This window comes from Periplaneta americana, chromosome 6 (assembly GCF_040183065.1).
Source record: "Periplaneta americana isolate PAMFEO1 chromosome 6, P.americana_PAMFEO1_priV1, whole genome shotgun sequence".
In the NCBI taxonomy this organism is placed as follows: domain Eukaryota; kingdom Metazoa; phylum Arthropoda; class Insecta; order Blattodea; family Blattidae; genus Periplaneta; species Periplaneta americana.
In genome coordinates, this window is record NC_091122.1 from 3,497,487 (window position 1) to 3,641,665 (window position 144,179).

Consider the following 144,179-nt stretch of genomic DNA (forward strand, 5'->3'; position numbering starts at 1 on the left):
GAATTGTTACACTACAATTTATTGAAAAAATGTGCGTTTATTTTTCATAATGAATTGTTACACTACAATTTATTGAAAAAATGTGCGTTTGTTTTTCATAATGAATCGTTACACTACAATTTATTGAAAAAACGTGCGTTTATTTTTCATAATGAATTGTTACACTACAATTTATTGAAAAAATGTGCGTTTATTTTTCATAATGAATTGTTACACTACAATTTATTGAAAAAATGTGCGTTTATTTTTCATAATGAATTGTTACACTACAATTTATTGAAAAAATGTGCGTTTGTTTTTCATAATGAATCGTTACACTACAATTTAATGAAAAAACGTGCGTTTATTTTTCATAATGAATTGTTACACTACAATTTATTGAAAAAATGTGCGTTTATTTTTCATAATGAATTGTTACACTACAATTTATTGAAAAAATGTGCGTTTATTTTTCATAATGAGTTGTTACACTACAATTTATTGAAAAAATGTGCGTTTGTTTTTCATAATGAATCGTTACACTACAATTTATTGAAAAAACGTGCGTTTATTTTTCATAATGAATTGTTACACTACAATTTATTGAAAAAACGCGCGTTTGTTTTTCATAATGCATTGTTGCACTACAATTTATTGAACAAAACGTGCGTGTATTTTTCATAATGAATTGTTATACCACAATTTATTGAAAAAACGTGTGTTTATTTTTCATAATGAATTGTTACACTACAATTTATTGAAAAAATGTGCGTTTGTTTTTCATAATGAATCGTTACACTACAATTTATTGAAAAAATGTGCGTTTATTTTTCATAATGAATTGTTGCACTACAATTTATTGAAAAAATGTGCGTTTATTTTTCATAATGAATTGTTACACTACAATTTATTGAAAAAATGTGCGTTTATTTTTCATAATGAATTGTTACACTACAATTTATTGAAAAAATGTGCGTTTGTTTTTCATAATGAATCGTTACACTACAATTTATTGAAAAAATGTGCGTTTGTTTTTCGTAATGCATTGTTGCACTACAATTTATTGAAAAAATGTGCGTTTATTTTTCATAATGAATTGTTATACCACAATTTATTTAAAAAAAATGTGCATTTGTTTTTCATAATGAATTGTTACACTACAATTTATTGAAAAAATGTGCGTTTGTTTTTCGTAATGCATTGTTGCACTACAATTTATTGAAAAAATGTGCGTTTATTTTTCATAATGAATTGTTATACCACAATTTATTTAAAAAAAATGTGCATTTGTTTTTCATAATGAATCGTTACACTACAATTTATTGAAAAAATGTGCGTTTGTTTTTCGTAATGCATTGTTGCACTACAATTTATTGAAAAATGTGCGTTTATTTTTCATAATGAATTGTTATACCACAATTTATTTAAAAAAATGTGCATTTGTTTTTCATAATGAATCGTTACACTACAATTTATTGAAAAAATGTGCGTTTATTTTTCATAATGAATTGTTACACTACAATTTATTGAAAAAATGTGCGTTTGTTTTTCATAATGAATCGTTACACTACAATTTATTGAAAAAACGTGCGTTTATTTTTCATAATGAATTGTTACACTACAATTTATTGAAAAAACGCGCGTTTGTTTTTCATAATGCATTGTTGCACTACAATTTATTGAACAAAACGTGCGTGTATTTTTCATAATGAATTGTTATACCACAATTTATTGAAAAAACGTGTGTTTATTTTTCATAATGAATTGTTACACTACAATTTATTGAAAAAATGTGCGTTTGTTTTTCATAATGAATCGTTACACTACAATTTATTGAAAAAATGTGCGTTTATTTTTCATAATGAATTGTTGCACTACAATTTATTGAAAAAATGTGCGTTTATTTTTCATAATGAATTGTTACACTACAATTTATTGAAAAAATGTGCGTTTATTTTTCATAATGAATTGTTACACTACAATTTATTGAAAAAATGTGCGTTTGTTTTTCATAATGAATCGTTACACTACAATTTATTGAAAAAATGTGCGTTTGTTTTTCGTAATGCATTGTTGCACTACAATTTATTGAAAAAATGTGCGTTTATTTTTCATAATGAATTGTTATACCACAATTTATTTAAAAAAAATGTGCATTTGTTTTTCATAATGAATTGTTACACTACAATTTATTGAAAAAATGTGCGTTTGTTTTTCGTAATGCATTGTTGCACTACAATTTATTGAAAAAATGTGCGTTTATTTTTCATAATGAATTGTTATACCACAATTTATTTTAAAAAATGTGCATTTGTTTTTCATAATGAATCGTTACACTACAATTTATTGAAAAAATGTGCGTTTGTTTTTCGTAATGCATTGTTGCACTACAATTTATTGAAAAAATGTGCGTTTATTTTTCATAATGAATTGTTATACCACAATTTATTTAAAAAAATGTGCATTTGTTTTTCATAATGAATCGTTACACTACAATTTATTGAAAAAATGTGCGTTTATTTTTCATAATGAATTGTTACACTACAATTTATTGAAAAAATGTGCGTTTATTTTTCATAATGAATTGTTACACTACAATTTATTGAAAAAATGTGCGTTTATTTTTCATAATGAATAGTTACACTACAATTTATTGAAAAAATGTGCGTTTGTTTTTCATAATGAATCGTTACACTACAATTTATTGAAAAAATGTGCGTTTGTTTTTCGTAATGCATTGTTGCACTACAATTTATTGAAAAAATGTGCGTTTATTTTTCATAATGAATTGTTATACCACAATTTATTTAAAAAAATGTGCATTTGTTTTTCATAATGAATTGTTTTTCTGGACGCAACTTCCCTCCAACCAAACATGATTTTCTTTGATGTTCCACATACGCAAGCTTTCATCCAACAATCATTTCCATTGTGTACTTATACAAGATGGAATGTAATGGCACTTACGGGAGGGGGCATTATGGCCCAGCACTGCGATCTGTCACGATCTATTGCGCTAACCCTCAAGCATTCCAAAACCCACACCGGCTGACTATACTAAGGTTCGTTGCCTACGCAGGTATCGAGCAGGCAACCCCCACGTCCCTAGGCCAGCCCCCTCCGTGCGTCGCCAGCCGGTGATCGGAATGGAATGATGACAAAATAGAGAAATGGTGACGTAATAATGTAGATGCCTAATATGAGGAAAAACGGGAGAACCCCGCGAAAAACTCCAACTGCGACCTTGTCCGCCAAAAGTGTCACTATGGATTTTTCAATGACCGGGACTCGAACCTGTGTGACAGGCCGGAGGTGTGATCACTCAGCCATCGCAAGGGCGCTATACAAGATAGAAGTAATAACTGTGCAATAGACTACATTAAAATAAATAAAAAAATCCTGTATTGCGTTTTGTAATTAACTGAAAGGTTAATTATAAAATTAGACTGAAAATCTGTGTTAGTTTGGCAACAGCGCATTGCCGCCTCATCAAAGAATACACACACGGATTAGGTCTGAATAACAGCATACTGTCCCATAGTTACTGCAGTAGGGTTGTCAGACTTCGTAAGGGTATGAAATAACGGTACGTATTAATAGGTTCATCATTCGACTTGAACGGGTCCGAGAAAATAGGATCCGTCGTGTCCAAGTTTGGCTACATGCAAATGGTAGTAACCATTTTTACCACTTCTTTAAACGCTGGTAAGTTCTTGAAACTTCACTTAAATTAATTAACAGGTTCTTAATTATCTAATATTGTATTTATTTTTGAGTTAAGAACCTGTTTCATTATTTATTTATTAATAAATTAAGGGTTAATTTAATTGTTAAAGTTATTATTTAGTTATTGGATTTAAATTTTCAGGTACTGATATCAGTTGTGCTAAATTCTCTTTTAAAATAAATATAATTTTTATATCTGCTTTAGTGTATGGTTAAAAAAACCACCCTATGCTACTATCTCCTGCCTTAGTCGCCTCATAAGTGATGCCTTATTGGTGTCACTTGTGAGGTTCAACCTGTCTCCGGACAGTTGACTAAATAATACAGTAATAATAATAATACTTACTGGCTTTTAAGGAACCCGGGGGTTCATTGCCGCCCTCACATAAGCCCGCCATTGGTCCCTATCCTGAGCAAGATTAATCCAGTCTCTATCATCATATCCCACCTCCCTCAAATCCATTTTAATATTATCTTCCCATCTACGTCTCGGCCTCCGTAAAGGTCTTTTTCCCTCCGGCCTCCCAACTAACACACTATACGCATTTCTGGATTCGCCCATACGTGCTACATGCCCTGCCCATCTCAAACGTCTGGATTTAATGTTCCTAATTATGTCAGGTGAAGAATACAATGCGTGCAGTTCTGCGTTGTGTAACTTTCTCCATTCTCCTGTAACTTCATCCCTCTTAGCCCCAAATATTTTCCTAAGAACCTTATTCTCAAAAACCCTTAGCCTATGTTCCTCTCTCAAAGTGAGAGTCCAAGTTTCACAACCATACAGAACAACCGGTAATATAACTGTTTTATAAATTCTAACCTTCGGATTTTTTGACAGCAGACTGGATGACAAAAGTTTCTCAACCGAATAATAACACGCATTTCCCATATTTATTCTGGTTTAATTTCCTCCCGAGTGTCATTTATATTTGTTACTGTTGCTCCCAGGTATTTGAACTTCTCCACCTCTTCAAAAGATAAATTTCCAATTTTTATATTTCCATTTCGTACAATATTCTCGTCACGAGACATAATCATATACTTTGTCTTTTCGGGATTTACTTCCAAACCTATGTCTTTACTTGCTTCCAGTAAAATTCCCGTATTTTCCCTAATCGTTTGTGGATTTTCTCCTAACATATTCACATCATCCGCATAGACAAGCAGCTGATGTAACCCGTTCAATTCCAAACCCTCTCTGTTATCCTGGACTTTCCTAATGGCATACTCTAGAACAAAGTTATATAGCTATATATACAGGATAAGGAAAGAAAATAATAATAATAATAATAATAATAATAATAATAATAATAATAATAATAATAATAATAATAATAATAATAATAATAGAGTGAAAGTAGCTTCATGATTCGAGCTCTGAAGTCCCTTATGCTGGCAGGCGATTACCCGTGTTTGTCACCTAGTCCTTCCAGGTAAATCTTCCCTTAAATATACTGATGCTTCCTTTCATCCCTGGTAACACAATGGCTTCGTTGTATTTACGGTAGCTTGTTAGCCAAATAATAACTGAAAACCTACTGCAGAAAACTCACTACACTGAAATTAAGAAGGAAATAAGAACCGAAAAATCGCTGCATTAAATTAAAAGTAAGATAAAATAACAGCCCAAACGCTTACTGCCAAGAGTCGTGTGATGAAACGAGTTGAAAAACACGCATGCGCAGTTCGAATTTCAAGTAGCAGACTCGGAGAGTGCTAGAATTGAGTGCCGAATTGTGAAGAGTTCTGCAACCGATATTATGAGGTAATTGTTGAAATATATTATGTATGTATTTACGTACACTTTAGAGTAGTTTGGTTCTGATGTAAGCAAAGAGGAGAAGGGGTTATTTACTTCACACTCGATGGTTGAAGACGAGTGAGTTCTATTTGTTCAGCATTAGTTAATGTGAACAGCTTTTACATAATATGTTGTACTATATTGTATGGCATTATGATTTGCTACATTAACACAGCCCATCACATAAATATGTTACGTGAATATGGCTATTTCAGAAACTTATTTACATTTTATATCAAAACTTAAAACTCTAACCTTAGAAATCGACAATTTAAATACTGAAAGACTTGGTCTACTCATCGTTGCCAAGCAACCTTTCCATAACCAAATATAGACACTTTCTTATGAGAAATACGTAGTAATATACGTTTTTAATCGTATTTCTGCTGTTTACAACATACTTGGCTTTTTTATGATAGTCAAAAGATTGTCACAGAAGACTAACGTCAGTTCAAGACATATGAAACCATAATTTTTCCGTTATACGCCATAAACCGATGTTTGTTTCACGATTCTGTACCATTATTATTACACAAAGCACGTTCCTACAAGCTTATGCATATCTTCTTTGCCTGATAAAGTCACAATTCCACTTTTAAAATAAAACATATCAAAATTCTTGGCATTATACACACGAGTTCTTGCTTGGTGCCCTGTGATTTATTATTATTATTATTATTATTATTGAACGGGTTACATCAGCTGCTTGTCTATGCGGATGACGTGAATATGTTAGGAGAAATCCACAAACGATTAGGGAAAACACGGGAATTTTACTGGAAGCAAGCAAAGATATAGGTTTGGAAGTAAATTCCGAAAAGACAAAGTATATGATTATGTCTCGTGACGAGAATATTGTACGAAATGGAAATATAAAAATTGGAGATTTATATTTTGAAGAGGTGGAGAAGTTCAAATATCTTGGAGCAACAGTAACAAATATAAATGCTACTCGGGAGGAAATTAAACACAGAATAAATATGGGAAATGCGTGTTATTATTCGGTTGAGAAGCTTTTATCATCCAGTCTGCTGTCGAAAAATCTGAAAGTTAGAATTTATAAAACAGTTATACTACCGGTTGTTCTGTATGGTTGTGAAACTTGGACTCTCACTTTGAGAGAGGAACATAGGTTAAGGGTGTTTGAGAATAAGGTGCTTAGGAAAATATTTGGGGCTAAGAGGGATGAAGTTACAGGAGAATGGAGAAAGTTACACAACACAGAACTGCACGCATTGTATTCTTCACCTGACATAATTAGGAACATTAAATGCAGACGTTTGAAATGGGCAGGGCATGTAGCACGTATGGACGAATCCAGAAATACATATAGTGTTAGTTGGGAGGCCGAGACGTCGATGGGAAGATAATATTAAAATGGATTTGAGGGAGTTGGGATATGATGATAGAGAATGGATTAATCTTGCTCAGGATAGGGACCAATGGCGGGCTTATGTGAGGGCGGCAATGAACCTCCGGGTTCCTTAAAAGCCAGTAAATAAGTATTATTATTATTATTATTATTATTATTATTATTATTATTATTATTTATAAAATAGTTATATTACCGGTCGTTCTGTATGGTTGTGAAACTTGGACTCTCACTTTGAGAGAGGAACACTGGTTAAGGGTGTTCGAGAATAAGGTTCTTAGGAGAATATTTGGGGCTAAGAGGGATGAAGTTACAGGAGAATGGAGAAAGTTACACAACACAGAACTGCACGCATTGTATTCTTCACCTGACATAATTAGGAACATTAAATCCAGACGTTTGAGATCGGCAGGGCATGTAGCACGTATGGGCGAATCCAGAAATGCATATAGAGTGTTAGTTGGGAGGCCGGAGGGAAAAAGGCCTTTAGGGAGGCCGAGACATAGATGGGAAGATAATATTAAAATGGATTTGAGGGAGGTGGGATATGATGATAGAGACTGGATTAATCTTGCTCAGGTTAGGGACCAATGGCGGGCTTATGTGAGGGCGGCAATGAACCTCCGGGTTCCTTAAAAGCCAGTAAGTATTATTATTCATATTATTATTATTATTATTATTATTATTATTATTATTATTATTATTATTATGCCAGAATTTGAGGAATATCATACTTTAGAAAAAGAAACAGGATTATCATTTCTAACAAGGATCCTGATTGGTCGAGATAAGATGCCAAAATCATAAAAAATTAATTTTGAACTTAAATCAATATTTTTTAAAGATATATGGATCATATGAGGAGACAAAGAGAAAGGCAAAAAATAGTAAAGACTGGGAAATGCTGGGTTTGTAGTGAAAGACCTACCCTTGGGCAGAACACTATGAATGAATGAATCTATATTTTGGCGGATACAACTACCTCATTTACAAACCTCATTTATTTATTTAAGCTGGTAGAGATAAGGCCATCAGTCCTTCTCTTCCCCTCTACCAAGGGATTACAACTATTATTATTGGTCCAGGGAAAGTTCTCGTCCTTTACAAAAACTCTCAACCCTGCCCTGTTGCTTCGTAGGAACGCCGTACTGTATTTTTTGTTCAGGAAAAATATTCGTCTTTTACGAAGATAGTCATCCTTGCCCTGCCACTTAGAAGCAACACCGTATTCTATTTTTGGTCCAGGGAAAACACTCATCCTTTACAAAAAAAACTGAACCCTACCCTGCCGCTTCGTAGCAACGCTTTATTGTATTTTTTATTCAGAAAAAATATTCGTCCTTTATGAAAACTCTCACTCCTGCCCTATCACTTAATAGCAACACCGTATTTTATTTTTGGTTCCAGGGAAAATAATTGTCTTTTACGAAAACACTCACCCTTGCCATATTATTTCGTACCAAAACCGTCTTGTAGCCTATTTTTGTTCTAGAGAAATGAGCAAGTTAAGCTTATTTTGTTAGGGGATCTATCCTCATTTGTTTTTATATTTTTAGAGGTTATGTACATCGCAGAATTTCCTGAAAGAAACCTCCCAGCCATCCGGGTTGTCGTCTGTTTATATAGGCAATTCCAACAATGACGATGACGTATTAATTAATAAATGAATAACGTATTTTGATGTTCCTTTATTTCAGTGATTTATATCTTTATGTAAGGAGGCCGTGTTAAAAACAATTGATGTAGATCTGTGATTTCGGTGTCAGAGGACTTGGAAAAGATTCACGTGAAAGTTCTTTTTAACGTATATAATCGTATTGAATATTAAACTTAATTTTAATTCAATGAACAATTGAAGGGGTGAGAATAATATTGCTACATACAAGATTTTACTGGAGAGCGTGTTAAAGGTTTAGAGCCCAATTCTATGCTATCAGGTGCGATATAATCATTTCTTCAGTGTATACTTACGTCATTTGTTGAGGAATTTTACAACAATCACGAATAGCATAAACGTTTGAATGACAAAAGCTCTTCAATCGAATAATAACAGGCATTTCCTATATTTATTCTGCGTTTAATTTCCTCCCGAGTGTCATTTATATTTGTTACTGTTGCTCCCAGATATTTGAACTTCTCCACCTCTTCAAAAGATAAATTTCCAATTTTTATATTTATATTTCGTACAATATTCTCGTCACGAGACATAATCATATACTTTGTCTTTTCGGGATTTACTTCCAAACCTATGTCTTTACTTGCTTCCAGTAAAATTCCCGTGTTTTCCCTAATCGTTTGTGGATTTTCTCCTAACATATTCACGTCATCCGCATAGACAAGCAGCTGATGTAACCCGTTCAATTCCAAACCCTCTCTGTTATCCTGGACTTTACTAATGGCATATTCTAGAGCAAAGTTAAAAAGTAAAGGTGATAGTGCATCTCCTTGCTTTAGCCCGCAGTGAATTGGAAAAAGCATCAGATAGAAACTGACCTATACGGACTCTGCTGTACTGAGACACATTTTAATTAACCGTACTAGTTTCAAAGTCTGGATTTAATGTTCCTAATTATGTCAGGTGAAGAATACAATGCGTGCAGTTCTGTGTTGTGTAACTTTCTCCATTCTCCTGTAACTTCATCCCGCTTAGCCCCAAATATTTTCCTAAGCATCTTATTCTCAAACATCCTTAACCTTTTTTCCCCTCTCAAAGCCACCATAAAGAACAACCGGTAATATAACTGTTTTATAAATTCTATCAGATTTTTTGAGAGCAGACTGGATGACAAAAGCTTCTCAACCGAATAATAGTAGGCATTTCTCATATTTATAACCGTTGGGTGTACTATATCGATATCGTTTAATCCGAAATCGATATTGTAAAATTAATTTGTTATAAATGCTTTAGCTACCTTTACCGTATGTTAGTGGACAAGGGGCGTATTTGATAGCACAGCAGATTGTGTTAGAGGCGTTATAAAATTATTACAACTTGCATCGTCCTGTCTTTTGCGTAATACTGCTGCGTAGTGTCTGAAATAATTCAGCCGGAAGGAAAAAGGTCTTAAGTCAATTTTTTTGTTAAAATGAGATTTTTTATATATTCTGAAAGCGGAAACAATTCTCTACAATCTGGTAAAACGGCTAAAGTCAAATAAGACTCCTGACTGGATTAATAGAGCGTTACCAAATGTCCTAAGTACTTTTTGAATCGAACACACACAGAATAAAGGACTTAAGAATATTTAATACTTTATTCCTTACAAACATCACATGTTTACTTTCCATGCTTCCCTATTAAAAAGGTCTAACTTGTATTTTAGTCATTTTATCACATACTGTTGCCCTTTCCTTTCAAAACTTTAAGCACCAGGGTAAACAGTCCTATAATTGTTTAAGACCCATTTTGCATTCCTAATAATTTACATTTCTCATTTATATAGACATGAAAAAGGTCTTATGTTAAATAGTCCCTTCTACTCAGTTTGAGTTGTAGTCTTGAAAGGGCTTAAATGCGGATATTTTTGGAAATAATCAAGAAAATTGTTAAATGAGCAACATTACCTAGTTTAGAAGAAATATAAACAAATAATATCCAGGAAAAACCTCTTAATTAAAAGAACTCTATAATTGACACCAATTTCAATCTTTCTGCTATCCTCCTAAAAAGTATAAAATTTTTACTTATGACCGTTTTCTTCCGGCCACAGATATTATAAACGTGAAAGAAAGCATATGCGCGGCTAGCTCGCACGTGTGTAAGGAGCCTCGCGCATTATTGTTAACATTGCGACTGAATTATACAAACAGGTGACCGCGGAGTGCGACTGGGAGACTAGAGTGTTGACTGGAGGACAGCGGGGCGGTCGAAAGGCGTCAATCATGCAGCGGGACCCTGCCTGACACGACGAGGTAAGAACAAATATAGATAATAGTAGTAGTAATAATAATATGATAATGATGATATTATCTCGAAATAACCACTCGACACTCATTTTGAAATTTGGCAAAAGATACTGACTTCCCACTGGTTACAAATTAAGAGAAGAAATAAATTTGTACCCCGTGTTCAATTTTGAATGGCAGCTTCCGAAACTTCTTCCCATACGGGATGGACCGTAAGTGATGTCATTATATTTCAGGGGGTTATTCTTTGAGATAATTCAAACAAAAAAAAGTTTAATACAATTTTTGCTCATTTTTATTTCCTTTTCGGGGGGAAAGAGGTTTTTTTTTCTACGATAGTGCTTAAAGTTGCATTTTACTGATTGTTATCAGTGCCTAAAGTGAGTCTTTAAGGGTGCTATTCATAGATATTTCGCTAGCCCGCGCTACGAGCGTGCTAAATTAGCCCCGGATATCGTCTGGTTACTTGTACAGGATTCATATCATATCATATATCATATCATATCATACCTTATCATACATCATATATATTATATCATATCATATCATATCTTATATCATATATCATGTCATATCATATCATATATCATATCATATATCTTATATCATATCTTATATCATATATCATATCGTCGACCTGGTTGGCGAGTTGGTATAACGCTGGCCTTCTATGCCCAAGGTTGCGGGTTCGATCCCGGGCCAGGTCGATGGCATTTAAGTATGCTTAAAAGCGACAGGCTCATGTCAGTAGATTTACTGGCATGTAAAAGAACTCCTGCGGGACAAAATTCCGGCACATCCGGCGACGCTGAAATAACCTCTGCAGTTGCGAGCGTCGTTAAAAAAACATAACATTTTTATATCATATCATATCATAGATAATATCATACTTTATCATATATATCATATCATATCATATCATATCATATATCATGTCATGTCATATCATATCATATCATATATCATGTCATGTCATATCATATCATATATCATATCATATATATCATATCATATCTTACCATATATCATATCATATATCATATCATATCATATATCATGTCATGTCATATCATATCATATATCATATCATATCATATATCATATCATGTCATGTCATATCATATATCATATCATATATCATATCATATCATATATCATGTCATGTCATATCATATCATATATCATATCATATCATATATCATATCATGTCATGTCATATCATATCATATATCATATCATATATCATATCATATCATAATATCATATCATATCATATATCATGTCATGTCATATCATATCATATCATATATCATGTCATGTCATATCATATCATATATCATATCATGTCATGTCATATCATATCATATATCATATCATATATCATATCATATCATATATCATGTCATGTCATATCATATCATATCATATATCATGTCATGTCATATCATATCATATCATATATCATGTCATGTCATATCATATCATATCATATATCATGTCATGTCATATCATATCATATATCATATCATGTCATGTCATATCATATCATATATCATATCATATCATATATCATGTCATGTCATATCATATCATGTATCATATCATATATCATATCATATCATATATCATGTCATGTCATATCATATCATATATCATATCATATCATATATCATGTCATGTCATATCATATCATATATCATATCATATCATATATCATATCATATATCATATCATATGTCATATCATATCATATATCATGTCATGTCATATCATATCATATCATATATCATATCATATATCATATCATATCATATCATATATCATGTCATGTCATATCATATCATATCATATATCATGTCATGTCATATCATATCATATCATATATCATATCATATATCATATCATATATCATATCATATATCATGTCATGTCATATATCATATCATATATCATGTCATGTCATATCATATCATATCATATATCATATCATATCATATATCATATCATATCATATATCATGTCATGTCATATCATATCATATCATATATCATGTCATGTCATATCATATCATATCATATATCATATCATATCATATCATATATCATGTCATGTCATATCATATCATATCATATATCATGTCATGTCATATCATATATCATATCATATATATCATATCATATCATATATCATATCATATATCATGTCATGTCATATCATATCATATATCATATCATATCATATCATGTCATATATCATATCATGTCATATCATATCATATATCATATCATATCATATCATATCATATCATATCATATCATATCATATCATATCATATCGCTAACACAGGTTTGTGAATACGAAAAACGTTAGTTCGCAGATCATCCACCGGAAGTCCGCGCTAAGAATGTCTATGAATATGGTCCTAAAACACTAGTGCCTAAAAAAGTAGGTAATCACTTTAGGCACTGTCATTCATTTTACGCACTGCCAAAGAAAATGCAATATTAAATGTACAAACTTCATTCACTAAGGAATTAATGTGTGACCTCGATCTTTCATGACGTATTACATGTAACACAAATAAGTAACAAAGTTAACATTCATATCTACATTTTTAGCCCTTATTGTTCTGAAGTTACATGTAGTAATCACTATATGAAGATTAATTATAGACCACCTCTGTGGTCTAGGGGTCAGCATGCTGCTCTCTTACGCAGAGGGCCCGGGTTCGATTTCCGGTCGGGTTGAATTTCCTGTTTTTTCAGGGTTTTCTATCAACCGTAAGGCAAATGCCAGGAAATTCGGGCCACAACATCCCTGAATATCACCGGCCTCATTCATCACCGAAATCATATTCATAACAAATCATCTACAGTCGCCATCTAGTTCACAACAATAGACCCAATCTCAACAATAGTACGCAGGCCTTCGGATATCACCTGAAAGATTAACTGGCGATATGACCAGAGATGTTAAAGCGAGTATAAATAACAGCGAGAAAAAAAGTTTATCATTCAACTGTTTCTAACCGTGTTGTTGATTATATCACAGTCTAGTATATACAGTTACGAAGGTTGAGTTGTGAGGGTACTAGGAACAATAGACTGTGCCGGTACTATTTCACATTGTCTGTAATGAGGCGATAGTAGCGATCCTAGTGGTCAGCAACTATCTACGGATGCATATTTCCTATGTATTGAGCTTCGTGACTGTATATTTTGATTATGTGGTCGGTTTAGACGGCCATGAAATTTTGAACATGAATAAAACAGGCTGCCATTTCATGGATACTTACTTCTTAATGGTTCTGAGTTTAGATTGCCATGACATTATGGTCTTTTTTTTTTTTACTTGGTTATTTAACGACGCTGTATCAACTACTAGGTTAATTAGCCTCGATGTAATTGGTGATAGCGAGATGGTATTTGGCGAGATGAGGCCGAGGATTCGCCATAGATTACCTGGCATTCATCTTACGGTTGGGGAAAACCTCGGAAAAAACCCAACCGGGTAATCAGCCCAAACGGGGATCGAACCCGCGCTTGAACACAACTTCAGACCGGCAGGCAAGCGCCTTAACCGACTGAGCCACTCCGTAGCTCATTACGATCTTATAACCTCTCCAACTTAAAATATTTATTTGATGTAAATTTGTGATATCGCAGAAAAAACATTGTATGCTGTAACATACATTTAAAAGTCATCTTTTTGGCTCTCGTGTGTTTGTGAAATGAGGTTTTGCTTCTGGTCGCCGTTACGTGGGATGGGAGTGGCAGAAGATTTTAGTCGCAACAAATCAGTTTCGCGGAAGTGTGACTGGTTGCGTCATGCTCCTAGGACCACATCTTCCAGATCCAAACCGCTCAATTGAGGTCACAGAAACTCCACCGGCTGTTTCAATGTCCACAATCGGCATTTCTTCCTCGAATTTCTTAATTTAGTCTCCGAACCATTGACTGATTTCTTGGACTGAAAATTCAATAAAGCCTAGTTCACAATAAACCGGAAACGAGAATCGGAACGAAAACGAAAACTGTAAAATTGTTAAAATGTGTACATTTAAATGAGAGCATTCACAATTAACGAAAAGCTTGCCGGAGCCCGGGATCGGGAACGGAGAGTTGGCCAAGTTTCAACTTTGCCGTTCACGTTTCCGATCACAGCCCACTAGATTCATTCTGTTGCCATCTAAAAGCTATTTTGTCATCGTATATTTTGTAGCAAGAAGACCTTGATATAACCTATGCATTATTTTGTTCTGTGCTGTGCATCATGGAGCAAGTTTTATTTGATGAGATTCTAATATTGAGTGTTGAGGAAAATCCTCACGTTTACGATAAGCGGCGCGCCTCGTGTAAAGATGAGAAAATGAAGGAGAATACGTGGCTTTCAGTAGCTGCATCTTTGAACACCGATCGTAAGTGAATCATATTTTATTACTGTATTGGTTGTATTACACATTACATATTCACGCTTCAATTCAATAACTACTGTTGTGTTCATTTTTGTTCTATTACAAATATTTCTTCTCTACTTATTTTACGTTATGGTAGACTTAAAATAGGTTGTGATAATAAAGATGCATGGCCATATTTATAGTACCGTACCCAAAGACGTTTTATAGTTTAACCTAGACTCACTACGAGCGCTGTTCCTCGACCAAAAATTGAACACTTTCGCGCACCTCCATCTTGAGGGTGAGTGCCATGTGACAACAATATGTTTACATCACGATTCCGCCTAATTTGAAATAACATAGAAGGTTATTCAGTATTATTGAATGTGTACCTAATGCAATGTTTCAGTTGAAATTTCGAAGTTGGTTAACCTGTGTTTATGTTGGCTGCCTTGTACTCATGAGAGAACGCCATTGGTCAATTATACACAAATAACACCAGAATGCGTAATATCGACTTTACATATCGTTATTGACATGCATATCGATATGCATAGTCGTCTACGTTCTCGGTTTATTGTCAATCAAAAATTTTCATATTCACGTCCTCGGCTTCTCGTTTTCATTCTGGTTCTCGTTCCCGGTTTATTGTGAACCAGCCTTAAGTCTTCGAACTGCCTCTGCATAACATTCTCCATACCTGTAACACAGTCTAATATATACAGTCATGAAGCTCAATATGTAGGGAATATGCATCCGTAGATAGTTGCTAACCACTAGGATCGCTACTATCGCCTCATCACAGGCAATGCGAAATAGTACCGGCACAGTCTATTGTTTCTAGTACCCTCAACAACTCAAGCTGCGTGACTGTATATACTAGACTTTGCCTGTAATGTGTTTTAGCAATAACATATCTCCATGACAACTAATCGCAATAAAAACAGATGACAAATGTTTCAGTAATAAAAGCAGTAAATGGACTTTGTACTAGAATAAAAAATATGTAGTTTTTCAATAATTGAAGCATTGGGTCGAATAATCTGCTAACTGTGTAGAAGGAACAAAAATGTTACATCGTAATTCTGCTCATAAATTTACTATCGGACGGGCAACATAGACAGCTCCAACAGACCAAGGCCCGGATAACATCGATCCCTACTACAAATTAAAATTTCACGTTCCTCACTCCGGAAAGTACTAAAAGCTATTGGATTCAAGTACAGCAGAAACGAGGGCAATATGTAATGGAACGTGGCGGTATTGTTGCCATCGCAACGAATTTTATGAACAATGAGAAAAATGAGGGAATTAGAGAGAGCTGGAGAGAGAGGGCGAAAACTTTGAACTTGGCAGAGGAGTGAAACAGGGAGACCCGCTCTCTCCGAAGATCTTCACATGCTTGCTTGAAAACCAATTCAGGAAACTGAATTGGGAAAGTAAATACGGGATCACCATAGATGGACTGAGAACGACCCACCTCTGGTTCGCAGACGATATAATATTGGTAGCGAAATCAGCAGCAGATCTAAAACAGATGCTTGAAGAATTGGACAGGATCAGCAAAGAGGCAGGCTTATCCATGAACCCAGAAAAGACGAAACTGAAGACCAACGCGTCTGAAGACCGGATCCACTTAAATGGCCAGCCACTAGAATATGTGGAAGATTATACCTACCTGGGCCAGAACCTGTCCTTCTCCAGCAATTCAGAGAAAGAAATAAAGAGACGAATCAGCATGGCATGGAAGAAGTTCTGGTCTCTAAAGTTCATACTTACAGACAAATTCCAGAAGCTAAGCTTAAAGGTTGAGACCCTGGAAAAATGTGTATTACCTGTACTACTGTGTGGATGCCAAACCTGGTCCCTAACATCAAAACAGAGGCGTATGCTTCAAACCTGCCAACGCAGTATGGAAAGAAAAATCCTGCAACTTTCTCTGAGGAACAAAGTCAGGAACGAGGAGCTACGCAACCGTACCGGCATGAAAGACGTCCTAATCATCGCAGAAAGCCTGAAGTGGAAATGGTGAGGGCACGTGGTAAGGATGGACCACAGACGATGGACGCACAGACTGACATTGTGGGATCCCAGGATCGGCAGAAGAAGAGTGGGACGCCAGACGACTAGATGGGCCGATTTCTTCAAGAAGAAGGCAGAAGCACATTGGACGATCAGTACAAGAGATAGACAGCTGTGGAGAAATCTAGAAGCCACCGTCCTCAGTGTGTAGTGTGGTGCGAATCTTACAAGTGCATATAGTGTGTGTGTACATGGAACACTCCTTAGGACCGGCTCACCTAACGAGTGAAGTCTACTGAGCCAAGCCCTGTCAATCAGGAGGCCCTTGCCCTTACGGGATCTAGTAGGCTAAATTTATTATTATTATTATTATTATATTTTTAGATGAAATTATTTTTAGTATAGTTCTGTATTATGCGTTCATATATTCCTTTCGTTGAAAGTGTTTTTGTCAACATAGTTCTGAAACGTTTTATATAGTAAACCTTCCATGGAAGTTGTTCGTGGGACACTCTGTACATAAACATATGCCCAATATTTTCATGACTATTTTGAGGAACAAATGGGGGGAAGTGGTGGGAGAAACATTTAAGGGATACGTGAAAATCCGTGCTTGCAAGGGAATTAGGGCTGAGAGGAAGTGTCTATGTGAGCTCCAAGGCTATTAGCCATTTCTCTCACTTCGATTTTCGTCGTTAGAGAATTTGAAGGGGAAAATCGAAATTGAACGTAACCTAACAGCTACTATATGATGAGGTGAAAGGAAGCCGCAGTCCTTGCAAGAAAAGTGGTCCGAGCCCTTACGCTGTGCGAATGACGCTCAAGGATGCTCGTCCTGGGTCTTCTTTGTTTATACCATAAGGATGAAACCTAACCACTTCCCCCACTGTTATTACATATGATATTGGATTGTAGTGATTTTTCTAGTTGTCAGGTTGAATTTTCTTTTCGGTAGTGATAAATACTACAGCTGACAGTCATGTTGACAATATCGTTTCGCTTTGAACAAGCTGCCAAGTTCATGAAACGAAAGTTACTAGCCAGTGTTATTTGAAATGTTAATGTAGTAATTAATAACTCTTACTAAATAATGCAATGGCACTTAATAAATAAACAGAATATATTTTAAAGTGGTGTCCGGTATTCGTGCTATTCATTTCATATGATAGAGCAAAATAAATTTTTAGGTATTCTGTGCCTCGTAAACTGTTTAGTGAACCAATACTTTTCACGTTGCAGACAAAATACATTTTGTTATTAGATCCAGTGTTTTTTTCTCCTGGCGGAAGACACCGTTTTGTTGCATTTTTCCATCATGGAACCAAAAAATGTGTGAATAAACTATGTTTTTAACACATACCAATTTTTCTTTGAATTCTGCTTAGCCACCGAAGGTCTTACTTGGGCTAAGAGAAGGTTAAAAACGACAACATTGCCATGCATTGGACATCTGCCCGTCCACTGTAAGATAGTCTATAGAGAGGAGAAAAGCATTGATTGGATCAGTGAATGAATCATAAATAAACATGTAAATAAATAATTGATTAAATAAGTGTGTAAAGTAATAAATTAAATAATCATTAAATAATTAAACTAAATTAAATAAATTGAATAGATAAATAATCAATTACTGGACAAATAAATAAATATGTAATTAATAAGAACATAAATAAAAGAATAAAATAAGTAAATTATTATATAATTAATCAAATTAAGTAAGTAAATAAATAAGTAATCAATGGAAAAATAAATAAAAAATAATTTAACTAATTTAAATAAATTACATAAATAATCAATGGATAAATAAATAAGTAAATAAATACAAATAAGTAAATTAATGAATGAACAGATAAATAAATAAATAAAATAAGTAAATAAATAAAATAATTTAACTAATTTAAATAAATAAAATAAATAATGGCTAAATAAATATAAATAAGTAAATTAATGAATGAAGAGATAAATTAATGAATAAATAAATAAATAAATAATATAATGCAACTAACTAAAATAAATAAAATAAATCATCAATGGATAAATAAATAAGTAAATAAATAAAATAAGTAAATAAATAAATAAATAAAATAAATAAATACATTAAATAAATAAGTAAATAAATAAATAAAATAATTTAACTAATTTAAATAAATGAAATAAATAATCAATGGATAAATAAATAAGTAAATAAATACAAATAAGTAAATTAATTAATGAAGAGATAAATTAATGAATAAATAAATAAATAAAATAATGCAACTAATTAAAATAAATAAAATAAATCATCAATGGATAAATAAATAAGTAAATAAATACAAATAAGTAAATTAATGAATGAAGAGATAAATAAATAAGTAAATAAATGAAACAAGTAAATAAATTAATTAATAAAATAAATAAATAAAATAATTTAACTAATTTAAATAAATAAAATAAATAATCAATGGATAAATAAGTAAGTAAATAAATACAAATAAGTAAATTAATAAATGAAGAGATAAATTAATGAATAAATAAATAAAATAAATAGATAAATAAATTAATCGATTTAAGTAAATAAATAAATAAAATAACAATGAATTCAAATGAATTAAATAGTCAATCAGTGGATAAGTAAATAAATAAATAAATAAATACAAATAAGTAAGTGAATGAATGAATGAATGAAGAGATGAATGAATGAATGAATAAATGAATAAATAAATACGTGAATAAAATAAGTAAATAAACAGGTGGATGGACGAACGAACGAAGAAAGGACAAACAAACAGTGTTATTGTTTCAGTTCATAGCATTCTGATTTTATCTACTTTGGTGATACCTGGTAACGGTTGGCAGCATTGAAAAGAGTCCATGTTAGCTTGTTAGGAAATAATCTTTGTGAACCCCACTATAACCAAAGGTGGCACACGAGAAGCAAGGCTCCTATTCTGAGAAGGTTTTAATTCGTAAAATTCCTAAATGTATGTTGAGGGCTGGGGTGGAGACTGCATAAGCATGGGTCCTACTTTGATTTCATTTGTTAACAGTTACGTCACAATTTTTTCCCTAGCGTTAAAGGACTTCTAGGTCGGGGTGTTTATGTTGGGTCGCTTTTTATTGTTTGGTTTGCTTTACGACGGAAGTTCTCCCTATGCTTGGGAAGTTCCTGAACTTTGATATTTATCTTCAAGGCTGGTTGGCGCTTTGTGATAAATAAGTTGGGCATGTTTCACTATAATCTGCTGATAAAACGTAAATTGCAGCCAATTTCTTATCATTTGTTATCGGTCTCGCAACTTATTTTCCACTGAAACCGATGTCATCAGGGTAACAGGTACTTGAAGTACGATTAGTATGAATACGTACTTCAGGTTCGGACATTGTTGCCTGAGTCAATATGGCAGAATTACGTACATCACGAAATTAATCGCGATTAGTGTAAACACTTTTTAGAAACAATTTATTATTCTTGCATTTTCCTTGCGTAAAAGGAAGATAAAGACATTGTGTGCCTTCATTTTATTTCTTTAGTAATTAAGTAATTATTCTTATTGAATTTGGTATTCCCAAGAAACTAGTTCGATTAATTAAAATGTGTCTCAGTGAAACATACAGCAGAGTCCGAATAGGCCAGTTTCTGTCAGATGCGTTTCCAATTCACTGCGGGCTGAAGCAAGGAGATGCACTATCACCTTTACTTTTTAACTTTGCTCTAGAATATGCCATTAGGAAAGTTCAGGATAACAGAGAGGGTTTGGAATTGAACGGGTTACATCAGCTGCTTGTCTATGCGGATGACGTGAATATGTTAGGAGAAAATCCACAAACTATTAGGGAAAATGTTGCTATTTTACTGGAAGCAAGTGAAGAGATAGGGTTGGAAGTAAATCCCGAAAAGACAAAGTATATGATTGTGTCTCGTGACGGGAATATTGTACGAAATGGAAATATAAAAATTGGAAATTTATCTTTTGAAGAGGTGGAGAAGTTCAAATATCTTGGTGCAACAGAAACAAATATAAATGATACTCGGGAGGAAATTAAACACAGAATAAATATGGGAAATACCTGTTATTATTCGGTTGAGAAGCTTTTGTCATCCAGTCTGCTGTCAAAAAATCTGAAAGTTAGAATTTATAATCAGTTATATTACCGGTTGTTCTGTATGGTTGTGAAACTTGGACTGTCACTTTGAGAGAGGAACTTGGTTTAAGGGTGTTTGAGAATAAGGTGCTTAGGAAAATATTTGAGGCTAAGAGGGATGAAGTTACAGGAGAATGGAGAAAGTTACAACACAGAACTGCACGCATTGTATTCTTCACCTGACATAATTAGGAACATTAAATCCAGGCGTTTGAGATGGGCAGGGCATGTAGCACGTATGGGCGAATCCAGAAATGCATAAAAAGTGTTAGTTGGGAGGCCGGAGGGAAAAAGACCTTTGGGGAGGCCGAGACGTAGATGGGAGGATAATATTAAAATGGATTTGAGGGAGGTGGGATATGATGATAGAGAATGGATTAATCTTGCACAGGATAGGGACCAATGGCGGGCTTATGTGAGGGCGGCAATGAACCTCCGGGTTCCTTAAAAGTCAGTAAGATGAGATGAAGATGATATGTTGTGATGGTGAGGTACTTCTTTCGCAAAGTGTCTCTGAACAACGATTATCGATGACGTATTAGTGTATTCTAGGACATAATCTTTCTCTAGCTCTGATGCAGTCATTTTAGAGTTCCTCGATAATAATTAAATATATGAGTTGATACAAAGGATCGAAACAAGGTGTACAAGACGTGCGTGTAGTCTAAACTGACAGGCGTTTCATAGTAAGATCATTCATAAAACATCAGACCGTAAAATACGTGGCACATTAATGGAAAAATTATTGAAGCGAGAGAAAAAGTAAATAGGAAGTTGCCTCACGTGTAGTTTTCTTTTAAAAATATCGAAATATTGGCACATATATCCGTAATATTCCGTAGGCCTATATTCCGACGGAAGTTTATGGAACTAATCCACCAGTATGTATGGCAGCATTTGGTTGCCATAGAAACACTGCACTCTTATGTCAAATTACTACTAAGTTAATAGAGGGACATCATTTTATTATTCCTAACATTTTTAATATTAACTTGCCTATACCTCTGGATCAACGCCGTTTCTACCCCCTTCCACGACTGTAGTTCGATGATACTGGCGTAATATACAAACAAATCACTTTACTAGGTATAGGAGGGAAGAAAAGTAGTTCATCCATTTACGTAAACTTGGAAATATCGCGATTTTGAGTTTGGTAATTTTCATTAGGTTTTTGTTTAATCAAAATACAGTACAGTATTAACAATGAATGTCTTTACTCACGAACTGAGTTATCCATTCAGACGTATTCATTATGCAGTGTATATTATACTGTCTACAGCACATTAGCGTACAATATAGAGAATGAAGTTAAATTGAAAAATAATCATAATATGGATATTTAAACACATTTTTCAAAATGGTGGCCGTTCATTTAGATACAGACTTCAGTTCTAATATGCATATCATCGCACTATAGACTATTGCATCTAATCCCAATTACCAGGTTCGTACTTCGTACTAGTAACTCATGTTGAAATAATTCTGTACCTACTCTATAAAAGAGTACCTTACGTACTGTAAATTCAATCTTCACTTCTGCCCGATCCGAAAAGATGAAATTACTCAGACATACTATCTACTGTCCGTCCAAGTGGTTATGTCGTAGGGTCGTAGAAAGGGAGGAAATCACGTGACAGTTAATTACTTAACGAGGCCCTTTTATTTAAGTTATTTTAAACAGTTGTATAATATTACGTAGACGTCAAATTCCTAACAGAAATTAATGTTCTCAGAAAAGAGCTAAGACAGCCCAGCCACTAGCTGGCGAATAAAAGCTGGTGGGGGAAACCGGGATACGACGTAGGCAAATGGACGACAGTACCTGTGCGAAAATGATTCAATATTGAAAGCTCTTTGTCACTAGAAAACGCGAACATATTTTTGGAACGTACTGTTTACTATGACCGTAAGGCTAGTATGACTATATGCGGTCTTGGATCTGTGTGGAGGACGGTTGAACTTCATTAGTAGAAGGGGTGGAAGTGAAGTACATTCAAAAACTCAGGTACAATAAAAATTGAAGTAAAAATAAAATGATGTCCCTGTACTTTCCAGATAGTAGCTGTGCTTTAAGTTACCGCGATGTCGAAGCTCTTCATTTTGGGCAGGAAGTCCTGTTGCTCTTGACCTGGTTCAGGCGTGAACCGGTGCTACCAGAATCGAAATTGGGCGAACTGCCAACCCCTGTGATTGCTAGATTTGTGAAGTGCAACTTCTATCCGACGACACCCGGTTCACGGAAGATTTCCTAATAGTGTATAGCCCTCAGTACTTGTCGTAAAACCTGTAAATGGAAGCTCTCACGCTCCTCCTACAAGATCTCCATGTGTGGTGTGAGAAGTTCACGGTTTACATCTAGATCAGGGATTTTTAAGGCGGAAGGATTCCATTGTGTAGCAGATAGAGTCGTGTACAATCGGTTACGAAAAATACAAATTATATGTCTGGTCTGTCACAGGAATCTTTGGATCAGAAAGACGAAACAAGATCTTTGCGCGAGTGGCATGTGGAAGGGCTAGGGTCAATGATCGCCCTGGGGGGAGGTGTTGGTTGGGCGATGCTAGCAATCGCTTGCAGGGATTGGATCATTTCTATCTGAACTCAGCTCTACCTTCTACCACGAGGTCGCCCTGAGTGGAGCAGTTGGTATAGCGCTGGCTTTCTGTGCCCGAGGTTGCTGGTTCGATCACGCCCCAGGTCGATGACATTTAAGTGTGCTTAAGTGCGACAGGCTCATGTCAGTAGATTTACTGGCATGTAAAAGAACTCCTGCGGGACAAAATTCCGGCACATCCGGCGACGCTGAAATAACCTCGACAATTGCGAGCTGTTTGTCAATTTATGAACGGTGTAAATAGCGAATACAATAAGTAAATAAGTAAGTAAATAAATAAATGATTTAATATAAATATGCGAATAAATAAATGGATAAGTAAATAAAAAATAAATAAGTAAATAAATGCATAATTGATTAAATAAGTAGATATACGAATAAATAAATAAATAAATAAATAAATAAATTGATAAATTAATAACTAAATAAAAAATAAATAAATAATTGATTAAATAAGTAGATATACGAATAAATAAATAAATAAATAGATCAATTAATAACTAAATAAAAAATAAATAAATAATTGATTAAATAAGTAGATATACGAATAAATAAATAAATAAATAAATAAATAAATAAATAAATAAATAAATAAATGAATTGATAAATTAATAACTAAATAAAAAATTAATAAATAATTGATTAAATAAGTAGATATACGAATAAATAAATAAATAAATAAATAAATAAATAAATAAATTGATAAATTAATAACTGAATAAAAAATAAATAAATAATTGATTAAATAAGTACATATACGAATAAATAAATAAATTGATAAATTAATAACTAAATAAAAATAAATAAATAATTGATTAAATAAATAAATAATTTAATATAAATATGCGAATAAATAAATAAATGGATAAATAAATCAGAAAAATAAATAAGTAAATAAATCAATAATTAAATAAATAAATATACGAATAAATAAATAAATGGATAAATAAATAAATGGATAAATAAATAAGTAAATAAATACATATTTGATTAGATAAATAAATGATTTAATATAAATATGCGAATAAATAAATAAATGGATGGATAAGTAAATCAAAAAAATAAATAAGTAAATAAATCAATGATTAAATAAGTAAATAAATCAATAATTAAATAAATAAATAAATAAATAATTGATTAAATAAATAAATAAATATACGTGTAAATAAATACATAAATTAATAAATGAATGAATGGATAAATAAAAAAATAAGTAAATAAATAAATATTTGATTAAATAAATAAATGATTTAATATAAATATGCGAATAAATAAATAAATGGATCAGTAAATCAAAAATATAAATAAGTAAATAAATAAATAATTGATTAAGTAAATAAATATGCGAATAAATAAATTAATTCATAAATAAATGAATGAATGGGTAAGTAAATAAATAAATAATAAGAAATTAGAGGAAATCTCTATGAGTTCGTGTAACGTCTATACAGAACTTAGAATTAGAATAAATAAATACAATTTACTGTAATATTTAAGTATGTCTAATGAACTGAATGGAATAAGCTATGATTAACAGTCAATCCTCCAATGATGATGATGATGATGATAATAATAATAGTAATAATAATAATAATAATAATAATAATAATAATAATAATAATAATAATAATAATAATAATACATATTGTGAGCAAATGGCTTTGAAAAAAATTCATAACTGATTGACAGGCATGTAAAATTTTATTTTCTATTTTGTGCAGAATATTTTTTTATTAGAAACTTTCCTCATTAGAGTGTCGCTACAAGGAAAAAGTACAATCTAACAATTTGTGTTTTTTGTATAAAATAAAATTAATGTTACATATATAAGCTTTATCGAAAACTAATAACAATAACCTGACAAAGATTTATACAAATGTACTGTAAAAATAATATATTTAAAGCTGTAAGTTAAAACCGCAATGATTTCCTAGAAATAGCGTATCCGTTTCGTAACTCAGTCAATATACTGCTCACAGCCTTCAATAGGCAGCTTCAGCTCCTAGCGGCAGAACTTGAAACTAAGTGAGCATCTATCCGCGAGATGGCAGAGCATGTTAAATGTTTATTCATATGAAACATTTTCTCATATGAAAATAATATTAGCTGGATGTTTTATGAAAATTATGACGAAGTATATTATTTTGTACGGAAATGCTTATGATATAGAGGATATGAATGCATGAAGTGTCGTTTATGTAGGAAGGAATTGTATATAAATAAATTGTGACAGTACACGCTGCGGATGGTATAACGGATTAGTAGCTTAAGAGGGCTGAGTGAGGATACCACGGCATACTTACCTGGCGTAGGGGTTACCGTGATCACGAAGGCGGTTCCCCCAGGGTGAGACCCTTCCATTGCACTGCGGTTGGGTTGACCCCTGCGATTGCTCCAAATGTGAGTAACTCGGGCGCGTAATTTTTGGTAGTCGGGACTGCGTTCGCGCTGTCCCGGAATAATCTCTTCTTCTTCTTCTTCTTTCTCTTTTATGGCCTCGGTCACCAGAAAGTGTCCATGTAGCCAGCTCAAATTATTTATACTATAGTCTCTGACTTATCATGATATCCTCTGTGAAGTACAATATCTTCTTTGGTTTCATAAAAAAAAAATCAATATTCCTCATACTTTAATTTTGCTACGTCTAATAAACTTGATTAATATACTTATAATGTCCATATTTGCCGACGCTAGTAATGTTTTAAGATTAGTCGGTAAAGGTATCTTCTTTTGCTGTAATTCCTCATACATTTTTTCCCTATGTCCATTATTTAATTCACACTCAAAGAAAAGATGTTGATTATTTGGCCTCCTATTTCCACAATGACAATAAGGATTTGAAGTTAATTTAAAAAGAAATAATTTTTCCGGGTTTAGTGTATGATTTACCCTCAATCTATTAATTAAAACTATTTCGTTTCTTTTTAGCTTGTATTTACTGAACCATGGAACGTGTAGCCATCTGTTTTCGAGAGTATATAAATCTGTAGGTGATTGTAAATTTTGATTTAACCACCAGGTTTGATTTGCAGTTTGGAGATTTAGCTTCAGTTTTGGTGTGTAGGTATTATACGGAAGCAGTATATTTAGCAGTTTTCCTGAGAGCACTGCTCTTTTAGCCAGGTGATCTACATACTCATTATCTCTTATGTTTGAGTGTCCGGGAATCCATGCAAGTGTGATGTCCAAAAATTGCTGGCGGGCTCTCCATAAAAGGAATCTAATATTATTAAGGTACCAGTTATCTTTGTTCGATTTTAATGTATATAGATCCAATGTTAAGGACATGAGTCTGTAAAGATAATTAGTTTGTTGTTCGGTCTACGATTATTTCCACTAATGTAATATAAAATAGCCTGTCTAATAGCCATTACTTCTGCTAAGAAAATAGAAGTCTCACTCGGGAGCTTATATATCTCATAATAATTTTGGCTGGGAATCCAGAACGCAGCACCAGCTCCTGAATGTTGTTTGGATCCGTCTGTATAAATGTGATCGTAATCAATGAATGCAGACAATTTCTCCTGGAATAGAGAGTTATATAATGCTGAGTTATTCTGTGTTATTGGATGTTCTATATTAAGAAAATTTAAATGAATAGGAATCTTATAGAATGATGCCAAATACGGAATAGTATAACTGGGATGTGTTTTGTTTTTTAAAATATTAGGCACAAATATTTCAACCTGCTGATAACTCTTAACCAATGGAGTATTAAGGAAAAGTTTGCGACTATTTCGAGCCAATCGGCCCAGTAATTTTAATTTTGGAAGTAGGATATGAGAAATTATTGCCGTTCTCTTAATTATAAACTTATCTGTTAGGAATTGAAAACGGTGTAAAATTGGGGATATTGCAGCCGTATGCAAGACCGATTTAATCGGCGTTGTTTTCATTAAGCCTAAAGCTATTCTAAGAGCTGTATTTTGAAGTGTATCCAATTCGGATATATTACGTTTACTAGTACTAGCGAAAGCGAAGCATGCATATTCCATAATTGGTCTAATATATGTCTTGTATATTAATAGCAATAACCCGGGATCTGCTCCCCACCATGTATTGGTTAAGCATTTAATTATATTTAATCTAGGAAGGATTTGGGATTTTATATGTTGAATATGCGTAGTAAATGAAAGCTTCGAATCGACTATTAAGCCCAAGATTTTAACCGACGTTTTGTAAGGAATGACCTCTTTATCTACTTGATATCTTTCTTCGGTGATGTTTCTCGTCCAATTAAATCTGATGTGGGAGCTTTTTGTAGGATTTATGGAAAGTCCAGAAATGTAAGACCATTTTTCCATATCTCTTATTGCTGTTCCAATTGCGAAAGCTAACCTCTGCGAAGACTTATCTGATTTATAAATTAAGATATCATCGGCGTACATGACAGTTCGTACATGTGTTGTGAGAATTTTTTCAAGAGGTTGTAAGGCTAAAGTAAAAAGTAAAGGACTCAAGACAGATCCCTGGGGTATTCCAGTATTCACCTCCCTCGGTTCTGTATCCTCTAAATGGGATTTAATTGTTACAAGTCTATTCGAAAGGAGTTTCCCTATTATGCAGATTATCGGGGACGGTATTCCAATCTTTTCCATTTGCTGAAATAAATACCAAGTACATATATTATCATAAGCCGCTTTTAAATCTAGGCAAATTAAGTCCGTAATCTCCCCTCTATTTCTGGCTAGTGTAATATCAGTTAAAAGAATTGCAAGGCAATCATATGTAGAAGAATTTTTTTGAAAACCAAACTGTAACCTAGGCATTTGATGATTTCTATGAAGCCAATTTAAAAGTCTATTCTTTAAAATATGTTCAAATAATTTCCGAGTGCATGATAAGAGGGAAATGGGACGATAATGTTCTGGCACCTCAGGCGTTTTATTAGCCTTTAATATTGGTTTTATTAATATATACTTCCATGCATCCGGTACCTCTTGTGTGCGAAGAATATAATTGAAATGTTGAATTAAGAGGCGAAATGCTTCGTCTGGAAAATGTTTAATCATATCATATGTTATCTCATCCTTTCCTGGACTTGTATTCCTAACTGTTTCAAGCACAATCTCTATTTCTCCTTTTTCAATAGGGTGTAATAATATGTGGTCACTGAAACTCAGATCACTCTGAAAGGTATATGGAGAAACACTCACTGTAAGGGGACATATGTGCTGCTTGATTTCTTCTATTGTTTTCCAGTTGAGTGGTGTTGAGTCTGTGAAGGTCCTGTTATTTTTCAACGTCTTTATTATTTGCCATACCTCCTTTGACCGTGTGTCTTTCCTTAATGTATTGCAATATTGTTTCCACGAATTCCTTTTTTTCTTACGTATAAGTTTTTTCGTTATTGCAGATTGTTTATTAAGTAACATGTAATTTTCTGGCGTCATATTTTTAATATATTGAGATGTTAACTCCTTCCTGAGCTTTATGTTGTTTTTTATATCCTCATCCCACCAAAGAGGAGGGCGGAATCTACTGTTTAGAATTCTTGTTTTAGGGTGTTTACTATCTAGATAATTTGTAATTGTCGCATTGATCTCACATATGCCTTCCGAAACCGGTATGTTCTCCTTTTTATTTAACATATCTTGAAGGGAAGTAGAAAAATGTATCCAATCAATATGAGCAATTCCTTTTCTCTTCCGAATCGAATCCTGTACATTCCTACTAAAACAAGACACTCCCACTTCTGTGACAATAGGAAAATGATCACTGCCCATTGAATCTTTTATAATGCTCCAGTTTGTATACAACGCCAAAGGAGGTTGCGTAATAGTTAAATCGACTATAGACTGTTCTCCATAAGGTGCTATTAAACGCGTACTATCATTTTGATTTAAAACAACAAGATTTAAAAGGTCAAGTGCCTCATAAAGTTGTTGCCCTCTTTGATCTGTGTGGCTACTGTGCCAACAGGGATGGTGGGAATTAAAATCACCAACTATAATTAGTTGTTCGTTTTGTGGTATTTGCGAAAAAACTGCGTGCCAACTAGTAGTAGATGAGATAACATTAGGAGGTTGATAAATATTAATTATGTTTACATTTTTCACTCTAATCCCAATAACTTCTACCTCTGGTGGTATATTTGTGAGATGTAATAAGGAATATGATATACCCTTTCTAACCAGGATTGCTACTCCTCCCCTACCGTCCGTCCTATTCTTTGTATTTAAAGTAAAATTTCGAAATTTTGGTAGAAAGGATTGATTTATCCATGTCTCGCATAGGGCTGCAATATCAATCTCTTGTAAAGATAACAAATTTTGTAGCTCTGTTATTTTATGTTTGAGACTACGACAGTTCCACTGCAGAATTTTTAAATTTAGATCTGCCATCGGAGAGTTTGGAAGGGCTAACCGAAAATATGTATAAATAACCCAGTAAGAAGTATATATAAATATGTATATAAATCTATGAAACGGTGAAAGGTTATGTCTGTTTAAATTTTATATCGATAGCTTCTGAAGAGGAACACTCTTCATTGTACTAAATTAAGGAGGATCTTTTGTTTATAGTCTTGGACTAGTTTCTCGCTCAATTCTGTGTTCGTGGGATCCATTCTCTGTACGTCTTTTATTAGCCGATTTAATATTGAATCTATAAATGTCATTGGTAGAGCATCTGTTGTATTTGGGTGAACTGGAGCAGTTGCGTCTTCTTGAAGGGTGTGTTGACTATTGTGAACCGTATGAATTTTAGATGGACTATCTAATAGTAAGGTCTGTCTCTGAGATCTATTGGGAATACCGAGCCTGCCCGGTTGGGATTTGTAGAAATGTTGAAAAGGGTTTTCTTTGGAGTTTCTTTGGCCGGGAACTGTGGGTAAATCTACCCGTGTTCTCTTACGCGGAGTACTCTGTGTTAGAGGGGTCGGAAAGTGTTGGGTGGATTGTGTCTGGCTAAGAAGGACTGATGGCAATTGTGGGAAATCTTTTTCCGTTACTGCTGAATACGACCTTTCTTGCTTTGAATCAATCTCTCTTGCTTCATGAAAGGATATATTAAGTTCTGTCATCTTCTTTTTAATATTGAGTTGGGATTTCCTCATCACACACTTTTCACTATTCGCTAAGTGATCCAAGGAACAATTACAACATCGCAATTTTGAACTTGAACAATCAGTCAAGGTATGATTTTCTCCACACTTCACACATCTGGATTGTCCTCTGCACTGTTTTTCGTGATGCCCATACCTCTGGCAATTTTTGCATTGTAGAACAGGAAATCTATATTTCTCTACCTCGTATCTAACAAAGTATAACGTAATATACCAAGGTAATTTTTGTGCTTCAAAAGTAATCTTCACTGTTTGAGTTGGAATATATTTCACCTGTTCCCCTACATACATCTTTCTATAAAAACGTTCTATTTTGTATACCTTTTCCGAACTATTTATGTCCTTTTGTATCTCTTCAATAGAAATTGAAGTGTCGACTCCTCGTATTACACCGATGGAAGTAACTCTATGTTTAGGAATAAAGGCCACCAATTTCTCTGTTTCTAGTACTTTGTCTTCTAGGAAATTATTAGCTGCCTGTGCTGTTGTGAAGTTGATCTGCAGTCTATTTCTGCCTAGTCTTTTAATTTCTTGAATATCTTTGTGGTCTCTTTTAAATAATAATCGTCCTATTTTCAGTGGGTGTAAATTGCCTATATTATTGTCTTGAGATTGGACGTATACTGCATATGGTCCTCTTGAATTCTGTGCATAATATACTACCGGTAACTTTTGCGATTGTGTATTAGATGTAGAAATGGAATTTAGTTCCTCGGTCTCCATTTTTTGTGTTGTTTCTTTCTCTAATGTATAGTTATGTAATGAGTTTAGGTCCCCATCCCTAACAGATGGGGGTGTACCCCGTTGTATTTCGTTAATATTCAAAAAACTTCGGTGAGTGTATGTAATATTATATATTGAGAGAAGAAAAATAAATAAGAAAGGAACGAATTACAAATTAACACAACTAAATTTATAGAAATGTCTTCAAATAACACTGTTCACACACAATAAGCACTATAAGATGTATCCACTCTGAAAGCACTTACGGAACTCCGAATAATCTCTTCAGTAGAGATGGGTCGGAGTCGTTCATTGATGCGAGCTAGCTCTTTGACTCCCGCTCCTTTTGAGGAGTCGTTCAAAAGAGCGGAGCGGTACAGTGCCCTCCCTCTTTCTCAACCAGCTCGCTCCTAGTGATCACTCACCCCACCGCTCCGACTCTTCTACGATAACTGCAGAGCTGGTTGTTAACTGTATGACACAGTACACATGCTTCTCAATAGATGTCATTGCAATAGACATTCGAATCGGTTTGCATCGGTCTGTGAATGCGGAGAAAAGCTTCTTGTACACGTACAGTAAGGTAGTTTCCATGTTATCCCAGAGGGAGAGAGCCCATTTACATTACTTACGCTATTTTACGAACCAGTAACAATCGTGAAGTATCGGTATGTAGTATAAACAGATCAATTAAAAACAGTTCTGAAAGTGTTGGTAAACAGGGACGTCGCTAGGGGGGGTGCGAAAGGGTGCGCAAGCACCCCATAAAAAAATCGGAGAACCCCTTTCCACACTCCAAAGGGCAACTTATTAACAAAATACTAGGCATAAATTATTTTGAAGAACAAAAACAAACAAACAAACAATTTCATGGATGTGAAAAAACTGCGTCCCATAGTGTATCGTAATGGATTGAATAATAATAATAATAATAATAATAATAATAATAATAATAATAATAATAATAATAATAATAATAATAATAACAATAATAATAAACAGATGTATAGTATGCGCGCAAGTGCATGAAAGAACATTTTGAATTTTTTATGTACCACATTTTTACAGCTCGCACCCCATTTTTAAATCTCGCACCCCATCCGCACCTCCCTTGCTCTGATCCTGGCGACGTTACTGTTGGTAAAGTAGTATAAATAGCAATTATGAAAGTGTACAATGGTACATAAAAACGGCTAATGTGCAAACATGATTTATTTAGCAATAAGGAGAACAGAAACATGACAATAGGCAACGTTTAAACGTGTCTGCATTGAAGCGCATGACCACACTGACAGACGTGCTGGGCATCGTTGTGATCAGGGATTGTATACAGCTGTAATGGAGCTGTGGAGCGCTGTGCTGTTGTGGAGGGAGCGGAGCGTTGGGAGTGAGCCCGAAGCAAGAGAGCGGGGTGAAGTTGCCTTGCTCTCCCAAGAGTAGGGAGCGAAATGCAATGAACGACTCGCTCTTTTGTAAGGAGGGAGCGGAGAGCCGCTCCAGAGCGGGAGTCGTTCATTCGAAACGACTCGCTCATGAGCGGCCCATCACTAGTCCCGGAATAATCTCTTCAGCAAAACGTAGATTTAAAAATATAATGTTTACGTTAAGTGTGGAAAATCGTGCATTAGATTTGGGCTTTGTTTAATTCCACCAGCGTGTTTTTCTCTTCAAACACTCATTAAAGAGGTATCTTGCATATCAAATTAATTATAAGAGGGGTTCTAAATTATAAGGTGTGTTTTCCAAACTTGACTACTATTTATGACGATGCGCATTATATTTTATGCACCATGTCAAGGAGTATTTAAAAAAAAAATCATGATTGAAAATTGACCATCTCTCCTTAACAGCTCTCGGGTCCACGGCTGTGGAGTATCGGTTACCATGTTTGACCGTGGACCGAACTGGCTCCGGTTGAAATCTTGGTTGGGACAAGTTACCTAGTCGAGGTTTTTCCAGGGTTTTTACTCAACCCGTTAACAGCAAATGCTTGGTAACTTATTTATTCTTTGTTTGTTCATTTATTTGTTTATTTAATGATTTATTCACTTAATTTATTTATTTGTTCCTTCGTTTGTATGTTTGTTTGTTCGTTATTTATTGACTTACTTATTTACTTATTTATTTCTTCGCTCGCTCGTTTATTTGTTTATGTATTTGCGTATTTATTCACTTATTCAATTTATTTATTTATCCGTTCTTCCGTTTGTATGTTCGTTTATTTGTTTATTTTATTATTTTTAAATTTACTTACTTATTTACTTCATTTAACAAATATAAATGATCGGGAGGAAGTTAAACACAGAATAAATATGGGAAATGCCTGTTATTATTCGGTTGAGAAGTTTTGATCATCCAGTCTGCTGTCAAAAAATCTGAAAGTTAGAATTTATAAAACAGTTATATTACCGGTTGTTCTGTATGGCTGTGAAACTTGGACTCTCACTTTGAGAGAGGAACATAGGTTAAGGGTGTTTGAGAATAAGGTGCTTAGGAAAATATTTGGAGCTAAAAGGTTGAAGTTACAGGAGAATGGAGAAAGTTACACAACACAGAACTGCACGCATTGTATTCTTCACCTGACATAATTAGGAATATTAAATCCAGACGTTTGAGATGAGCAGGGTATGTAGCACGTATGGGCGAATCCAGAAATGCATATAGAGTGTTAGTTGGGAGATCGAAGGGAAAAGACCTTAGGGGAGGCCGAGACGTAGATGGGGGGATAATATTAAAATGGATTTGAGGGAGGTGGGATATGATGGTAGAGACTGGATTAATCTTGCTCAGGATAGGGACCAATGGCGGGCTTATGTGAGGGCGGCAATGAAACTCCGGGTTCCTTAAAAGCCAGTAAGTAAGTAAGTAAGTAAGTAAGTTTACTTCATTTATTTATTTACTGATTTATTTTTCCGTTCGTTTGTTTTATAGTCCATTTTTTGTTTATTTATTTATCTGCTTACTTGATTAATTTACTTATTTATTCATTTAATTAATTGATTTATTTACTTATTGTTTGCTTGTTTGTGCGCTCGTTTATTTATTTATTCGTTTCTTTACATGTTTATTTGTTTGTTCGTTTATTTGTTAATTTAGCCTATTGGCTTATTTATTGACTTATTTATTTAATTAATATATTTAATTATTCATTTGTTTATTCGTTCGTTCGTTTGTTTATTTATTGACTTATTTATTTACTTACTTATTCACTCTGGACTCATTTCGCTGGACGCTAGATAACCTTCGCAGCTGATAAATCTTCGTAAAATAAACCAATAAAAAAACAACTGTTGACAGCACTCCGATCAGCTGATCGCTGGTGTTGCGTTGCTCCATCTCGCATGCATCAGCTATTTCCCTTGCAATAGCTTCGTAATAAACGCAATTTACAAGTTAGCTGGGAGATCTGACGTGCGGCATTCAGTAAACAAGAAGGGGCGACGGAATTATGGAAGATAGATCTGCACTGCAAAGCCAAGTAAAATAATGTTTCAGTTGGAGATTTCTTGTGCAGGAAAGTGGGCCATCTGAGTATTTTTATCGTGTCACTTTGCAGGCGACGGCATCACAGCGGCGTAGACGGAGATGCGGGGATGGTGCTGGTGCCTGGTGCTGGTGCGGCTTGCCGGCGAAGTTGTCCTGGACTCGCATCCAGGTAGGACCACCGTCAACTTTTGTGTGTTCCCAAAACTACCACACAGTTACGTTCTGTCTCAGCTTTAGTGCAGTTGAGTAGCCTACTTGCTGAATTGTACGTTCTTGTCTGATGGTAACCGCTATGAAGCAGAAAAAGGAATTCCAGCGCTGAAGAATATAGGCCTGTATACTTGTATGGGTATGGTGACCAAGCCTTGAACTGATTTCGAGCAAAACTGAGAATTATTTACCTAAAACACACGGAAATATTAATTAAAAATACTTTAGCAATCATAAAAACTTACCTCAGTTTAGAAGCAGATTTTAAAATATCCATTCGTCCACTTCATTTAACTTGGTCGCACGGATGTGAATGGCGCGCGTAGCGTTCGTTACCTCGTCACGGCTTTCCTTGTTAAGAGCAGTTGATACCAGATCTATCTTCCCTTTCTCCCCGTACTTCACGTCATAACACAATCCTCCGTTTAGTTTACGTTCCAATGTTGTATTACGATGTAAACAATTCTAAAGCCTGATTCACTGTATGAAGTTGGGATTTTTACGAATAACTTTGAAACTATTGATAAAATCTGACCCATGTTCATAAGACATTCTATGTTCAAAATATCCTGTAGAATTTATTCCTAAAGCGCAGACCATAAGTCATGAATCACCCTGTAGATGAAATCTGAAATGAGAAGGGGTTGAAGTGAAGTCTAAAATACACAGAAATATTAATTTAAAATACTGTATTAATCATTAAATAAATATCCCTCCTTCCACTTCAATGAACTTGGTCGCACTGATGTGAATGGCGCGCGTAGCGTTCGTTACCTCGTCACGGCTGTTCTTGATAAGCGCAGCTGATAATTACCGGATCTATCTTCCACTTCACCCCGTACTTCACGTCACAGCGCAATCCTCCATTTAGTTTACGTTCCAATGTTGTATTACGATGTAAACAACTCCAAAGCCTGATTCACAGTATGACGTTTGGATTTTTACGAATAACTTTGAAACTATTGATAAAATCTGATGCATATTCATATGACATTTCATGCTCAAAATAGCCTGTAGGATTTACTCCTAAAGCGCAGACCATTAGTCATGAATCACCCTGTAGATGACATCTGAAATGAGAGGGGGTTGAATTGTAGGGTAAAATACACAGAAATATTCATTTAAAATACTATATTAATAATAAAATAAATACCCCTCCTTCCACTTCAATGAACTTGGTCGCACGGATGTGAACGGCGCTTAGCGTTCCGAATCTCGGCACGGCTGTCCTCGATAATTACTAGATCTATCTTCCCCTTCTCCCCCGTACTTCACGTCACAACACAATCCTCCGTTTAATTTACGTTCCAATGTTTGTATTACGATGCAAGCAACTCCAAAATCTGATTCACAGTATGACGTTGGGATTTTTACGAATGACTTTTGTTGTCCAGTCAACTGTCTGAAGACAGGTTGAAAGGCATCACGCATGAGACAACTAAGCCAGGAGATAATGAGGTAGCGCGGTCAGTTCCTTTCCTCCTTGAATAACTTTTAAACTAATGATAATCGAACCCATGTTCATATGACATTTTATGCTCAATAAATCCTGTAGAAATGTTTACTAAAACGCGGATCATTAGTTATGAATCACCCTGTAGATTACAGGAGTGTATTACTTGGATGAAAAAGGGAGAAATATTAGTACTCCAGAAAATTTGTCTACGACGTCAGCATTTTTCCAGCACGAATTACACCACAACCAGGTCTGCGATCGAACCGGGGTCGCCTGGATGGAGCACCGGAATATTAACGCTTAGCCACAGACGCGTCCGGACATTTCAGGACTGTGTTCAAAGTCGCTGTACGCTATAATTATATACCCTGTACTTCGTCATGTTTTCTGTTTAGTGAAGCTCTTTTTGGTTGTTTTGGCAGCCCTGCTAATTCATTAGCCAGCATGTTTACACGGAAGCAAATTAAGCGTGCGATGTGTTCAGTGCCCTGTAGGTGACACTGGCATATCTCGGCCCATTTCAATCGTGGCCCGCTTCCAAATCGGCCGCCCAACCTCATTTTCCGCACGCCCGCTTGTTTCCATGGCAACGCGCCTGTTGTACCGAAACAGTGAGTAGAGGTTTCCCGTCCGCGGTTATTCAAAAGACATAAATGAGTGAAATCTTTTAATAACCATCAAATAGCGTCTCCTGCAATCCATACAGAAAGAATTATGTACAATCCTAAAATTTATCTTCATTTATAGCGACTTCTTGTAAATTGTACTATTTATGTAGATATGCCTGTATTTGATTAATTTACCACAATAGTAATATACGTTACAAGAGCGGTATGTTGAAGTTTTCATGTTCGAGGAAAAGTTTGAAAAAGCGAAACGTAGTTGAGCTTTTTTAATTTCCGAGAATTGAAAGAAAACATACCGCTCATGTATCGTACATTATTTTGTGCGAAGATCGTTTATTACATACCTGAAACAGGAATTTCTAATTAGTTGCAGTGAAATCTCCATCTTGGTTTCTGTTCAATGACGGCAACTTTTAAAAACTAAAATATCTATCTTCAACATTGTTGCTTTAAAATGTTTTCTGTGTTTACTACACTTCAGCAGGCCGTGATATACGTCTGTCTTTTTTTTCCCCCAGTCTATGATGAGTCTGGAATCTTGTTGATTTTTTCACGGCTTCCTTAATGTTACTTGCATCACGAATGCAGTAACTTTAGTGGAGTTGTAGAGTTTACTTAATTTTTGCAAATATTTAAAAACAATAATTAACAGTGCAATTTAGGTGAAATTGCAGTGGTAAGTTTCCAATTTATAATTATTACTATATTGAACGTCTCTAAAAATAATATGTTAAAAGCCTAAAGCAGTAAAATGAATGTCGCGCTTAAGCGGTAAGAAGAGGGAAATTGTTATGTGTGTTACGTTGGGAATACTGAATGTGGAATTTTAGACTTTCCGCGGATTCGTTTTGTGCGGAAACCAAGCAAATACGCACGATCTCGCACAAAATTACTTGGGCTATATGACAGTCATTTCAAGTAATATTTTCTTATTTACGGGAAGGATACATGAGGACAGTTGAAATTGTCGATCGCTGAAATCAGTGGTTAGGTTAGATGAAAACACTTTTGTAAGCAATGCTTTAAGAAGAAGGATCAGATATTTTATTGGGTGACCCGATGCATAATGGAGAGCCATATGTCGCCAGTCTGGTTCCAGTCTGCCCTTGTAACGTGGATTAGAATTTTGTTTGGCGACAGTGAAAGCTGCTTTGCTATTGAAATCAACACCACAAAGCACACCTGGGCTTTGAAATTCAAATAGGCGGACTGCGTTGTCTGAGGGGCGCCGTTAGAGGGAGGGACATGGGGGAACGTATCTCCCCGATGTATTATTATTATTATTATTATTATTATTATTATTATTATTATTATTATTATTATTATTATTATTATTATTATAAATCTGTCGAAGTATATGATTATGTCTTGTGACCAGAACATAGTACGAAATGGAAATATAAAAATTGGAAATTTATTCTTCGAAGAGGTGGAAAAATTAAAATATCTTGGAACAACTTACTTACTTACAAATGGCTTTTAAGGAACCCGGAGGTTCATTGCCGCCCTCACATAAGCCCGCCATCGGTCCCTATCCTGTGCAAGATTACTCCAGTCTCTATCATCATATCCCACCTCCTTCAAATCCATTTTAATATTATCCTCCCATCTATGCCTCGACCTCCTCAAAGGTCTTTTTCCTTCCGGCCTCCCAACTAACACTCTATATGCATTTCTGGATTCGTCCATACGTGCTACAAGCCCTGCCCATCTCAAACGTCTGGATTTAATGTTCCTAATTATGTCAGGTGAAGAATACAACACGTGCAGTTCTGTGTTGTGTAACTTTCTCCATTCTCCTGTAACTTCATCCCTCTTAGCCCCAAATATTTTTTTAAGCACCTTATTCTCAAACACCCTTAACCTCTGTTCCTCTCTCAAAGTGAGAGTCCAAGTTTCACAGCCATATAGAACAACCGGTAATATAACTGTTTTATAAATTCTAACTTTCAGATTTTTTGACAGCAGACTGGATGATAAAAGCTTCTCAACCGAATAATAGTAGGCATTTCTCATATTTATTCTGCGTTTAATTTCCTCCCGAGTATCATTTATATTTGTTACTGTTACAAAGGATGGTTGATGATGAAACATCTTGCTTGAACAATTTGCAAAGAAGTTTCACTCTATGTGACAGGAAAAGAGTTTTCTGTCATTTCAGATTTTAAAATAACTATTGTTTGTCACATTTTTAGCATATTATAATCTGAAGGCAGAAATCCTGTTATTTTTCCACTTTATACAGTGAAATTGACCTCTGTCTCTTACAGCAAGACGTCATTATCAACGAATATCAAATCCATGTTTATACACCATGTCTGATAAATTATTCAACAACATCTTTCCAAAAACATCTGCTTCACAACGTCCACGTGTTGTTTAAATTCGTATTATTGAGAAACTCGCAGTGTTGCCAACCTTAGCAGTATTATTCTACATATATCATAATCCTAATCAATTTGACATCTAGCATACTTACGTACGATCGTCTTCAAGAAAAAACAAATTAATATTATCTGCTAAATTTCAAATTGTGTTTTAATCAAATCGAAATAACTATTTTAAGAAATATAATTATTTAGACATCCCTGTTTTTGAGAGGATGTCATCATACGACAAATGCTTTGCTTGCATTCATAAGCACCATCACCATCCGACCTATTTATAATAAGGATACAGCGACTTCTGAACTTCTGCTTGGCAAATTTCCTACGCATCGTGGTCAATTTTGAGGTCAGATAGAGACATTTCAGTTTGTCAGTGTTTCATTTGTTCATTGTAAAGTTGTTAATAAAAGCTACTCGTATAAGCAATGTCTTAAGACGTATTTGATTTATTTTGTCCTTCTGGGTGGACGATTCATTATTTATTTTTGTTTGAGAACTTTCCAGGTTTTTGTCCACATTTAATTTTGAAAATGAGTGATGATCCTAATAATAATAATAATAATAATAATAATAATAATAATAATAATAATAATAATAATAATAATAATAATAATAATAATAATAATAATAATATCAAAGCAATGAAGCTGTGTTGGAAAGAGTGGGTGAAGAAAGAATGATGCTGAAACTGATCAGGAAGAGAAAAAGGAATTGGCTGGGTCACTGGCTGAGAAGAAACTGCCTACTGAAGGATGCACTGGAAGGAATGGTGAACGGGAGAAGAGTTCGGGGCAGAAGAAGATATCAGATGATAGACGACATTAAGATATATGGATCATATGAGGAGACAAAGAGGAAGACAGAAAATAGGAAAGACTGGATAATGCTGGGTTTGCAGTGAAAGACCTGCCTTTGGGCGAAACATATGAATGAATGAATCATAACAATCATAATAATAATCATAACAATGATAGTAATAATAATAATAATAATAATAATAATAATAATAATAATAATAATAATAAAATTAATACTTTTTCTTTTTTCTTTTTTCGTTGTTGGTAACTCTATATCATCTATTAGATGCTTTATGGTTGCGCTAACAGATGGAGTTACTTGTCAACAATTAAAAATAATACTGATAATATAATAGTAAGAACAATCATAACAATAACAGTAATAATAGTAATGATAATAATAATAACAATGATGATGATAATAATAATAATAATAATAATAATAATAATAATAACAATAATAATACTTACTTACAAATGGCTTTTAAGGAACCCGGAGGTTCATTGCCGCCCTCACATAAGCCCGCCATCGGTCCCTATCCTGTGCAAGATTAATCCAGTCTCTATCATCATATCCCACCTTCCTCAAATCCATTTAAATATTATCCTCCCATCCATGTCTCGGCCTCACCAAAGGTCTATGTTCCTCCGGCCTCCCAACTAACACTCTATATGCATTTCTGGATTCGCCCATACGTGCTACATGCCCTGCCCATCTCAAACGTCTGGATTTAATGTTCCTAATTATGTCAGGTGAAGAATACAATGCGTCCAGTTCTGTGTTGTGTAACTTTCTCCATTCTCCTGTAACTTCATCCCGCTTAGCCCCAAATATTTTCCTAAGGAACTTATTCTCAAACGCCCTTAATCTCTGTTCCTCTCTCAAAGTGAGAGTCCAAGTTTCACAACCATACAGAACAACCGGTAATATAACTGTTTTATAAATTCTAACTTTCAGATTTTTGAACAGCAGACTGGATGACAAAAGCTTCTCAACCGAATAATAATGTTCCTAATTATGTTAATAATATTAATAATAATGACGATATAGTAGTAAAAACAATAATAATCTCAACACTGATAATAATAGTAACAATAACAATAATAGAAATAATAATAATAATAATAATAATAATAATAATACTAATAATCAGGGAACGGATTTATATGGACTAAAAATATATGAAATATGTAAATATATATGTAGTTATTTTTACCAAAATATGGAATTAAATATGGATTTTTACCAAAATATGGAATTAAATATGGACTTAAAATTATAAAAAAATGACTATGTACGTTAAATATTGGTACATTTTAATCAAACTAAACAAAAAATATAATGGACGTACCTTATCTTCCAATGTAGTTTCAACAAAACACAATTTTTATTGTCTGTTACCATAACAATAGGTTACAAACATTTCTTTCAAGTGCTGAAAAGTGAATCTTCTTCTATTGTCTCTGAGGATAGATTTATACTGACTAAAAGAGCGTTCGACGTCACAAGAAGTAACTGGTACATAATTCAATTTCACAATGTCTGCTGGGGATAAGTCCAAGTTAATCTTCACTGTTGATTCACCACTCATCACAGCAACAACCTTTTGTAGTTCTTCATATCCAGGGTTTTTTGAAAGTACAGTGTCCACCTTAGCTCTTACTGCATCTGCAACTTTACCTCTACCACGATTCAGTTGTTCCACAGTACTATTTATAATTTCAAAACTTTCAGATAGTGAAAGGTGCCTATTTTGGAGACTTTTGAGCGTTTTTATGATGCATGAAAATGTATGCTGAATGTGAGCTAAGTCATTCTTCACACTTATGTCACAGGTAACTGTTTTCGCAGTATCAATTGAGACTGCATCTTCAGAGTCCAATGCAAGGAGAACATTGTTAATAGAGTCTATATGTTCGGCATAATATTCAACTGCTTCTAGCCATGTACCCCATCTAGTTAAAATTGGCTTTGGTGGCAATGGAATTTCAGGGTACATTTCTTTCAACACGTTAACTCTACTGGGAGCTTTGAGAAATACTTTTTTCACTGATGAAATCAACAAATCTACTTTAGGGAAATTGTCTCTGACCACTTCTGCCACACGATGAAATGCATGCGCCACACAAGTAAAATGAGTCAATTTAGGATATACAACAGATAATGCTTGTCCAGCTTTGACCATATAAGGGGCAGCATCGCTAATAAAGAATAACACATTATCGTACATAATACCCTTTGGCCACAGGATACCCATAGCTTCGTTGAACAGTTTAACTATAGTTTTGTTATTGCACTTTTCTAGAACATCACAATGTAAAAGAATTCGTTCAGAATATTGTTCACTTAACAAACCGATAACTACATTACCAACAAGTCTACCTTCTTTGTCGGGAGTCTCATCAATGGAAACCCAAATTGAACTATCTTTAATTTCATCTCTTATCTTCTGTATTGTCTCATCGTAGATGGATGGAGCATACGTCTTCCTAAGTGTTGACTCATCCGGGATTGTATGTTGAGTATATTTTTCAAGGAATTCCCTGAAGACCTTATTCTTTAGTTTGTAGAGAGGAATATCAGCAGAGATGAGAGAACGGCACAGGTCGATGTTAAACTCAGATCTTACATTCGATGTTGTTGGTTGTGTTAAAAACAATTGTCTCTGCTTGGAATTTAGTTGTTTGTTGGCCTGATGTTTACTAGTTGTAATGTGTTGTTGCACCAGGAACTTTTGTGTAGATGATACTGCACACTGACACAAATTACAAAATAATATTTTATTGTCAGTTGATAAACCATCTTCTTTAAATTCTGAAATGTAACTTGTTAGTTTTGATTTTAAATTGACTGAATGACGTACTTTTGGCATATTTACCGTCTTTATAGTATGATTTACAAAACTGAACCTATGTGTACTCTGACTGGCATTTAACTGTTGAGCTGCACAACTGAAGTCTGTTAAAAATTTTAAATTAAATTAATACAGTTTTGTAACTTACTTTCCCATTGTTGATAGGACTGCTAATTTTCAAATAACTCTGATGTTAAAGGGATTACTGAACATGTGTTTAAATCTCTATTGTTGAAATGTATTTTTAAAAGTTAATGGAATTTTGTTTTGTTTTATTGTTAAACCTAATATAATATGGACTGTTTTATATGAAATATGGAAAATATATGGAAATTAACGAAAATATGTACTAAACTCTAAAATATGGAAAAATATGGAAAATAAAAGTAGGATTTTTCAACCCTACACATTGTGAAACATAAAGATAATGCAAAATATAAATTATATTAGCTTTATAAGTAAATATGTATTTACATATAAATCCTTTCCCTGCTAATAATAATAATAATAATAATAATAATAATAATCATAATCATAACAATGATAATAGTAACAATAACAATAATAGAAATAATAATAATAATAATAATAATAATAATCATAACAATGATAATAGTAACAATAACAATAATAGAAATAATAATAATAATAATAATAATCATAATCATAACAATGATAATAGTAACAATAACAATAATAGAAATAATAATAATAATAATCATAATCATAATCATAACAATGATAATAGTAACAATAACAATAATAGAAATAATAATAATAATAATAATAATAATCATCATAACAATGATAATAGTAACAATAACAATAATAGAAATAATAATAATAATAATAATAATCATAATCATAACAATGATAATAGTAACAATAACAATAATAGAAATAATAATAATAATGATAATAATAATAATCATAACAATGATAATAGTAACAATAACAATAATAGAAATAATAATAATAATAATAATAATAATAATCATAACAATGATAATAGTAACAATAACAATAATAGAAATAATAATAATAATGATAATAATAATAATCATAACAATGATAATAGTAACAATAACAATAATAGAAATAATAATAATAATAACAATAATAATACCAATGTCCAGTAACTTGCATATTTTAATTTACTTTAGCATAATTGTTTTAACACGATCTTTTTTCCTGTTGGCAATGCAGCTATCCATGTAACCGACTGGTCGGAGATCTCTTCAGTCCATCAACAGAGGGCAGTAAAATGCAGTAGAGTAGCGTTACAGACTTGCTTGCCTGATGCGCAGGCAACTTTCCCAACACAGAGCCCTAGCGGGTTGCGATGCGACATCTCTGAGGGGCTACACTAGTCGGAGAATTCAGTGCCGGGTGACTCATGTCGCGGGGCGCTAGACCTGCCACGCATTTCAATATCTGGCATTCCAGCCTGCCTGGCGATCGGCCCCGGGCGGGTGCACTATTTAGCATACTGCTACTATACAAGGAGGGGGTTAGGTACAGACCATTGTACCTTGAAGCTAGTGTTAGTCTTTGCGATACAGCGTGAAATATGTACAGACTTGTCTTCTAGAGCAGCTAACAAACTCGTACTTAAAAGTACCGGAGTTCGATACTGCAAGACATACAGTGCAGAAGCGAATCTGATGTAGTTCTATGCGAGAAATTTGAAACGTCCTACATTTATTATTATTATTGAGGATTATTAAATTAATTTGAAAACTCTAGGCTAAATAAATAAATAAATTGAAAACGCGTTATTTACTTGTGTTAGTAGCATAATACAGTATGTGTTAGCAATGTATGTGGTTGGTAGGATACGAAACCGTGATAATGCTAAAACTGACATAAGCAAATCGCTGTTAAGTTCATTTTATGTGCATTATTAATTACAATTGAACCTTAGAGTCAGTCTTGTTATGTGGCGTTAACACAATCTATGTTAACTATATGTGGTTGCTAGGATACGAAATCGTGATAATACTAAAACTGACATAAGCAAATCGCTGTTAAGTTCATTTTATGTGCATTATTAATTACAATTGAACCTTAGAGTCAGTCTTGTTATGTGGCGTTAACACAATCTATGTTAACTATATGTGGTTGCTAGGATACGAAATCGTGATAATACTAAAACTGACATAAGCAAATCGCTGTTAAGTTCATTTTATGTGCATTATTAATTACAATTGAACCTTAGAGTCAGTCTTGTTATGTGACGTTAACACAATCTATGTTAACTATATGTGGTTGCTAGGTTACGAAATCGTGATGATACTAAAACTGACATAAGCAAATCGCTGTTAAGTTCATTTTATGTGCATTATTAATTACAATTGAACCTTAGAGTCAGTCTTGTTATGTGGCGTTAACACAATCTATGTTAACTATATGTGGTTGCTAGGATACGAAATCGTGATAATACTAAAACTGACATAAGCAAATCGCTGTTAAGTTCATTTTATGTGCATTATTAATTACAATTGAACCTTAGAGTCAGTCTTGTTATGTGGCGTTAACACAATCTATGTTAACTATATGTGGTTGCTAGGATACGAAATCGTGATAATACTAAAACTGACATAAGCAAATCGCTGTTAAGTTCATTTTATGTGCATTATTAATTACAATTGAACCTTAGAGTCAGTCTTGTTCTGTGGCGTTAACACAATCTATGTTAACTATATGTGGTTGCTAGGATACGAAATCGTGATAATACTAAAACTGACATAAGCAAATCGCTGTTAAGTTCATTTTATGTGCATTATTAATTACAATTGAACCTTAGAGTCAGTCTTGTTATGTGGCGTTAACACAATCTATGTTAACTATATGTGGTTGCTAGGATACGAAATCGTGATAATACTAAAACTGACATAAGCAAATCGCTGTTAAGTTCATTTTATGTGCATTATTAATTACAATTGAACCTTAGAGTCAGTCTTGTTATGTGGCGTTAACACAATCTATGTTAACTATATGTGGTTGCTAGGATACGAAATCGTGATAATACTAAAACTGACATAAGCAAATCGCTGTTATTTTATGTGCATTATTAATAATATTGTTCCGTTAGACTTATTCTGTGGTTGCTAGGATACGAGGTCGTGGTAATACCAGAAGCGTCATAAGTAAGTTGCTGTTAGTTCACTTTTGCTCTGGGGTGTTCATCTCCAATTTATGAATCTGGAAACTCACTCAGCAGATCTCTTGTAGAGCGGCTAATCCCCCCCCCCTCGCCCGCTCTGTTATGCTGCTGCTAGTAAGAGCAGCTCCATGTTGCACTCTTGTTATCTCGACCCTTCTTCTTGCACTCTCAAGGATGTACAAACTTTTCAAATTGTATTTTAATGAACATTGAACAAACACAAATATCGTAAATGAGGCCAGCGCCTTCAGCCAATCGGAGAGAAATGAATTGGTTGAAGAAAGCTGAGCGGGTGATTTATACTTGATGTGAAAATGTATGCACTGTCTGACAGGCTTGCTAAATGGATGATCCATTGGCACATCAGTTTGTCATCTGCAGATAAATTTACTTCAGTAATTCACTCTCTGAGTGATTGAATCGGTCAGTTAAATCGTTAGTGAAATAAATAGATATCTATATAAATAAATGAGTGAAGTAAATAAACTAATTAAGTGAATAAAAATTAAGTAAATAATTGAATGAATAAATATATATAAATAAATAAAGTGAAATAAATAAATTAAGTGAATGAATGGATGAATGAAAGAAAAAGCAAATTACTAAATAAATGAATGAAATAAATGTGAATGTACGATTATTAAATGAATAAATAATCAAGTAAATAAGTAAATATTATGTAAATAAGGGAGTAAAATGATATGTAAATATATATATATATAAATTAATTATTTAATTAAGTGAAGTAAATCAACTAATTTAGTGAATAAATAATTAAGTAAATAAATATTAGAGTTAATGAATGATTTAATACGTGAATATATTAGTAATTAAATAAAATGAAATAAATAAATAATTAAGTAAATATAAATGTAAATATATGTACATAATTAGTAAATAAGGAAATAAAATAAAATGAAATGAAATAAATTAATAAATGGGTAATAAATATGTAAATAGATAAACAAATTAATTAATTGAGTGAAGTGAATGAAGTAAATAAATAAAATACAATAAATTCGATAAATCAATAATTAAGGAAATAAATACGTAAAAGTTTAAGCAAATTAATTAATTAAGTGAGGTAAATATAGTAATTAAATTATTAAATAAATATATAAATGAGTAAAATAAAATAATTTAAATAAACAAGTAAATAAATATGTACATCGATAAAGAAATTAATTCAGTGAAGTAAATGATGTAATTAAAAGAATAAATAAATAAGTTAGTAAATAAATAAAAATAGTAACTTAAATAAGTAAATAATTATGATCTGATTTATTTATAAAACAGGTCGTGGTGTCACAAAGTAAGAAGAAAAGAAACAAACTAAAACACTGTGTCAACACTAGTTTCCATAAATTCATTTATATTATAAAAAGGGTTTTGATTAGCCAGTCACGAATAACACACCTAAAAGTATTAAAATTAACAATAAGTGCATTATGTAAATAGATTATCAAATATATTAATTAAGAGAAGTAAATGAATGAATAAAGAAATAAATTGGTAAATAAATAAATAAATGAAATAAATATGTAAATAGATAAGTAAATGCAGTGATTAAATGAATGAATAAATAAATTAGTAAGTAACTAATAAAATGAAATAAATTAAATAAATAAGTATGTATATAGATAACCAAATTAATTAATTAAAAGAAGTAAATGAAGTAATAAAATGAATAAGTAAATAAATTGGTAAATAAATAAATAAAATAAATAAATATGTAAATAGATAAGTAAATAAAGTAATTAAATGAATGAATAAATAAAAAATTACTGAGGTAATAAATAATTTAAATAAATCAAATGAATAAATGTGTAAATAGATTAGCAAATAAATTAATTAAGAGAATTAAATTAAGTAAATAAACGAATAGATAAATAAATATGTAAATAGATAAGCAGATAAATTAATTGAGTGAAGTAAATGAAGTAAATAAACGAATAGATAAATAAATATGTAAATAGATAAGCAGATAAATTAATTGAGTGAAATGAATTAGGCTAATTAAATGAATGAATAAATAAATAAATAAATTAGTAAGTAAATAAATAAAATAAAACAAATTAAATAAATATGTAAGTAGATAAGCAGATAAATTAATTGAGTGAAATTAATTAGGCTAATTAAATGAATGAATAAATAAATAAATAAATTAGTAAGTAAATAAATAAAATAAACTAATAAAATAAATACGTAAATAGATAAGCAAATAAATTAAGTGAAGTAAATGAATTAATTAAATGAATAAATAAATTACTAACTAAAATAAAATAAAATGAAATAAAATGAATTGAAGTGGACATTTTGTGTATTGGACCTTATAGAGAAAGGACGTTACCATCATCTGGACTTAATTTCGGTGTGGACGAATTGAAATTGGACATTGTGTCTCATAATCATTGCAGTTGATGAAGCGTCGTAAAATGAACCAAATGAATTGTAGATCGATCTGAACGAATTAATTAGACAGTGAGTCAGAATCTTTGAGTGGCTCAGTAATTTAACCATTCAACTCTGAATCGCTTAAGCGTTAAACTCTCACCCACCTACCCACTCACCGACTCACTAGTCATCTCTCTGTTCTGTTGGACAGGCTGATCTTCAGCTTGTGTTATTCTCTTAATCAGACACAAGTCAAAGACGAGAATGTTGACATGAGACAGTTCAAATTAATCTTGAATCAAATAAGACAGGAGGAGGAGGTGTTAGGACGGGAATGGATTAGTGGCAGAAATAACTGGACGTCAGAACAACTGCAGGGGGCATGTCCAGCACCAAACAAGTGCGAAACGTGAGGCAACTGCAGAGGATGGGTGCGGTGAAGAAGCCTTGGAATCCGTCTAGCTATGTTGACTACATGTGGTTGCTAGGATACGAAATCTAGATAATAAAGAAACTGACATAAGCAAATCGCTGTTAAGTTCATTTTATGTGCATTATTAATTACAATTGAACCTTAGAGTCAGTCTTGTTATGTGGCGTTAACACCATCTATGTTAACTATATGTGGTTGCTAGGATACGAAATCGTGATAATACTAAAACTGACATAAGCAAATCGCTGTTAAGTTCATTTTATGTGCATTATTAATTACAATTGAACCTTAGAGTCGGTCTTGTTATGTGGCGTTAACACAATCAATGTTAACTATATGTGGTTGCTAGGATACGAAATCGTGATAATACTAAAACTGACATAAGCAAATCGCTGTTAAGTTCATTTTATGTGCATTATTAATTACAATTGAACCTTAGAGTCAGTCTTGTTATGTGGCGTTAACACAATCTATGTTAACTATATGTGGTTGCTAGGATACGAAATCGTGATAATACTAAAACTGACATAAGCGAATCGCTGTTAAGTTCATTTTATGTGCATTATTAATTACAATTGAACCTTAGAGTCAGCCTTGTTATGTGGCGTTAACACAATCTATGATAACTACATGTGGTTGCTAGGATACGAAATCGTGATAATACTAAAACTGACATAAGCAAATCGCTGTTAAGTTCATTTTATGTGCATTATTAATTACAATTGAACCTTAGAGTCGGTCTTGTTATGTGGCGTTAACACAATCTATGTTAACTATATGTGGTTGCTAGGATACGAAATCGTGATAATACTAAAACTGACATAAGCAAATCGCTGTAAAGTTCATTTTATGTGCATTATCAATTGCATTTTGACGGCATATTAGTGTGCTTCCCCCACCATATCAGTCGGTGGTCGCACACGTGTTCTGCTGCCGGGTGGTCTTCTGCCATGGTTTCGTTCTTCCCGATTACGTCTTTTCTGTGTCCTTCAGACAAAAGACGGTGCGTTGCCAGGCATCAGACTTTCGGTTACAAATAAAAGATGAGTTCACGTGTTTATGTTATAGTTCATTTACTTTGTTTCATGCAGGTTGCTTTTCTCAGGTCTTTCAAATGATATATATCTATATATATAATTTGAACTGGTAATGGAAATTACGGGAAAACGGCTGAACGGATTTTAATAAATGATCCCTCATTTTGAAGCTTGGAACCCAAAGTTTTTTCAAAAAAATAGTAGTTTTGAGTGAAATGTCAATTTTCCTACATCATTTTCCTATTTTCCAAAATCCATCTTTCGTCAGTTTTGAGAACTAATTAATTGCATTTCAGAATGAAACAAAACACACACTACAATAAACAATAGACTATTACACGAAAGCCATGGCCTACAGGATTGCTGACATACTTAGAGTTCAGATGGGTCAGATTCTTTCACATCATAATGCCAATATGTCGATCTTCATTTGTGTAATTTTTTTATATCGTATAAAAAATAATTTACAGGTCTGATTCTCTGGTCTGTAGTTTTCCGAGTACAGTTGTGTATTGGGTATTAAGAACTACAAAACTTAAGAATGTTTGATGACATTATTACCATTAAAAATGAAATATTATAATAGTTAATGCAACACATAATGGTATACTCTTATATGAAAGTGAAACCTTTTGGGGCTTTATGTAAGTAGACGCAAAGAAAGAATATTTTATATTAGATCTTCATTTCTATAATTTACTGAGTAACGGCTATATATATGTTACTGAAAACTATAAAACTTACGTAAGGTAACAATATTGTTATTAAAAATGAAATACTTTTATAGTTATTAATCAAGTCTTTTTTATATATTTAATGGCAGTGTGATATAGATATTTATATGTCTGATTCTCTAATTTTCCTTGGTAGTAATTGAGTCATGCTTCCTATTTTAGCTGCGTCTTTAAACTACATCAAAATTAATTTCATATTTCTTTGGTTTAATCGATTGGATTATTTGTGATGGCTGCCAAGCATATTTTGTTTTAGGGAAAATAGCATGCCATTTCACTTCTTGCTACCGTGATGAGTAAGTTTATTTCCTGCAACCAGCAACAAATGAAACACTGAAACCGCTAACGATTTATGGTGGACAATTTTATTTAGGACGCATATAAGATTCTACAACTCTGACATATCATTCCCCTCATTTTCCACATCTCAGCAATAGATTCCTCAAACAGCCTATATTACAGAAAATATATGCGGGATAACATTCATTGTTACACAAATTAATCCAGCAGTGTTTGGTAGATCAGTATTGTCTGGAGGAAGCGCAAAAATTACAATTCCCAAGAAAAGATCAAAAGGTATTACTTACTGATGACATAAGAGGCCTACAAGATTTTGTAGTCTCTTGATCACCTCAGCAAGATCTTTTAATGGGAAAAAGTGATTCTGCCCTCTACATTTCAGGGTAGTTCACGAAACATGCAGCAGCTATACCAAGATGCTAAGTCTTTTGTTCAAAGCATGACAAACCTTCTATTTTCTTAACTTTCACCTACAATCCGCAGTAACCTGAAATAGGGTAAACTGTATAGTGATTGACAACTTAAGCTAATGAATAATAAAACAATGAAATAGCGGAAAACAGTGGTAACTTATTGAGAGAATTTTAAAGGCATTGGGTCAAGTGAAGATTCAGAAACAAATCAAAATCAATAAACAAAAGAAAAAATAAAATTTTAATGCAAAGATAAATTAAATAAACACAACAAGTCCACTTTTACAGTTATTGACCGTCTACTGCACAGTTATTGAATACTCATTTATTAGTGATTGAACAACACATTTTCACAATTTTCACTTTTTTCTTGTCTGTTTCGTTTCTCTTCTTCTGATCTTTTTCATTAAGAACTATTCGCCACCGGCGTAGCTCTGTCGGCAAAGGTGTTTGCCTGCCGATCCGAAGTTTCGTTCGGGCGCGGGTTCAATTCCCGCTTAGGCTGATTACCTGGTTGGGTTTTTCCGAGGTTTTGCCCAACCGTAAGGTGAATGCAAGGTAATCTATGGCGAATCCTCGGCCTCATCTCGCCAAATACCATCTCGCTACCATCAATCCCATCGACGCTAAATAACCTCGTAGTTGATACAGTGTCGTTAAATAACAAAGTTAAAAAAAAATAAGAAAAGAACTCTTCTCGCTGCCTTTTCTTTCATTTCTTATTCGCTTCCTTTCTTCTCTTGCCTCTTCTTCCATTTTTCTCTTTTGTGCCTTATCAGAAGCAAGTGTGTGTCATTTCTCTGATGTTATTACAAATGGCTTCACCCAGCACTGGACGAGGACCAAAGAACACTTTTCCTTCAACGGGATATTTCTTTCTGGACGCTAAGGTTGCTTTTAGGACACCAAACTTCTTGGCAGCTTCATTTAAATCAAATCCACTGCGGACAGGTTCTGTAGCGTTTCGTAAAGCTTCCCCTGTATAATGCACTTTACCTGGCTTAGGCATTATAATATAGTATCAGTCCTGTAAAAATCCCCATCATTTAACCGATAACATATATAGAATTGAAGCACATTGGTCATTATTCTAACAAATAATTTATGAACGACCAATCACTGTAGTTTGCGGACATACACTTTATAGTGATTGACCACGGGGCATTTTTATGTCATATAAAAACTTTAACAAAATAATATTCTGTGGACGGAAACCTTATACCTTTTCTCACACTGTGAGTGTAAAAACGAGCACCAGAATTTATGTATCCTTTGCAGAATAAATAAATTATTGCGTGCATTATTCTTAGCAATTTCTCTAGTTACTTGCACTTGCTTAAGTTCAGTTGCATTTCCAATCGATTTCAGTCCTCTCAGACAACAGACACTAACTCAGTGGGATGAACAGCGACAACTAACCACAAATAAGGGTTGTTACTAGAGGTATATGCAACAAAAAGTGAAATCACGATCGTGGTTTATTCACAATATACTCGAAAAAAGGAACCGGTCAATCGCCGTATACTGGTCAATAACTACCTAGTTTACCCTAGCTACTGGATTACTCCCACATGAAAAACTCGCTGATCGTCCTGACATTGTTACTTGCGATTTGTCATCGAAACTCCAGAACTGAATCTGACGGATAGGTTCAAGGAAAAATATTTGATGAAAGAGTAATGGAACGGAGAAAAATTCTGTCCGGCGCCGGGATTTGAACCCGGGTTTTTAGCTCTACGTGCTGACGCTTTATCCACTAAGCCACACCGGATTCCACCCCGGCGTCGGAAGAATCGTCTCAGTTTTAAGTTCCAACTCTTGGGTTCCCTCTAGTGGCCGCCCTCTGCACTACGTCATAGATATCTATGAACCTAGGATCGAAGTCCACACATGTGCTGAGGTGCACTCGTAATGAGTGACTAGTTGGCCGGGATCCGAAGGAATAAGCGCCGTCTTAAATCACGAAGTGATTTACGCATATCATATATATTATTGTAATGTACCGAAGTACATAATTATGATATTTCTTTGCAGATATTCTGCGTCATCATACGATGAAAGAGTAATGGAACGGAGAAAAATTCTCTCCGGCGCCGGGATAGATATCTATGACGTAGTGCAGAGGGCGGCCACTAGAGGGAACCCAAGAGTTGGAACTTAAAACTGAGACGATTCTTCCGACGCCGGGGTGAAATCCGGTGTGGCTTAGTGGATAAAGCGTCAGCACGTAGAGCTGAAAACCCGGGTTCAAATCCCGGCGCCGGAGAGAATTTTTCTCCGTTCCATTACTCTTTCATCGTATGATGACGCAGAATATCTGCATGGAAATATCATATGTACTTCGGTAAAAAAAAAAAAGGTAAAAGGTAAAGGTATCCCCGTAACATGCCATGAAGGCACTTGGGGGGCATGGAGGTAGAGCCCCATGCTTTCCATGACCTCGGCACTAGAATGAGGTGGTGTGGTCGGCACCACGCTCTGACCGCCTTTTACCCCCGGGAAAGACCCGGTACTATAGGAGGCTGAGTGAACCTCGGGGCCGTTCTGAAAGTTTGGCAACGAGAAAAAATCCTGTCACCACCTGGGATCGAACCCCGGACCTTCCAGTCTGTAGCCAGCTGCTCTACCAACTGAGCTACCCGGCCGCCATATGTACTTCGGTACGTTACAATAATATATATGAAAAATATTTGGCATATAAAAAACCATTCAGAGGGAGTATGTTTCACTATTATGGAAGCAAATAACTTTCAGAATGTCTGGTATTCTTCAGTGAAAATAAATCTAAACAATTTTTATTTGAACTTCTCATGGACTTAGTTTACAGCATTTGCTGCACAAACGACAAGTATTTTTATTATTTCTACCTAAGTGAACCTGCATTCCTTGCAGAGATCAGTAATTCTGCAACATTTGATGACATGAAATGTGCTAAGTTAACCTAAAGGCATTGACGATAGTTGCTGGTAGCAATACGCATGTGACTAATTAATGTGCGTAGTAAGACGATTCTAGAATTATCTATAATCATCATTGAGTGTGTTGTCATATTTTCTCTTCTTTCGTACTTGTAAAGGAAAGAGTGTGTTAGGAAGGGAAGGAAAAGAAGACGAAAAAAAAAAGAAGTAAGATAATGGAAAATAGTGTTGAAGAAATATGAAAGAAGAAAATTTAGTTAATGGAAAGAAGAGAGTTTGGAAAAAAAAAAATAGAAACACGTAAAATGGGTATGGGAAGAAAGGAGAGGCAGAGGAATGTGGTGTTAGTGAGCTCTTGGCACTATCTCAGAGTGCTAGTTCCTGATAGCGCCCCGTAATGGAACAAGCTGCAGCCGATGTTTCTAATGGAAACGGACCCATCTAGTCCCACACCAGCCCGGGTTCCAAGCATGGCCCATCCTCTCTAATCCAGGGGTGATTCAAAGACCAGGATGCAATTTCTGTCCATAAATAATAACACCCAGCGATTCGTGGTTGTCAATAGTTTAAGAACTCCTTCAAATAGTTCCACACTGCCTTAAGTTAAGGCCAAACATAGATTACCTCTGACGTACTTTATATTTAATAATGTACACGGTTCATATACCCAGATGTACCGTGCATTAGAGCCACCGGCGTAGCTCAATCGGCTGAAGCACTTTCCGGGTTCGATTCCCGTTTGGTCTGATTATCTGGTTGGATTTTTTCCGAGGTTTTTCCCAACCGTAATGCGAATGTTAGGTAATATATGGCGAATCCTCGGCCTCATCTTGTCAAATACCATCTCGCTATCACCAGTCCCATCGACGCTAACCTAGTAGTTGATACAGCGTTGTTAAATAACTAACTGCAAAAAACATACATTAGACTGGAGTCAACACGCTGCTACGAGGCCAATGTGATCTCTTGTAGTCACACAGCAGAAGCTGTAACAACCTAAATAATATAAACAATATAAATGATAGAAACGTTTTAATTAAGGATGATGAAGTGAACATGAATCATTTTAAAAGGTACAATTTGCCAAACAGAGAAACAAATGCTAGGGAGGTGATAAAAACAAACAAATACCAGGGAGGTGATAAAAACAAACAAATGCTAGGGAGATGATAAAAACAAATGCTAGGGAGGTGATAAAAACAAACAAATGCTAGGGATGTGATAAAAACAAAGGCTAGGGAGGTGATAAAAACAAACAAATGCTAGGGAGGTGATAAAAACAAACGAAAATGCTAGGGTGATAAAAACATACAAATTGTAGGGAGGTGATAAAAACAAGCAAATGCCAGGGAGGTGATAAAAACTAACAAAAATGCTAGGGTGATAAAAACAAACAAGTGGTAGGGACGTGATAAAAACAAACAAATCCTAGGAAGGTGATAAAAACAAACAAAATGCTAATGTGGTAAAAACAAACAAAAATGTAGGGAGGTGATAAAACAAACAAATGTTAGGGTGTGATAAAAACAAAACAAATGCTATGGAGGTGATAAAAAGAAACAAAATTCTAGGGTGATAAAACAAACAAATGCTAGGGAGATGATAAGACAAAGTGCTAGGGTCATAAAAACAAATGCTAGAGAGGTGATAAAAACAAACAAAAATGCTAGCGTCATAAAAACAAATGCTAGGGAGGTGATAAAAACAAACAAATGCTAGGGAGATGATAAAAACTAGCAAATGCTATGGCCATGATAAAAACAAATAAAGGCTAGGGAGGTGATAAAAACAAACAAATGCTAAAGCGGTAATAAAAATGCTAGGGAGGTGATAAAAACAAACAAAAATGCTAGCGTCATAAAAACAAAGGCTAAGGAGGTGATAAAAACAAACAAATGCTAGGGAGATGATAAAAACAAGCAAATGCTGGGGACATGATAAAAACAAATAAAGGCTAGGGAGGTGATAAAAACAAACAAAACTGCTAGAGAGGTGATAAGAATTGTAGGATAAGCAGCCATGATAGGTTGAAGTACCGTTTTATTGGTCTAAAGTAGTATGACGTAGTAAAAGTTATGAAGTTATTCAATTAATTAATTAATTCATTCATTCGTTCATTTAGTGGTCTGCCGAAGGGCAGGTCTTTCACTGCAAACCCAGCTTTCTCCAATATTTCCTATTTTCTGCCTTCCTCTTAGTCTCCTCATGTGATCCATATATCTTAATGTCGTCTATCATCTGATATCTTCTTCTGCCCCGAACTCTTCTCCCGTTTACTATTCCTTCTAGTGCATTATGAAGTTATATGATGAATTAAAAACAAGTTTCACTGTAGGTTCACCTATTCCTATAAGCTTAAAATATCTTTTATTTGATGTCTTTCGTTATTATTTTAAACAATATTCCAGTCTGCTACAGATCCCTCCGTGTCACACAGCTCTTGACAGTCGTGTTGTGTATTAATTTCGTACACGAGTATTGGAAAGGAACACTTAACACGGTTAATATACCCAGGCGCGGACAAGAACTGCAGTCGATGATGGCGGCCAGGTTCGGCCTGGCAGGTAATGCATGGCCTTTCTAAAACAATCAGAGGGACGGCGAGGAGTGGGGGAAGCGAACACGGGGCCCAAGCTGTCTCCCAAATTCGGTTTCGTTGTTTTCGCCGGCTGAGGAATTCAGATGCCCCGCGGTGGGTAATAAACTCGAAGACGAGCTGCAGTGGAGAGGGGAGAGGCAGGCAGAGTGCCCTGCTGATACAGAACAACAAAGAAACTGTCCACAGTCTATAGGATGAGCAAGTTACAGTATTGGGATTTCGGTTTCAAATAAAGAGTTATTAATATTTGATAAAGTTATTATACACGATGTCCCAAAAGTTCCGGTGGAGTTTCAGGGGATTATATTTTTTGAATGAATAGAGGTAGAAATGTAATATTAGTGTCAGATCAAAATAAAACTATCAAAGTTTTTCGTCTATGAGTTGAGGCACTGAAGGAGTTATTAATTTTCAATAAAGTTATTATACATGGTGTCCCAAAAGTCGTCGTGGGGTTTCACAGGATTATATTTTTTTAATGAATAGAGGTAGTGCCAGATCAAAATAAAACTATCAAAGTTTTTCGTCTGTAAGTTGAGGCACTGAAGCAGTTATTAATTTTTAATAAAGTTATTATACACGGTGTCCCAAAAGTCCCGGTGGAGTTTCAGGAGATTATATTTTTTGAATGAATAGAGGTAGAAATGTAATATTAGTGCCAGATCAAAATAAAACTATCAAAGTTTTTCGTCTGTAAGTTGAGGCACTGAAGGAGTTATTAATTTTTAATAAAGTTATTATACATGGTGTCCCAAAAGTCCCGGTGGGGTTTCAGCGGATTATATTTTTTGAATGAATAGAGGTAGAAATGTAATATTAGTGCCAGATCAAAATAAAACTATCAAAGTTTTTCGTCTGTAAGTTGAGGCACTGAAGGAGTTATTAATTTTTAATAACGTTATTACACACGGTGTCCCAAAAGTCCCGGTGGAGTTTCAGGGGATTATATTTTTTGAATGAATAGAGGTAGAAATGTAATATTAGTGCCAGATCAAAATAAAACTATCAAAGTTTTTCGTCTGTAAGTTGAGGCACTGAAGGAGTTATTAATTTTTAATAACGTTATTATACACGGTGTCCCAAAAGTCCCGGTGGAGTTTCAGGGGATTATATTTTATGAATGAATAGAGGTAGAAATGTAATATTAGTGCCAGATCAAAATAAAACTATCAAAGTTTTTCGTCTGTAAGTTGAGGCACTGAAGGAGTTATTAATTTTTACTAAAGTTATTATACATGGTGTCCCAAAAGTCCCGGTGGAGTTTCAGGGGATTATATTTTTTGAATGAATAGAGGTAGAAATGTAATATTAGTGCCAGATCAAAATAAAACTATCAAATTTTTTTGTCTGTAAGTTGCACTGAAGGAGTTATTAATTTTTACTAAAGTTGTTATACATAGTGTCCCAAAAGTCGTCGTGGAGTTTCAGGGGATTATATTTTTTGAATGAATAGAGGTAGAAATGTAATATTAGTGCCAGATCAAAATAAAACTATCAAAGTTTTTCGTCTGTAAGTTGAGGCACTGAAGGAGTTATTAATTTTTAATAAAGTTATTATACATGGTGTCCCAAAAGTCGCGGTAGGGTTTCAGAGAAATATATTTTTTGTAATGAATAGAGGTAGAAATGTAATATTAGTGCCAGATCAAAATAAAACTCTCAAAGTTTTTTCATCTGTAAGTTGAGACACTGAAGGAGTTATTAATGTTTAATATAGTTATTATACACGGTGTCCCAAAAGTTCCGGTAGGGTTTCAGAGAAATATATTTTTTGTAATGAATAGAGGTAGAAATGTAATATTAGTGCCAGATCAAAATAAAACTATCAAAGTTTTTCGTCTGTAAGTTGAGGCACTGAAGGAGTTGTTAATTTTTAATAACGTTATTATACACGATGTCCCAAAAGTCCCGGTGGGGTTTCAGAGGAGTATATTTTTTGAATGAATAGAGGTAGAAATGTAATAAAGTGCCAGATCAAAATAAAACTATCAAAATTTTTCGTCTGTAAGTTTGAGGCACTGAAAGAAACAAAAGACGGTATAAGTCGAAGAAATGTAATAATTTTAATTGTTACAATTAATTATACAAGATGGATGTCAAAAAAAAGTGCAATGTGTTTTGTGGCTGGCAAAACACTACAGGGTTCGACCTTGTGCCGTCACATAAAAGTTCCTTTACAGTAGAGCCTCAGGTTTCCAACCAATGTGACGCACAATAGAGAGAAAGAATGCGGAAGCGAGTGGCGCCACTATAACAGTCACTTCCGGTGATGTGACATCTAGTTGTGTGGTGTGGAATAGAAGGTGTGGGTGTATCTAGTTATACAGAAGTTGAGTGAACTCAGCGTTTGATCAGGAAGCACCACAATCAGTGGAGCCTTTACCAAAAATCAAGTTTCTTTTCCGATTTTATAAATTTGATTTCTTTTGACGTGAATCGTATATGTTCGAGCTACAAGAGAGAGAAAAAAAATTAAGATTTTAATATTATGAAAGATATACTCCGACGTCACTCTTGGTACCATGGAAACAGAAATGTAAGCTGAACTTCGATTACTTATCTCGTTGTTTTCTTTGCGGTCCGTCCTTCTTTATTAAATATCTGCCTGTATATGTAGCCTATGTGGTAGCTGTTAGGTTACGTAAATTTTGAGCCTTATCGTTTAAAATTCACCAATGTTCCTTCAATGGAATGGCGAAGATCGAAGTGAGAGTCGACCTGGTTGCCAAGTTGGTATAGCGCTGGCCTTCTATGCCCAAGGTTGCGGGTTCGATCCTTGGCCAGGTCGATGGCATTTAAGTGTGCTTAAATGCGACAGGCTCATGTCAGTAGATTTACTGGCATGTAAAAGAACTCCTGCGGGACAAAATTCCGGCGCATCCGGCGACGCTGATATAACCTCTGCAGTTGCGAGCGTCGTTAAATAAAACATAACTTTTAAACTCTAAGTGAGACAAGTGGGCAACAGACTTGGAGCTCACTTAGACACTTTCTCTTAGCCTCAGTTTCCCTTTCTAAGGACGCTTTTTTTCGCGTACATTTTAAATGTTTCTCCTACCATTTCCCCTTTGTCATCGATAGAGATTTCCCTTCAATTCCCCATCAAGATTTTCTTTTTATTGTAATCTTTCGTGCCAGGAAGTAACAGTAAGTCAAAACAGCTAGTTTTCAGGACTGAGGTTTGAAGTTTCCAAATCAGTGACAACATAAACTGGTCAGGATTTAAAATGAGTAAAATATCAAAAAATTTTGTGCGAGATCGTGCGTATTTGCTTGTTTTCCGCACAGAACCAATACGCGGTAAGTGTGAAATACCACATTCAGTATTCCAACGTAACACACATAACAATTTCCCTCTTCTTACCGCTTAAGCGCGACATTCATTTTACTGCTTTAGGCTTTTAACATATTATTTTTAGAGACGTTTAACATAGTAATAATTATAAATTGGAAACTTACCACTGCAATTTCACCTAAATTGCAATGTTAATTATTGTTTTTAAATATTTGCAAAAATTAAGTAAAGTCTACTACTCCACGAAACTTATTGCATTCCTGATACAAGTAACATTAAGGAAGCCGTGAAAAAATCAACAAGATTCCAGATGCCGATGTTATTACTGCAATATGTTATATAAATAATATTGTTAAAATATTAAAATCAAAAATAAGTCATTACATAACCTTACCGATTATTTTAAGTTCGCATTTATAGACTGGGGGGGGGGGGAAAGACAGACTTATATCACGGCCTGCTGGAGTATAGTAAACACAGAAAACATTTTACAGCAACAATGTTGAAGAAAGATATTTTGGTTTTCCGAAGTTGCCGTCATTAAACAGAAACCAACATAGAGATTTCATTGCAACTAATTAGAAATTCGTCTTTCAGGTATGTAATAAACGATCTTCGCACAAAATAATGTACGATACACGAGCGTCAACATACCGCTCTTGTAACGCATATTACTATTGTGAATCTGGTTTATGTGCATTGCATAATAGGCCTAATGTTTTTTTTTATCTAAATATTACGAATTCACTTTTATTGAGAAGATCCATGAAAATTTAATTGGCGTATACGGAGGTAGATTCATTTGGACATTTTGAGTAACACACATGAAATTTTGGGTTATAAGGATTGCTGTCTTGAAATGTTTTCGTTGTTTGTGAAGAACTCACGTATCATTAAATGAATAGTCAAAATCTATGTAAGTTTTGTTTTAATGCTATTCCATGACAACGAGCATTCTAGTTTATTAAGGGGAGAGGATGGTATTTTTTGGTGAAAAATTAGTAAATTAAAAAAAAAATTTCTTTAAAATGCTCTGTGATATGTATGGAATGCATTGCATAACATTTTGTGGGTATTTGTGCCCTTATCGGATGTTGAGACGACACTTTTAAACTTCCTGCGTTATGGATTTTTAAATCACTCGCCCACTTTTATTGTTGTTTCCGGTAAATTTAAATTTTCAAAAAAAAAAAATATATATATATTTTAAAATACTCTTTGATATGTGTGGAACGCATTGCATAACATTTTGTAGGTATTTGTGCCTTTATCGGATGTTGAGACGCCATTTTTAAACTTCCTGCGCTATGGATTTTTAAGTCACACGCCCGCTTTTATCGGTTTACGGTAACTTCATTTTTTTGCTACATTGCCAGACAAAAATGGATATAATTTCTGAACTATTAAAGATACATGCATGAAATTTAGAACACACATTCTTTAGACTATTAGGAAACTTTTAGAATTTTGTTAATTGATTCCATTTTAAAACTACGTCCGTTTGTTTGCAAGAAAGTAATTCAGAAAAGTGTTATTAAATTTTAATTGTTTATTTCACAAACGCAGGGACTAATATCAAAATTCTGTTTCAGACAGTTTGTAGAACATGCTTTTGTAAGTACATTTCAAAAAACGGGATGAATCTATCTTTAAAAATGGTTTAGATATATCGGTTTTAGTAAAATCCTGCATTGGGTTTTTTTTTTCAAATCTGGGCCCCCAAATATTTTTTTTTTCAAAATATTTATTTTTTGTTGAGTTGTTACTTGTATGAGTTCTGTACGTACAAAAAATTAATATTTTACACCAAATAGGAAAAAAGTTAAAAAAAAATAACGTCCTCTCCCCTTAAATTAAAGAAAAGACTATCACTTCAAATTTGGACATGTTATAAATCAGAATTTAGATAGGAGCAAATATTTGTATTAATATACAGGGCGTTCCATTTGAAATAAGATAGGTTAATTTCCTGTTAAACCGGAAATGGTATTTAAATAACACTTGCTAATGTTTGTGTATTTTATATCACTTGAACACTTACTCAAGTGTCACGTAAACGGTAGCATAACTATAAAATATATTTGGTGTCAACCAGAATCCAATTACACCCGGTATATTATGCACATCTTTTCAACAATAATCTCACTAGAGGTCTTGATTTATCTAGAGAAAGTCAAAACTCGAGTGGGATTTAATTGACTATTACACGATTAGAAGAAAGTATATAAAGATTAGAAGTAACGAAGTACTCCAATACAATAAAATATTAATTGACTTACGAAAATACAACTGTCTTCAAATTTTTTCCATCTCAACATTACAAATATTACGCTAGTAGATGGCAGTAGTGTGTTACGAATAGCTGTTTTCTTATCATTTGTGCCAACTATGGAATCTTCATTGAACTCTGTGGTCGGTTACTAGTCAAGAAGGCTTTGTTGATTCAGTTTCATTTTTATTAAAACAGTTGCATTCCACTTCAGTTATATCGATCCCAGTAATCAACGTCACTTGACAGATGATTTTCAATAAATCTTAGTATTAAACAATCTCTGATACGTGACTATCCATAATATCATATAGCAGAAGCTATAACATAACCTAACTAATATAAACAAGTAGATATTAGGAAAGTTTTATTAGGGATGATGAAATAAACAAGAAACATTTTAATGAACGATGATGAAATAAAAAATAAACATGAATAATTTTAAAAGAAACAATTATTGAAAGTACAATTTTCAAATTTGAATGTTTTGGTGGTTCAGTTGATGTTATATTGGACGTGTGCGTAAAAGAAGTGAACTCGTTGATGTACATGGTGTATCCCTCAACTTATTCAGGATTTCCGAATGGTGCTCTTCATTTATTTGTAAATAGGGTTTCAGGGAAGATGCATAGCTATGACCACAGATCTTTATTAATTGTTCTTGAATGCCAATGCGAGTCATATTTGAAACTGCTGTGCATCGACTGGAGTGGTTTGTAATTTTCTGTTTCTTGACGTCCAGACCAGAGAAGTTTAAAATGTTGGCAAACAAAGAAACAAATGCTAGGTTAGTGATAAAAATAAACAAATGCTAGGGACGCGATTAAATTAAACAAATGCTAGGGACGCGATAAAATTAAACAAATGCTAGGGACGCGATAAAAATAAACAAATGCTAGGGACGCGATAAAATTAAACAAAAGCTAGGGACGCGATAAAATTAAACAAATGTTAGGGACGCGATAAAAATAAACAAATGCTAGGGACGCGATAAAATTAAACAAATGCTAGGGACGCGATAAAATTAAATAAATGCTAGGGACGCGATAAAATTAAACAAATGCTAGGGACGCGATAAAATTAAACAAATGCTAGGAACGCGATAAAATTAAACAAATGTTAGGGACGCGATAAAATTAAACAAATGCTAGGGACGCGATAAAATTAAACAAATGCTAGGGACGCGATAAAATTAAACAAATGCTAGGGACGCGATAAAATTAAACAAATGCTAGGGACGCGATAAAATTAAACAAATGCTAGGAACGCGATAAAATTAAACAAATGCTAGGGACGCGATAAAATTAAACAAATGCTAGGGACGCGATAAAATTAAACAAATGCTAGGGACGCGATAAAATTGTGCGATAAGCAGCCATGACTGGTTGAAAGACGTCCTTTCGTACCGTTTTGTTGGTCAAAAGTAGTGTGACGTACTAAAAGTGTAATAGTCAATAGTACATTATGCAACGAGCCTATAATGAAGGTAATTAAGAAGTGAGTATGGATATTTAATATATAATTTTCATACGAGCTTCTTAATTACCATTATAGGCGAGTTTCATACGACTTTTTATGCTCGACCATATTTATAACTTGATATTATTAATTTTATTGTATCTGACCTGGAGCAATGTCCCGTATGTTGTGAGATGTGCGCAGACGCGAAAGTATTGATTTTTTTTCCGAGGAACAGATGTCCACATTGACCTTGCTAGGCCATAAGAACCTACAGAGATAACATTGAAATTAAATTAGACATTGAAAAACGAGATGACAAATTGAATTTATTTGAATATTATTTACAATTAACGCTAATTATTATAGTAACAGAACATAACCTTCTGCGACAGTATTGGATTTCCAGCCTCCGTGACTTTTCGCTAAATCTCTTTCGATTGCATATCCAAGAATAATCGATACTTGCGGTTTTATAACGGTAGAAAGCTGACCTGTCATTGGCTGAACAGTTGTAATCTGAGTCGTCATTGGCTGAAAGACCTGACCTTTTATGAGTAGGTGTACTTTAATGACATGCATTAAAGGTCTGCTACCAGGTGTATAATTACTACATTTCGGCACGGTCGAGCATAAAATAAATTAACTGGTAGATATTGAATATTATAAAATCCGTCCAACAGTTCGTAGCTGTACACATACAGCCAGTTGCATGGACTCCACCTCATGCTAAAAGCGTGTAACCCAGGACTATGGGCCACACAGACATGACGCCTTTGAAATGAATGACTCGCTTGTAGTTGTGAGAAATTTCATTACCGGAAAAACTTTGTAATGACGGTCGGTGTGCATTCAAGAAGTTACTTTATTACCAAAACAATCCTGGTTAAATTTACATCGCCCCAAGATTTTAAATTGAATAGAAACAAGTCAGAGAGCTCTGTGAAATAAAATGAAGGTTATGTTTGACTGAAGCCAGATGCCACTTAGATACTAAGGGTTACATATATGTTGAAATTATCGGCCTGATACAAATAAAACAGCAGCTCTCAACTTCTGTTCAGTGTTAGTTGTGTTACGAATGTGTTCAAAGCACAGAAAAGACGTTGTTAATGTTAGAGTGAGCTGTGATGAAGCACCCAGCATGCAACGGAGACCACGCGTGATTAATAATGAACTTAACAGCGATTTGCTTATGTCAGTTTTAGTATTATCACGATTTCGTATCCTAGCAACCACATATAGTTAACATAGATTGTGTTAACGCCACATAACAAGACTGACTCTAAGGTTCAATTGTAATTAATAATGCACATAAAATGAACTTAACAGCGATTTGCTTATGTCAGTTTTAGTATTATCACGATTTCGTATCCTAGCAACCACATATAGTTAACATAGACTGTGTTAACGCCACATAACAAGACTGACTCTAAGGTTCAATTGTAATTAATAATGCACATAAAATGAACTTAACAGCGATTTGCTTATGTCAGTTTTAGTATTATCACGATTTCGTATCCTAGCAACCACATATAGTTAACATAGATTGTGTTAACGCCACATAACAAGACTGACTCTAAGGTTGAATTGTAATTAATAATGCACATAAAATGGACTTAACAGCGATTTGCTTATGTCAGTTTTAGTATTATCACGATTTCGTATCCTAGCAACCACATATAGTTAACATAGATTGTGTTGACGTCACATAACAAGACTGACTCTAAGGTTCAATTGTAATTAATAATGCACATAAAATGAACTTAACAGCGATTTGCTTTTGTCAGTTTTAGTATTATCACTATTTCGTATCCTAGCAACCAGATGTATTTAACATAGATTCTTTTAAAGATCACGAATTAGGACGATTTTAGATTAAATTGTAGATATTAATGGACATGAAATGAATGTGGCAGAGCTTCCCTTCGTCATTCTACGTGTCTCAGTTCCCAGATGAATTATTTGAGGCCCTTTATCACATTAATTTGGGTGGAACACTAAAACACTTTTAATCACACCGTCTGGAAGCGCGCTCTCATCTCCGTGGGAACTCTTGCTCTAAAACACACGGAGATGACTCGGGTGTCGCTCTGATAGAGAATGCTCATCATAATGAGGGCCCCTTCCTTCCCGATCCCTGCCGTGGTGTGAGGCGGACACGGCTAATGCATTAGCACTTCTCCAGCAGGTGCGCTCGTCCGCGGTCAGTGTGTAAAGGCCATTGAACAGAGCTCTGGGAGTACAGTTATCATGCCGATACAGGCTGGCTAGTTTAGCGAGGACTCAGTGTGGTAATGCGCAGGGGGTTACCTAGTTACAGATCCTTTACTGCAGGAAGAGCTTGTTTATAATGCGCAGACTTGGGCTGTAAGGAACAGTAATAGATATAGGCTTTGAAATATCACAAGAACTTAATCGTTTTGCGTAGATTTGCACTCTTATGTAAAGTTATTGCCCAGGTACAGGTATTGTAAAGCAAAGAAAAAAAAACAAAACTTCGTTACAATATGCAGCGTTATATACAGCTGTTGTAATGACCTGTCTATGTGTGAAACGTATTCTTCTCAGTGGTTCTTTCATCTTAGGGAAAAGATCGTAATCTCATCGACTTATACCCGGGGAAAACTGAGGATGCTGTAGAATTAATACTTCCACCTGTTAAGTGGAAACTCCACTGAAAATAATGAACATTTTGCAAAATACAGGGTGTAACAAAAGTTTCTGTAACAGTATGTTAAAATTATTCTCTTGTTATTTGCATTTTCTGAGGAAGCATGACCAAATTTTATGGTGTAGGAGTTGGTACTACTTGATTGTGGTGTGATGCAATCTATTATTAATTTGGCTGAAAATGTGATATTTACTATCAAATATGTGGAAAAAACTAAAATTTTCACTGTACGATAAACTTTTGTTACACCCTGTATTTAGATTGACTATTTCACTTCTTTAGAATATATATTTTCGTACCTCATATCGATTTAGTTCGATTCTGATTACAAATATGTTTAAACATTTTTTTAAATCAAGGAAAAAGAGCCGTCAGAATATTATTTTTTCATTAAATAATTCTATTTTACAAATTTCTGATTACAAATCTAGTAACTTTTTGCTCTAAAGTTGGCTCCCTGAAGTTACTAGATGAATGTAGCGGAGGAAATTTTTAATAGGTATACGTTACATAAATATTTATTTTACTTCGAAATACATTTCTCCGTAAATTTATTTTTCTTGACTTAACACCAATTATTTCTTTATGCCAAATAGTCTGGATGAATTTTTTACTGGAAGCATTTATGAGATAGCTGCATGTTTCTATGCATTTATTTTGTAAGAAATGCTGCTAGTTTATTTTATTATTTTTTTTTTCATCATGATTTGTAGAAAAAGTAGGTTCAAAAATTCAAGCAATTTTTTGAAAGTGAATAAATGAGATAATATTTCATAAAATGAATGCATAGAAATGTTTCTCTATGTCTTATGAATGTAAAACAAGGAACGCTTAAAAATTAAGACCTTCTGCTAAAAAGTTGGGTTTAAATATATTTGTAAAAAAAAAGAGAGAAAAAAATCAAAAGCCAAAAACAGTGTTGTCACTAATTTTCGAATGACCTATGTATTTTTAACTTACATAATTCCCTAATATGTATCTCCAAAGGACCCTATTTAGACGCCTTCCACCCTGTATATAACGTACAATGGATATGAAGACAAATTAAGTCACAAAACCACGAGTTAGTAACAGATGGATGGACGGTGCATGTGTGGATCAGTGGATAAATGAATGGGTGAGTGGATGAATTTATGAGCAGATCAGTGGATGAATATCATCACCATTTTCTTCAATATTGTGTCATTTGGTTATTGTTTTGGCAATTAAAGAGTATGGGGGAACAATGGTAACCTCAATTATTCTGCACTGAAATATCATACGTCGGTACCTCATAATATATCAATTATTAGATTTTCGTTGCTAAGTGCCGGAATACAATGACAGTCCTGCGTTAAACTGCCTTCTATCGTAGTCTACTTGTGTAAAGGGAATCGATCCAGGCTTTGCGCGAAACACTATTCATTAATGAAATAGTTGATGTGAAAATAAATAAATAGAAAACAAAATAAAACAAATACATAAATGACAACGATAAATAGAGGAACCAAAAAATAATTAAGTACGTGAATAAATAAATAAGTCAATAAATGAGTAACAAAGTAAGTCAGTAGATAAGTAAATAAATAAACAAAAGAAAAACAAAGAAATACATAAATAACAAAGAACCAAATAAATAGTGATAACAAGAAAAAGATCATTAAATAAATAAATAACAAATAAATAAATAACAAATAAATGAACACATAAATAAATAGCAAATAAATAAATAACTAACAAATAAATAAATAACAAATAAATAAATAAATAATAAATAAATAACAAATAAATAAATAACAAATAAATAAATAACAAATAAATAATAAATAAATAAGAAATAAATAAATAAATAACAAATAAATAAATAACAAATAAATAAATAACAAATAAATAAATAAATACCAAATAAATACATAACAAATAAATAAATAACAAAGAAATAAATAAATAAATAATAAATAACAAATAAATAAATAACAAAGAAATAAATAAATAAGTAAATAAGGAAGTAAGTTAGTTAAATAAGTAAATAAATAAATAAAGAAAATCAAACAAAGCAAAGAAATGCACAATAACAAAGAAACAAATAAATATATAGACCAAGAATTAAATAAATAAGTGAATAAATAAATAAGGATATAGGTGAGTAAAAAGGTAAGTCAATAGATAAGTAAATAAATAAATAAAAGATAAGCAAACAAAACAAAGAAATTCACCAATAACAAAGAAACAAATAAATAGATATAACGAGAAATAAGTAAATAAACAAGTAAGCCAGTTAAATAAGTAAATAAATACTTACTTACTTACTTACTTACTGGCTTTTAAGGAACCCGGAGGTTCATTGCCGCCCTCACATAAGCCCGCCATCGGTCCCTATCCTGAGCAAGATTAATCCAGTCTCTACCATCATATCCCACCTCCCTCAAATCCATTTTAATATTATCCTTCCATCTACGTCTTGGCCTCCCCAATGGTCGTTTTCCTTCCGACCTCCCAACTAACACTCTATATGCATTTTTGGATTAGCCCATACGTGCTACATGCCCTGCCCATCTCAAACGTCTGGATTTAATGTTCCTAATTATGTCAGGTGAAGAATACAATGCGTGCAGTCCTGTGTTGTGTAACTTTCTCCATTCTCCTGTAACTTCATCCCTCTTAGCCCTAAATATTTTCCTAAGCCCTTATTCTCAAACACCCTTAACCTATGTTCCTCTCTCAAAGTGAGAGTCTAAGTTTCACAACCATACAGAACAACCGGTAATATAACTGTTTTATAAATTCTAACTTTCAGATTTTTTTGACAGCAGACTGGATGACAAAAGCTTCTCAACCGAATAGCAACAGGCATTTCCCATATTTATCCTCCGTTTAATTTCCTCCCGAGTGCCATTTATATTTGTTACTGTTGCTCCCAGGTATTTGAATTTTTCCACCTCTTCAAAGGATAAATTTCCAATTTTTATATTTCCATTTCGTACAATATTCCCGTCACGAGACATAATCATATACTTTGTCTTTTCGGAATTTACTTCCAAACCTATCTCTTTACTTGCTTCTGGTAAAATTCCCGTATTTTCCTTAATCGTGTGTGGATTTTCTCCTTAGGAGAAATAAGTAAATAAATAAACAAAGAAAATCAGACAAAGCAAAGAAATGCACAATAACAAAGAAACAAATAAATAGATATACCAAGAATTAAATAAATAAGCAAATAGGGATATAAGTGAGTAAAAAAGTAAGTCAATAGATAAGTAAATAAATAAACAAAAGATAAGCAAACAAAACAAAGAAATGTATAAATAACATAGAACCAAATACATAACTGGAGAATACAAGAATTAGATAGATAAATAAATAAATAAATAATATGCAAGTAAATAAATGAATAAATGAGTAGATAATTAATTAAATAAGGAAGTAAATTGGACTACAGACAAAGGGACGAAGTCGTCACGTTACTGCCTGTATTGTCACTCCACAGCCGACGGTTGCCTGGCAACGCATGCATTGTTTGTATGCAAATGGCGAACTTGTTTCGTGAACCGGAAGTGACAGCTCGGTGGAGGAAGTGGCCTTATTGATATCGGCACGTGTCTGTGCGCATGCGTTATGCGACGGTTCATCACTGGACCCGCATAGGCAACCCGCTTCTGTCTCCGCCTGTTAAAACTAAACGTAGTGTGCTACAGGGTGATAAAGAAGTGAACAAATACAGAATCCAGGATGTCAAGAAGGAAACAGTGTGCACAGTCAAGTCATAATTTAAAACACAAAGTAAAACAAAATCTACTTGCTTCAAGAAGGGAGTCAGGAGCTGTGCCTGAGGTCTACGCCCGAGTATTGACTCCGCTACCTGCTGCATGTCAAGCCAAGAAATTCGCGACTCTGCATTCTCACAACTCCGCTAACGATCCAGGATCTCACATCATCGATATTTGCACAAAGGTCAAAGTCGCAGAGACCAATACGAATCTGCAAGACGTGGGAACACCAGAGAACACTGTCAACACAGGACCAGAGGACAGGTGAAATGAGCTTCACAGCGATTCGCTTATGTCAGTTTTAGTGTTATCACGATTTCGTATCCTAGCAACCACATATAGTTAACATAGATTGTGTTAACGCCACATAACAAGACTGGCTCTAAGGTTCAATTGTAATTAATAATGCACATAAAATGAACTTAACAGCGATTTGCTTATATCAGTTTTAACATTATCACGATTTCGTATCCTAGCAACCACATATAGTTAACATAGATTGTGTTAACGCCACATAACAAGACTGACTCTAAGGTTCAGTTGTAATTAATAATGCACATAAAATGAACTTAACAGCGATTCGCTTATGTCAGTTTTAGTATTATCACGATTTCGTATCCTAGTAACCACATATAGTTAACATAGATTGTGTTAACGCCACATAACAAGACTGGCTCTAAGGTTCAATTGTAATTAATAATGCACATAAAATGAACTTAACAGCGATTTGCTTATATCAGTTTTAACATTATCACGATTTCGTATCCTAGCAACCACATATAGTTAACATAGATTGTGTTAACGCCACATAACAAGACTGACTCTAAGGTTCAATTGCAATTAATAATGCACATAAAATGAATTTAACAGCGATTCGCTTATGTCAGTTTTAGTATTATCACGATTTCGTATCCTAGCAACCACATATAGTTAACATAGATTGTGTTAACGCCACATAACAAGACTGACTCTAAGGTTCAATTGTAATTAATAATGCACATAAAATGAACTTAACAGCGATTTGCTTATGTCAGTTTTAGTATTATCACGATTTCGTATCCTAGCAACCACATATAGTTAACATAGATTGTGTTAACGCCACATAACAAGACTGACTCTAAGGTTCAATTGTAATTAATAATGTTCATAAAATGAACTTAACAGCGATTTGCTTATGTCAGTTTTAGTATTATCACGATTTCGTATCCTAGCAACCACATATAGTTAACATAGATTGTGTTAACGCCACATAACAAGACTGACTCTAAGGTTCAATTGTAATTAATAATGCACATAAAATGAACTTAACAGCGATTTGCTTATGTCAGTTTTAGTATTATCACGATTTCGTAGCCTAGCAACCACATATAGTTAACATAGATTGTGTTAACGCCACATAACAAGACTGACTCTAAGGTTCAATTGTAATTAATAATGCACATAAAATGAACTTAACAGCGATTTGCTTATGTCAGTTTTAGTATTATCACGATTTCGTATCCTAGCAACCACATATAGTTAACATAGATTGTGTTAACGCCACATAACAAGACTGACTCTAAGGTTCAATTGTAATTAATAATGCACATAAAATGAATTTAACAGCGATTCCCTTATGTCAGTTTTAGTATTATCACGATTTCGTAGCCTAGCAACCACTGTTTTCGTTTGATTTTGTGTAGTTTCATATTATTGCAACAGACTTGTTTAACATGAAGAAGATACGGGTACTCTGTACTGTAGACGAGGTCTTTACAAATCTGATAAGTGGACGTCATTTGTTTCTGTTACTCTGGGAACGGGAGGGTATAGAAAAGGATGTGAAAAACATGACAGTCGCCACTGTGGCGACGTTGGGGACGACAAGACGTCGGGACGGCCGTGGTATAGCGTCTATGTTTCGCTTTATACATTAAGCATCGGGAATCGCTGATGCCTCGAAGGCCCGCGCATAACACCCCGGCGGCGACAGGAAGGGGCCGCCCGCATGTCTGTAGCGCAGGGAGTTATGGAGTGGAAACATTGATAAGTGCAACTTAGATGTTATGTTAATACATTTGGAATTCTGTATTTGTGTCAACACTCAGATATATTTCGAAATGATAGTATTGACACAGAAATAAATTGAGATATATTTTAATGTATTTTGATAGTTCGATGGAAAGTTACAAATATTGTGAAATATAAGATTTGTCACACAGAAATATATTAAATGCACTCTAATATATCTATTTTGATAATTTGATGGAAACTCAAAATCATTACTTAATTAATTACTTACTTACTTACTTATTACATACTGGTTTTTAAGGAACCCGCAGGTTCGTTGCCGCCCTCACATAAGCCCACCATTGGTCCCTATCCTGAGCAAGATTAATCCAGTCTCTATCATCATATCCCATCTCCCTCAAATCCATTTTAATATTATCTTCCCATCTACGTCTCGGCCTCCCTAAAGGTCTTTTTCCCTCCGGCCTCCCAACTAACACTCTATATGCATTTCTGGATTCGCCCATACGTGCTACATGCCCTGCCCATCTCAAACGTCTGGATTTAATGTTCCTAATTATGTCAGGTGAAGAATACAATGCGTGCAGTTCTGTGTTGTGTAACTTTCTCCATTCTCCTGTAACTTCATCCCTCTTAGCCCCAAATATTTTTCTAAGCACCTTATTCTCAATCACCCTTAACCTATGTTCCTCTCTGAAAGTGAGAGTCCAAGTTTCACAACCATACAGAACAACCGGTAATATAACTGTTTTATAAATTCTAACTTTCAGATTTTTTGACAACAGACTGGATGATAAAAGCTTCTCAACCGAATAATAACAGGCATTTCCCATATTTATTCTGCGTTTAATTTCCTCCCGAGTGTCATTTATATTTGTTACTGTTGCTCCAAGATATTTGAACTTCTCCACCTCTTCAAAAGATAAATTTCCAATTTTTATATTTCCATTTCGTACAATATTCTCGTCACGAGACATAATCATGTACTTTGTCTTTTCAATAAGGATTCATAGATAAATGAAATAGATTTTAATATATTTTGTCAGTTCCAGTCAAATACTGTATCACAAATTGTATCATTTGAAAATATCTGCACATGTCTAACGTAACGTTACATATATTTTAATAATATTGTAACACTTTTTTGCAAAAGGTCGGATTTTCTATGGTTAAAATGTTGTCTACATGAAGAATTATTTAATAGAGCTTATTGTAACGGGGTTTAGTATTATTTATCATTTACGTTAGAATATTAAATGCAGACGTATCATGTGGTAGCTTTCACGGTGACATAAATATTTTGGAGTGAAATTATTTTTACGCCAAGAATTATTAGAATACATTTTTTAAATTTACCAATATCCTACAGAGGGAAGATACCCGCCTCGGTATGACATTGCAACAATGTGATCATGTTTCATACGGCCCGGTGTTCAGATCTCTGTCAACATTTGGTCTGTGACGTTTATTGTCTGTGATGTCACTGCACAAAGACTTCTGCCCCCACGGGCTTCAGCTTTGTGTTTGAGCAGCTGTGGCATGATGGGAAACTAAACGAAAACCCAGCAAGTCACACGGAATTTACAGTCCGTCCGTTCGACTGAATCTCTGCATAAAGCAGCTTCTGAGACTGGATATCCGGAATCGAGTCCTGTGATGGGGCCTAGCTGACTGGACATACTCCCCTCTTGCCCAGCGGCCTGCTGGAATGTTAATGGCACTCTCGAGATGTGAAAGGAAGCGTCCCTGTGATGACGGGGCATCCCTCACGTCCGCGGCCTTGAGATCGCATCCAGATACACAAGAAGGCAAGATTATGGAAATGGTGGGAGAAGCAACACACAAGGAAAATGATGAAAGATACAAATACATAGACATACATAAGTGTTCTGGCCAAGGGTAGGTCCTTCACTGCAAACCCATCATTCTCCAATCTTCCCTTTTTCTGCCTTCCTCTTAGTCTCCTCATATGATCCACATATCTTAATGTCGTCTATCATCTGATATCTTCTTCTGCCCCGAACTCTTCTCCCGTTCACCATTCCTTCCAGTGCATCCTTCAGTAGGCAGTTTCTTCTCAGCCAGTGACCCAACCAATTCCTTTTCCTCTTCCTGATCAGTTTCAGCATCATTCTTTCTTCACCCACTCTTTCCAACACAGCTTCATTTCTTATTCTGTCTGTCCATTTCACACGTTCCATTCTTCTCCATATCCACATTTCAAATGCTTCTATTCGCTTCTCTTCACTTCGTCGTAATGTCCATGTTTCTGCCCCATGCAATGCTACACTCCACACAAAGCACTTCACTAGTCTCTTCCTTAGTTCTTTCACCAGAGGTCCGCAGAAGATGCTCCTTTTTCTATTAAAAGCTTCCTTTGCCATTGCTATCCTCCTTTTGACTTCCTGGCAGCAGCTCATGTTACTGCTTATAGTACACCCCAAGTATTTGAAGCTGTCCACTTGCTCTACTGCCTCATTTAGAATTCGCACGTTTACCTTCTTTATTTTTCTTCCTATGACCATGGTCTTCGTCTTGTTTGCATTTATCTTCATCCCATACTGCTCACAGCTGTCATTTAGCTCCAGTAGCATATCCCTTAGTATCATCTCCTCTTCTGCTAACAACGCCATATCATCAGCAAATCTCATGCACTTTATTCTTCTTCCTCCTACTATCACTCCTCCCCTTATAATATTAATACCAGAAAGTGTTAGATTCGTTTGTCTACACCAGTATCTACCGTATGTTTCTAGGTTCGATGCAAAGAACAGATTTGGAGAGGTTTTCAAATATGAAAACATTAATAAAAATTACAAATCCCAGGAGATTCTTCTAAATTCTTAAAAAAAAGTGTTAACTTCGTGTGTCTGCACGCATATCTATAAAAAAGTTTCGTGGTCCCATGCAGAGAAACATAAGTTTGTTAATGTATGACTACGAAATGGGGAAAACGTTCGTTTCATGCGGCAAAAATGCGATTTACATAAACGTTAATAAAAATCCATAAATTCCAACCGATTGTGCTAATTCTTTCAGAAAGTGTTAAATTCGCATGTCTACACCAGTACCTATCATAGGTTTCGAGGTTTGATGCAAAGAAAAGAAATGATTAAAATCTATTTTTGCGGCATTTTCAAACATGAAAACATGAATAAAAATTATAAGTCCCAACAGATTTCTCTAATTCTTTACGTATACCCGTAACACACTGTATAAGAAGCGGGAAAAGAAAGACAGCAATAAAAAGAATTAAAACATAAAATAACAAAGGCATAAATAATGAAATGGAATAAAGGTACAAAAGAAGAATTAACGTGGAGTAGAAATAATGAGAAAGAATGATACTTACTTACTGGATTTTAAGGAACCCGGAGGTTCATTGCCGCCCTCACATAAGCCCGCCATTGGTCCCTATCCTGAGCAAGATTAATCCATTCTCTACCATCATATCCCACCTCCCTCAAATACATTTTAATATTATCTTCCCATCTACGTCTCGGCCTCCCTAAAGGTCTTTTTCCCTCAGGTCTCCCAACTAACACTCTATATGTATTTCTGGATTCGCCCCATACGTGCTACATGCCCTGCCCATCTCAAACGTCTGGATTTAATGTTCCTAATTATGTCAGGTGAAGAATACAATGCGTGCAGTTCTGTGTTGTGTAACTTTCTCCATTTTCCTGTAACTTCATCTCTTTTAGCCCTAAATATTTTTCTAAGCACCTTATTCTCAAACACCCCTAATCTCTGTTCATCTCTCAAAGTGAGAGTCCAAGTTTCACAACCATACAGAACAACCGGTAATATAACTGTTTTATAAATTCTAACTTTCAGATTTTTTGACAGCAGACTGGATGATAAAAGCTTCTCAACCGAATAATAACAGGCATTTCCCATATTTATTCTGTGTTTAATTTCCTCCCGAGTGCCATTTATATTTGTCATTGTTGCTCCAAGATATTTGAATTTTTCCACCTCTTAAAAGATAAATCTCCAATTTTTATACTTCCATTTCGTACAATATTCTGGTCACGAGACATAATCATATACTTTGTCTTTTCGGGATTTACTTCCAAACCTATCTCTTTACTTGCTTCCAGTAAAATTCCCGTATTTTCCCTAATCGTTTGTGGATTTTCTCCTAACATATTCACGTCATCCGCATAGACAAGCAGCTGATGTAACCCGTTCAATTCCAAACCCTCTCTGTTATCCTGGACTTTCCTAATGGCATACTCTAGAGCAAAGTTAAAAAGTAAAGGTGATAGTGCATCTCCTTGCTTTAGCCCACAGTGAATTGGAAAAGCATCTGACAGAAACTGGCCTATACGAACTCTGCTGTACTTTTCACTGAGACACATTTTAATTAAGAGAAAGAATGATAGAAGAGGTAACTAAAGTATAGAAAAAAGAAATTAAAAAATAAATAATATAGCACGAACATAGAGAGGGAAGGAAAAACGTTAGAGAGAAAGGAAAATAGGTGAAATGGAGGCAGAATAAAATGAAGGACTCAAAGAGAAAAGAAAATGCTGTAGTAAAAGAAAGTAATAAAAGACAAGTGATACGAGATGAAGCCTAGAGTTGGGACTGACTGGCAAGAAGCGCTCGGGGTTTGAGGCAGGCGCCACGTCGGACGATGACGAAGGCGCACCCTTGCCGCCTGAGCTACTGGCGATGTTTACTTCCGCTCGGTGGCCGCGTCGGGACGGCGGGCGCCCCAACCAGCCAGGCGTCCGTCAGCCCCCGGGCGGGTCTTCAAAGAATGACTGCCATATGTGACACGGCTTGTAATTGCTGCAGCCCGCCAAACGCCGCTTATCTGCCACCTCCTTCTTTCTATGCTTGCTCTTTTCTTAATTTCTCCACTTCTCATATCCTAGTTTGTTTCCCTGTCCCTCATTCTCTACTTTCTATGTTTCTGCTTTTGTTTCGCATTCTCTCCCCTTCCCCTTCACTTCTCTCGCATTATTCGTTCCATTTTCTTTTATTCTTTAATCATCCTTCAAGGGGAGGAATCTACAGAAATAGTAATATGTGTTACAAGAGCGGTACGTTGACGTTTTCATGTTCGAGGAAAATATTGAAAAAGCGAAACGTAGTTCAGCTTTTTTATTTTCCGAGGACATGAAAACAAACATACCGCTCGTGTATCGTACATTATTTTATGCGAAGATCGTTTATTACATACCTGAAAGAGGAATTTCTAATTAGTTGCAATGAAATCTCCATCTTGGTTTCTGTTCAATGACGGCAACTTTTAAAAACTAAAATATCTATCTTCAACATTGTTGCTATGAAATGTTTTCTGTGTTTACTATATTCCAGCAGGCCGTGATATACGTCTGTCTTTTTTTTCCCCAGTCTATAAATGCGAACTTAAAACAAACGGTAAGGTTATGACGTAATGATTTATTTTTCATTTTAATATTTTAACAATATTATTTATATAACATATTGCAGTAATAACATCGGCATCTGGAATCTTGTTGATTTTTTCACGGCTTCCTTAATGTTACTTGTATCAGGAATGCAATAAGTTTCGTGGAGTAGTAGACTTTACTTAATTTTTGCAAATATTTAAAAACAATAATTAACATTGCAATTTAGGTGAAATTGCAGTGGTAAGTTTCCAATTTATAATTATTACTATGTTAAACGTCTCTAAAAATAATATGTTAAAAGCCTAAAGCAGTAAAATGAATGTCGCGCTTAAGCGGTAAGAAGAGGGAAATTGTTATGTGTGTTACGTTGGGAATACTGAATGTGGTATTTCACACTTACCGCATATTGGTTCTGGGCGGAAAACAAGCAAATACGATCTCGCACAAAATCTCTTTCCTCATCTATACTAATAATAAATCTGTAGCCGAAATTTTTCTGATAATTTTCGATTTTCCAAAAATAATTGGACCTAACATATATAATTAACCACCCTGAAACCGAAAATCGTTTTTTGAAATTTTTTTTTGTATGTCTGTGTGTCTGTCTGTCTGTATGTTTGTTACCTTTTCATGTGATAATAGCTGAACAGATTTATATGAAAATTGGAATATAAATTAAGTTCGTTGTAATTTAGATTTTAAGCTATATGGCATTCAAAATACTTTATTTAAAAGGGGGGTTATAAGGGGGCCTGAATTAAATAAATCCAGATATCTCGCTTATTATTGATTTTTGTAAAAAAGTGTTACATAACAAAAATTTCTTTAAAAATGATTTCCGATAAGTTTTATTCTATGCAAAATTTTGATAGGACTGATATTTAAGGATATACAAGACTTAAAAAAAAAACAATATAATACATTTTCACCGCCGCCTCAGATTGTAGCGTTGTTGTTCCTGCAGTAATTCCTATGTGCAAAATATAAAATTTTTGAGTAGGAAGAATAAACACATTTATTCATTCCATGGCAATGGTACATAGGAGATCGTGAATTCTTACATTTTCGAAAGAAAGAAATATAATTACATATCACTGTTTATGCTGTATCACTATTTAAGTTATTTGAAGGGTTCAGAACCATAGTGGGCCAAGCGCCATTTACTGAATACGTAGAAAACAAGGGTTAAAATTAAGTTATTACCATAATTCAATGGAAACCTATAACAAGTAAAATAAAATATACACATTAAATCTAAATGATGTGAATCTTCATTAAGCTATGGTTGCATGTAATAAAAATTAAGAAACATGTTAAAGGAATTGTCATTGCACCAAATGAGTGTCTCTGGACCAAAAAAATCGCAATTTAATTATTTTAATACAATTTAAATTAAGTAACATACTAAACGATTTATCCTTCTATCAAACACGAATGTTCCCTGGATCAAACGTCCTTATTTTAATTATGTAATTACCTTATATTTATTTCTAACGGGTGCAGCGGAGCGCACGGGTACGGCTAGTCTATATATATACATATATATAATTTGAAATGGTAATGGAAATTACGGGAAAACGGCTGGACCCCTCATTTTGAAGCTTGAAACCCAGAGTTTTTCCAGAAAAATAGTAGTTTTCAGTGAAATGTTAATTTTCCTACATAATTTTCCTATTTTACAAAATCAATCTCTCGTCACTTTGAGAACTAATTGAATTTCATAAAAAACAAAACACACTACAATAATCAATACGCTATTACACGAAGGCCATGACCTGTAGGATTGAGGACATATTTAGAGCTCAAATTCAATTGGTTATTAAAAACTTTAAGACTTACTAAAAAATAATTCACAGGTCTGATTCTGCGGTGTGTAATTTTCTGAGTACAGCTGTGTATTGGATATTAAAAACTACAAAACTTGAGGTGGTTTGATGACATTATTACCATTAGAAATGAAATATTATTATAGTTAATGCCATGATGTGACTATTTTTCATTAATTATACATATTATTTTGCTGTTCGCTGCTGTCCAACCGGCGATAGCTGTCACATCCTCCATCTCTTGTCCCTAAAGCCACTCTTGCATGCAGGGTCCGTGGCGATGAGTAACGGGTCTGTATCCAAGTCATAGGCAGGGGCTGACGCCAAAGTAGGAGCCAGAGGGGATGGATGGGCTATTAACAGCTCAGTCCGACCAAAACTGACACGTGGGATCCCTGCTGTGAGGGGTCAACATGACGTCAACATAAGTAGCGATCTGATACTCTGTGCCCGATGTTCATGACTAGATTTTCCAGTTTCCCCTGCCACTCAATCCCACCATTGCTTTAAGGTAGCTGATATCGGCTTATCGATTTCAAACCTGATTCCCGCCCGTTGTAGCACGGCTGCATTTAATAAGAGCTTAAGATAATGATGAAACTAGCAGACAAGACGGTTGCTGTAGGCTACATCCTGGATTGTACCAGTTCGTAAGACTTCAGAAATTGTCACGACAGAAATGAAAAGAGTCAATTTTTTTTTATTCTCGTTATCTTTTTATTATTTGTATTATATTCATTTATAAGATTCCATCTTTCATTTTCGATTATCATATTTCAAATTGTCATTATTTTAATAATTAATCCTATGTACTTTATTCTAATTTCTATCATTATTAATGCTCTGAAACGATATTGTCGTGTGTTGAACTGTTATTGGCCTCTGGCTGTTGTACAGCACATTAAGTATTTGTAAAATAAATAATAAATAAATAAATAAATAAATAAATAAATGAGTAAGTGAGTAAGCAAGCAAGCAAGTAAGTAAGTATAGAAATAAATAAGTAAATAAATAAATGAGTAAGTAAGTAAATAAATAAATAAGTAAATAAATGAGTAAATAAATAAATAAGTAAATAAATAAATAAGTAAATAAATAAGTAAATAAATGAGTAAATAAGTAAATAAATAAATAAGTAAATAAATAAACATATAAATAAATAAGTAAATAAATGTATAATTAAATAAATAAATAAGTAAATAAATAAATAAATAAGTAAATAAATAAGTAAATAAATAAATGAATAAATGAGTAAGTAAGTAAATAAATAAATAAATGAGTAAATAAATAAGTAAATAAATAAATATAAATAAATTAGTAAGTAAATAAATAAATAAGTAAATAAATAAATAAATAAATAAATATAAATAAATAAATGAGTAAGTAAGTAAATAAATAAATAAGTAAATAAATATATAAATAAATAAAAAATAAGTAAGTAAATTAATAAATAAATAAGTTAAAAAATAAATAATTGAATAAATAATTAAGTAAATAAATAATAATAAGTAAATAAATAAATAATAAATAAATAAATAAATGAGTAAGTAAGTAAATAAATAAGTAAATAAATAAATATAAATAAATAAATAAATAAATAAACATATAAATAAATAAGTAAATAAATGTATAATTAAATAAATAAATAAGTAAATAAATAAATAAATAAGTAAATAAATAAGTAAATAAATAAATGAATAAATGAGTAAGTAAGTAAATAAATAAATAAATGAGTAAATAAATAAGTAAATAAATAAATATAAATAAATTAGTAAGTAAATAAATAAATAAGTAAATAAATAAATAAATAAATAAATATAAATAAATAAATGAGTAAGTAAGTAAATAAATAAATAAGTAAATAAATAAATAAATAAATAATAAGTAAGTAAATTAATAAATAAATAAGTTAAAAAATAAATAATTGAATAAATAAATAAGTAAATAAATAATAATAAGTAAATAAATAAATAATAAATAAATAAATAAATGCGTAAGTAAGTAAATAAATAAGTAAATAAATAAATATAAATAAATAAATAAATAAATAAATGAGTAAGTAAATAAATAATTAAGTAAATAAATAAATAAGTAAAAAAATAAATAAATAAGTAAATAAATAAATAAGTAAATAATAAAGGAATAAGTAAATAAATAAGTAAATAAATAAATAAGTAAATAAATAAATGAATAAGTTTATTATTATTATTATTATTATTATTATTATTATTATTATTATTATTGGATTAACTGTTATTCATAGCTTATTTCGTTCCGTGCACTAGACACACTTAAATCCTGCAGAAAATTCTGTTTATTCATCCTAATTCCATTATCCTTATTCCTGACGATACACGCAGTCAAAGGAATATCCTCATATCTCCCGTCACTTTTTTTCGTTACAGTATTAGTAGTGGTGTAGGGTCTTCTGATGCAAGAAAAAAACATCTAAAGGGAATAACTTCACCTACTTATTTTATTATTACTTTTGCCTCCAATGCAAAATACAACAAGGTGCATAAATAGGTATACTGGGTACAATACAGTTTATTAAGTACAAATGAGGATTACAATCGGTAACGTATCGATCAGGCAGTTAAACTAACGTCGATTGATGTCATGTAACTACAAGTGGTATGTAATCCTCATTTTTACTTAATGAAACTATACTGTATTATTGTATACCTACTTATGCACCCCCCTGTATAATGACTGTTCGCTGTAATAATGTATCATTATATTAGTTCACTGCAAGGAACTGTTCTTAAGGATATATCAGAGTATGTGGAAGCAAATAAAAGAGCGACTACACTTTCATTGTGTATGATGCTTCCGTTCTTAACGGCTAGCGCTAGTAGCGTTCTCCGCTAAGTAGTGCTTTCAGCAGTCTTGGAATGAGACAAATCTGTACGTTTGTTACAGACCGGAAGCTGTTGTGCGAGTGTACGACGGCTCACTGCAGGGGCACGAACACGAGCACGTGTTACAGCCAGTACAAGTGCTACACGCAGTACCTGAACAAGACGGACGGGTCCCACCCCGTCACCAGGGGGTGTGTGCAGTGAGTAATTCACAACTGGAACTAAAATATATTTTGGTCACTGCTGATATTGAACACCTTCGTATAGTTACTCATACTTTAATATTGACCGACGAGCGATATATATGGTTTCGAAACTTTAAATGAACACCCTGTATATAATAATAAAAATGAACGCCCTGTACATAAAAAATAAAAAGTGTATGGCAGTGATGTCAAACCAAGCTCATTTTTCTGACCTTGACGTCGTGCGCGGGCAGCAAGCGCTAAGTATGGAAAGAGGAAGGGTTGTGTATATGAATAAGCAACCTGTTGGATTAAGAAAACAGTGGTGCACAAACTTCAAACGGAACGTGAAATTTTATGTCGTTATTTTTATATGGCTTCTTTCTGTTTAATATTACCTATATTGTCTGTAAAACAAAAGTACTAACACTGATTTCTTAATATTGCACTTGTGTTTTAAATCTTAATAACATAATAGAGAGTTAAGAAGGAATATTCACTTAAATTCCATAGTAGTATAATATTATACTGTATTAAGTGGATGAAACACATCATTCATAAAGAAAGTGATATTCCAAAGAAAGAGATTGAGTATGATATGATAAGTTGGAATTTATATTGATGGTATCTTTAGCCTTACAAAAGTAATCAATAAACTAATCAAAACAATATTACAGTACAAAGCAAAGTTACCTAGGTACTGTATCTGTTTTAAGTGTAACTAATATTACATAACAAAACTCTTATCGCATTATGCTTTTAAGGTGATATTTGTGAGCAACTTCCTATCATCAGAATATTAAATTATTTTCTCGAAATGTGCTGAAGCTATAGAGCTGACATTTTTACAACACATGGGCACGTATCTTCTGCTTATGATGTAACAGTAGTTGCTTTGTTAATTCATTTCCTTACAAACAATTTCCATGCGAATATTTTCAAAATTTTCAATAACTATCTTCAGTAATACGCATATACGGTATATTAGATTTACGAAAACATTCTGTAAGGCTACTAAATAAATAGGCCTATACCTGAAAATTTCACTTTTCTATACGAAAACTTGAGAAAATATTTCTTTTGAATAAAAAAAAAAACAAACTTGTGAAAAATGAGCATTAAAATTAAAACTTACATTCTTATAATGCACTTATACTTCTCAGGCAAATCTAAAAATTAACATGGATACAGTTTTAATAAGTTCTGTTCCTTTTATCTATTGAATCAGTGCTGGCCATCCCTGAATGCAGGTCGACCAAGCGGCATATACCACCTCTTTCGTCTGTCTCTTTCCTTTCCGCTGTAAAGCGCTCAGGCTCTCCTGGGCTCTAAAGCGCGCGCTTGCTCCTGTGGGCATCAATTGACATACCTGCTTTAATATTTACCGACGAGCGATATATATGGTTTCGAAACTTTAAATGAACACTCTGTATATAGTAATAAAAATGAACGCCCTGTATATAAAAAATAAAAAGTGTGCGGAGTTGCAGGCTCATTATACATGTTAATTCTGCCCATCCCAACAGGAGCGTCACGCCCATACTATGCGAAAACCGCAGACCCCAAGTGAGAATAAGGATAAACTGGCCGTATCTGAAGTGTTGCGACAGTGGAGACCTCTGCAACAGTGCAGTGATGTCCACGCCGCCGTCGTGGGTGAGCAGCACTATCAGCAGCAGCAAGGTGGATCAGGACCCGAACGGCAGGAAGAGAAGTGAGTACAGGGGGTTACGCGGAGTGCTGAGAAATGTGATGCTGCCTTCACGGTGACCCTGGCTTCAATCTGTGTTGCAGATCGTCATCTGTTGTGTGAGTGCAACACCGCACACTGTAGGAACATCAATAGGAGCACGTGCCACACCAACTACAAGTGCTACACCCAGTACGTGCTGGACTCCAGCGAGGAGGGACGCATGTTGACGACCAGGGGGTGTGCGCAGTAAGTGAAGCTTGGGGACAAGTGCTTTGAGTAATTTCCAGTAAAAAAAACATTTCCTTTTTTTAACGTTATCAACAGTCTCTTATTTATACAGGGTGTAAACGATATAAAGTTACTTACAAACAGCTTTTAAGGAACCCGGAGGTTCATTGCCGCCCTCACATAAGCCCGCCATCGGTCCCTATCCTGAGCAAGATTAATCCAGTCCCTACCATCATATCCCACCTCCCTCAAATACATTTTAATATTATCCTCCCATCTACGTCTCGGCCTCCCCAAAGGTCTTTTTCCCTCTATATGCATTTCTGGATTCACCCATACGTGCTACATGTCCTGCCCATCTCAAACGTCTGGATTTAATGTTCCTAATTATGTCAGGTGAAGAATACAATGCGTGCAGTTCTGTGTTGTGTAACTTTCTGCATTCTCCTGTAACTTCATCCCTCTTAGCCCCAAATATTTTCCTAAGCACCTTATTCTCAAACACCCTTAACCTATGTTCTTCACTCAAAGTGAGAGTCAAAGTTTCACAACCATACAGAACAACCGGTAATATAACTGTTTTATAAATTCTGACTTTCAGATTTTTTGACAGCAGACTAGATGATAAAAGCTTCTCAACCGAATAATAACAGGCATTTCCCATATTTATTCTGTGTTTAATTTCCTCCCGAGTGTCATTTATATTTGTTACTGTTGCTCCAAGATATTTGAACTTCTCCACCTCTTCAAAAGATAAATTTCCAATTTTTATAGTTCCATTTCGTACAATATTCTGGTCACGAGACATAATCATATACTTTGTCTTTTCGGGATTTACTTCCAAACCTATCGCTTTACTTGCTTCAAGTAACATTTCCGTTTCTTTTTTCCTTAATAGTTTGTGGATTTTCTCCTAACATATTCACGTCATCCGCATAGACAAGCAGCTGATGTAACCCGTTCAATTCCAAACCCTCTCTGTTATCCTGGACTTTCCTAATGGCATACTCTACCGAACAGCATGAACAATCTTTCCCTATCCAATCATTGTCCACAAATATCAACGGGAAACTATAGCACCGTAAGTTTCTTCGTGAGTAGGCCAAATTCATTAAATCCCTGTAGTAAAAGTTGATGCTAATTTTCGACTACTGGATGCAATAGCATATCACATGTGAAATTTTATCGCCAGGGACAACAATGGAAATCTGTGCGATGGGCGGGATACGTCGGGAAGATATCGGGGGTCGTTCGTGAGATGTTGCAACACTGGCGACCTGTGCAACAGCGCGGTGATGTCCACCCCGGCGGCCTGGGATACCCCCACCACCAGCACCACGGAAAACAACCTGCGTGTTAACACTTCCACACAGAGTGAGTGCTTTGCAAGCTATCTTCCTGAAGGTGTTTTAAGCATACGCCGTGGAATAGGCACCACGCAACGAAGTAGGGTAGGACTGTATCAGGGAAGCCAACCGTCGCCGTCAGGAACTGAATTCATTTTTAAATTCATTGTTGACTCTAGCATCTCTTAGTGCTTCTTGATTATGCTCATAGATAGCGTTACTTGTCAACAATGTGACTATGAAAAGTGTTCAGGTTTCTACCCAACTACAGTCCAGATATAGCCTATTGCACTATTATTGTTATTATTATTATTATTATTATTATTATTATTATTTTATTATTTATGATTAGTATTAGTTATTTATGATTATTATTAAGTATTATTATTAAATTATTATTTATTATTTTTATTATTATTTTTATAAGTAAGCCTATTATTATTATTATTATTATTATTATTATTATTATTATTAATGATTATTTTATTATTTATGATTAGTATTAGTTATTTATGACTTAAGTATTATTATTAAATTATTATTTATTATTTTTATTATTATTATTTGTAATTAAGCCTATTATTATTATTATTATTATTATTATTATTATTATTATTATTATTTATGATTAGTATTACTTATTTATGATTATTATTAAGTGTTATTATTAAATTATTATTTATTATTTTTATTATTATTATTTGTAATCAAGCCTATTATTATTATTATTATTATTATTATTATTTATGATTACTATTACTTATTTATGATTATTATTGAGTATTATTATTATTAAATCATTATTTATGATTAGTATTAGTTATTTATGATTATTAAATATTATTAAATTATTATTTATTATTTTATTATTATTATTTGTAATTAAGCCTATTATTATTTATGATTATTTTATTATTTATGATTAGTATTAGTTATTTATGATTATTATTAAGTATTATTATTAAATTACTATTTATTATTTTTATTATTTGTAATTAAGCCTATTATTATTATTTATGATTATTTTATTATTTATGATTAGTCTTAGTTATTTATGATTATTATTATTACGTGTTATTATTAAATTATTAGTTATTATTTTTATTATTCGTAATTAAGCCTATTATTATTATTTATGATTAGTATTAGTTATTTATGATTATTATTAAGTATTATTATTAAATTATTATTTATTATTTTTATTATTATTATTATTTATAAGTAAGCCTATTATTATTAATGATTATTTTATTATTTATGATTAGTATTAGTTATTTATGATTATTATTAACTATTATTATTAAATTATTATTTATTATTTTTATTATTATTTGTAATTAAGCGTTTTATTATTATTATTATTATTATTATTAAATTATTATTATTTTTATTATTATTTGTAATTAAGCCTTTTATTATTATTATTATTATTAGTATTATTATTATTACTATTATTATTATTATTATTATTATTATTATTACTCTTTTTTTCTTCAAGCGCTTGTAGGCTAAACACAGACGCATAACTTTTGAACACTGTCTGCAGCTAACATCACCTCCACACCGCGGACCGATGTGGGCTCCAGCCTGGTGGCCCTCTGGTTGCGCAACTCTGAGCGGTCGATCGCGGGAAACGCCTGGCCAGTCAGCAAGCCCGCCGTGCTGGCGGTGCTCTGTGTAGGACTCTTTCTGCTGATCGGCATCATGGCGTTCGGCTTCTACATTCTCAAGGTACAGAGGTGAGTACTGGTCTGTCGGGCACTCGATATGAGGACGCCGCCGTGTGATTCCCACCCTTCTGTTTGACCGAACAGCATACACAGATTGACATCATGTGTCCCTATGCAATGGAGACAGATCAGGTGATCTTGTAGGCCAAGTCACTGGACGTCCTCGACCGATCCAACGATGTGGAAAACGTTGATTCACAACACTTGTCAAAATGAGTAGGTGTTCAGCAACCACATTCCTCGTCTAATAAGAAGACGAACGTCCTACAAGAGCAATGGCAAATCTACCTGCAGGAGACGGTCCGGAAATTCGGTTTCCAACCATACCATACCAAATGTTACCTAGAACCGAGTTTGCAAATATCTTTCTTGGCATGCATGTGAGTGGTCGGATTTGTGATGCGAGCAGTCGGTGCTCTGACAAAACGAGCTCATAGATGCCTCCACAACAATTTTAGTCATTTCGAGCATCACATTACGTAACAAAACAAGGTTGTGAGTAAATCACAGTTAATAAAGTTATTAATTTAGAATGTAAGTTTTTATTAAGCAACCGTTACAGTTCGGACCCTTGCTGATTTGCGACTTTTACTCAAAATAATCCCAGGAGCACGTAGTTAAGCTATGCACATCCTATTGCGGGACACCCTGTATATATAAATAGGTAAATAGATAATGAGTGAAAATGAAGGAACAAATGAATGGATGGATAAATAAAATAAATAAGTAAATGAAAAACTGGATGAAAAAATGAACAAATAACAATGATATAATAAATATATAATAATTATATGTACTGAAGAAATATACAAATGGAAAATAGAATGAACAGATAAATAAACGAATGAATTTATAAATACATAAGTACAAATATAAGCAATAACTACATACAAATGTATTACTTAATTAATTGAAAATTGAATGAATTAAATAATATATAAATATATGAATAATCATTTATAAATTAATTAGTAAATAAAAATCTCGAGGAATAAATGAATGGAAAATTGAATGAAGAAATGAATAAATGAAGAAATAAACGAATGAATATATAAATAACTATATGCAATTGCATAAATATAAAAATAAATAAACAAATAAATAAACGAATGAATTTATAAATATCTATGTGCAATTGCATAAATATAAAAATAAATAAACAAATAAATAAACGAATGAATTTATAAATATCTATGTGCAATTGCATAAATATAAAAATAAATAAACAAATAAATAAACGAATGAATTTATAAATATCTATGTGCAATTGCATAAATATAAAAATAAATAAACAAATAAATAAACGAATGAATTTATAAATATCTATGTGCAATTGCATAAATATAAAAATAAATAAACAAATAAATAAACGAATGAATTTATAAATAACTATATGCAATTGCATAAATATAAAAATAAATAAACAAATAAATAAACGAATGAATTTATAAATATCTATGTGCAATTGCATAAATATAAAAATAAATAAACAAATAAATAAACGAATGAATTTATAAATATCTATGTGCAATTGCATAAATATAAAAATAAATAAACAAATAAATAAACGAATGAATTTATAAATATCTATGTGCAATTGCATAAATATAAAAATAAATAAACAAATAAATAAACGAATGAATTTATAAATAACTATATGCAATTGCATAAATATAAAAATAAATAAACAAATAAATAAACGAATGAATTTATAAATACATAAGTACAAATATAAGCAATAACTACAAACAAATGTATTATTTGTTTAATTAATTAATTGAAAATTGAATGAATGAATATGTAAATATATAAATAACCATATATAAATTAATTAGTAAATAAAAATCTCGAGGAATAAATGAATGGAAAATTGAATGAAGAAATGAATGGATGAATATATAATAGTACATTATGCAACGAGCCTATAATGGTAGTAATTAAGACGCGAGTATGTTTATGAAACGAGCGCAAGCGAGTTTCATAACTTTCATACGAGCGTCTTAATTACCATTATAGGCAAGTTTCATACGACTTTTATGCTCAACCATATTTCTAACTTGAAATTATTCATAAGTGTTCATGTTATGGTGACGAACGGAACTGACCTGAATTGTGAGATGTGCGCAGACGCGAAAGTATTGATTTTTTCCGAGTCACAAATATCATTGACCTTGATATAACCTAGAGAACATTAGTCTTGATATAACCTGGAAATTGATTTAGAATTGAAAAACGAGATGACGAATTGAATTTATTTGAATATTATTTACAATTAACGCTAATTATTTTAGTAACAGAACATAACCTTCTGCGACAGTATTGGATTTCCAGCCTCCGTGACGTTTCCCTAGTTGTCTTTCGATTGCATATCCGAGAATAATCGAAAACCTGAACTTTAATGACATGCATTAAAGGACTGCTACCAGGTGTATAATTACAACATTTCGGCATGGTCGAGCATAAATAACTATATGCAATTGCATAAATATAAAAATAAATGAAAAATGAATGAACAAATGAATAAATAAATATATATAAAGAAAAAACTACATATAATGCATTAATTAATTAGTTAAAAATTGAATGAATAAATGAATAACTAAATAAATAAGTAAACGAACGAGTAAATGTATATAAACCAATCAATAAACATTAAACAAACCTATCGATTTACCGTATATATGGGTTGGGAACATGGGTAGTCGGGTGTGTGATGTAACGTAGGCCTACATCCGGTTATACTTCTACTACATATCTGGCAAATGTGTGACTATCTGTGTACCATGTCTATAACTAGCTGAAAGAAAAACAAAAGCAGTACCTACGTTGTCATGGCAACCGAAGTGCATTGACTGGTTGCAGCAACTACCTGACGCAGCTGAGACGGGGCTACGCTCGGGCGACCGAGGAAGAGCCAATGACAGTGGTCAGCTCGTCGATCTCCCCTCCTTACCACATGAGCCTACTGCCTTCGAACTCCGAGCAGAACAACAACTCCAAGTCCGTGGAGACGTAGCGGGAACGGCTGCCTTAGGCGAGTTCCTAAGTGACAGGGTTCAACGTAGAACTTAGCGGGTTAGAAAGATAGGTAAATATTATTTATTATTGTCTGTACATGGATTTTCTTACCCCTGAGCTAGGATCATTGAAAATTTGTACACATGCCACGGTGCACCTGTGTTCAAAATTTCATCCAGTCCGAAATTTCGGTCATTCATTCACTCATTCATTGATACTTTTCTGCTGAAGGGCAGGTCTTTCACTGCAAACCCAGCATTTTAAAAATGTTTTCTATTTTCCCCTTCCTCTTTACCTCCTCATATGATCCACATATCTTAATGTTGTCTTTCATCTGATATCTTCTTCTGCCCCAAACTCTTCTCCCGTTCACCATTCCTTCCAGTGCATCCTTCAGTAGGCAGTTTCTTCTCAGCCAGTGACCCAACCAATTCCTTTTCCTCTTCCTGATCAGTTTCAGCATCATTCTTTCTTCACCCACCCTTTCCAACACAGTTTCATTTCTTATTCTGTCTGTCCATTTCACACACTCCATTCTTCTCCATATCCACATTTCAAATGCTTCTATTCGCTTCTCTTCACTTCGCCGTAATGCTACACTCCACACAAAGCACTTCACTAGTCTCTTCCTTAGTTCTTTCACCAGAGGTCCGCAGAAGATGCTCCTTTTTCTATTAAAAGCTTCCTTGGCCATTGCTATCCTCCTTTTGACTTCCTGGCAGCAGCTCATGTTACTGCTTATAGTACACCCCAAGTATTTGAAGCTGTCCACTTGCTCTACTGCCTCATTTAGAATTCGCACGTTTACCTTCTTTATTTTTCTTCCTATGACCATGGTCTTCGTCTTGTTTGCATTTATCTTCATCCCATACTGCTCACAGCTGTCATTCAGCTCCAGTAGCATATCCCTTAGTATCATCTCCTCTTCTGCTAACAACGCCATATCATCAGCAAATCATATGCACTTTATTCTTCTTCCTCCTACTATCACCCGTCCCTTATTCTCAAAACAGTTCTTCATTAAATCCTCCAAGTAGATGTTGAACAGGGTAGATGATAAAGGGAAATTTATGAGTTATTGAATTTTTTTGTAAATTTAAATATTGTATTTTGAAAAATCACTACTTGTCCTACAAATTTAAATTTTGTTTTTTTCTAAATTTATTGCATTACGTTTCAAAGTCTCTGTAACTTACCGTTTACTTTTTTTTTATATTATTTCTAAAGAGCTGAGAAAAAATGTTATACATAGTATAGTCAATTATAAAAATAGATAAAAGTTGTGAGATCTAGCAAAAAAAAAAAATATATGTCCCAAAATTCTTAACAGTAAAGGGGAAAGGATGGATTTAAAATAGCTATAACTTAATCTTTAATACGTGAAAAAATAGATTACATTAAATTTAATAAGCATTTATACCCTTGTCGAAACAATGGTTGCAATTTTCGTAACTTCAATTTTCTACTTTATTCTCATACAAAAAGTTATAAATCTTCGCAACTATTAATTTTACTTGCAAGATATTTTAGTCACACATTATTTAGGGTATCAGGAAAATCTTTTCTGCAATAGAAATTTTTAATTTTGTTATATTTGAAAAATATCCCACCATATTGCTATAACAGTATCTCTGAAATTCATTTTTAAAATGTAATAGTTTATTTTGAAAATTTTGAAGTCAATATCTAAATTATGCTAAAGACATTTTAAAGAGCGTGGTTTTAGGAATAAGATGTCAAAGAGAATTTGAATTTATCTTAAAAAATGACTGAGATATGTAGACGAGAGAGTTTAAATGGGAAACCGCCTCAAAATTTAAAGATTTGAGTAAACTACATTTTAAAGTCTCGTGTACTTGTGAAAAATCCAATTAGCAATACTATAATTTGAAACTTATAATATGTACAAAAATTCATTAACAGAATTTGGAGTATTTTCAATTACTCTTGGTTTTTTTCACAGCAACAAAAAGAACTTTAAAAATGCAGTTTACTCAAAACTTTAAATTTTGAGTGGTTTTCCTTTTGAACTGGCTCGTTAATATCGATTTAAGTGAATTACTGTATTCTGGTACTTTTTTTTTTCTTCAAAATGTGGGCCTTTTTTTTTTTTTTTTTTTTTTTTCAAAATTTGGGCCCCAATTTTTTTTTCAAAAACTAATTTGGAATTTAAGTTTTTATAGCAATGATATTTCTACATACAAAAAAAAAAAAGACTATGTATCAATTAGGGAAAAATATTTGAAATTATATCATCCTCTTCCATTAAAGAAAATCCTAATATCAATTTTGATCAAACACATTTTTAAAAAGATCTACAAAAAATATCAGTAACATTACAAAATTTTGGAGAAATAGCATTTTTAGTAAAGCAATATGTAGTGGAGAGATTATCTGAACAATATATATAATTTTCTTAATGTTAAAAACGAAAAATAGAATTTTTCCTACAAAAGTGACAAAATTTTCACTTTAGTGTAACTTATACTCAAATTTCCCACATTTTTTCCCCCTGGAAGCTGTTATTTTACACCTTTGTGCTAATACTGTACAAAAGATGGTTTTATTGCAATTTACTCAAGGTGGGTTAGGACTGAAATGTTCAACTTCTGTATTTATTAACCAATTTTTTTTTAAATTGTTATTAAATCTGACTCTCTCAGTAAGTAGTATCATATTAAATTTGAACATCATAGGTCAAACAGGTTTATATTTATTAACTACAATATTTTATTATTTTTGTATCGTCACATATATTAAAATGCTCCTTGTGTTTCAATTTTTATTCCTATCAATTGAAATTTTGCCAGTAGATTACTACGAAGCTGGAGAATTAAAAATTCCTTCGGATTTTACTTTGTGATTAATATATTTTAAGCAAAACTCTTTTAAACTTTTATTTCACCATATATTTTTTTCTCTTTTTGTAATATCAACACGTGAAAAATTCACCAGTATACAAGTATGTGTATAAGTAGGTAATACAGTATAGTCTTATGAAGTACAAATGAGGTTTAAAATCGATATCGGATCGATTAAGTAGTTAAATTCACGTCGATTGTCGATTGATGTCCTGTAACTGCAAGTGGTATGTAATCCTCATTTGTACTAGACAAAACTACATTGTATTACTGTATATCAACTTATGCAACCCCCTGTATAATTCATATTTTTATGTGAAACAATGGAAAAAAAACTCATAGGGAAGTGGAATAGGAAGAGGGGTAAGACAAAGATGACTTTTATCACTTAAACTGTTCAACATCTACTTGGAGGATTTAGTGAAGAACTGTTCTCAGAATATGGGAGGGGTGATAGTAGGAGGGAGAAGAATAAAGTGCATAAGATTTGCTGATGATATGGCGTTGTTAGCAGAAGAGGAGATGATACTAAGGGATATGCTACTGGAGCTAAATGACAGCTGTGAGCAGTATGGGATGAAGATAAATGCAAACAAGACGAAGATCATGATCATAGGAAGAAAAGTAAAGAAGGTAAACGTGCGAATTCTAAATGAGGCAGTAGAGCAAGTGGACAGCTTCAAATACTTGGGGTGTACTATAAGCAGTAACATGAGCTGCTGCCAGGAAGTCAAAAGGAGGATAGCAATGGCCAAGGAAGCTTTTAATAGAAAAAGAAGCATCTTCTGCGGACCTCTGGAGAAAAAACTAAGGAAGAGAATAGTGAAGTGCTTTGTGTGGAGTGTGGCATTGTATGGGGGCAGAAACATGGACATTACGATGAAGTGAAGAGAAGCGTATAGAAGCATTTGAAATGTGGATATGGAGAAGAATGGAGCGTGTGAAGTGGACAGACAGAATAAGAAACGAAGCTGTGTTGAAAAGAGTGGGTGAAGAAAGAATGATGCTGAAACTGATCAGGAAGAGGAAAAGGAATTGGCTGGGTCACTGGCTGAGAAGAAACTGCCTACTGAAGGATGCACTGGAAGGAATGGTGAACGGGAGAAGAATTCGGGGCAGAAGAAGATATCAGATGATAGACGACAAAAAGATACATGAATCGTATGTGGAGACAAAGGGGGGGGGGCAGAAAATAGGAAAGATTGAAAAATGCTGGATTTGCAGTGAAGGACCTGCCAACTTTGAACGCATAAATGAATATAATTCCTTCCACAACCTAGAGGACATTCTATTGTTCATAAATTTATTAGCATATCTTGAAAGTTTCAATGTGATACAACAAAATTTGTGATACAAGGAGCATTTATACATATGAAAATGTAGTAAAACAAATTGAAAGCTTGAAGATAGAATGAAAATCTAACGCTATGTACTGTTACTCACATGGGATTTATGAAAAAAATAAATAAATTAGTGAATTTTTATGCATAGAAGTGAAAAATTCGGAATTTTGACGAAAACTTCGAAATTTCAGCCCTAAGTACCTTCGATTGTCTGTTTTTTTTTTTTTGCGTATGAAAAGATATCAATTGGGTATAGAATATTTGTCCCTAAAAATCTTTGGTTGTCATGTAATTTCAGGAAGAATTTATTCTTAAAGAGATATATTTGAGTTACTTGAGGACATTAACTAAAAGTTAGCCGTTTACGAGATAGAGAAGGAAATATCTACCAGAGTTTTGTTTATGTATTTCTGTTATCTACGTATCTGCCGGTTAATACACAAAATTTTCAATCCCAGGTGGCGGGCATGACATGATTAGTTCTAACAAAAAAATAGACAATGCAGGCACCTCTGGGAAGTCGAATTTTCGAAGTTTTCAAAAAGAAAATGTATAACTTCACTAGTCTTGTTTTAATATTAAAATCATTTCTCGTTTATTTAATTAATTTTTTATGTTTGGTAAAAAAAATTGCGTGCCATATACGATTAAATTTCTAGAAAGATTTGGGTGGAAATAGATGTACACGAAAGCACCTAAGTAGTGATTTATTATGCAATTAAATTTGTGCCTTGATTTCACTTGTCTTAACGAGTTGTCATGGAAACTCTGAAACAAATGCACGCGTTGAGGCGTGCTGTTTGTCTCCATGCAGAAGCAGTCACTGGAACAAACGAGGGTCGCCGTGCTTAATGAGGTGTTGCCATGGGAACTGCTCGTCTCGTGAAAACTGGGTGATAAATACGTCCAATTAGAATAACTAATTGATTGCGACGGATAACGAAGCAGGTTGGATGTGAGGTCATTGCAATTGGCTGCCATTTTGTTTTGTTTTTTATTTATGTTCTAGAAAATTCGACATGAGTGATAGTTTGTTTATAATTCGTGTATATCTCACCATATAGAATTCAGCGTTATTAAAACTGAAAAATTCGCAATTTTGAATCGATTAAAGTTGCAGAAAAAGGAAGTTCAAAATCCGAACATTTTCCTAGTCTATACAGAATATCATAGAAATTATTTAAATCTATTAAAATAGTACATTGCTCAGGAGACATTCTGATTGGTCCGTGGTCCGTACACACACAGAATAGATAATCTGTTTGTACTTTGAAATTCGTATCGTGTGTGTCACAGGATTTCTTTCATTTATTTTTATGACACTCATGTTATTTTTAATATCAGTTATCGGATAAAAGAGAAAAAAAATGGTTGCGATAGACGAAAAATTTCAAATTTACTCCCATGGAAACCGAGACCTTGCAGCGACTGAAGCCTTCGTCCGCATATTTGTGGCCAGCATAATAATCCCCACCCCAGCCGTGATAGCTGGTATAAGATACCGGATATTCCTAATCAGTGTCCCTACCCTAATCTCACAGGATACTGGGTATTGGGTGGATACCGATCCAATACAGTGGCCAAAATTTCATGGCAAAATTTCTTTCTCCATTAAGACTCGAATTGGCACCCATTCTGTTATTATTAAACCAAGGCGTAACGCCTTAAACCACGCGGGTATGGCGTGAGACATACGTGCTGGTATTTCATGTATGGAAAGGAATTAGACATATACAGGGTGATTCTGTGATTTTGTTACAAACTTTTAGGTGAAAAGTGTTAATATTGTTTATCTCTATCACAATTAAAAGCCTGTAATAAATTTACAGAATCACCCGATATAGACTCATAAATTTTTTCGTAATATGCCACACATATAACATGCTGTTTTATGGGATTCAATTTCACGATAATCCGTTCATAGTTCTGTTAAGCTCTCAGATGAATCTTGCATTCCTATTTAGAAGTGTGGATTAGTTAAACATGGAGGGTAAATGGACTTTATGTATTTCTTGTCAAGGAGTAGGTTGTATGGATATCTCCTATTTCTGTTACCAGTTTATAAATCACATTAGATATTGACCCTATTCGTTTTTCATCCATTCAGAACTCCTTGTATTAAATTATCAACTTACTACTGTATAAAATGATTCATACATAATTAAATAAAATGAGGTATGTACATATTACTCGTACTTCCCCTAAGCTATGTAAATGCATTTTTCATTTTCAGTTAAAATGTTTATTTGTTAATGTCTTCTGATTGGAAGAGGCTGTAAACTGGTGATGTATATTTGTACTCTAAATGTTTGTGGAAATTTAAATAAATAAATATGTGAACACATAAAATGTGGTGGACTTCTCAAATGTAACATATGACAATAACGGACCAGTGACAAAGAACTGGGTTTGATATCCTTGTGAGGGAATAGAATCACTAGCAGTAATCTAGTGTTTAGTACAAAAATAATTCAACGAGATCTCTATGATATTCATATTATCACTTCGGTGGAGGCTATGAAGTTACAGGGAATTGCAGCCAGTTTCAGCTACTCAATGGACAGGCAGCTGCTCCTGAGTTCGGATCTGGAAGGTGGAAATAACGCCTACATGCACCCTGGCAAGAGTTTCAGCAATATAGCTTTACGGATAAGCAGCAGAATCAGTGTAACAGCAACACTAGGGGTAAAACAATAATCGCCATCTTTTCTGAAGAAACACAAGCACATAACAATCAATACAACCATTGGCAACCACATAACAAAAATAAATAGCACAACTACTAGTAACAAAATTACTAAGTAATAAAACTGTCAATAGAACCAAACATAACAGACGTACCATACAATAAAATTAACAGCACAACCACCAGTAACACCAGAACAATTTAATAAAATTAACAGCACAACCACCAGTAACACCAGAACAATTTAATAAAATTAACAGCACAACCACCAGTAACACCAGAACAATTTAATAAAATTAACAGCACAACCACCAGTAACACCAGAACAATTTAATAAAATTAACAGCACAACCACCAGTAACACCAGAACAATTTAATAAAATTAACAGCACAACCACCAGTAACACCAGAACAATTTAATAAAATTAACAGTACAACCACCAGTAACACCAGAACAATTTAATAAAATTAACAGTACAACCACCAGTAACACCAGAACAATTTAATAAAATTAACAGTACAACCACCAGTAACACCAGAACAATTTAATAAAATTAACAGCACAACCACCAGTAACACCAGAACGATTTAATAAAATTAACAGTACAACCACCAGTAACACCAGAACAATTTAATAAAATTAACAGTACAACCACCAGTAACACCAGAACAATTTAATAAAATTAACAGCACAACCACCAGTAACACCAGAACGATTTAATAAAATTAACAGCACAACCACCAGTAACACCAGAACAACACAATAAAATTAACAACACAACCACAAGTAACACCAGAACAATTTAATAAAATTAACAGCACAACCACCAGTAACACCAGAACAATTTAATAAAATTAACAGTACAACCACTAGTAATGCTCCAGCAACGTTTTTAATCTCGGGTAAGACCTTTTAGGCACTCAGTTTGATAGGAGGCTGAGTATACCTCGGAGCCCTTGTGGAAGTTATGGCAAGGGAAAAACCCCATCATCACTGAAGTCTGAACCTGAGAAGAAATGTGTAGCTAGCTGTGTTACCGACTGATCTCGGCTGCCAAGTAATATGAATGTCGTAAGTAGTGAAGTGAGGATTCTTGTGTCGTCATAGTTGGGTATTGAGCCATGATTCTTAGTGCAGCGACGACAATCTTTAATAAAGGGACATACATCTCTTTTCTCATTATGTCCTCAGGTTCTATCGGGCCATATTTTATTAGAATAGTCTCATGGCCAATTGGAAGTCTCCTAAATTGAGACAACTCAACCTGCTTATGGTTTTGCTAAGGCGCTAAAACAAATGTCGGGATGAGCCTTAAAATCAATGAGCTACGAACCTACATCTCTCTTCTCAACACACAGAAATTTCTGCATTTTGCAAATTAAAGCCGCATCTAAAATCATAGCCTTGGTTTTCACTTGTCGCCTTCTATTCACCAGGGCGAGTTTACCCTAGTTTCATTTGCACAGCGCAAGAGCTCAAGCCTCTTTCATTGGGAGGACCATGGCGCAAATACTCCATGCTAGATGTGCCCCCTCATTTGGTAGCCTGATTCGTTACGTCCATTTTCGAGTTTCCCTTTCAACATTCTCTAATGTACCTTCAAATGGAAATACGAAAATGAGAGTGAGTTGAGTGGGCAACTGTCTTGGCGCTCACATACACAATTTATCTCAGCTCCAGTTTCCCTAGCAAAGAGAGATGGAGAATTATGTACAGAAAGTAGAACAGTAAATGCAGAGGGAGTTAGAACGAACGAAAAATGAGTAGTTTTACTGATGCTAATATTGTTAATGATTTGTAATAATGATTTTTGTGTTTGTGATTATATTGATAAAGATTATAGTTGTTTATGATTATATAAAATAACTATCCCACTACATTGCTGTATGTGATGGTAGAAAACATCTGACGTCATATAGTGTAACTCCAGCTGAGTGGCACTGCTTCGAATCCCTTCGTAAGCAATCTGAACTCTGCCGCTGTGACGTCATTTTTAGGGGTTCGCTTTCTAGGTTCTCTGTCATGTCCGCTAGGGAAAACTGAAGTCATCCAACGTAAACCACGATGATTTTGTGTGAAGTGAATATATTGTTTTATCGAGTGAATGTCTTTTAAATATAATAGCTTCTTTTTTATTTCTTATTCGGTTATTTTCTCTGTATTTTGTGAATCCAAGAGGCAAGATGGTACAATTGAAGCAATTTCATCCACGAGGCAGAGTTGAGGTTATGTACAGGTAAGTGATATGAAGGTTAAATTATATGAATTAAGTAAATAGAAACAGTTTGGGTAATGTTAAAGATTGTCTGTGCTGTGTAACCATGGAAACTGTTGGAAATTCTAAAGAGATGAGTCTGAAATTTATAACAGATGTTACTGCCTATAGCAAGACTTGGCATTCAACTGACGATATAGACTTTAATATATTTTTGACGGGATTTGTTAGTAAGAATATCGACTATAAGGTGGAACTGATATCTTCGCACACTACACACGGGAGATATCCCTTCAGCTAACCCACAAACTCTGCCACATACCTCGGACTAATGTCACTTAGCTATTTTCTCATTTAACCCATGACGAAACGCAAATAAATCGTCAGTCCAATGTGTTATGTGGAGAGATATCGCAGATTAGCCAAATAGAATAATATGATGTACGATAAGATACGATACGATATAGGCCTAATCGTACACGATCTAACACAAAATATGGCTACGAATCTGTGTTGGGTTAGGTTAGGTTAGTTTAGGCTTTTATTATGCCTTGCATATATGATTAACTGCGTCTCCACAAAATATCCTTATAGATTGAATGATTTTCACTTCCGAAATCACCAGAACTACCTCAGCGCTAGTTTCAGCATTGAAACTGTAAAAGATGAACCACAAAGAAATTCATTTCTTTTTAATGATGTTGTATTATTACTATTTACAATCTCAATAGACAATTTATTTACATTTCTGATAATGGGTCACATAGGAGAATTGAAATCTTCAATAGTCCTTCAATTATTACTGATTAATTAAATAATTCATTCATTCATTAAGTGTTTTGCCCAAGGGCAGGTCTTTCACTGCAAACCCAGCTTTTTCGAATCATTCCTATTTTCTGCCTTCCTCTTTGTCTCCTCATATGATCCATATATCTTAATGTCGTCTATCATCTGATATCTTCTTCTGCCCCGAACTCTTCTCCAGTTCACCATTCCTTCCAGTGCATCCTTCAGTAGCCAGTTTCTTCTCAGCCAGTGACCCAACCAATTCCTTTTCCTCTTCCTGATCAGTTTCAGCATCATTCTTTCTTCACCCACTATTTCCAACACAGCTTCATTTCTTATTCTGTCTGTCCATTTCATACACTCCATTCTTCTCCATATCCACATTTCAAATTCTTCTAGTCGCTTCTCTTCACTTCTTCGTAATGTCCATGTTTCTGTCCCATACAATGCCACATTCCACACAAAGCACTTCAGTAATCTCTTCCTTAGTTCTTTTTCCATAAGATGCTCCTTTTTCTATTAAAAGCTTCCTTTGCCATTGCTATCCTCAGAGAATATAATGCAGTAAAGAAAAACCAAAAATAAAAAAGTTTACTATTTTTCAAGGTTCGAGTTTCCTTAAAAAATTTTACTTGAAGCAAGTAAAGCGATAGGTTTGGAAGTAAGTCCCGAAAAAACTAAGTATATGATTATGTCTCGTGACTAGAATATTGTACGAAATGGAAATATAAAATTGGAGATTTATCCTTTGAAGAGATGGAAAAATTGAAATATCTTGGAGCAACAGTAACAAACATAAATGACAGTCCAGAGGAAATTAAACGCAGAATAAATATGGGAAATGCCTGTTATTATTCGGTTGAGAAGCTTTTGTCATCCAGTCTGCTGTCCAAAAATCTGAAAGTTAGAATTTATAAAACAGTTATATTACCGGTTGTTCTGTATGGTTGTGAAACTTGGACTCTCACTTTGAGAGAAGAACAGAGATTAAGGATGTTTGAGAATAAGGTGCTTAGGAAAATATTTGGGGCTAAGAGGGATGAAGTTACAGGAGAATGGAGAAAGTTACACAACACAGAACTGCACGCATTGTATTCTTCACCTGACATAATTAGGAACGTTAAATCCAGACGTTTGAGATGGGCAGGGCATGTAGCACGTATGGACGAATCCAGAAATGCATATAGAATGTTAGTTGGGAGGCCTGAGGAAAAAAGACCTTTGGGGAGGCCGAGACGTAAATGGGATGGTAATATTAAAATGGATTTGAGGGAGGTGGGATATGATGGTAGGGACTGGATTGATCTTGCTCAGGATAGGGACCGATGGCGGGCTTATGTGAGGGCGGCAATGAACCTCCGGGTTCATTAAAAGCCATTTGTAAGTTTTAAGTAATCGAGTTCCCTTAAATAAGCATATAGGGCTACGAATGTTTTCACTTGTTGCAGTCCAGGCAAAGATGTCGTCATGCGTTTTTAGTTGGTAAAAGAATTTTTTTTAATAAGTTGTCTTTGTATAACATTTCGTGAAAAATAGCAGTCGCTACAATCTGGACCCTCGTGACGAGCTCTAATTCGTTAATGTGTGGCTCGCACATCGCTGGTGACCCGTCTGTCGCCGTATAATGACAGAACCCAGTCCACTGTTATCTCGTCCCACTCTACTCCAATTAGCGACGATTCCTTTGTTGCTATGGGAACTTTGGCTCCATTTTGTCGCTTGCCTTGTGACGTGCCTGAAGCGTCACTCGAACCACAGATTGGGATAACCACACGTTTCCCGAACCTCGGATTCCCTGTAATGATGGAGGAAACCAACATAAAACATCGCGGGTTATAATTGTGAGAGTCGAAATCCAGGCCTTCACGAAACCAAGACACAAACCGATGTGCCGCGAGCGTTAGAGATGTTTCCAGCACACGTCTTAGTGCAAGAAGGGCCTACAAGATGCGTCATGAAATGTGAATTTACCCTAAACTTTTCTTGTTCAATTTGATTTCACCTGATATTGGATCCTGTCGAAAAAAATTCAATTGTTCTGGATTTTTTCGATGATATTTTCAATCCAAAGTTTTTGGCCTCTAAACTGGGGAATAAAACTTATAGTTGGTGCTTTATTAATGTTACAAAGGGTATGGTGACATCTTTTTGTAAACTTGCTTAAATATGAAATAATATTAGTAACAAGGGACAACCCTGCCTGTCTCTATGTTCGTTTAACCTCACCCTTATTCTATTTTTTTCCCCGTCATTATGGATTTCAACCGAATTTCTTAATAATGAATTTCTTTTATAAAAAACTGAAATTTAATGACAATGAAGAAATAACTTAATCAGTGGGCCTTGGTTAGAAATAAGCAGGCTCTGACAATTTGTAAAACAAGAAAACATCATTTTATAGGTGCTAAGTCAAAGTCTGATGTTCTCTTGTTTTACAAATTGTCAAAGCCTGCTAATTTCTAAACATGGCCTACTGATTAAGTTATTTCTTTATTGCTTTTTACACATAGGTTTCTTATGGCAATGTTAAATACCTATGTCATGTACCAGAAAAACACACGATATAGTAATCAAAATACCTAATAAATATTTTGGCTAATTTTTCTTTATTAAAATATCCCATAAATTGATTCTATTGATTGTATCGAAAGCTCTTTCCAAATAAATAAATAAATAAATAAATAAATAAATAAATAAATAAATAAATAAATAAATAAATAAATAAATCAATCAATCGATCAATCGATCAATCGATCAATCGATCAATCGATCAATAGATCAATAGATCAATAGATCAATAAATCAATAAATCAATAAATCAATAAATCAATAAATCAATAAATCAATAAATCAATAAATCAATAAATCAATAAATCAATAAATTAATAAAACAAGTAAATAAGTAAATGAGTGGATGAATGAATGAATTAATTAATAAATGAATATATGAATAAATTATAGAATGAATGAATGAATAAATAAATAAATAAATAAATTACACCTGCCCAATAATACACATTATAATGTGACGCCATGGACCACACAAAGCCGCTGAGAATTGAACACAGAGCAGGTCGTCATATGCCCTTGTTGCACGGGCAGGCGAGCAATGCCGGCCTGTAATATAGAATAGGGCATCTCTTATTGTGAAACACGCAAACAAGCGATCAACACAGAAGGAAGAAGGGGATAGGAAGAGAAATAAAAAAAAAGGCAAATGGAAGAACCATCGGTGTAGCTCATGCGGCAGGAGCTTTATTTCATGATCCGGAGCTCCGCTGACGTGTGGGTTCGATTCTCGTTTGGACTGATTATCTGGTTGAATTTTCTTCTACGCTTTCCCCAATTGTATCTTAATGTCGTCTATCATCTGATATCTTCTTCTGCCCCGAACTCTTCTCCCGTTCACCATTCCTTCCAGTGCATCCTTCAGTAGGCAGTTTCTTCTTAGCTAGTGATCCAGCTGATTTTTTTTCCTCTTCCTGATCAGTTTCAGCATCATTCTTTCTTCACCCACTCTTTTCAACACGACTTCATTTCTTATTCTGTCTGTCCACTTCACACGCTCCATTCTTCTCCATATCCACATTTCAATGCTTCTATTCGCTTCTCTTCACTTCGTCGTAATGTCCGTACTACCACTACTCCTAATAATAATAATAATAATAATAATAATAATAATAATAATAATAATAATAATAATAATAATAATAATAATTTGTCACCATTTCCAGCATAATCTTTTTCTTCATTCTAAAATGATTATATAGGCCTACCTAACCTAACTTATTACTTTATTAATAATATTATTAATATGTTTTTTCAACTCTCACTGCAATGAGTATGCTGTTATTAGCTTGTTTTAGGGAAGTAAATGGATTTTACCATAACTATTACACTTTTACTACGTCATATTACTTTCGATCAATAAAATGGTACGAAAGAATGTCTTTTAACCAATCATGGCTGTTTATCGCACAATTTTATCGCTTCCCTAACATTTGTTTAATTTTATCACTACCCTAACATTTGTCTCTTTATTTGCCAGCATTTCAAACTGCAAATTCTTTATGGTACTATAAAACATGCTTTGCGATAGTCATTTGTTTACAGCATAGATAGTCGACTGAAAATGGCGGCTCCGTTCAAAAGTTTTGCTGAAGCTAACATTAGTGAAATAGAATTTCAGTAAGTCAATTAATATTTTATTGTACACTTTGTTACTTCTAATCTTTATATACATACTTTCTTCTAATCGTGTAATAGTCAATTAAATCCCACTCGAGTTTTGATTTTCTCTAGATAAATCAAAACCTCTAGTGAGATTATTGTAGATAATCTTGGTTGCTATTGACGACGGGACGTAATTCACACTGCTTCCCTAGGATCCAACAGATTTGATACTAAATCATGTAAGATAAAGAAATTTATTTTTATTATGAAAAATGTGTAAGTGGAAAAAGCATTAGATGAAATTCCTGAGTTAAATAGAATTTTCTAATCTAGTACTACTTAATTGCAAACTCGTCCTAGACAACTAAAAATTACTTACCTCCCTTAATGTATAAAAAACTATTTTATATAAATGTCCAGTAATGGAATATGGTGCTGCATGTTGGGATCCTTACAGATTAGAACATATTAAGACACTGGACAAGATTCAAAAATGGGCTCTCAAGTGTTGTAATAATTCACCATTAAAATGGGACACACTCACGGGCCGGAGAACGCGAATTCGATTATGCGCAATGTTCAAAACATACAGAGGTGAGCCTGCCTGGAGAGAAATAAAAAAATAGGTTGCAGCCGCCAAATTACTCTTCAAGGAACGACCACTCTTATAAATTGAGGGAAAGAAGGCAGAGGACGGACACTGGAAAGTTTTCTTTTCTCAATCGTACTATCAGGGACTGGAATCCTTTACCTGCAGACTTACTAAAGGCTTTACCAACAACCAAAAATGTATTTAAAAATAGGCTTAAGGACGTTACTAATAGACGGTAGTAAATTATACACACTATTTAAAGGGTGTCATTGATATTTTGTTATTTGAAGTGTTGTATCAGTGAGGAATTGTGTTGTGTCAGTGAAGTGTGAAGCGTGTAGTGTCAGTGAAGTCTATTGTGTAAGTGAAGTGTGTTGGTGTCAGTGAAGTGGCTGTGCAAAGTATTTGAACAGTGAAATGGTTTTGAAGTGTTAGTGAAATCAGGATAGAATCAGTGCAGTGAGTGAGTTGTCAGCGAAATAAATGTAGTGCCGAAAGGTACTTGTGCAGGTATGAACCTGTCAGACTCGTGGGTCTTAGTTCGAGCTCAGGGTGAAGATACAAATTAGATTTACTTTAAATGTTATTTTAAGTGATCGTGCTTCATTTAATTTAGAATGCTTATTATTATTATTATTATTATTATTATTATTATTATTATTATTATTATTGATTTCAGTAAGGCGTTTGATATAGTCCCACACTCTATTCTATTGTCTAAATTAAATAATATAGGATTATCGGTAAGTTACATAAACTGGTTTGAAAATTATTTACACGACAGACAATCTTGTGTACGAATTTCGAATACTATCTCCGATCCATTTAATATTACTTGTGGTGTGCCCCAGGGTTCAACTTTAGGACCTCTTCTATTTTTAATCTTCATTGACGACATTTGCAAAAGAATAAGTTCTGACTATCTATTATTTGCTGACGATCTTAAAATTTTTCGAAAAATCAAAAGTAATGCTGACTGTCAATTTCTTCAGGATGACATTAATTCAATTACCAAATGGTCAGTTGATAACGGGTTGATGATTAATGAATCCAAAACTCATGTAATATCATTTTCAAGGAAAACATCTACACTAAAATATAACTATCTTCTAAAAACTGTATTAATTAACAGAAAAGACTGTATTAGAGACCTCGGTGTGTTAATTGACAATAAATTATATTTTCATAACCACATAGATAATATTTATAACTATGCAATAGGAATGTTAGGAATAATTCGGTCAATAACTTATTCTTTTTCAACACCTGACTCTCTTTTAATACTATACTATGCATTAGTGAGATCGAAACTCGAATATGCATCTGTAGTTTGGAACTCTATTAGGCCTACTAGTTCTGATTCTGCAAAACTTGAAAATGTTCAAAGGAAATTTATTTCATTATGTTCTTACAGATTCCTGCCTAATAACTCCGGGTATAACTATGATAAAAAATGCGAGCACTTTAAATGTCGAAGCCTGTATGCCAGACGTCATGATCTCGATTACTTATTCTTATGTAAGGTCCTTAAAGGTGACATTAATTGTCAATCTTTCTTGAACAGTGTCAGCCTTCGTATTCCTATGAAGGACATGAGACATCACAAACTCTCCTATATTAGAAATTCTAATGCCCGGTTGCAGAAACACCGATCAAAATATGATTGGCAATCAACGAGGGTTTGATTGGCCATCAGTTCCATTTCTCTTGCAGAAAGAACAATCAGTGTTTGATCGGAGATCAGTCTTCCATCAGATTTGATCAACAGATTTTTTTACTGGTTAAGTCACTGATCATCGATCAAGTAGGCTAGTTGTGTTGTTCTGTTTATAATGCAGTCACTGTAATTATACAGTAAATAGTTATAGCGTAACAATATTGTTTCCGACATAATGGATTTTTCTGATGAAGAAATTTTAGAATGAAAAAAATATTAAGAAGAAAGCGTTTCCGTGATGGACATGAATTGTTTTTATGTATAATGACAGAAAATTTGAGCAAAGATTTAGGTTAAGTAAGGATTCGTGTGTTTTGTTACTTTCAAAAATTGAAACAAATATATGCAGACAGACAAATCGAAACCTTCAACTTTCTCCTATAGATCAAGTTCTAATAATGCTGAGATTTTATGCTGTTGGAATTTTTCAGGTGGTCTTGGGTTATCTTGTTAGGGTCCACAAATCAACTATTTTCCGAGTAGTTAGGAATGTTACGTATGAAATTGCTTTGTTATGGCAGGGTCTCATAAATCCCCAAACTTCAAACAGGGAACGATTTGAAATCCAGAGAGAATTTTCAGCCATGTCAGGATTTCCCAGAGTAGCCTAATATTGGTTGTATAGACTGCTCACATCCCCATCCAATCACCTGGTTGAAATGATGCCGAACTTTATCGAAATAGAAAAGTTTTCTTTTCTGTGAATATACAGGCAATATGTAGTCTACACCATCATTGAAATTCTGGAATGTTGTAGCCCGTTGGCAGGGTTCTACACATGACAACACAATATTTTTAATGAGTGGGTTACGAGCTCCATTTGTAAACAGAGAGATGGGAAATGGAATTATTTTGGGTTATGGAGGCTATGCATATTCCAATTTCTTGTCTACTCCCCTAGCAAATTCCACAACAGAAGCCCCCTCACGTTTATTTTTGTTTCACTATATTGTAGTCTAATATACAAATAGAATCCGCCTGTTTACTTTCTACAAAAAGCAACAAAACAGCAAAACATTCACTTGAACATTCACTTGTTTTCCTAGTCACCGCACACTTGATGCATTCGTTTCGCGACTTTTAAAAAGCATCAAATTGGCTATGGTTGCTAAATAGCGCTGTTGTCAAATGTATTTCTTTCTCAAATCAGCAATTAGTAAATTGAGACAAGTTGATTGGAGATTCACGTTTGTGCAACGCAATGAACAATCAAATAAATCAGACATCAACTGATTGGCGATCAGGGACTGATTTGATTTGCGTTTCTTCAACCGGGCCTAACTCTTCCTCGCCGGTCTCCAGATGTATTAAACATGCTAACTTACATGTAGGCGATTTCGATCCATTCAATGTATAGAAGTATTAGAATATGGCAATGTCTTTGCTAATATTATTTGCATTATCTTTCTACACATATTGGTAATACTTTTGTATGAATCAACTCCTTTCCATAAAATATAATAGTATTAATTCTTGTAAACTAATCATTGTAAGCTATACTCATTTTGATGAAAGAGTGATGGAACGGAGAAAAATTCTCTCCGGCGCCGGGATTTGAACCTGGGTTTTCAGCTCTACGTGCTGATGCTTTATCCACTAAGCCACGCCGGATACAATCCCGACGCCATTTAGAATCGTCTCAGATTAAGCTCCATCTCTTGGGTTCCCTCTAGTGGCCGTCATCTGCACTACGTCACAGATGTGTATGAACGCAGGACCGAAGTCCGTCGGATCCCGGCCAATCAGTCACTCATCTGAGTGCACCTCAACACATGTATGGACTTCGGTCCTGCGTTCATAGACATCTATGACGTAGTGCAGAGGGCGGCCACTAGAGGGAACCCAAGAGATGGAGCTTAATCTGAGACGATTCTAAACGGCGTCGGGATTGTATCCGGCGTGGCTTAGTGGATGAAGCATCAGCACGTAGAGCTGAAAACCCGGGTTCAAATCCCGGCGCCGGAGAGAATGTTTCTCCGTTCCATCACGTACTTCGGTACATCAAAATATATAAAATATATACAAAATATATATACTCATTGTTGTTATCTCTATTATGTAATGTGTACCATAGTTGTTCATTTTATTGCATTTTTTGTATTAGTATTCTATTTCTGTCAATTGCATATGTTCACAATATTACTTATATTTTTCCAGTCTCACTTATATGATTTCATTAATACATTTGTAATTCATTCTATTCAGTTGTCATTATTTTAATTATTTCATTGTATTAATTTTAATAATTATTTATGCTATCTTACTTTGTTATGATTCATGTAGACTATTATATTGATTGTATTTTCATCTCATTCCCAATTTCTATCATTCATTCTCATCATCATTTGTTGTTTTGTTTTGTTCTGTTCTGTATCGTGCTGTTGTTAACATTATTATTTGTTATTAATGTTTTTATTAGTTGTGTTTATTATTAATTGTCATTACAGAGTGTAATTAGTTACCACTGCCAACGGGTATATACCCATTTGCAGTGTGAATAAATACATACATACTTCTTAAGAATCTCAGTCTAGTGCTAAGACTTTAGGCTTCAAAATTATATAGACTATAATATTGAATTATATATGTTATCTTTCTAATCTTCTTAAAATCTGATCCTGGTAATAGAATTTTAAATTTTAGTTTAGAAACAACAAAGTTACATATTTTGTGAATTGATGTATATTTGCGTCATGGACTCCTGTTACATTACCTATCAAAACGGAACTGTTAACAAACACGACCTTCGATTTTTTTAGGGCGGTCATGTAACGTTTCATATAACTTTATTTATTAAATTAATTAATTAAATAATATTAATGTAGTAAAAATTTCTGACGAATTCATAGACATCGATAACCACTCCAAGCAGTAGACTGACCAAACCTCACATTGCCTATAGCTGGCTAAAACAAGCGCAATTCCACGCACAACGTGAAGCAGACTGTGTTCAGACCAGTCCGGCCGCTAACTGGCGATATGCAGATTTGCAGACACCAGTGATAAATGATTCTGCTCTGCAGCTAATTTCGTGTGTCTCCTTGTGTGTTGTCCACTCATTAATTCATGGACCTGCCCTCCATTCAGATAGCAAACGAATGTGTCTGCAGAGACCAAGCAAGTATCCAGATTCTTAAACCTTGTTATGTTAACTATCTGTTGTTGCCAGGATACGAAATCGTGATAATACTAAAACTGACATAAGCAAATCGCTGTTAAGTTCATTTTATGTGCATTATTAATTACAATTGAACCTTAGAGTCAGTCTTATTATGTGGCGTTAACACAATCTATGTTAACTATATGTGGTTGCTAGGATACGAAATCGTGATAATACTAAAACTGACATAAGCAAATCTCTGTTAAGTTCATTTTATGTGCATTATTAATTACAATTGAACCTTAGAGTCAGTCTTGTTATGTGGCGTTAACACAATCTATGTTAACTATATGTGGTTGCTAGGATACGAAATCGTGATAATACTAAAACTGACATAAGCAAATCGCTGTTAAGTTCATTTTATGTGCATTATTAATTACAATTGAACCTTAGAGTCAGTCTTGTTATGTGGCGTTAACACAATCTATGTTAACTATATGTGGTTGCTAGGATACGAAATCGTGATAATACTAAAACTGACATAAGCGAATCGCTGTTAATTTCATTTTATGTGCATTATTAATTACAATTGAACCTTAGAGTCAGTCTTGTTATGTGGCGTTAACACAATCTATGTTAACTATATGTGGTTGCTAGGATACGAAATCGTGATAATACTAAAACTGACATAAGCAAATCGCTGTTAAGTTCATTTTATGTGCATTATTAATTACAATTGAACCTTAGAGTCAGTCTTGTTATGTGGCGTTAACACAATCTATGTTAACTATATGTGGTTACTAGGATACGAAATCGTGATAATACTAAAACTGACATAAGCAAATCGCTGTTAAGTTCATTTTATGTGCATTATTAATTACAATTGAACCTGAGAGTCAGTCTTGTTATGTGGCGTTAACACAATCTATGTTAACTATATGTGGTTGCTAGGATACGAAATCGTGATAATACTAAAACTGACATAAGCAAATCGCTGTTAAGTTCATTTTATGTGCATTATTAATTACAATTGAACCTTAGAGTCAGTCTTGTTATGTGGCGTTAACACAATCTATGTTAACTATATGTGGTTGCTAGGATACGGAATCGTGATAATACTAAAACTGACATAAGCAAATCGCTGTTAAGTTCATTTTATGTGCATTATTAATTACAATTGAACCTTAGAGTCAGTCTTGTTATGTGGCGTTAACACAATCTGTGTGGTTGCTAGGATACGGAAGCGTGCCGTGCTGGTAACTGAGGTAACAATGCTTGTATTTATAGCACGGGAAGTGCAGATAATGTATCTCTGATCACACAACTTAATTCAGGCCATGCACGAGGAGTGAGTGACTGAAGTGTAACTGGCAGGTGTAGAATGGACTAGAAGGCCTATGCCGGCTCGGAATTAGTTGAAAAAGGAAAATCTTTTCAATTTCAATGATGGGAAAGAATTTTCATCCTAGGAAAGTTGTTTTCCTTCCCGGAGTTCTCATTTGTGAGGCCCCTAACAAGCCTTCACCGCAAAACTCCGTCTAAGAAAGTAAGAGAGAGAAGTTAGTAAAAATCTCTCTAAAGTATTTTCCCGATTTTGTAAAAATGCGTCTTGGTTTTCCTCTTCCTTTGGTTTTTAAACCTCGATTCGAACTTACGAATTGTATTCTTTTGTCAAGGTAATTTACAGGCACTACTACAAATACGTTTTCGATTTTACAAACATATTTAATTTCATTAAACCATTATCACTTGAAACAACCGGCTTACAGCATCACTTTTATTGCCTGGAGATGGAAACGGAGTAAACACGCAACAATTTCATTGCAAGAAAAATCTGCGCTGTATGAGGGATACACCGGCACGTACAATATGTCATCTACAGCAGTTTCGGGAATGAAACTACAGAACTTACGCTGCATTGAATGTTATATTTTTGTTTCGGTTTACAAATGGACAGTATGAGTTTATGATGAGTAATTAATGATGAGCATGCAGTATACAGGGTGATCCGTTTGGGTATGGATAAAATAAAAACACCGTAAAACATATACTACTGAACTTTATTTGTTGAAACTTTGTGCATACAACACTGAAAGATGGGAGATTCCTCAGAGCTCAACATGACCCCCATTGCACACCCTGCACAACTCATAGCGGTGATGCAATTCAGCCCATGTCCGTTGTAACATAAGAGGGGTGATTTGTTGAAAAGCTTGAGTAATTTTTACTCTCAGATCATCAATGTTCCTGGGTTTCTGTTAATAGACAATGTCTTTAACAAAACCCCACACGAAGAAGTCAGGAGGGGTTAGATCTGGGGAGTTTGGGGACCAAGCCAAGAGATAGCTGCTTCTCGTACTGGGTTTCGCCTGCGACCTCCTGCATGTTTTTTTTAACACAGAACCTGTTTCTACAAATGTTCGATACCACAACATTATGGAATCGTATTTAGGTACATTATGCACACCATACTCACGTCGAAATTCCCTTTGAGCCCTTTTAACACTCTCAAATTTAGCATACTAAAGAACACATTGTGCCCGCTGTTGCTTTGTAGTAGTCATTTTAATCATTACGATTTTCATTTGTCCTTTCAGATTATGCATTGTTTGTTGTCATGGAAACTCCCATCTTTTAATCGTAATATAACCAGCAAGAAATTTTTCCTACTATCATAATAGCTTTATAATAATAAATTAATATTATCCATACCCAAACGGATCAGATTGTATATTTTTTCTTCATATGAAGCGACAAATTTCGAAATCTGTCCCAGCTTACAACAAAATTCAACTTATTTCACTGATATTCACTGTAAGTGTATCGCATGTTTCTATTATCATTCTAATATTGGATAACTTCCAACTATAAATAAAAAGAGTGGTTGCACAAATCTGTAGCTGCTTTCGATGCCGAGATATTACTGAGAGAATCTTCGCAGCAGCGGCTAATTTTATACACAACTTCGATAACCTCACGCGCGTGACTTTCAGCATTACAGCTATGGGACTCCTTTCTCTGTAATATTATAGCACCGTCGTTCTAAATATGTTACTTTAAAAATTGTAGCTGTATTCCCTTCATACCATTTTTTGCATTTATTACGTAATACAAAGTGCATCTCCTCTCCGATTTCATACATGAGGTCCTACGTCGAAAGATGCCAGTGAACTTAAAATTTTGTTTCACTAAGATATTATTATGTTCCAGTTTGTTAAAGCTCTTTAGGCCTACTTAACTGCACTTTATAATAATAATAATAATAATAATAATAATAATAATAATAATAATAATAATAGTAATAATAATAATAATAATGATAATGATTTATTTAACTTGGCAGAGATAAGGCCATACGGCCTTCTCTAACAATCAACCAAGAGTAAAATTGCGTTACAAAAAAGACTACAAATTTACAAAGTACACTACAATTTTACACACAAAACTGAATAAGATAATAATAATAAAATGTAAACAAGTAAGAAGAAATCAGACATAATATATAACATACAGAAAGAAAGGAAAAAGCATAATAAAATGTGAACAGCAGGTTAATGATAATAATAATAATAATAATAATAATAATAATATTAGTAATAAAATAGTGCAGTACAAAGCATACAATGAATACAATATTTTTAAGTACACACAGTAAGGAAAATTATGATTATATATAGCTCAACTTATCACATTATAGATATACCATTATCGGAAAATATGAAAACAGAAATATAAAATAAGTTAAATATCACTAGAACATAAAAAAATGTGAATACGTGGAAACATGCAATACAACTCTTGTCATAATAGTAAGTTAGTTTGGCAACTCGTCATAAGATAATTTTCTAACTTGGATTTGAAAGATTTCAATGTTCGGCAGCCCTTGACTTCAGGCGGCAGAGAGTTCCAGTGACGAGAGGTAGCAACAGTGAAAGATGAGGAATACAGAGATGATGTGTGAAGTGGAATTTCTAGCGTGTTATCGCGTTGTGTTCGAGTATTAATAGTATGATAGCGAGAGAGAGAGTATGAAAACGAGCGAATAAATAATAGATCATAGATTATTAGTGACATAAAAAGCACAGTACCCATTTTCAGTAGTCTTTATTTTGGCACAAACTGTACTGAAATATTTCAAGTAAAAATATAAGCGGTACTTGCTACAGAAATACGAAATATTTTGTGTGCGCAGAAGAACGAGGTTCATCTTAAAACAGTCGTGCTGTATCTGTCCTTTCCAACACAACGTGATATTTCAGGTACAAAGTGGTTATTTGTCTTGCTTTATAAATCATGCATTCGATGACGACATCCGGTGCTGAGCTATCAAGATAAGGTTTATGTTCCAGTTTGTTAAAACTCTTTAGGCCTACTTGACTGCACTTTATAGATTAGTAGTGACATAAAAAACACAGTATCCATTTTCAGTATCCTTTATTTTGGCACAAACTGTACTGAAATATTTCAAGTAAAAATATAAGCGGTACTTGCTACAGAAATAAATATTTTGTGTGCGCAGAAGAACGAGGTTCTTCTTAAAACAGTCGTACTGTATCTGTCCTTTCCAATACAACGTGATATTTCAGGTACAAAGTGGTTATTTGTCTTGCTTTATAAATCATGCATTCGATGACGACATCCGGTGCTGAGCTATCAAGATAAGGCGTCAGTGCTCTGGTTGGACAAACAGGTCCAGTCTCTATGCAAATGGGACGGAGCGGTGTGACAATTTCTCAAGACAGAGTCTCCAGGGCGCTGCATAACGAGTCAGGGTGGCATGGAGGGCGGCAAGCCCGTCCGGAGAGAATTTTTACCAGCAAGAAAGGAATCAGTATTATTGAATAGGCGGATTTTGAATTTTTAAGAACTTGATAAAGTCGTAAATAATTTATACAATACTCCAAACAAATCGTCATTGTGTGTGATATTTCATTAGTAATTATGTAATAATAATAATAATAATAATAATAATAATAATAATAATAATAATAATGAACTGGCCAATTTACACCATTATCTCCTGGCTTAGTTACCACTTACGAGGTTCAGACATGTCTTCGAACAATTGACTAAACAACAACCAATAATAATAATAATAATAATAATAATAACAATAATAATAATAACAATAACAATAATAACTCAATAATGGTATTCTGTTTTCTGGACTTAGCAACACTGAATTTGTACAGAAGTATCAAGTGTGGGTAATTTTTGGAAAGCTCTTAATGAGCACTATTCAAAAATGAAAAAAATATATTGGGTGTTCCATTTAAAATAAGAGAGTTGGAGTTACTTCCGGTTAAACCGGAAGTATAAAAGACTCGGTAATACCATTATTGAGTTCATAGTATATGGTTATCCCCACATACTAAGTTTCATGTCACTGAACCGTATGCTTCAAAAGTTATTTAGGTGGTGCGGGACTTTTAACTAACCCTGTACACTAATACTCATAACCAGATGTGAGCCCTGTAAGTGTATCCTACAAAGGCATTTCTTTGATTTTTATATGATTCTCTAACCCTTAATTAATAAAAAAATTTCCATTCCTATACATGCATTGAAGTTTCTTTTCTAATCAGTGCTTCCGATTTTACTACGATTTCTACCGTTTAACACCTGATTTTGGTATTCTACCACTACCGGACCAGTATTCTACAAGGCCGCAATTCTAGGGGTGTGTGAAATGTGACACGCACAACCTCGTATCTTGTACTTGCAATTATTAATGAGTATACCGGGTGGTTCAAAAGTGTCTGCCCAAACTGAAGGAGCTTATAGAGTGGTCGAAAAATAAAATTTGTCGAATAGAAACCTATAATCTCCAAAGTCACTCAAAACCCATAATCTCAGTACCTACATCTCGGATGTAATCATACTTTGCATCTTATTTTGCAACATGTTGTTCCAGAACTGTTAGAAAACGTGTCTCAATAGAAGTGGACACTACATAACGAAGCATCAAAACACTTTACCCTTGCTGTACGATACTTTATAAATCTATAATATCCTGGTCGTTGGATTGGAAGATCAGGTCCGATTCAATGACCAGCCCGTTCCCCTGATTTTATGTCTCTTGGATATATCTTCTGAGGTTATATTAGAAGTCTCGTTTACGCGATATCGATGGAAGAACCTCGGAAACATTTTCGTCCAGGATATGATGTGGTTCGGGAGGTGCCTGGATTATTTGAGAGAGAGAGAGAGAGATAACTAGAGTTTTGTTCAACGACGCAATGCCTCCACCGATTGTGGTCGTTGCTAGTTCGAACAACTTTTAGTGTAATACAAAATCAATTATTAATTTCGTTTAAACGTTGTCTAATACCTACATTTTTGCACAAATTAGCATTATTTAATCGATGACCCTCCAGGAATAAGGATGTAGCCAACAAACCCTCGTACTACCACTGTTTGAATATTGCGACGTAATACTTACAGACTTGACAACTGACCTTTCGAACAAGCTGCAGCGTGTGTACAATATGTGTGTCAGATTCATCAGCAATGCTCACAAATTTGACCACATTACACCCTCGTTCAAATCTTTATCCTGGCTGCAACTTAGTAACCGTAGATCACTTCATTCGCTGTCTCTTCTGTTTCGAGTTCTCCACACTTCTACTCCGAATTATCTTCGTTCCCGGTTTAACTACTTATCTTCCAATCACAATCTAAACACCAGGTCACAGGAGAGCCAAATCCTAGCAATTCCTGCCCATAGAACATCCCACTATTCATCCTCTTTCACTGTCTCCCCCGTGAATGGAATTCTCTACCTCAGAAGATTAGGGGCTGCCAGACAATAACCACTTTCAAGAAAAGGCTAAATGATTTCTTACGGGCGCAGTCAAATTGAAGTTATAATTGTGATCGAGTTTAATAATTTAATTTAATTTAGGTATGACTATTATTATTATTATTATTATTATTATTATTAATATTCTTTTGAGACGATTAGCTAAGTACGTAGATGAAATTATTGGGGATCATCAGTGTGGTTTTAGGCGTAATAGATCGACTATTGATCAGATTTTTTGTATTCGACAGGTAATGGAGAAAAAATGGGAGTATAAGGGTACAGTACATCAGTTATTCATAGATTTCAAAAAGGCATATGACTCGGTTAAGAGGGAAGTATTATATGATATTCTTATTGAATTTGGTATTCCCAAGAAACTAGTTCGATTAATTAAAATGTGTCTCAGTGAAACATACGGCAGAGTCCGTATAGGTCAGTTTCTATCTGATGCTTTTCCAATTCACTGCGGGCTAAAGCAGGGAGATGCACTATCACCTGTACTTTTTAACTTCGCTTTAGAATATGCCATTAGGAAAGTTCAGGATAACAGGCAGGGTTTGGAATTGAACGGGTTACATCAGCTTCTTGTCTATGCGGATGACGTGAATATGTTAGGAGAAAATCCACAAACGATTAGGAAAAACACGGGAATTTTACATGAAGCAAGTAAAGCGATCGGTTTGGAAGTAAAGACAAAGTATATGATTATGTCTCGTGACCATAATATTGTACGAAATGGTAATATAAAAATTGGAGATTTATCCTTCGAAGGGGTGGAAAAATTCAAATACTTGGAGCAACAGTAACAAATATAAATGACACTCGGGAGGAAATTAAACGCAGAATAAATATGGGAAATGCCTGTTATTATTCGGTTGAGAAGCTTTTATCATCCTGTCTACTGTCAAAAAATCTGAAAATTAGAATTTATAAAACAGTTATATTACCGGTTGTTCTGTATGGTTGTGAAAATTGGACTCTCACTCTGAGAGAGGAACGTACGTTAAGGGTGTTTGAGAATAAGGTGCTTAGGAAAATATTTGGGGCTAAGCGGGATGAAATTACAGGAGAATGGAGAAAGTTACACAACGCAGAGCTGCACGCATTGTATTCTTCACCTGACATAATTAGGAACATTAAATCCAGACGTTTGAGATGGGCAGGGCATGTAGCACGTATGGGTGAATCCAGAAATGCATATAGAGTGTTAGTTGGGAGACCGGAGGGAAAAAGATCTTTGGGGAGGCCGAGACGTAGATGGGAGGATAATATTAAAATGGATTTGAGGGAGGTGGGATATGATGATAGAGAATGGATTAATCTTGCTCAGGATAGGGACCGATGGGGGGCTTATGTGAGGGCGGCAATGAACCTCCGGGTTCCTTAAAAGCCAGTAAATATTATTATTATTATTATTATTATTATTATTATTATTATTATTATTATTATTATTATTATTATATTAAAAACTTAAATTCATAAGAAGAAAGGTAAATAATTTCAGTGTATATTTCGTTAGGCCTATATGTACTAGCAGAACCATTTGACTAATCAAGGATACAAGTTTATTGAACTATTGGATGGAATAATTCGTGGTGATAAAGGAATGCCGAGAATGCTTTATTCCACCTAATTCACTTCAATAAAATTTGATGTTACGTCCTTTTTCCGGAGACGTTTTCAATTGCTCATTGCACCTTTAAAGAAGCACTAGAAAAGAATGCGTTCAGTTGATAAATATGAAATAAACTCTATTTTTAATAACCCATTCTTTCCCCTATACCAAATCTTGCCTCATCACCTCTACATGCGTTGAAACTTCAAGTGAAATATCGCAAAAATATATAATTCATTATAAATATAGAATATGAGTTATTGCATTTATCAATCCATATTTCGAGTGTCTTCCTCCTTGTTCATCGTATTACATAATAGCCTATCCCGGGGTCGACGTCATCGTATCTGCCTATGTGAAGCATACGTCAGCCACAGGCGCCATCCTACCTGCCCGCCCGACATATCCGTGGCGCTCGGACGACCCGCATGTGGCCATTACCCGAGCAGCGTGACTCACGGTGACGCAAACAAATGACTGTCGTAAAAAAAGGAACGACGACATGGATATAAATGGCTTTATTTGTACATGATAATGAAAATGGAGAAGTGCAGTTCACACACTGCTGCCAGTGAATCATATCGCAACGAGGGCGTCTGGAAAGCAATACAACGTCATTAACCGTCGCCATTTTGTAATATTCTTAAATAAAAGCTATTATTCATTTGCTAAAATGTACATTATTCCCTGATAAATTGACTCGTAGATACTGAATATGAACAAAATCCGTCCAATAGTTTAGTAGAAATCGCTGTACACAGACAGACTAGTACTAAAATTATTATATTTCATGTACATCATTCCCTGATAAATTGACTCGTAGATACTGAATATGAACAAAATCCGGCTAATAGTTTAGTAGAAATCGCTGTACACAGACAGACTAGTACTAAAATTATTATATGTCATGTACATCATTCCCTGATAAATTGACTCGTAGATACTGAATATGAACAAAATCCTTCCAATAGTTTAGTAGAAATCGCTGTACACAGACAGACTAGTACTAAAATTATTATATTTCATGTACATCATTCCCTGATAAATTGACTCCTAGATATTGAATATGAACAAAATCCGTCCAATAGTTTAGTAGAAATCGCTGTACACAGACAGACTAGTACTAAAATTATTATATTTCATGTACATCATTCCCTGATAAATTGACTCGTAGATACTGAATATGCACAAAATCCGTCCAATAGTTTAGTAGAAATAGCTGTACACAGACAGACTAGTACTAAAATTGTTATATTTCATGTACATCATTCCCTGATAAATTGACTCGTCGTAGATACTGAATATGAACAAAATCCGTCCAATAGTTTAGTAGAAATCGCTGTACACAGACAGACTAGTACTAAAATTATTATATTTCATGTACATCATTCCCTGATAAATTGACTCGTAGATACTGAATATGAACAAAATCCGTCCAATAGTTTAGTAGAAATCGCTGTACACAGACAGACTAGTACTAAAATTATTATATTTCATGTAGCTACATCATTCCCTGATAAATTGACTCGTAGATACTGAATATGAACAAAATCCGTCCAATAGTTCAGTAGAAATCGCTGTACACAGACAGACTAGTACTAAAATTATTATATTTCATGTAGCTACATCATTCCCTGATAAATTCACTCGTAGATACTGAATATGAACAAAATCCGTCCAATAGTTTAGTAGAAATCGCTGTACACAGACAGACTAGTACTAAAATTATTATATTTCATGTAGCTACATCATTCCCTGATAAATTGACTCGTAGATACTGAATATGAACAAAATCCGTCCAATAGTTCAGTAGAAATCGCTGTACACAGACAGACTAGTACTAAAATTATTATATTTCATGTAGCTACATCATTCCTTGATAAATTCACTCGTAGATACTAAATACGAACAAAATCCGTCCAATAGTTTAGTAGAAATCGCTGTACACAGACAGACTAGTACTAAAATTATTATATTTCATGTACATCATTCCCTGATAGATTGACTCGTAGATACTAAATACGAACAAAATCCGTCCAATAGTTTAGTAGAAATCGCTGTACACAGACAGACTAGAACTAAAATTATTATATTTCATGTACATCATTCCCTGATAAATTGACTCATAGATACTGAATATGAACAAAATCCGTCCAATAGTTTAGTAGAAATCGCTGTACACAGACAGACTAGTACTAAAATTATTATATTTCATGTACATCATTCCCTGATAGATTGACTCGTAGATACTGAATATGAACAAAATCCGTCCAATAGTTTAGTAGAAATCGCTGTACACAGACAGACTAGAACTAAAATTATTATATTTCATGTACATCATTCCCTGATAGATTGACTCGTAGATACTAAATACGAACAAAATCCGTCCAATAGTTTAGTAGAAATCGCTGTACACAGACAGACTAGAACTAAAATTATTATATTTCATGTACATCATTCCCTGATAAATTGACTCATAGATACTGAATATGAACAAAATCCGTCCAATAGTTTAGTAGAAATCGCTGTACACAGACAGACTAGTACTAAAATTATTATATTTCATGTACATCATTCCCTGATAGATTGACTCGTAGATACTAAATACGAACAAAATCCGTCCAATAGTTTAGTAGAAATCGCTGTACACAGACAGACTAGAACTAAAATTATTATATTTCATGTACATCATTCCCTGATAAATTGACTCATAGATACTGAATATGAACAAAATCCGTCCAATAGTTTAGTAGAAATCGCTGTACACAGACAGACTAGTACTAAAATTATTATATTTCATGTACATCATTCCCTGATAGATTGACTCGTAGATACTGAATATGAACAAAATCCGTCCAATAGTTTAGTAGAAATCGCTGTACACAGACAGACTAGAACTAAAATTATTATATTTCATGTACATCATTCCCTGATAGATTGACTCGTAGATACTAAATACGAACAAAATCCGTCCAATAGTTTAGTAGAAATCGCTGTACACAGACAGACTAGTACTAAAATTATTATATTTCATGTACATCATTCCCTGATAGATTGACTCGTAGATACTAAATACGAACAAAATCCGTCCAATAGTTTAGTAGAAATCGCTGTACACAGACAGACTAGTACTAAAATTATTATATTTCATGTACATCATTCCCTGATAGATTGACTCGTAGATACTAAATACGAACAAAATCCGTCCAATAGTTTAGTAGAAATCGCTGTACACAGACAGACTAGAACTAAAATTATTATATTTCATGTACATCATTCCCTGATAAATTGACTCATAGATACTGAATATGAACAAAATCCGTCCAATAGTTTAGTAGAAATCGCTGTACACAGACAGACTAGTACTAAAATTATTATATTTCATGTACATCATTCCCTGATAGATTGACTCGTAGATACTGAATACGAACAAAATCCGTCCAATAGTTTAGTAGAAATCGCTGTACACAGACAGACTAGAACTAAAATTATTATATTTCATGTACATCATTCCCTGATAGATTGACTCGTAGATACTAAATACGAACAAAATCCGTCCAATAGTTTAGTAGAAATCGCAGTACACAGACAGACTAGTACTAAAATTATTATATTTCATGTACATCATTCCCTGATAGATTGACTCGTAGATACTAAATACGAACAAAATCCGTCCAATAGTTTAGTAGAAATCGCTGTACACAGACAGACTAGTACTAAAATTATTATATTTCATGTACATCATTCCCTGATAAATTGACTCGTAGATACTGAATATGAACAAAATCCGTCCAATAGTTTAGTAGAAATCGCTGTACACAGACAGACTAGTACTAAAATTATTATATTTCATGTACATCATTCCCTGATAGATTGACTCGTAGATACTAAATACGAACAAAATCCGTCCAATAGTTTAGTAGAAATCGCTGTACACAGACAGACTAGTACTAAAATTATTATATTTCATGTACATCATTCCCTGATAAATTGACTCGTAGATACTGAATATGAACAAAATCCGTCCAATAGTTTAGTAGAAATCGCTGTACACAGACAGACTAGTACTAAAATTATTATATTTCATGTACATCATTCCCTGATAAATTGACTCGTAGATACTGAATATGAACAAAATCCGTCCAATAGTTTAGTAGAAATCGCTGTACACAGACAGACTAGTACTAAAATGAAGTGAAGATGCAAACTATTTGAATGTTTCTGCATTTAAATTTATGTAGTCATAAAATCAAAGATAGGATGTATGTGTGTCCCTTGTACTTCGAATGTGAAGTTTTTCTAAACCAGCTTACAAGCGTAGACATTCCTGCTTTTCTGAAGGTATAACACACACACAAAAGAATATTGAAACTTTTGAAGTAGCTTCACCTTTCAAAGAGATGATGTTGATGTATTTATTTATCTTTTGCTTTTGGCATATAATTACGACAACAATTACGAAAGAAAAGCGTTCGACAAGGATGGAAAAGTGAATCACTGGGGCGTGCGGACCATAAATTGCAAACTTCTCCTTTTAGAGTTCTCTGGATTTGCCTCGATCCCAGAACTCCGCAGAGTTCAAAGCCCTACCGCACACCTAGACGTAGAAGCTGTTAACAATAACAGATAAATTGTTGTTTGTAACAGGGGGCGGGATCCGACCGAGACATACATCAGCGAAATGCGAAGGAGTGGCGGTTGTCTTATAGGTGCCGCGGCGTAACTTTACGCTTGAGGTTAGAGGAAGGATTCATGAATGTTATGGAGCAATCACAGTGAACTTGCAGACATTCAGTAAAAGTTGCAGTTTATTACAAAGACGAGTGTCGCTTTGTTTTGATGTAATTTTCGTAGTTTCACCCCAAAAAGTTGTGAATATGTAACAACACATACAATACTTCAAGAAAACAAGTTAGTGTGAAGGGAAGAAGATGGTGAAATTTCACGTTTTCTTCGTATTTGATGCACAATTTTCATTTGTTTTTAATGTAGGAACTATGACTGGTGCAACGACTTAAATTCGAGATAAAATTAAAACAAAAAACAAAAATATGGCCTAGAATTTGAAACAAAAATATTAGGATTCAATATTTCACCACATTCCATATACTTTTGTCATTTTGAGGAATAAATTCAAAATTTCTATAACGAATTTTGGAGGGAGACGTACCGGTATACAGTAATTTATTATATTTATATTTATATTTAAGTCAGTTTAAAGAGTAAATTCAAATTTTCTATGACAAATTAAAAAAAATATCACAATAAAGTTACTCAATAAATTGGATGCACGTCATCGATTTTTTAAAGATGCATTCAAAATCTCTTTGGCATTTTACTCCTAAAAACATGTTCTTTAAAATGTCTGGAGCAAAGTTTTGATACTGGCTTCCAAAAGTTTAAGATACCCGAATGATACATTCATAAAAATATGGAGGCACATTTTTTAAATACAGCGAAATAACTAATTTCTATTACAGAGAAAAGTTTTCTAATAGCTTAAAGGATGTGTGTACCAAATATCAAGCACGTAGCATTAATAGATTCGAAGATATACAGGGTGTATCAAAACATGTTGGGAAACTCGGAGGAATTGATAGAGAACCTATAGACTTCAAATTAGTGGGTTTTAAATTAAATTTACACGAAAACCGTCCACGCTATTGAAATACGCCAAAGGGATAAATTATATATTATTTTTTATTATATTTTCTATCGATATGTTCCTTTGCAATAGCTACCGAACAAAAGGGTGTCAAACATTTGGGAAAAACATTTTTTGTTACAACATGAACTATTCACTCTGAAAATCTGAAGGATTATTTCAATACCACTCTGTACGTGGATTAGAGTGATACATTGATGGATTTATTATAAAATATTATCCCTATTATTCCTCTGGCACTAATGATAAAACAGATGCAAATTTTCTGTTCGTACTGTGGGATTTGGTGCTGTATTACAGGTATTTTGCAAACGAATTGTATTTTTATTATTCGAAAGGCCGTTTACATGAAACCACAAAGGTTTAAAATGTAATGACGTGATGTATTTGGTACATCCATACATCTTACATAACAGCAATGCAATATGCGACATCAAGTTTCCCATTGTTGCTAGTATACACAGCAGAACTGGGACATTATTCCAAATAGCGCTGTAGTCTTATGATGAGTCTTGAGTAACGAAGTTATCAGTGTAAAGTTATTGTGCAGCAACTATAAGAAGACTTCTAGATTTTTCTTGTCCGGTTACGGATGTGAACCGAGTGCCTCGCCAGAGGACAGGTTGCTGCAGGCTCCGATACACCCGCGTCGTGGGAAGCCTCCTTGGGTGTCTTTGTAATCATGTAATGGCATTTTTATGTAGCGGGTTCTGGGTTCATAACCGGAGTAATTATTCCGACCAGTCCAGAAGCTTAACGAGTTCACAGCCCTCATAAAGTCCTGCAGGGCTGTCTGGGACGCAAATAATTCTCGTTTCTTTTTTTTTTTTTACTTGGTTATTTAACGACGATGTATCAATTACTGGGTTATTTAGCGTCGATGGGATTGGTGAGAGCGAGATAGTATTTGTCGAGATGAGACCGAGGATTAAAATAACATTCACCTTACGGTTGGGGAAAACCTCGGAAAAAAACAACCAGATTGATAATCAGGCTAAGCGGGAATCGAACCCGCGCAATTCCGGATCGCCAGGCAAGCGCCTTAGCGACTGAGCTACGTCGGTGGCTTCTCTCTTCTTGCACCCTCTTCAGTTCTTCTCTGCCCTGCAATTCCATATACTCCGTTTCTTCGCTTATTTCTCTTGTCCTGTCTCTAGTCCGTAATCAATATATCTCCTGTTTTCACATCACTCTTTTGTAGTGATTTTTTTTTTTTTTTGCTGTTCTGGTTTTCTCTTTGTTTTTATTATTTATTTCTGCCTTCATTTTTCTTCCAATTCTTTTATTTTATCTTCTTCCTCTTTTGTTTTCTGTTTTCTACTTCATTTAAATCCTATCTTTAGCCTTTCTTCGTTCTTTTCTGTATCTCTTTATATTTATCTTCCTTCGTATGTATGTATGTATGTATGTATTGTAATGTAATGTAATGTAATGTAATGCATGTATGTATGTATGTATTGTAATGTAATGTTATGTATGTATGTATTGTAATGTAATGTATGTATGTATATATGTATGTATTGTAATGTAATGTATGTATTGTATTGTATTGTATTGTAATGTTATGTATGTATGTGTGTATTGTAATGTAATGTAATGTATGTATGTTTGTATGTATTGTATTGTAATGTAATGTAATGCATGTATGTATGTATGTACGTATGTATGTACGTATTGTAATGTAATGTAATGTATGTATGTATGTATGTATGTATGTATTGTATTGTATTGTAATGTAATGTAATGCATGTATGTATTGTAATGTAATGTAATGGTTGTATGTATGTATTGTATTGTTTTGTATTGTAATGTAATGTATGTATGTATTGTAATTTAATGTAATGTATGTATGTATTGTATTGTATTGTAATGTAATGTATGTATCTATGTATGTATGTGTAGTATTGTATGTGTGTATGTATGTATGTATGTATGTATGTATGTATGTATGTATGTATGTATGTATGTATGTATGTATTGTATGTATGTATGTACGTACGTATGTATGTATGCATGTATCTATGTATGTACGTATGTATGTATTGTATGTATGTACGTACGTACGTACGTATGTATGTATGTATCTATGTTTGTATGTCATTTTTTGTATTAGATTTAATTTAAAAATTTTTATTTTCTTTCTCCTTCAACTTTATCTTTTTCATTTCCACACAATTACCCTCCTTTTCCTCCTCATTCTTTTATTATTTTTTACTTCACTCGTTCTTTATCTATTTTGAGGTATACTATAGTCGCGACGCTGTTATTCCCGGCGTGACTCCTCCTCTTTGCTTACGTCTTAGGAAGTGAAGGTTCTATAAAGTCTGGGTACGTAGTATCGTTCGCCATTTTTGCTCTTTCATTGCCGAGCTACCATACGAGGGATCTATTTGCTACAACGTTAAACATTATCATGTCGTAGCCCCTATGATAATAAATCAAACGCAATGTAATTCAGCAAATAATTGAGCGGCAAATAACGTCCCTGTGTGCTTTCTGCGAGCGCCAACGAAAGAGCTAAAATGGCGGGCGATTATATTAAGTATTTATCGAGCCTTAAGAAATGAATAACGTCTTCGTAAGCGAATCATAAGACGCACACGTTTAAATGTAGCCGATCTCCAACGCGATTGGCTGCCGGAAATTAGAGCGACGGGACTATAGTACATTGTTGCATGATCGCACTTCCTTCCTCTACTCAGAACCGTTCTCTTGCACTGTTAGCTACAGCTCCATTTCCTCTTCTGCTCGATGCGCTGTTGCCAACCCACGGAGACTTTCAGCCTAATTTTCTGATTAACAATGAACTTAATTACAAAATGCATAATAGGTTTTTATTTCTGTTAATGCATTCTATTGCCCCCTCCCATTTGCATAAGTTGTGTCACTCCCATCCTTTTTAAGCTATAGTCCACACCTGTGGAGTAACGGTCAGCGCGTCTGGCCGGGAAACCAGGTGGCCCGGGTTCGATTCCCGGTTGCGGCAAGTTACCTCGTTGAGGTTTTTTCCGGGGTTTTCCCTCAACCCAATATGAACAAATTCTGGGCAACTTCCGGTGCTGGACCCCGAACTCATTTCACCGGTATTATCACCTTCGTCTCATTCAGAAGCTAAATAACCTAAGACGTTGATAAAGCGTCGTAAAAATATTATAAACTAGCCGTACCCGTGCGCTCCGCTGCACCCGTTAGAAATAAATATAAAGTAATTACATAATTAAAATAGGACGTTTGATCCAGGGAACATTCGTGTTTGATAGAAGGATAAATCGTTTAATATGTTACTTAATTTAAATTGTATTTAAATAATTAAAATGCGATCATTTTGTTCCAGGGAGCAATCATTTGGTGCAATGACAATTCCTTTAACATGTTTCTTAATTGTTATTACATACAACCATAGTTTAATGAAGGTTGACAATCATTTAGTTTTAATGTGTATACTGTATATTACTGTAGTAACACTGTAGAATTATGTCCATCTAGAGAAACTACACTTTCGAATAGTGAAATAGTAATTAAACAATTAAGTAGCTTCCGATATTACTTCATACAAACACAGAAACATTCTATGTAGGCTATGTTTAATATATTTCGATTGTTGTTGTCCAAGGCCCCTTATAGACGAAGTCATTTGTTTTTATTTCAGTACAGCGCCTTAGATGGCACTGTTACTGTAATTTTAAAACTAATTTATCTCATTAAATATTAGTCTTATCAACATTTTGTATAGAATAAAACTTATCGGAAATTATTTTTAAAGAAACTTTTGTTATGTAATTTTTTCACGAAAATCAATAATAAGGGAGATATTTCGATCTATTTAATTCCGGCTCCCTTGTAACCCCCCCCCCTTTTAAATAATGTATTTTGAATGCCATATAGCCTAAAATCTAAGTTACAACGAACTTAATTTATATTCCAATTTTCATATAAATCGGTTCAGCCATTATCGCGTGAAAAGGTAAGAAACATCCAGACAGACAGACAGACAGACATACAAACAAAAATTTCAAAAAAGCGATTTTCGGTTTCAGGATGGTTAATTATACATGTTAAAACCAATTATTTTTGGAAAATCGAAAATTACCAGAAAAACTTCGGCTACAGATTTATTATTAGTATAGATTTCACAGAATTCTTCACTAACTCCATCATCCTTTCCGTAAACCGTTGCACAAACTTCTCAGCGGTCATGCAAGCAGGCTCTATGTGCCGCACAATGGGTTTCTGCAGTGCACTGGGTTGCCATGGCGCCAGTATAATTGCTGGTTTTCTCTTAAAAAAGACGAGCAGAAAAAATAGCAGTCAGCGTGCGGCGAGTTCACACAGGTGTGCGCATATCGTGGGACGCATCGTGCTCTGGAAATTCAAATTTGATACCAGCCGGACATCCGCTCTTTTATTTACAGTCGTCGGAGGGGGGAGAGGGGAAACGGGTTCACACGCGAACCGAAAATTATCTGTGTTATGCATACAGTGTGACCACACGGCCGAGCAGACGCTAATGGGGTTTAAATTGTTGGCTGAGCAACGAGAGAACATGCGGCGGTTATAAAACAAATGAAACCGTCATTGCGGCAATTCTAGATTCACGGAAGATAGGCGTGAAAATTCTGCAAGACCAGAAGCTTGTAGGGAGAAAATATGAAGACACGTCAGGCGTGACAACAATATTTCCTGTCTCCACAACGAGTTGTTAACAGGGAAACGAAGGAACAAGACCGACTCTAAGGTTCAATTGTAATTAATAATGCACATAAAATGAACTTAACAGCGATTCGCTTATGTCAGTTTTAGCATTATCACGATTTCGTATCCTAGCAACCATATATAATTAACATAGATTGTGTTAACGCCACATAACAAGACTGACTCTAAGGTTCAATTGTAATTAATAATGCATATAAAATGAACTTAACAGCGATTCGCTTATGTCAGTTTCAGTATTATCACGATTTCGTATCCTAGCAACCACATATAGTTAACATAGATTGTGTTAACGCCACATAACAAGACTGACTCTAAGGTTCAATTGTAATTAATAATGCACATAAAATGAATTTAACAGCGATTTGCTTATGTCAGTTTTAGTATTAACACGATTTCGTATCCTAGCAACCGCATATAGTTAACATAGATTGTGTTAACGCCACATAACAAGAGTGACTCTAAGGTTCAATTGTAATTAATAATGCACATAAAATGAACTTAACAGCGATTTGCTTATGTCAGTTTTAGTATTAACACGATTTCGTATCCTAGCAACCGCATATAGTTAACATAGATTGTGTTAACGCCACATAACAAGACTGACTCTAAGGTTCAATTGTAATTAATAATGCACATAAAATGAACTTTAACAGCGATTTGCTTATGTCAGTTTTAGTATTAACACGATTTCGTATCCTAGCAACCGCATATAGTTAACATAGATTGTGTTAACGCCACATAACAAGACTGACTCTAAGGTTCAATTGTAATTAATAATGCACATAAAATGAACTTAACAGCGATTTGCTTATGTCAGTTGTAGTATTATCACGATTTCGTATCCTAGCAACCACATATAGTTAACATAGATTGTGTTAACGCCACATAACAAGACTGACTCTAAGGTTCAATTGTAATTAATAATGCACATAAAATGAACTTAACAGCGATTTGCTTATGTCAGTTTTAGTATTATCACTATTTCGTATCCTAGCAACCACATATAGTTAACATAGATTGTGTTAACGCCACATAACAAGACTGACTCTAAGGTTCAATTGTAATTAATAATGCACATAAAATGAACTTAACAGCGATTTGCTTATGTCAGTTTTAGTATTATCACGATTTCGTATCCTAGCAACCACATATAGTTAACATAGATTGTGTCAGTCATGTAAGAAGACTGACAAGTGAGTGTCGCTGCGGAAGCAATGTAAATAGCCTCGCCGTCACTCAGATGTCTGTCTTCTGTCGCGTCACCTGGCCCTATGAAGCAGCTCTTGGGTATGTGGGTTACTGAACCTTCATATTATCTTTTCGACTTCCCTCTGATGTAACTCATGTAAACATATCCCACAGAACAATAGGATACAGGTCATGCTGTTGTAGGTTAATAATCTATGTTGCATTTGAGTTCAATTTAATTTTTTGTGTTCTGCTTCTCTCAACTTCGTCATTTTTCTTGTAGATTGTTCAGATCTTGTCCTTGTTTGATAAAAAAAAACACACTTGAGCGTAATAAAAAACGTTTCCCAATAGTTTCTTGTATTCTAATTCAGATTCATAGATAATAGTTCTGGTCTTGGTAATTTGTGATTTAATAATTTAACCTCAGCAAATATTTTTTTTTCCACGATTTACTAATTTTATGAATCATTTAAATTATAATATTATGTGAATGAATAGGACAAGGCAAAATTTTATGGGTCTATTATTTTGAGTGTTTATTTTAATATTTAAGGATCCTATTTTAGCAGTCTAACATATATTTTTAGTGCATTAAAAACCAAAATTTACCATTAACTTACTTTTTAAATTACGAAAGGTTAATTTCTTTTAGAATCTGAAACCTTACCATTTTATTTGTGTGCAGTATACAGGGTGGATTATAACCACTGTACCAAAATGAAACTGGTAATATATCATGAGGAGGGGTTTGAAAAATATAAACAAGTTTTTCTCCGACATTCACCGTTTTAGAGAGAATCGTTATGATTCCATGAAGCATTTGGCAACATCACAGCTACTGTAATAACTCTAAGCAAGCACGGCCTACACTCCTTACCTTCCCCTCCCCCTCTGCTGTACTCAGTCTGCAACACGCTAGGTTGCAAGATTTATTTCAACGATTTTCGCTATTATTCAATTTCAGTTCATGGATAAACGGTTTAATTTGAAAAAGAAAAAATATTCAAGACATTAACTGTTCAGATTATTTTTATCTATCTCCTTGTAGCCTATAGCAATCAGTAATTTCTCTAGGACCATTACCGCAATAGAGCGCTGCAAACATTGGGCAAAGACTTATTTTTTTTTCCTGCTTAACGATGTTTCATCAAAGGAAAACTGTAATAAAAGTGTTGTTACATTTAACATGTACAATTACCTCTTAAATTTTGCTGCAGAGATTATCAATCACCCTGTATAGTGAATTAATTTATGTTATTTGAATGTTAATCCACATACAATATTATATTATTTTATTATTCTTACTCAAGAAGTAAAAATAACGACAAATGAATGTAAGTTTTATTAAACAGAATTTCTTCACGTCCAGGAGAACATTAATTTGTTAAACAGTTGGAAAACATTCAAGAAGAGACTTTAGTATTTCTACAGTAGCAGACGGAATATTTTTTCGAATTACTGTTGTATGTATGTACAGGGACATCATTTTATTTTTACTTCAATTTTTATTGTTCCTGAGTTTTTGAATGTACTTCACTCCCACCTCTTCTACTAATGAAGTTCAACCGTCCTCCACACAGATCCAAGACCGCATATACAGTCATAGTAGCCTTACGGTCATAGTAAACAGTACGTTCCAAAAATATGTTCGCGTTTTCCAGTGACGAAAAGCTTTCAATATTGAATCATTTTCGCACAGGTACTGTCGTCCATTTGCCTACGTCGTATCTCGGCTTCCCCCACCAGCTTTTATTCGCCAGCTAGTGGCTGGGCTGTCTTAGCCCTTTTCTGGGAACATTAATTTCTGTTAGAAATTGGACGTCTACGTAATATTATACAACTGTTTAAAATAACTTAAATAAAAGGGCCTCGTTAAGTAATTAACTGTCAGACGATTTCCTTCCTTTCTACGACCCTACGACATAACGACTTGGACGGACAGTAGATAGCATGTCTGAGTAATTTTATCTTTTAGGATCGAGCAGAAGTGAAGATTGAATTTACAGTACGTAAGGTACTCTTTTATAGAGTAGGTACAGAATTATTTCAACATGAGTTACTAGTACGAAGGACGAAACTGGTAATTGGGATTAGGTACAATAGTCTATAGTGCGATAATATGTACATTAGAACTGAAGCCTGTATCGAAATGAATGGCCACCATTTTCAAAAATGTGTTTAAATATCCATATTATGATTATTTTTCAATTTAACTTCATCCTCTATATTGTACGCTAATGTGCTGTAGACAGTATAATATACACTGCATAATGAATACGTCCACATGGACAGCTCAGTTCGTCAGTAAAAACACTCATTGTTAATACTGTACTGTATTTTGATTAAACAAAAGCCTAATGAAAATTATCAAAGTCAAAAGCGAAATATTTCCTAGTTTACGTAAATGGATGAACTACTTTTCTTCCCTGCTATACCTAGTAAAGTGATTTGTTTGTATATTACGCCAGTATCATCGAACTCCAGTCGTGGAAGGGGGTAGCAAACGGCGTTGATCCAGAGGTATAGGCAAGTTAATATTAAAAATGTTAGTAAAAATAAAATTATGTCCCTGTATTTATTCACACTGTAACTGGGTATACCTCCGGTGACAATAATATTAATACAATAACATTACAATAACTATATCTACTCAGAAATATATTAACACAGAAAATACATAAAATAAATGTAAAAGCACACATAAATAAAATTATACCTAAATAAAAGTAAACCTAAATTACAATTAAATCTACTTCTATTAACCACTTGGTACCCAAACTTTCGAAGGCACGACCCACTTTCTTGGTGAGACGTTTGCGATCCACCACTACCGTAGCGGTAGTTCACCCCATTAGAAAAATACAAAGCAACGATAATTTTATTCAAAGCTAAAGGATACCATCCTACTCCTAATGTACCGGTACCTGCAGACGGCAAATCGTAGTATACAAACCTATTTTCCAATTCTGTTTGACTTTTTAGATTGGCCTTCGTTGATGATATATTTTTGGAACATATAACACTTTGAATAGTCGTTTCAAAGGCGAGGATGCTAAATTAATAGCTTACGTCTTTTAAGGAACCCGGAGGTTCATTGCCGCCCTCACATAAGCCCGCCATCGGTCCCTATCCTGAGCAAGATTAATCCAGTCTCTACCATCATATCCCACCTCCCTCAAATCCATTTTAATATTATCCTCCCATGTACGTCTCGGCCTCCCCAAAGGTATTTTTCCCCTTACCTCTCCCAACTACCACTCCACGCATTTCTGAATTCGCCCATACATGCTACATGCCCTGCCCATCTCAAACGTCTGGATTTAATGTTCCTAATTATGTCAGGTGAAGAATACAATGCGTGCAGTTCTGCGTTGTGTAACTTTCTCCATTCTCCTGTAACTTCATCCCTCTTAGCCCCAAATATTTTCCTAAGCACCTTATTCTCAAACACCCTTAACCTATGTTCCTCTCTCAAACTGAGAGTCCAAGTTTCACAACCATAAAGAACAACCGGTAATATAACTGTTTTATAAATCCTAACTTTCAGATTTTTTGACAGCAGACTGGATGATAAAAGCTTCTTAACCGAATAATAACAGGCATTTCCCATATTTATTCTGCGTTTAATTTCCTCCCGAGTGTCATTTATATTTGTTACTGTTGCTCCAAGATATTACCTCCTATAATAACAGAAGTAATGTTTCTCCGTAAATTTTATATAATTATTTACACTCATAGGAAGGTTCTTACAGGATTTACAGATAATTTGTCCTAATCTACTATTTTATGATTGATGAAAGAAAATTTTCCTACCTCCGGTCCTTGGTTCCGACACTTTATTTTAGAACATAACTTCTCTCTTATGATACGCAAGTTTTCCCAAAAGAGTTTGCATTTCACCCCATGTTTTATCTTCGTTATAGGCCTTGTAACCTATAGCTAATTTAAACTCGCTTTTTAACCATTTTCCAGCATTTTCCTTCCTAATTCCTCCACTTACCTTCGCTATTTCACTTTCTACGTTTAACATACTTTGCCATGTTTCTCTGTACTCTCGAGAGAAACTAATTTAACCCGAGGGGATCCTAGCGAAACTCTGAAATCGCACGAACTAGGGACTTAAATCACATTTTCCTTGACCTGTCACTGTTACTTCCTTCTACTTCCAAAGAATCTGAAACTCAATTTCTCGGTAGTGGATATTATTTAAAATTTTCGATGTCATCTATCTTCATAAATTCAACATCGCCAGGAAAAACAATGTTTGTACCATGTGTTTTCTTCTCGGTCGGGTCCAGTAACATAAGTTCTGACTTCTCGTAATTGAATTTATACAAATAGCTTACTATGGCTTCCTTCCTTCGCCGATAGGTCTGCGGCAGAAATCCGCATCTGTAATATGACAGGAATATAATTTTCACCAATTTTCTGATGAACAATTTCTCAGTTTGGTTATGAATGACTTTCAGCCTATTCAAAAGAGAAAGGAGTTTACCATGTAGACGAGATGACTTCCAGCTTTGTACCTAGAATAGATTATTACTTACTTACTTACAAATGGCTTTTAAGGAACCCGAAGGTTCATTGCCGCCCTCACATAAGCCCGCCATCGGTCCCTATCCTGTGCAAGATTAATCCAGTCTCTATCATCATATTCCACCTCCCTCAAATACATTTTAATATTATCTTCCCATCTACGTCTCGGCCACCCCAAAGGTCTTTTTCCCTCCGGTCTCCCAACTAACACTCAATATGCATTTCTGGATTCGCCCATATGTGCTACATGCCCTGCCCATCTCAAACGTCTGGATTTAATGTTCCTAATTATGTCAGGTGAAGAATACAATGCGTGCAGTTCTGTGTTGTGTAACTTTCTTCATTCTCCTGTAACTTCATCCCGCTTAGCCTCAAATATTTTCCTAAGCACCTTATTCTCAAACACCCTTAACCTATGTTCCCCTCTCAGAGTGAGAGTCCAAGTTTCACAACCATACAGAACAACCGGTAATATAACTGTTTTATAAATTATAACTTTCAGATTTTTTGACAGCAGACTGGATGATAAAAGCTTCTCAACCGAATAATAACACGCATTTCCCATATTTATTCTGAGTTTAATTTCCTCCCGAGTATAATTTATATTTGTTACTGTTGCTCCAAGATATTTCAATTTTTCCACCCGTTCGAAGGATAAATCTCCAATTTTTATATTTCCATTTCGTACAATATTCTGGTCACGAGACATAATCATATACTTTGTCTTTTCGGGATTTACTTCCAAACCGATCGCTTTACTTGCTTCCAGTAAAATTCCCGTGTTTTCCCTAATCGTTTGTGTATTTTCTCCTAACATATTCACGTCATCCGCATAGACAAGAAGCTGATGTAACCCGTTCAATTCCAAACCCTCTCTGTTATCCTGGACTTTCCTAATGGCATATTCTAAAGCGAAGTTAAAAAGTAAAGGTGATAGTGCATCTCCTTGCTTTAGCCCACAGTGAATATATTATTCACCAGAATAGATTATTATTATTATTATTATTATTATTATTATTATTATTATTATTATTATTATTAAAGTTTTTTCACAACTGACATCAAGTCATTTTACAACACACTGATATTTGAATCGCTCTCAGGAAACGTTCTCCGTCCTGCAATACGTATAAGACATGCAAGGATTCGTGACGTGTGTGAAGAGGTAGAACTCACCGCTCTTAAAAGAAAGATCGCCTGCATGCGATGGCGCTGGTTCCTTTCTTCTGGAGTGGATATTCCTCTAACGAGCTCACGATTGGAAGAATTTAAGCTCAAAATACATATGCTTCAACTTTAAACAGTTAATTGATTCTAAAGAAAATGGATTCAATTCTGGGCTACTATGTAGAAAACCATAGGGACGGTTGGTAACAACTTTGACGAAGTTTGTTTATGTGTTCGATTGTTGGATACGAAATTACAATATTGAACCTTATAATCAGTCTTGTTATGTGGCGTTAACACAATCTATGTTAACTATATGTGGTTGCTAGGATACGAAATCGTGATAATACTAAAACTGACATAAGCAAATCGCTGTTAAGTTCATTTTATGTGCATTATTAATTACCAGGGAAAGGATTTATATGTAAATACATATTTACTTATAAAGCTAATATAATTTATATTTTGCATTATCTTTATGTTTCACAATGTGTAGGGTTGAAAAATCCTACTTTTATTTTCCATATTTTTCCATATTTTAGACTTTAGTACATATTTTCGTTAATTTCCATATATTTTCCATATTTCATATAAAACAGTCCATATTATATTAGGTTTAACAATAAAACAAAACAAAATTCCATTAACTTTTAAAAATACATTTCAACAATAGAGATTTAAACACATGTTCAGTATCCCTTTAACATCAGAGTTATTTGAAAATTAGCAGTCCTATCAACAATGGGAAAGTAAGTTACAAAACTGTATTAATTTAATTTAAAATTTTTAACAGACTTCAGTTGTGCAGCTCAACAGTTAAATGCCAGTCAGAGTACACATAGGTTCAGTTTTGTAAATCATACTATAAAGACGGTAAATATGCCAAAAGTACGTCATTCAGTCAATTTAAAATCAAAACTAACAAGTTACATTTCAGAATTTAAAGAAGATGGTTTATCAACTGACAATAAAATATTATTTTGTAATTTGTGTCAGTGTGCAGTATCATCTACACAAAAGTTCCTGGTGCAACAACACATTACAACTAGTAAACATCAGGCCAACAAACAACTAAATTCCAAGCAGAGACAATTGTTTTTAACACAACCAACAACATCGAATGTAAGATCTGAGTTTAACATCGACCTGTGCCGTTCTCTCATCTCTGCTGATATTCCTCTCTACAAACTAAAGAATAAGGTCTTCAGGGAATTCCTTGAAAAATATACTCAACATACAATCCCGGATGAGTCAACACTTAGGAAGACGTATGCTCCATCCATCTACGATGAGACAATACAGAAGATAAGAGATGAAATTAAAGATAGTTCAATTTGGGTTTCCATTGATGAGACTCCCGACAAAGAAGGTAGACTTGTTGGTAATGTAGTTATCGGTTTGTTAAGTGAACAATATTCTGAACGAATTCTTTTACATTGTGATGTTCTAGAAAAGTGCAATAACAAAACTATAGTTAAACTGTTCAACGAAGCTATGGGTATCCTGTGGCCAAAGGGTATTATGTACGATAATGTGTTATTCTTTATTAGCGATGCTGCCCCTTATATGGTCAAAGCTGGACAAGCATTATCTGTTGTATATCCTAAATTGACTCATTTTACTTGTGTGGCGCATGCATTTCATCGTGTGGCAGAAGTGGTCAGAGACAATTTCCCTAAAGTAGATTTGTTGATTTCATCAGTGAAAAAAGTATTTCTCAAAGCTCCCAGTAGAGTTAACGTGTTGAAAGAAATGTACCCTGAAATTCCATTGCCACCAAAGCCAATTTTAACTAGATGGGGTACATGGCTAGAAGCAGTTGAATATTATGCCGAACATATAGACTCTATTAACAATGTTCTCCTTGCATTGGACTCTGAAGATGCAGTCTCAATTGATACTGCGAAAACAGTTACCTGTGACATAAGTGTGAAGAATGACTTAGCTCACATTCAGCATACATTTTCATGCATCATAAAAACGCTCAAAAGTCTCCAAAATAGGCACCTTTCACTATCTGAAAGTTTTGAAATTATAAATAGTACTGTGGAACAACTGAATCGTGGTAGAGGTAAAGTTGCAGATGCAGTAAGAGCTAAGGTGGACACTGTACTTTCAAAAAACCCTGGATATGAAGAACTACAAAAGGTTGTTGCTGTGATGAGTGGTGAATCAACAGTGAAGATTAACTTGGACTTATCCCCAGCAGACATTGTGAAATTGAATTATGTACCAGTTACTTCTTGTGACGTCGAACGCTCTTTTAGTCAGTATAAATCTATCCTCAGAGACAATAGAAGAAGATTCACTTTTCAGCACTTGAAAGAAATGTTTGTAACCTATTGTTATGGTAACAGACAATAAAAATTGTGTTTTGTTGAAACTACATTGGAAGATAAGGTACGTCCATTATATTTTTTGTTTAGTTTGATTAAAATGTACCAATATTTAACGTACATAGTCATTTTTTTATAATTTTAAGTCCATATTTAATTCCATATTTTGGTAAAAATCCATATTTAATTCCATATTTTGGTAAAAATAACTACATATATATTTACATATTTCATATATTTTTAGTCCATATAAATCCGTTCCCTGTTAATTACAATTGAACCTTAGAGTCAGTCTTGTTATGTGGCGTTAACACAATCTATGTTAACTATATGTGGTTGCTGGGATACGAAATCGTGATACTACTAAAACTGACATAAGCAAATCGCTGTTAAGTTCATTTTATGTGCATTATTAATTACAATTGAACCTTAGAGTCAGTCTTGTTATGTGACGTTAACACAATCTATGTTAACTATATGTGGTTGCTAGGATACGAAATCGTGATAATACTAAAACTGACATAAGCAAATCGCTGTTAAGTTCATTTTATGTGCATTATTAATTACAATTGAACCTTAGAGTCAGTCTTGTTATGTGGCGTTAACACAATCTATGTTAACTATATGTGGTTGCTAGGATACGAAATCGTGATAATACTAAAACTGACATAAGCAAATCGCTGTTAAGTTCATTTTATGTGCATTATTAATTACAATTGAACCTTAGAGTCAGTCTTGTTATGTGGCGTTAACACAATCTATGTTAACTATATGTGGTTGCTAGGATACGAAATCGTGATAACACTAAAATTGACATAAGCAAATCGCTGTTAAGTTCATTTTATGTGCATTATTAATTACAATTGAACCTTAGAGTCAGTCTTGTTATGTGGCGTTAACACAATCTATGTTAACTATATGTGGTTGCTAGGATACGAAATCGTGATAATACTTAAACTGACAAAAGCAAATCGCTGTTAAGTTCATTTTACGTTCATTAGTGTTAAGCTTAGAGTTACTCATGTTATGTTAAGTTCGATTTTAGTTTATTATTAGCCACAATGGTAGCTTCTTCGATCAGGTTTCTCGTCTCAGTGGTAGATATTAATAGCGGGCGGTAGTAATTAGCTCATTAAATGAAGTCGGGCCCTTGGAGGGGTCTGCGAACCTGCTGCTGATCATGCTATTAAGAACGTGACCTTTGTAGCATGAAGTGGGATATAAATGCGGTAATAAAATGGCAACATGGCTAAGTTGTAATCGATATCCTGCAACTTTTAATTAGTGTCTTACAGCACATCCTTTCGCCCATGTTTTGTGATACACGTGTCTCTGTGAAGGCAGTAGAGAGGGAGGGGATGTTTCTTAACGGAGTGGCTCTATCGGTCAGAAAGAAAATCTATATATTTTTTTCATATGCAATACAATTTCATTTGTCCTCATACTAAAATAAAATGTTCAATGTATGCCTTGTACTGTGTTGCCTCAAATCTTAAGCTTCTAGCCCTACAATTAGAACGTTATGGGTCGATTTCTAAAAAACGCTCGAAATCGTGGTTCAAACCTCGACTGAGGTCTGAATTCTTACACGATTTCTAAAACGAAGTCGAGACGCTGCTTGAGAAGAAACAGAGGATCGTGGGTGTTATATATGGCAACGCAGCTTAGAATCGATTTTTATTCCTCTAAACAGTTGATATTAGAAAGAAATGAACATCGGGATTTATATTTTTATTGAATTGCAGTGTCACATTCTTTTGTTCTCAGCTAAGGTATTGTTATATTTACTAATTTACAGAATATTAATTATGTGCGTTTAAAATACTAGCATTACTTAGTATTTAATACGGAACGAATTTTTAGGTACCAGAATGATATTGACCGAATAATTAGGACAAGTCGAGCGTTTTTTGTTGTAGTTTATCATTTGTTCGTAACTACTACTAACTTAACTACCTGAAAACACTGTTCTCATGAATTAATAACCTAAATATTACTTACTGGCTTTTAAGGAACCAGGAGGTTCATTGCCGCCCTCACATAAGCCCGCCATTTGTCCCTATCCTGAGCAAGATTCATCCAGTCTCTATCATCATATCCCACGTCCCTCAAATCCATTTTAATATTATCTTCCCATCTACGTTTCGACCTCCCCAAAGGTCTTTTTCTCTTCGGCCACCCAACTAACACTCCATATTCATTTCTGAATTCGCCCATGCGTGTTACATGCCCTGCCCATCTCAAAAGTCTAGATTTAATGTTCCTAATTATGTCAGGTGAAGAATACAATGCGTGCAGTTCTGTGTTGTGTAACTTTCTCCATTCTCCTGTAACTTCACCCCTCTTAGCCCCAAATATTTTCTTAAGCAACTTATTCTCAAACACCCTTAATCTGTGTTCCTCTCTCAAAGTGAGAGTCCAAGTTTCACAACCATAAAGAACAACCGGTAATATAACTGTTTTATAAATTCTAACTTTCAGAGTTTTTGACAGCAGACTGGATGATAAAAGCTTCTCAACCGAATAATAACAGGCATTCCCCGTATTTATTCTGTGTTTAATTTCCTCCCGAGTGTCATTTATATTTGTTATTGTTGCTCCCAGGTATTATAATTTTTCCACCTCTTCAAAGGATAAATCTCCAATTTTTATTTCGTACAATATTTTGGCCACGAGACATAATCATATACTTTGTCTTTTCGGGATTTACTTCCAAACCTATCTCTTTACTTGCTTCCAGTAAAATTCCCGTGTTTTCCCTAATCGTTTGTGGATTTTCTCGTAACATATTCACGTCATCCGCATAGACAAGCAGCTGATGTAACACCTATAGTAATCGAAAATCAATCATATAGAAAATATTTATATGATTGCAGACTTTTGATTCACTCTGTAGCCTACTGATATTTATTGTAATGACAAAATTCGTTAAATTGAAATATAGGGTTATTCAAAAGTAAGTTACATTTTGAAATGTATATAACATTTAAAGAAATTAACGTATACACAAAATTGTAATACATTTTTATGTACCGAACAGTGAGATTTGTTATTTATCACACTCATTTGTTTTAGTTGATTGTGTTTTAAAATATTTTTGATTTTACAAGATCGAATTTAAGAATATAGATCAATGGTAGTGATTTAAAAATACAACAAAAACCTGTTACCATGTTAACCAAGACAAATGAGTGTGATAAATGATCAAATCACATTGCTCGATACATACAAATGTGTTACCATTTTGTGTATATGTTAATTTTTAAAAATGTTATAGGCCTATCTATTACAAAATGTAACTTACTTTTGAATAACTCTACATTTTGACATAAAATTATATGGGAGAAAGCGAAGGACTGAAAGTAATTTCGTAATACAGAGTGATTTATATAGAACTGACACATTTCTTTCTTTAATTATTCCGTTGGAAATTCATTCAATGACCCAATTTTAGCACCAAATTAAGCAGAATGTTCTGGAGTTTCGATTCCTTGTCACTAGATGCGCAGATGTTTATGTTTTATTCCTATTGTTGGCAGCACTGACCCAAGTTTAGCGCCAAATTAAGCAGAATGTTCTGGAATTTCGATTCCTTGTCACTAGATGCGCAGATGTTTATGTTTTATTCCTATTGTTGGCAGCTGTTTTCGACATTATGCGTCAACGTGAAAATGCAGTACACATTAAATCAACGACTCTTTATGTGAACTCACAGAACTCACGCCATTGGGCCATCGAAAATCCACATGTCATCCATGAAGCACCTATGCACCCGGTTAAAATCGGAGTTTGGTGCGCAATATCCGCACAGAGAATAGTGGGGCCAATTTTTTTTTAACCAGACTGTGAACACTGCAGAGTACCGACTGATTTTCATGAAGTTTGTTGAGCAACTGGACGATGTAGAGCTGAGTCAAGGATATTTTCAGCAAGATGGCGCTACATGCCATACATCAAATGAATCCATGGAACTAATTGCAAGTTTCTTTGTCGACCGAATAATTTCCAGGAACCTGTGGCCACCGAGATCTCCGGATTTGACAACGCCGGACTTCTTTCTATGGGGTTACTTAAAAGACAGGGTTTACGCCACACGTCCCCAGACATTGGACGATCTGAAGCACAACATCATACAGGAGATTCAGGCTAACAACAGAGTCCTCCAACGAGTGGCCAGTAACATTGAACGAGTGTTGAGTCGTGCCTTATGCAGGATGGAGGACATTTTCAACATTTGCTATAGAGGTAAATAATCTCCCAAAATTCCTCTACATTTTAGGTATAATAAGTTGTCGCTAGCACAATTCGTTTTGAAACAATTAATAAAAGAAATGTGTCAGTTCTATATAAATCACTCTGTACTTAAAATTAAGTTATAGTGTCTTTCGTTATAACGACATTTTACTGTATACGGTATTCTTTCTATCTTTTATGTCATACCCGAGCATTTCTTTGACATTGCGGGCATAATCAATATAGGCGTCAAGCTTTTCAACTCTGTCGTTTGAATGAGGGCTAATCGCTCATTGGTCTCTGGTCGTTATCCGTTGGTGCCAGGTGCTGGTACAGCTGCCTGTAATGCGGGTCGCCCGCCCCTTCCTGGTCACGGTACCGCACAAAAATCGTTCACGTCACCACAACCCGTACATGATGAGTTCTGACTTCGTTTCCAGAGTCGTTCTCTTTTTCCTTAAGGTATATGTACACCCACAAAACGCTAAAATTTAGAATTTTCAAAATATGACTATTTTAATAGAGAATTTTCTCCCCTTTAATTTGATGTAAGAATTTTCGATTTATGCCTTATGGTTTTTCAGATAAGTCCCATTTTCCAAAATTCTGCGTCATCAGCCACGGTCACTTCTACGAAGATCACTCCAAAAGTAATGCACAACATTTTTTTTTAATTTATTTTTTATTCTAAACCTTTGCAATTTATGGAGGTCATAGATACAGCCTTCCCCCTTGTATTCAAATTTAAGTCGTTCCCGTGAGTGGCGCCAGAGAGTAGCTGAGACGTGTTGGTTCAGACTTTTATCGTGCAGGCATGCAGGCCCTCAATCCAAGGTGGCGTAAGGCAGTTGAAAGGTGCGGGGATTATGTGGAAATGTGACGTATTGTTCCTGAAGGATGTATCTAAATTCTGTGAAAATAGCAAAGCTGTAGGCTAAAAATGTAATTTTTAAATAAATATTGTGGATTACTTTTGGAGTGATCCTCTTAGCAGTCAATCCCCTCGTCCAGCATTGCTTGTAAAATAAACTTCTTTCTAGTCCCGGAATAGATGTACAGATATCTGGGCATGATCATTAGATTGAAAACACGTTTTTACATAATGAATCAATTTATAATCTTTTACTGTTAGTCATAAAACTGTAATTTTGTGTGTCAATGATGTTGTACGTCATTTTAA

At 34.1% G+C, this 144,179-nt stretch overlaps 1 protein-coding gene and 1 non-coding gene across 2 annotated transcripts; both read left to right on the top strand.

The window, feature by feature from the left end:
• The first annotated feature begins 10,685 nt into the window (after nt 1-10,685).
• Nucleotides 10,686-91,466, top strand: LOC138702168 (uncharacterized). The gene is made up of 8 exons (XM_069829773.1): nt 10,686-10,790; nt 35,284-35,382; nt 83,126-83,264; nt 84,776-84,963; nt 85,044-85,188; nt 86,363-86,544; nt 88,063-88,255; nt 91,109-91,466. The coding sequence occupies exons 2-8, from the start codon at nt 35,313-35,315 to the stop codon at nt 91,260-91,262; spliced, it is 1,071 nt and encodes a 356-aa protein (XP_069685874.1). The 5' UTR covers nt 10,686-10,790; nt 35,284-35,312; the 3' UTR covers nt 91,263-91,466.
• On the top strand, nt 26,234-26,395 carry LOC138702337 (U1 spliceosomal RNA). Its single transcript, XR_011332845.1, has one exon. It is a non-coding gene; the product is annotated as a U1 spliceosomal RNA (small nuclear RNA).
• Nucleotides 91,467-144,179: the final 52,713 nt, after the last annotated feature.

Excerpts from the sequence above, each read along its gene's own strand:
- LOC138702168 (XM_069829773.1), top strand. The coding sequence starts at position 35,313 with ATGCGGGGATGGTGCTGGTGCCTGGTGCTGGTGCGGCTTGCCGGCGAA. Across the intron at positions 85,189-86,362 it reads ACGACCAGGGGGTGTGCGCA|GGACAACAATGGAAATCTGT; the intron begins GTAAGTGAAGCT and ends TTTTATCGCCAG. Across the intron at positions 86,545-88,062 it reads TGTTAACACTTCCACACAGA|CTAACATCACCTCCACACCG; the intron begins GTGAGTGCTTTG and ends CACTGTCTGCAG.